Raw genomic sequence first — 113679 nt, forward strand, 5'->3', positions numbered from 1 at the left:
TCCGTATAGCCCAGGGGTGGGCAACTACTCCACAAAGGGCTGCAGTGGGTGCGGGTTTTTGTTCATACCCATCATGAGGACAGCCTTTCACCAATCTGGTTTCTTCCAAGTGCAATCAGTTGATTGCAGTCAGGTGCTTCTTGTTTCCACTGAAACCTCATTGGTTAAACTGTCTGTGTTGAATCAGCTGGAACAAAGACCCACTGCGGCCCTCAAGGACCAGTTTGCTTACCCCTTTGAGCACAGAAAAAAGTACAAATATGTCAATTTTGCAGATATTTGTACTTTATGCATTTATTTTTCTGACTACACTCCCTAAATTTGATTTGACAGATTTTGACAATCCTGTTTGTGTGTTGTTCTAGCAAGGTGAATTGTACTTCGTCTGCTGATGGTTGGAATTGTTTTGAAAATAAAACCTGAAGAGGTCTAGCATTCCAGAATGAAAGCTGTTTAGAATCCATCATCCTACAAAAGGTTAAGGTACGAAAACGTACAAATACACAACTCAGTCGTTGAGTCGATTGAGTTTTAGAGCACACGTGCAGCCTGAGTTGAAGCTCATGGAATTGAAAAGTGAGCTTAGTAGAGTAATACTACAAAGTGCTGAGTGCCAGACACACAACTCAACAGTTTAATTAAAAGCCAAAAATACCTCTGAGTACAGGACGTTCTTTTAAATCTGCTTCTCTATCTGAGCCCTACACCTGTGTCCTCGTCCTCCTTCAGAAAGCTACTGCAGAGAATCAACTTCAAAGTGTTAACAGTTTTTGTCACCCTCGTAAATAAACAGGAGCTGGCTCCGAGTGCCCATTTTATGTGCATTTTATAGCTTCAGTTTCACCTTGGCGGCTTGACGTATAAATGCCCAAAGACAAACTAGTGGTGACTTTCAGGGACACTGAGGCCTTCTCTCCTTGCATAAACCCAATCAGAAGCACTGACATACTGTACGTACTGTCATTTTCTGCCCTTCAGGGTAATAGGCGTCCAATCAATTTTGACTGGAATGTCTGTCAATGATAATTTAGCTCTGAATTTGAATGTACTGCCACTAATAGAGGTCCAATCCATTTGAATTGGAAGACATGGCAGCGAATGAACAGATCAAATGGATTTTGGACATCTATCGTCGTCAATGGCAGGCAATGAGTTAAATGAAATGCATGTTAACCAGTGGTGGAATGTAACAAAGTAAAACTACTTCGTTTTTGTACTTAAGTACATTTTTGTGTATCTGTACTTTACTTGAGTACAAAAATGAAGTGGTACTTTTACTTTTGTAGCAGGTATCCATACTTTTTATTCCACTACTTTTCAAATTGTCGCCTGCGTTACATGTTTCTTTTGTTTGTTTTCTTTTTTTCTCTCATTGCTGATAGTTAATAAATGATAGTTTTCATGCCTTCGGCGCAATCCATAAACCCCATGCAACTATACCGTAACGGAAAACTAGAGGCAGCAACACGAGTGCTAGCAAGATTACAGGCAGAGGCGTCGCATCCTATTAGGCAAACCAGGCAATTGCCTAGGGCCCCCAGCCAGTAGGGGCCCCCAGAGCGCCAACAGATTTAGCACACGCAGCTTTACTGCACTGTCACACTTGTCGCTGCCAGTGAAAGCATTGTGTCTGAGTTCCCTGAAGGGGCCCCTTCACTCGCTCTACACTACCCCCACCCCCTCCCTCACCTGACTCAGAGTGAGAGTGAGCGGCAATTTGGCTTTTTTTTAATTGGCGTATATCCAAAATGAAGAGAAGTTATCCTTCTGGAAGCGACAAAAGAAAAAAAAAAAAAAGAAAAAAAAGAGAAAAGGAAGCAAGATAGTGGTGAGTGTACTATGTTACTGTAGTTTTATGTCCTAATGTAGTAGAAGCCGGGCACTTTGAGTGTCCTAAAACGCGCTCTATGAGACCGAGGCGTTATCATACTTTTATTAAATATGCTATTGCTCCAAGAACAACTGTCCCCCTTACTTGCACACACTCGAAGGGCCCCATGTTGATTGTTGCCTGGGGTCCTCGGGGACCCTTGCTACGCCTCTGATTACAGGTAGTCCCCGGATGGACCCGACTTACGCGATTTCGATTTTACGACGCCTGAATCTCATCATTTTCTTTTTTTTTTTTTTTTTTTTAATGTTGACTTTTGTTTTGTGATGCATGTTTGTTTGTTTGTTTGTTTTTTGGCGCATAGAATAAAGCAAGTTGTACTTCTGCATGCGAGAGCATTTACACACCCACCCACCTCACACACGGCAGTGACGGCACAAGCAAACATGAGGAAGCAGCCGAGGGAAAAGGTGGCAGCCTGTGCGCACATTTGTTGCTTGTGAAGCATCCAAAGGCAACAGCTGTATATAACCCCTTTTGTACTGTTTATTGTGCGTTTAAATTGTGGTCAAATACTTGGGGCGAGTTTATGTGATTCTTTTTGATGATGTGCAGATGCTAATTGATACATGCTAATCGTTGGTTATTGCTCTATCAGCAGCTACTTGTAAACACAAATTTGAATAGCGTACCGCACGAATGCTATTTTTAGACCGTGACCTCGCCATCGTAACGTGGAAGTGGGACATTTTCGACACACCCTCGCATACAAACCATGTTATTTCTGCTTATTTTCTCCGGTAATCTCCTCCAAAAAAAGAACATGCCAAACAAACCCTGCTGCTATGGAACTTGTAGAAACGACTCTAGACATTACGACATATGACGGATGTTACCTTCATACGTTTCCCGAAACCAAAAACTCAGCGAAAAAAATGTGAAGAATAGATCACCTTGCGCGGACGTCCAAAAGACCAGTTTAACGCCAGCAAGATGAAGCCATTCACATTTCATATGCAGTAAAACATTTTCTTGGGGGCCATGGTCCTTCAGGAGACTAAGAGGTAAGCCGTTTTGAGATTTTTACTTATGTTTTAGCGTGGTGTTTTGCTGTGCTGCTTCTGTCCGACAATCAATGACCTGAAAAAAAATAAAATGGTATCTGACTGCCACTGTTACCTTTTCTGTTGTAAAAAAAAACAACTTTAGTGAGGGGGAAGTGTGAATAAATGACAGAATTAAGATTTGTTATTAATGAAAAAATTAAAAGTGTTTGTTGGCTGTCACCGAATAGCATTTGCGATCGCTACAAAAAAATAGCAATGTAAATTGCCCCCAAGAACTGTCAGAGACATAAGACAACCATAGGATATCATATATAAGAAAGACAGGGCATATGGTGGTAAAGGATAGATTTTTTAAACAGAATGTCATTGTCAGTTTCGTAAGGCAATGCACACAAGAAAAAGGTGTCGGTAAACAAGCTAACTCTGGATGAGGTCGTCTCGGCTCTTTTTCCCGTCTTTTTCACCCCTCAACACTTAAGCCCTCTCTTTAACTAAGTACTACTCAAATAGTGGGGCGGGCCCCCCAAGAGGGGCACAGAGCGATGCTGGGGGTGGCGCATGTGACCTTGGGGAACATAGTTTTTTGCCGTACTACAATAAAGTGTTATTGCACATCCACTCAGTGGGTGGCAGTGCCGCTATCATTTTCAGCGTGTGCGCAATATTTTTGAACCAAACAAGAGCACACAGACAAGAGCACTGGAGATATTAAAAGCAAAGACAAGGAAATATGACAAAGTGTATGTAGCATTTGGCTTTATGCTTTGACTTTTAGTACAGTGGGAGACGAGGAAAGACTGGTCTATTTACTTTGTCAAAAAATGTTCGCAGTGGACAGCAGGAATTATTTTTTCTCTGCAAAAACGTGCCGAATATTGCCAACAATCCTCCGGCTTTGTCAGTGTTACATCATAAACCAGCGAGCACTGTCATATAATCATATATAAGGTGGCATACCAAGTTGCTCAGTGCAAAATAACTCCACAACATAGGAAAGGAGCTTTTACTGCCAGCAGCAAAAATAAACTGTCCCTCTGTCCAATGGCACTGTCGTTTTTGTTCTGTTAATTTTTGTTTTTTCGGTCTAATTGTTTGGTATATTGTCCTCGTGAGTTAATGTTGCTAATCAATTTGAATTTATTACGGTATTATTTCTTGATTTTATTAAATTGTATTTTTCAGTATCAAACGGTGAAAAAATCTTGAGTGTATTTTTACAGTAGGGTTGAGTTTTTATCTTTTTTTTTTTTTTTTTTAAACTTTATTGTAAGCTGATCTATATTACTTTTTTCTTTAATATTAAAGAGAACACAATGTTATGCAGAGGAGTATTTTATATACAAATAATACTACAGTATATTTACAGTGGCGGCAGAGAGTTGGGGGGTCGCGGAACCTTTATGTCTTCCTGGGAGGGGGGGGGCATAACAGAAAATAATTGAGAAGCACTGCTTTAACTGAACATTTGTATGTTCTTCCACATCTTTACCAGTGAATTTGGCACCAGGGACATCATTTTCGGACAGTATTGGTAGGTTTAGCTCAGTAAACATCTCGTTCGTACACTATTTCCACTCATTTACTATTGGGGACAAATGGAAAGTTGACCCGCCTAGCCACAATTGCTAACGTCATGAATATTAATAAAGATTAATGAGCAAAACTGACGTGTTGCTTGCGGAACGCCATTGATTTTATTGGAAGATGAGACTGATTTGATTTAATTTCATTTTATTTTATTTTCACTCTGCAAGTGTTGATGTCATAAGCAGCTGAAGAAAGTCAGCAAACCACACAGATGTCTGACATCGTCACTTCGGAGCTTAGCTCACTGTCTAGCTGGGACTTAGCTAGCCAGCGTAGGAACGGAACTCGTTCGTAAACCGGATACTACCTGTAGTTAGGTGAATAAGGTATTGACCAATAAAAACCCCTACACTCTTGTACACTAGGTGGCGGTACGCACCTGATAGTTGCTTGCAATCTGCTATTAAGCTAAATTTGGGAGTTTTTGCGCTTGTTAAGCTTTGGTTTACAGTGCAGTCAATTTTATTGCTTGTTTTTTCCATTCTGCAGTGTTTTAAATAAAACTGAGCAGTTAATGATTTTTCTGGTTCTTTCTTTGATTACTGACTCAGATCTCTATATGTATGCATGAATGTCTGTATTTATATTTTTGCATCGGGAAAAAATACTTTTACTTTTTAAAATTTTAAAGCAAATACTTTGGTACTTTTATTTGAGTATTTTTTCCTTAGATACTTGTTTAATTATGTCATTATTATTATTATTATTTTTAACTAAAAAAAAGTGAGTACTTCATCCACCACTGATGTTAAACTTTCCATGTAATTCAACTGTCTACTCCATGACGCCAGTGTTGCTCAAGGGATTGTTGAAGGATACAGTAAGCCTTCCTCCTCCCCTCTCATCCTTTTGCTCCCTCCTTAACCAGACTTTCTAAAAACGAAAGCCCAAATGATTTCTGCTGCTCCACCTTAAAAAAACACGAGCATTATTTGACTAATAAGTCCAACTTTGAAATACAAGGAATACGTCAATCAGGGGTACATTTCTTCAAGTTTAAGACGCACAATCCATGTGTCTGTAACGCACCTTGCTCCTGCTGTCATGTGTGCGCTGCTGCCGGTGTGGACGTGTCTGCTGCTCGGTTTCTTACCCCTGGAGACACAAACCCGGGCAGTGTTGAGTATTCAGAACCTCCAGGGTACCAGACACAGGTAAGACATCTCAGCTCAAATTACCTTTGCTAAACTTAACGGGCATAATTAAACAAGCAGATGCGCAAATGCTTCTTTTTTTGTTTGTTTGTAGGTTTTTTGGTAAATTGTGCACCTGTAAAGTGGCCCAAGAAAATTATGTGGCCTTGATATTTCGAGTAGATGACGTAAACTTTACCTGGAATGTTTACAAATTAAGGCATATCAAGTTAATACACCAAAAATGGGTTCGCCTAATTGTGCATTTTTCAACTGTAAGGTACAATTTATTTTTGTATGTTTTTGTTTCTCGTTGTTCCATGTAGATAAACTAAGACAAGATTGGTATATTACAAAAAATAATTGCCTTAAATCTTATAATAGTACAGTACTTACTTCACTTCAGTTGTACCTACTGCATGTTTTTATATGCGTTTAAAATCAGGCATCCACCTGGAGGCTTGATTCAGAGAAGGTCAACTTTGCACTTTTAAGTTAAACTCAGTTTTTTTGTTTTCTAGCTCTTAATCTTTTGTCTTATTATGTAGATAACTTAAAATCATTGTGTTATGTGAAAGAGGAAATGTTTAAAAATGTAGCTATCATTTACTGAATGATATAATGATATATATATACTGGATGATATACTGAGAATAAAATTTTATAAGATTTATGGTTAAAGGTAATATACTTAAAATTATAATAATAATAATGAACAGCTTAAATCCAGAGAAACGCAGCAGTCTGGCCATTTTTTCCCCAATGAATACTCAATTAAAAAAAGACCAATGTTTTTTTTTTTTCACGAACAAAAAAATATTAAATTACCAAGTAACAAAAAAACAAAACAAAAAAAACTGTTTAAAAACAAACGCAAACAAGACAATGTAAAATAAATAATTTTTGCAAAAAAGTGTACATACTGTCATATCCATGTTGGTGAATTTAGACGGGTATATCTCTTTCAAATTAAAAAAAAATAAAAAACCATGCATGTGGGCTCTGCTTGCCCACATTCTATGACACTACAGTGCTTTCATGGCTTTATGGGAGTCCGTAGTACTGTATAGTATCTGAAATTCAATCATACCTTAAACCAAAGACCAAAAAAAAAAAAAAAAAAAAAAAAAGAAAACCAACGACCAAAATCAGTCACGAGTCAGGGTATTTATCTGTATTTTGCAAATATACCGGTACATTGTTTTAATTTTACCATATACAGTGTTGGCCAAAAGTATTGGCCTTCCTGCATTTCTGTCAGATAATGCTCAATTTCTCCCGGAAAATGATTGCAATTACAAATGCTTCGGTAGTAATATCTTCATATATTTTGCTTGCAATGAAAACACAAAAAAGAGAATGGAAAAAAAAAAAAAAAAATCATTATCATTTTTACACAAAAATCCAAAAATGGGCCAGACAAAAGTATTGGCACTATTCAAAAAACCATGTGATACTTCTCTAATTTGTGTAATTAACAGCACCTGTTACTTGCCTGTGGCACATAACAGTTGGTTGCAATCACTAAATCACACTTGCAGCCAGTTAAAATGGAATAAAGTTGACTCAACCTCTGCCCTGTGTCCTTGTGCATACCACATTGAGCATGGAGAAAAGAAGGAAGACCAAAGAACTGTCTGAGGACTTGAAAAGCAAAATTGTGAGGAAGCATGGGCAATCTCAAGTCCATCTCCAAAAACCTGAATGTTCCTGTGTCTACCATGCGCGGTAACATCAATATGTGTAAAGCCCATGGCACTGAGGCTAACCTCCCTAGATGTGGACTGAAAAGAAAAATTGATGAGAGATTTCAGCAAAAGATTGTGCAGATGGTGGATAAACAACCTCGACTAACATCCAAACAATTTCAAGCTGTGCGTCAGTCCGAGGGTACAACAGTGTCAACCGGTTCTATAAGTCGGCATCTGAATGAAAAAAAAGACTCTATGGTAGGATACCCAGGAAGACCCAACTTCTGACCCAGAGACATAAAAAAGCCAGGCTGGAGTCTGCCCCAAAACCTACCTGAGAGAGCCAAAAACGTTTTGGAAGAATGTTCTCTGGTCAGATAAGACAAAAGTAGAGCTTTTTGGGAAAAGGCATCAACAAAGAGTTTGCAGGGAAAAAAACGAGGCCTTCAAAAATGAAAAGAACACGGTCCCCACAGTCAAACATGGCAGAGGGTCCCTGATGTTTTGGGGTTGCTTTCCTGCCTCTGGCACTGGACTGATTGACCGTGTGCATGGCATTATGAAGTCTGAAGACTACCAACACATTTTGCAGCATAATTTAGGGTCCAGTGTGAGTAAGCTTGGTCTCCCTCAGAGGTCATGGGTCTTCCACCAGGACAATGACCCAAAACACACTTCAAAAGGCACTAGAAAATGGTTTTGGAGAAAGCACTGGAGACTTCTAAAGTGGCCAGCAATGAGTCCAGACCTGAATCCCATAGAACACCTGTGGATCTGAAAATGGCAGTTTGGAGAAGACACCCTTCAAATCTCAGAGACCTGGAGCAGTTGGCCAAAGAAGGAATGGTCTAAAATTCCAGCAGTGCATTGTAAGAAACTCATTGATGGATACGGGAAGCGGTTGTTCAGTTATTTTTTCTAAAGGTTGTGCCACCAAGTATTAGGCTTAGGGTGCCAATACTTTTGTCCAGCCCATTTTTGGAGTTTTGTGAAAATGATAATGATTTAATTTTTTCCCCGTTGTCTTTTGTGTTTTTTCATTGCAAGCAAAATAAATGAAGATACTGCCAAAGAATTTGTAATTGCAATCATTTTCTGGGAGAAATTGAGCATTATCTGACAGAATTGCAGGGGTTCCGATACCTTTGGCCAGCACTAAACACATTTTGGGGGGACAGTCAGTGTCAATAAAGATGACCGCCCGGATCTAATCAACAGGTTTCATGCCAAACAAGGTTCTCAAGCATTGTAGTAGAGCACAACAAAGTCGTGAGATTGAGGAATGAGTTCATTCCTCTCGGCGGCCTAGAGGTGAGATGGAGGTGAGGGTGATTTAGCAGACACATGTGCGTAGCGGGGGGCCGTCTTGTGGTTAAAAGCCCACCCGCCAAGATGAGGTCGACCATGATTTGTTTTTATGTGAATGTCATCAATAAGCAATAATGTAACTTCGTTGAAAAGGAGCATATTTATGCCTGTTAAAAAAATCTGTTTCTAGTTTATTTTTGACAGATGCACAGCGAGATCTTGTTCTTGTACTATTATGTAAGAAGGAAAAAAACGAGCTTCATAAAAGTTTGCACAGCAGGGGGCTGCTGAAAATCAGCGACTGGTGGGAAAGTACAAAATGGAAGAGAGCGTGACGGATTTAACATAATACTGTCACTGGCAACAAGTACCGTTAAAGGCAGAAAAGGAAATCTTAATGTGGACATACCTTTTGTAATTAAGGGCTTTGACGGAGGAAATAAACGGTGCTGTTTCTTGGAAGAGGAGTTACATTTCTGGTGAATGATTGCTGCAAGCACTACCAGTTCAAATAGATTGGACGTCTATCGCCGTCAATTAGTTCATTAATTTTCAGCAGCAATTGATTTGAGTCTCACAGTGTTAATCCCAGTCACCACTCTAAAATCCAGAGAGGGGCCATAAATGGGAAGGAGAAAAAAAACATTTAAAGGGTATTGTTATGGCAAGACAGCAGGGAGGTGAGAAGAAAAGTACTTCGAAGTCCTTCTTCAAAGTGTAAGAGCTGCTGTTAACACTCTACTTACTGTTTTGTTTTTTTCATAAGCCCCTTCTTGCACAAAATTCTAATTCCATTGGCGATAATAGACGTCCAATCATGTGGCTCTTTTCATCCTTATTCTGTGAATTTAGCGTAGGTTTGCATAGGGACAGTAGGGACATAACACTACCAACTATGAGTTCAGTTAAATACATCATTTAGATCAGTGGTCTCAAACCGGTCCTCAAAGGGCCGCAGGGGGTACTGGATTTCATTCCAACCAAACGAGACAAATACCTTTTCACCAATCTGGTTTCTTACAAGTGTAATCAGTTGATTGCAATCAGGTGCTGCTTATGTTAGTAGAAACCTCATTGGTTGAACTGTTTGTGCTGGATCTGTTGGAACAAAAACCAGGACCCACTGCGGCCCTTTGTGGAGTCGGTTTGAGACCGCTGAAATTTTAGATTGTCTTCCCATATACTTGACCCTACCATTATTGGGTGAATTATTTTCATTGTGTTCAGACTTATATTTATCCCCTTTTCACTTGCTGAATGTACCGGTACATTTTTTCCCCCCCTCAAATGCACATTTGATTGGCTGATGACTTGACTCCCCCCCCCCCACACACACACACACACACAGCCCCGACAGAATTATATTTTGATGACATGCCACCTCCTTCGCCCCCTTCGAAGAGGAGGGGTATTAGAAGTTTTTTTTTAAGCCAGCAGCAGCAGCAGCAGCAGCCACTGTAAATAATGTAAAAAGACGTCAATGTTGTGGAGTTGGGGAACACACCTGTTATTTTACTACTGAAAGTCTGACCTGCATCAGAGTGAGCATAACATTAAACTGTGTGAACCTGCATAACTCGAGTAGGAAGCTGCTTACAAGTTTCCTCCTGTGAGTGTTTTCTACTGTTAACGTTAATTAAACCGTGAGAAATGTAGTGAACTCTGCTAGAAACTAGAGAACCAGAAAAACATGAGCAAGCTGCTTAGAGAGTCTTTGTTTCACAGGAAAGTGCTGACAGTCAGAATAACACATCCCGATGCTATTCTTCTTGTAAACGGCGATGTTGTGATTTTACACTTTTGAAACCAGATACCTATTAATGTATTTATTTATTAATTAAAATGGATTTATTTATTTTCTACATTATTTATTTGAAAATATTTCTATTTGCAGCCTATGCATTTTTTTCCAAATAATCTTAATCGAGGTAAAAAATTTAATTAATACCGATTTAGATTTTATCCATAATTGCTCAACCCACTGATGCACTTTAGAGATGAAAAAAAGGGAGAGCAAGATGAAAGCGTTAACTAAAGAAACGTGTTTCTCTTGTGGTGAAGGACAATGTAGGCTAACATGTACAGTTGTGGTCACAAGTTTACATACACTTGTGAAAAACATAATGTCATGGCTCTCTTGAGTTTCCAGTTATTTCTACAACTCTGATTTTTCTCCGATAGAGTGATTGGAACAGATACTTCTTTGTCACAAAAAACATTCATGAAGTTTGGTTCTTTTATGACTTTATTATGGGTTAACAGAAAAAGTGATCAAATCTGCTGGGTCAAAAATATACATACAGCAACACTGTATTGCAATTAGCAATTTCTTGTGAGTGATTATTGACTTGAACAATCATTGACTTGAACAAGTCAGGAAAGTCACTTGGAGCCATTTCAAAGCAGTTGCAGGTCCCAAGAGCAACAGTGCAAACAATTGTTTGTAAGTATAAAGTGCATGGCACTGTTTTGTCATTGCCACGATCAGGAAGAAATCGCAAGCTATCACCTGCTGCTGAGAGAAAATTGGTCAGGAGGGTGAAGATTCAACCGAGAATCACCAAAAAGCAGATCTGCCAAGAATTAGAAGCTGCTGGAACACAGGTGTCAGTGTCCACAGACAAGCGTGTTTTGCATCTCCATGGACTGAGAGGCTGCCGTGCAAGAAGGAAGCCCTTGCTCCAAAAGCAGCACCTTAAGGCTCAACTGAAGTTTGCTGCTGATCACATGGACAAAGATAAGACCTCCTGGAGGAAAGTTCTGTGGTCAGACGAAACAAAAATCGAGCTGTTTGGCCACAATGCCCAGCAATATGTTTGGAGGAGAAAAGGTCAGGCCTTTAACCCCAAGTACACCATGCCTACCGTCAAGCACGGTGGTGGTAGTATTATGCTGTGGGGCTGTTTTGCTGCCAGTGGAACTGGTGCTTTACAGAGAGTAAATGGGATAATGAAGAAGGAGGATTACCTTCAAATTCTTAAGATAACCTAACATCATCAGCCAGAAGATTGGGTCTTGGGCGCAGTTGGGTGTTCCAACAGGACAATGACCCCAAACACACATCAAAAGTGGTAATGGAATGGCTAAATCAGGCTAGAATTAAGGTTTTCGAATGGCCTTCCCAAAGTCCTGACTTAAACCCCAATGAGAACTTGTGGACAATGCTGAAGAAACAAGTCCATGTCAGAAAGCCATCAAATTTAACTGAACTGCACCAATTCTGTCAAGAGGAGTGGTCAAAGATTCAACCAGAAGCTTGCCAGAAGATTGTGGATGGCTACCAAAAGCGCCTAATTGAAGTGAAAATGGCCAAGGGACATGTTACCAAATATTAGCGCTGCTGTGTGTATATTTTTGACCCAGCAGATTTGATCACTTTTTTCTGTTCACCCATAATAAAGTCATAAAAGACCCAAACTTCATGAATGTTTTTTGTGACAAAGAAGTATCTGTTCCAATCACTCTATCAGAGAAAAATCAGAGTTGTAGAAATAACTGGAAACTCAAGAGAGCCATGACATTATGTTCTTCACAAGTGTATGTAAACTTTTGACCACAACTGTAGTTCCATGTACAGGTTAAGTAGTACACCTGCCCGCCCACATTAAAAAAAAAAAAAAAAAAAATCCTTTATATGAAACAAGTGGTAATTCCCCTATTTAAAAAAGTGACGTTCTCTTAAGACAAATGGTTTTTTTTGTGCATTTTTGGATAGTTAAGAGATTATTAACAAGTTTGTATTTATTGTGTATGTTAATACAATTTAAATTTAGCAATAAAATCCAGAGATTTATTCTGGAAGTTTTCAAAATGTTTCTGTAGTAGTTTTTGAAAACAAGTTTAAATCAAACTGTGTATCACCTGAACAATACACATGAGTTAGCAGAAGTTAATACATATTTATTTTGCATTGATCATTTTGTCTCTAAATTAATTATGTTCATTTTCGTGAGAAATAGCCCTGAACCCCGTTCACCCAATCTGTTTGGTCTTATTATTGTCTCGTCCCCAGCAAAAAGTGTACATGCAGGTAATGCTGTTATATCATCCCTACCAATGTTGAGACCAAACCTACACCCTTGGTTAATCCATTTCGCTGCGAGCCCTCCCACTTCAAATGGATTGGACATCTATCACCGTCAATGGCGGTCAATGAGCTAATTATAGTTCCCCCCGCCCCCCCCCCAACTTTCAACATATATATTGGTTGTCGTATTCAGGACCCCTAAAATGTATTCTTGTGTGCCTTCCAGGTTATCCAAACGAATGATGTCTTCCTTCTTTGCAACAGTTACATCCGATTACTCCGTCGCCATCACACTGGCTGAGAGCCGTTTAATCTGGCGGATCATTATGAAGGAAGAGCCCCGACCAAGGTGGTCTGAAATGGAGTGGAAAGCACGGACTGGCAAGCGGGGTCAATCCCGAGGACGTCGCCACACCAACAGACGAAGGGCCAAAGCGCAATTAATGAGGGCAGGCTGTGTTCTGGGCACCTGCCAGGTGCAAAACCTTAGCCATCGCCTCTACCAGCTGATTGGACGCAGCGGCAGGGAAGACTCCTCCCCCGTCAATCCTCGCAGTCCTCACAGTTATGGCTGAGATTTGGAAGTGGCAGTTGAGGATTTTTAGAACTCTACCCCATATTTGACCTTTTCTAACCAAACCTTTGAACATTTTGTTCAAATTTTCAGTATACCTTTTAGGGTCATCTTGAAAATTCAAACACAAAAAGACCTTAACTTCATCTCATCTCATCTCTTATTTATGTATTATTTCTTGTATTAATATAGACAAGTTTTCTTTAAAAAGACTTCATTAAAACATATACCGTATTTTTTGGACTACAAGTCGCACCTGAGTATAAGTCACACCAGCCATAAAATGCCCAATGAAGAGGGAAAAAGAAACATAAGTCGGACCAGAGTATAAGTCTCATTTTCGGGGGAAATTTACTTGATGAAGTCCAACACATAGAATAGATACAGTGTATCACAAAAGTGAGTACACCCCTCGCATTTCTGCAGATACTTAAGTATATCTTTTCATCGGACAACACTGACAAAATGAATCTTTGACACAATGAAAAGTAGTCTGTGTGCAGCTTATTTAATAGAGTTGATTTATTTTCCCTCAAAATAACTCAAAATATAGCTGTTAATATCTAAACCCCTGGCAACAAAAGTGAGTGCACCCCTTAGAAACTATGTACATCCCTAAATGTCCAAATTGAGTACTGCTTGTCATTTTCCCTCCAAAATATCATGACTCGTTACAGGAGTGCTGTCAGCATTGTTGCAGAGATTGAAGAGGTGGTGGGTCAGCCTGTTAGTGCTCAGACCATACGCTGCACTCTACATCAAATTGGTGTGCATGGCTGTCACCCCAGGAGGAAGCCTCTTTTGACGGTAAACAAGTAAGCCCGCAAACAGTTTGCTGAAGACATGTCAACAAACCACATGGATTACTGGAACCATGTCCTATGGTCTGATGAGACGGGCGGGCTTTCTTGTTATATACTTCAATATCTGCAGAAATGCGAGGGGTGTACTCACTTTTGTGATACACTGTATGTCATCTTGAAAGGCAATTTAAAATAAAAATACAATAGAGAACAACATGCTGAATAAGTGTACAGTATGATAATGTTACACGAAGCATGAACAACAAAATGCGAATGTGGCCTGTATGTTACCGTAATATAGCTATTAAGAGTTATTCAGATAACTATAGCATAAAGGACATGCTAACAAGTTTACCAAACCATCAGTGTCACTCCAAAACACCAAAATAACATGTGAAATGATATAATAATGTGTTAATAATTTCACACATAAGTCATTCCTGAGTATAAGTCACACCCCCAGCCAAACTATGAAAAAAAACTGCAACTTATAGTCTGAGAAATACGGTAAATTCTAATTGTTTTTATTTACATTATTAAATACATACTGTCTTGGTCATTTTTTAAATGCAATTTCACAGACATTTAACCTGTTTTATTCTACTTATTCCAGAAAAAAAGAGGGAACTACTATTTATTTTATGTTAATGGTTTTAATTGTAAATAATGAAATAATATATCACGCAATAACATGATATTTTATTAGGTAGACCTACAGTATATCAATGAATACAAGAGTTGTGTTAACATATGCCTTTACAATAAAATAGAAGTGATATTAGCAGAGGACAGTCCTCTGCCTGGGTTACAAACAATCCTGATTAGATCTTGCTGACTCCCCCCCCAAAAAAGTTGCCCGACAGTGGTATTTTAGGTTGCATTAAGGTGCATTTGACCTTGCAAATAAAGAAAAAACTTCTTTGTATGTATGTATTTTGTTCTTCGTATCCAATCTTTCTCTCTGGGTTAATTCTCGACCAATGTGACAACTCAATAAATGGGATCAGAAGTTGTTTTTTTTTTATGCTTTGCTGAGATCAGACATTGTCCTTAGATTTTTCTGATGTACCCAATGTTGTGCCTCAGGACAATTCCAGTGAACTAAAAGCTTTTTGACGAGCTGACCACAAATAAACAGAAACATTAGATAACCAGCCAAAAGATCCACCCACGCAGTTTAAACCAATAAGGGTAGGAGGTTTTAAAAGGATGCTAGAACTCATTAAACCAAGTAATTCAGTCAGGCCGAATTTGACGGAATGAATTTTCATGGCTTGTGTGCCTTTGATCTGTTTGATCCAAGTGTGGAGGACTTTTTGTGTTATTTGAGGTGAACAATTACAACACAGGCACGGAATTGGTCTTCGCCTGGAGCCTAACTGTATTTAATATTGCAAATACAGTATACGTTACTGAAACATCAATTTCATTTCATGAAATGTTAACTCTGAAAATGTTTATTTGTAAGTGCAAACATTGTGTAATAAAACTCCACCCTAACCTGTACCACAGTTTCTACATCTTGTTAGAGATACAATGTTACAAAACAGAGAAAAACTACACAAAGACATGCACAAAATTCACATGTACTTTGCCCATTATACGTACAAGAAACATCCAGTTGAAAACGCACGTTAATAATAGAAATAACCAACCATAAACACATGCATACACATCAATATAGTCACTCACACACTGACCTAACCACACAAACAAAGTCATTCATTGGCCTCCCGTCCTACGAAAATGTGACGACTTCGGCTGAATGTCATCTGTGTCATTGATCTCTGCTCTGAGACAACAAACAAGACCGGGTGAGCGACTGCTGGCAACATGCCTGATCTACATTATACTTTAAATGACCTACTCTATACATGACCACAAGTAAACAGAAGATGTCAAACTCTCTGCCCCTTGATACAGAGGAGCACAAAACGAAAGTCTTTTAAAACAAATAATGAAGTCATTTTCATTAACCCCTTAGCTGCCATTGACAGTGCTAGAAGTCCAATCCATTAAACACGAGCAATATAGCCAGGCATTGCTCGGGTTTGTGTGAATGGCAGATAAAACATACTTTCCTTAGAGATGCAACTGTAATGTAGTAATAGTAAAAGGACACCATAAAGGGGTTAGTGAATAAGCAATTGCATTTCCATGACTGTGTACAGTATTGTGGCGAGCGACGTGAAGAAGAATGAGAGACAGTTTATGTGTTTCACACTTCTGCTGCTCCTGTCCCCCATACACCGCATGACCGCAAGAGACAGCAACTTTACTAAACAGAAAACACCAGAACATAACAACGGCAACCATCACTCCGTGTCATGGTTGCCACAACTACCCATGAAGCATTGCGGGCGTAACACATAATGAATAACAGTTCCTACAGCATGAATATACAGCCGAAATGAATTCCTTAATAATATTCCGGAAAATTGTACATTTATTTGAAATCCAGCATCTTGTTGCAGAGTACTCTCAGCCACAATGTATCGTCGCAGTTGACGGTGCTATCGCCTCCACAATCAGGGATTTTCTATACTAATTTTGGTAGTTTTGAATTAATTTTCCGCACTAAATGGAGGCGCACAGAGATCAAACCCATCTAAGAACACTCCCAGAAACAAAGTACAACTGTCCGCCCAGCCGTTTTGGAGTCCAAAGGTTTTCTGTAACTCTTCACAAGCTTTTCACACACTGTTGCTGGTATTTTGGCCCATTCCTCCATGCAGATCTCTTCTAGAGCAATGATGTTTTGGGGCTGTCGTTGGGCAACATGGACTTTCAACTCCCTCCACAGATATTCTATGGGGTTGAGATCTGGAGACTGGCTAGGCCACTCCAGGGCCTTGAAATGCTTCTTACGAAGCCATTGTCCAGGACCATTGTCATGCTGAAAGACCCAGCCACGTCTCATCTTCATTGCCCTTGCTGATGGAAGGAGATTTTCACTTAAAATCTCTCGATACATGGCCCCAGTCATTCTTTCCTTTACACAGATCAGTCGTCCTGGTCCCTTTGCAGAAAAACAGCCTCAAATCATTATGTTTCCACCTCCATGCTTCACAGTGGGTATGGTGTTCTTCGGATGCAATTCAGTATTCTTTCTCCTCCAAACACAAGAACCTGTGTTTCTACCAAAAAGTTCTATTTTGGTTTCATCTGACCATAACACATTCTCCCAGTCCTCTTCTGGATCATCCAAATGCTCTCTAGCGAACCGCAGACGGGCCTGGACGTGTACTGGCTTCAGCAGCAGGGGGACACGTCTGGCAGTGAAGGATTTGAGTCCCTGGCGGCGCATTGTGTTACTGATAGTAGCCTTGCATGGAGCCCCAGATGGAGGGAGATTATCAATGGTCTTCTATGTCTTCCATTTTCTAATAATTGCTCCCACATTTGATTTCTTTACACCAAGTGTTTTACCTATTGCAGTGTCTTCCCAGCCTGGTGCAGCAATTTTGTCTCTGGTGTCCTTCGACAGCTCTTTGGTCTTGGCCATAGTGGCGTTTGGAGTGTGACTGACTGAGGTTATGGACAGGTGTCTTTTATACCGATAATGAGTTAAAACAGGTGCCATTACCACAGGTAACGAGTGGAGCCTCGTTAGACCTCGTTAGAAGTTAGACCTCTTTGACAGCCAGAAATCTTGCTTGTTTGTAGGTGACCAAATACTTATTTTCCACTCTAATTTGGAAATAAATTCTTTAAAAATCAAACAACGTGATTTTTTATTTTTTTTTCTCCACATTCTGTCTTTCATGGTTGAGATTTACCCATGTTGACAATTACAAGCCTCTCTAATCTTTTCAAGTAGGAGAACTTGCACAATTGGTGGTTGACTAAACACTTATTTGCCCCACTGTATATATATATATTTAAAGCAAAAATAGGTAACTTTTCAGTTTTGGTCGATCTTAGCGACACCGGTGAACAAAACCGGTAGTGTTTTGCTTTAAGAAAGACTCCGTTTCCCATTAGGGCCAGCGCACACCCGCACAGTGTCGTACAATCATTATCTCATGGTCGCCCGCGGATGGATTAAATGTCATTTCTGTTTCCAGCAACTGTGTGAAGGCTGAATAAGTAGTAAGGTAATGAATCAGTTGTGGCTAAACATGACGGTTAGCAACCGTGTGGCTTAGTGTGGCTAACCCAACCATCCCACCCGAACTCGTCAGCGCTGTTTGTCACAGCAGCAAATAAAAGGCGGGCCAATATTTTTTCTTGAGTATCGTTTTATCCCTGGTAGCCTTCCTTTTTTTCCTCCTTGAACAAAACTTATTGTCTCTTTTGTTGCTCGGCCATCTTTGCAGACTTTGCGCGAAAGCATTCGCATCGACTTCGGTCTTTAAAATTTAAGGGGAAGTGACGTATGCTGTAAAGCAGTCAACACATTTGTAGTTCTTTTTGTGTGGCAGGGTTCCTCAAACATAAATTAGTGCCGGTGAAAGTGATACAGACCCCCTCAAGATACAAAAGAGGTGTCATTCAGCTAGTTGTCAGTCCATGTATCATCACAAATATTTATAAATATGAATATTTTATAAAGGTTGAAAAGTTACATTGTGTTGCTTTAAGTATTGTCATGGTATATTTCGAAAACCTTTGATGATGGAGAAGTATTTAACCCTTTCAGGGGTCAAAAGTTGACACTTAAGACCTTTAACCCTTTTTAGAGCATGTGACTTTTTTTAGTCATTTAAAAAAAATATTTAAAATTATTTTCTTAATTATGAATAATTTTATCCAAAATATTGTTTTCAAAACTATACATTTGCAGTTTAATACAATGTTAATAAAAACTAAATTGATGAAATTAAAATCAATAAAAAAAAATACACAATAGTTACGGCCCAAAGTTGCATGCCATTGAAGGTGACAGAAAACCAATTAATTTAAAGCAGAAAGAAACGTCCAATCCATTTTGAATGGGATGGGGCCAATGAACGAATTAGTGCCGTTAATGGTAACCAATGAGATACATGAGTGCAGTGATCCATCTAAGGACTTAAAAAAAAAAAAAAAAACATTTGCTTGTATTGATATTATCAGTACACTTGAACCTTTCAAACACTGTCAGTTTGTCCTGCAAATCATAACCTTTGTCACTTAATGGCAAGACTCCAGTCATATTACGGGGTTGATCTTGGCTGACATGAAGTTTAATAAACTTTTCAGTCAGTACATTTGTCCAAACAAATATTTACAAATGCATCCAAATAATAACTGCTTTTTCCCCGAGTCTGATATTACTGATTTGCAAGTATTGCATATTAAAAAGTGAGGTTTTCATTGACATTAAAACTCACCAACAGATTGGCGACATACAGATTCTTGACAGGCGAAAGAAAGTTGTTGGAAAACATTGGCAGAATTACATAAACACACAGGGGTCAAGGTTGAACACGTTCACCCCGTTAGGTTCGCTGAATTCTGGTTAAAGTGTGACTGGACACAAGCGGACGCTACATATAACAGGTGACAGGACAACAACTTTTCATCTACAAGCATGAGGGTCATCGATTTGGTAAGAGTGGTTCTTCAGTAAAGCATATCAAAAGTCTCTTTTGTAATCGAAACGTCACTGATTTTTTTTTTTTTCCCCCCAACTGCAGGGTCCAGACCCATCTCTGGCTTATCGGCCAAATTTGACATCTGAAACAAAAAAGGAAGAAGACTATAGAAACTTTGAGGTAAGTTAAAGAAACTAGACTATACAGAAGTGTATAAAAAATGACAACAAGCTTTTAGTGTTTTTTATATATGTGTACAAAGCCTTAAAACAGATTTAATTATAGTAAAATGATTTACATAATACTCATTGTCACATGCACCCGTGTCTACATTTAAAGATACCTTTACCAATAGTAGTTTCATGCACGAATATTTTTTTTTCTTAAATGTTTTCATGACATTCATATAGGATAAGAGTCATAAACCTGCGGTGCAGGGAGCAATTGTGGCCCACGGGGCTATATTTTGATATTTTATTTTGTGATGGGTGATGAAAAAAAAAAGAATACATACAATTATTTAATTGAAGGCTCCATTTCAGTAGGAAAAAAAACTAATATTTAATATTAGTAACAAATTAAAAAATAAAATTCAAATCTAAAAAAGCTATGAGCAATAAAGTATATAAATAATCATGAATAAAACTTTGAGAAAATGATTTTTAACAAATTGTAATATATTGGTGTGGGGCTAGTAATATTAATAATAATGGAGGAAAATGCAAATTAAAAAAGCCTGACATTTCTGAATAAAAAAATAAATAAATAAAAAAAACTTATAAAAATAATAAATTGTTGTAAATTGAAAAAAAGAATGAAGACATACATTCAGAAAAGTCTAGCCTGTGTATATTTTGCTCTCTGACCTCACCTATCTTTACCCTTTGGCTGCCATTGAAGTCAATAGACATTTCAACTGGGATCGAGCTTCCAGCCCACTCTCAGTTGAAATTGATTGGATGTCTGTTGCTGTCAATAAGTGTTTTCAATATCAATTTCCCTCTTTTAGTACCTTACGCCATGACAGTCTAACAATCAATCACTGAAAAGAATCAATGGGACATTTATTATTTCAGAAGGGGAGTGTCGCCCAGCATGTGTACAACACATACAAACTGATGCACACCAACCAGAACGTGGACTTTGTCAAGCAAAAGGTAGGGACAAAGCACACACCAACACACACACTGAATCTACATGCCGTTTGTGGAATTTAAGGGACGCTTGGTGGGGGGTGTCTATTGACTGATTATTTTTTGGTTGCCTTATATTTTCAGTAGCATCCACTCGTAGATAGATATATTGACATCAAGAGTTTCACAAGAACACAACAACGCTACTGATACCATTGGGCCTTCGTTGCAGCACTTAGAATGGAGCGGGTGCAACCACGCTGAGATGACCATGATGGACGCCATCATGTCTCTGGACAAGCTGGTGGACGAGTCGGATCCAGATGTGGACTTCCCAAACTCCTTCCACGCCTTCCAGACGGCAGAGGGCATTCGCAAAGAGCACCCAGACAAAGGTACGAAGAGCTTTGGTGTTCTCGTTAATGAAGATTATAATTATATAGAGTATACAAACTAGGGCTGTCAAACGATTAAAATTTTTAATCGAGTTAATTACAGCTTAGAAATTAATTAATCGTAATTAATCACAATTCAAACCATCTATAAAATATGCCATATTTTTCGGTAAATTATTGTTGGAATGGAAAGATAAGACACAAGACTGATATATACATTCAACATACAGTACATAAGTACTGTATTTGTTTATTATAACAATAAATCAACAGTATGGCATTAACATTCTGTTAAAATCCATGAATAGAAAGACTTGCAGTTCTTAAAAGAGAAATATTAGCACAAGTTATAGAAATTTTATATTAAAACCCCTATTAATGTTTTCGTTTGAATAATATTTGTAAAATTTTCAATCAAAAAATAAACTAGTAGCTCGCCATTGTCGATGTCAATAATTACACAATGCTCATGGCGCTAAAACCCATAAAATCAGTCGCACCCAAGCGCCAGCAGAGGGCGACAAATCACCAAAAAACACAAGTAACAAGTGGACATTACACAGTGCTGTCATTTTAATCTGTTTGAGCGGGGCATGTGCGTTAAATACGTCAAACATTTTAACGTGATTAATCAAAAAAATTAATTACCGCCCGTTAACGCGATAATTTTGACAGCCCTAATACAAACTCAATTTTTTTAGGTTAGCACCACTGTGACAATATGTATACACAAACATTAGAATGCATCATGTACCGCCCCTGCCAAGAAATCCTGCATAAAACTCGTTCTGCTGGATTTGTTGTGTTCTGGTACTGGTCTTTCCAGTACCGAAACCAGCATGTGCTAGATTTCTTAGCAGGTCCTGAATGTGTTTTCCCAGACTGGTTCCAGCTAGTGGGTCTCATTCACGATGTTGGGAAGGTCATGGCACTGTGGGGTGAACCTCAGGTAAAACAGAATTAAGCAAATTCCTTTACTTTATGATTGTTCGGGTCCAATTTACAACATCCAACACTACTAAATTTGTAAATTTAACTCATTGGCTGCAACTGATGGCGACTGATGTCAAATCATTTGAACTGGGAGGGTCGGCAGCGAATGAGGATGTTTACTGGTGATAAACATTCATAAATGACAAGAAAATGATGAAAACAGCCATATGACTGGACGTCTATCACCGTCAATGGCAGTGAATAAATTAAATGTAATCAGTGGCGCGGGAAGTGGGGTGCTGCAATTTATTTAGTGTTGTGAAAAGGGGGTGTTAAACCAAGGCATATTGGCACTTTTAGTGTTCACATTTGTTTGTGTATCATTGCGCCGTTTAACTGTGGAGATTTGCATTACAATACACAGGTGCTTTTATTGCCGATACAAAAACTCCAACACACACTGTAGGTGAAATAGTACGCTGACTTTGTAGTAGCCTAGTACTACCTAAACTATCCGACATGCATGTGTACTGCCATTGTGCACGCCTCGTATGGAGAAAAAACACAAGCATGACAAATTTGGACCAAAACGAACAGCTGTTTTTGGATGGGAAAAATTAAAAAAGATCCCCCGCACCCCCTGCTGTGAGTGACTTCCAGCGCCCTTGAATGTAACGAATGTTTAACTTATATAATGTCACATTACAATGTAACACTCTGTATACATACAAGAACATTTGTGTTCACTGAGGATGTTAAATTTCACCTTTGTCAAGTGGGAACTTTGAAGTATACTTGAACTGTTTGCAAATTCCCACAAAATATTCTCTGAAACAAAGAAGGTTAAACTTTTTTCATAATTTGATAGAGACATTTATAGCCCGTGCTTACACGTGCATGGAAAATGAATAAATGCAGTAGGTGAGGGTTAATATGGAATACTCATAATGGTTTTACACATCTGTCTGCAGTGGGCGGTGGTGGGTGACACATTCCCCGTGGGCTGTGCATTTCAAAGCTCCATCGTGTTCCGAGACAGCACCTTCATGGAGAACCCGGATGATACAAATCCCAGCTACAAGTAGCTATAATATACATACATAGAATAGAATACTTTGTCATTATACATAGTACGATGAGATTAAAAGTACCAACTCCCTGATCACAAAAACAAGCATTATACAGGGTGATTCAAACGGAAGGTGCCAAAATCACACACATTTATTCATTTTAAATTCATTTCAATAGACTGAATTAGCAGTCATTTGATACAGGAATTATCCTTGTGTCCTTGGATGTCAATTTCTATTTGTCTTTGTCGGAAAATCACTCGTTTATTTACGCTCAAAATGGCGACTCCTCAGACGAAGGCGTTTTGTGTGCTTTAGTTTGCGTGTATCCTGAAGCATGTTTGGGAGGAATTTTCATATCGGCTTGATGTTGTCCGTGCCACTGGTGGCGGTCAACAATGAGCACTTGTGAAGCATGAAATAAAAACTTGAAGTTATATACAATACTTGTATCCAGCTAGTTATTAATTACATTTTTTTATGTTTTTTTAAATATACCACAATGGTTTTGGCACATTCTTTTTGAATCACCCTGTATTGTTATTGCAGTAATTTGCAGATCTTTACATGAGGCCCTCTAATTTCCTAAAATTGAGTTATGTTGTGATCGTTTTCTTCAGCTGTAAATATGGAATCTACCAAAAAAACTGTGGGCTGGACAACGTCCTGATGTCATGGGGTAATGATGGTGAGTACACAGATTTAAATTTTTATTCATACTTATATCTATATTTATAATCTTAGGCTGTAATTACACAAACTGGGACATTTAGTTCTTAGACCTCATCGAAGTACAGTGCTCCCTCGTGTTTTGTGGTTAATGGGGACCCCCCCCCCCAAAAAAGATTTTTTTGTGTTCAATGTACTTATTCAGATTTAGCATTGGAAAGAGATACATACATATAAGAAATGTTTTTTTTTAAAAACTTTTTTCACCAAAGTATAATTAGAAAAAATACCTTTATGTATATATATATTAATGAATGAATGAATGGATAAATAAGCACTTCACATGTGATAATTATAAATTTCAAACATGTTACTGTCCCACCTAATTATTTTTAAACTAAGTATAAAACTGCTCGTCTATTCTTAAATGCTTCATGGAGCGAGTCCACTCAAATCCGCTCAAGCTGCTCGCTTACACAATGAGTTGCCAGAGCAACTGTTTAACAAGTTAAACGATGATTGACGCATGCAGTGCTTTGAAGCTTCGGGTTCCAGGCATCAGTGGCAAGATGAAAAATTAAATGTCTGTCAATCATCGTTAATTTTAATAAGCAACTCCAGTGCACTCCCTGACCAACAATGAGCAGGAAGAGGGAGGGAGGGAGAGTGAGACTATGTGATTTGCTTTGGGACAGCTAGTCTATATTTTATTTTTTTTTTTTTTATTAATATTAATTGAAAAAAAAAAAAAATCTGTGATGGACAGAAGGAACGAAGTTTGCGCGAAGCATTACTGTACTACCCTCTAATAAGGTCCCCAAATCCTAAAAGTGAATTCAGAATTTTATTCTGTCCAAACACAAAAATGGTCCTCTAATATAAGATGTATGATACATTATTATGACTCATTTAAATACTTGAGTATATATTGCAGTTGTACTCAATGTGTTAGTGTTGTGTCCATTAGAGTACCTTTACCGCGTTCTCCAGTTCAACAAGTGTCCCCTCCCCAAGGAGGTGAGCCATCTTCGCCGTTTTTTCATCTTCCCCTGCACCCTGACTCAATGCCACATTATGTTTGTTCTGTCCTTGTAGGGCCTGAACATGATCCGCTACCATTCCTTCTATCCCTGGCACTCCCAAGGCGACTACATGTACCTGTGTGACGACAATGACCTGCAAATGCTGCCTTGGGTGAAGGCGTTTAAGTGAGTGGCGTACAATCAAAAGAATGTGTATAAGGGGAATATATTTCCATCGAATTGTATACATTTTTAATGGTATCAACGGTTTGTGGGAAAATTTGCGAAATAACATTTTGAAGGGGGATTTGGGGTAGCGTCAGATCCACAAACGCACATTTGTAAAAATTACAGTTCAATACATTGCTTGTTTGCAGTCTCACAAAATAACACAGAACTAATTTTTGATTAGGTAGGTTTTCACAATCTTGCATTTACCATTCCAAATTGAATAAAAAATGGGCACTAAAATATTGCTAAATAATTTACAATACAGCTCTAAATGTTGACCATATTAGGCAGGGTTTTAAGGAAACGTTCAATTGTTTCTATTGAGGCCAATATAGTATATATGTTTTACCTTATTTGTGTGTTTGTGTTCCCTGCAGCAAATTCGATCTCTACACAAAAGTGGAGGAACTGCCTGACGTGGAGAAGCTGCGTGTTTACTACCAGTCGCTGGTTGACAAATACTGTCCAGGAATACTAAAATGGTGAAACAGTAAAGCCAAAATTATTCATTCACCACCAAAAAGAGCATGATTTCCTTAAATCCATGCTAATTTCCAGTATGCATATATTCAATATTCTGTAAATTTTTAGTTGGTTTTTGTTGTTGTTGTTTTTTTTGTTTTTTAAGATATATATGAACATGTTGGACAAAAGTGACTTTCAGAACAATCATTTATTGTTTTTCCAATGTTATTTAAAAATGTTTTGTGGAAAAGGCACATTTGTGTGTGTAATACAAAGTGTTGACAAATTAAATCAAAAATAGAAAAGTAACATATTAAGTTGTCATGCTGAAAATTGAGTGGTTTGCCATGATGATTAAATTATCCAACGTGACATTCATATGAACATGTACAACATGCGAGCCCAAACAGGAAGTACAAATATATACACAGACATACCTCTTTGCTCATTTTGGTAACATTAGTCCTTTCTCACTGTCCTTTTTTTTCGGCACCTTCCGCATCCTCATCTACTACATCATTGGTGACATCCTCCTCATCTTTCTTATCACCCTCCTCCACTTCTCCCTCCTTTACATCTTCTTCACCCTCATGATCCTCATCTTTCTCATGTTTATCAATATCCTCATCATCTGTCCTTTTTGCATCTGGCAGAGCGTCTTTTTGATCAGAAATGTCCATTAAGTGTTTTTGTCTTCTGGGCAATGCCAGCAGCAAGCACAAGGTGGCGCTGCACCCGATCAGGGTCCAGATAAGCACAGGAGCGGGGACGCCCGTGACCTGGGCACGCACCCACCTCACTGCATGGGCCACGGCTGAATTGGGCTGCCGGCGTGGAGCTGACTTGTCCTAGGTAGATGTCAAATGATAATGCTCAATTTGGATTTAAACACAACTTTACCTTGATGTACTGAACTATTTGGCTGTCGTTGGCATCTAGCATCATCAGTGGAACTGTAACTGCATATTCAGCACTGTATTGTACAAAAAAAACACCTTAAGACAATGTAAAATAACAGCTTTTATGAAGTACCTTGAGTCCATGTTGTTCCAGCATACTCTCAAGGAACGGGTGGCCCAGATGAACTAGAGGATAAAATTCTTCATTGTAGACCCTCCTCCACCAGCGTTGTGGATAGGATCTGTACACAGATGCAAGTGTATGATTTATTTCTGTTTTCAAAGACATAAAATATCCTGCTGAACAAAAATATTATTGAAAGTTTATTTTACTCGCTTGTAAACAAATAATTCTTACTCCAGTGAGTACTACTGACCCGTCCTCTTTGGGGTGAGTAAACCAGTATTTGTAGCGGTGGGCTCGCAGGTACGTCGGAGGCTGCTGATGGAATGGGTAACGTGTGATGTCCGTCTGGACCAGCCTGATGACTGTGTGACACATGCAACTTGTCAGCCACAAAAGAAGCCAAATTCCGGCATTTTTTGTAAAATGTATACCTATAAGATATACCCGTTGTGACATTGGTGTGCCATGGTATTTATCTAGCGTGCCTTGGCTTAACAAAGGAGGGGAAAATGCACACTAAAATGACTTTTCCCACTACAATGATATTAATCAGTGGTGTCCAAACTACAAACCGCGGGCGCAATGCGGCCCACTCGCCTGTTTTTATTAGCCCGCAGCAAATTAGGAAAATATTGACTATGGCCCACATTAGAAGCTTGAGTTCATCCTACATTCTTTTTCACTTCTCAGCTTCAACACTAAGTGGAAATAGCCACTTAAACAGTGCCTCTCCATTAGCTTAGAGGTCAAAACCTTGAACTTAACAGACTTGTTTCACAGGTAATGTTAATTTTTTTCCAATAAAACATGATTAGTTGGATTGCTACAGGCGGATGATGTCGTTTATGAAAATATAATTGGCAAAAATTGAGATAGGAGGTCAGGCTTTTCAAAAATCGGTAATAGGATAGAAAATAGTGATCAGTGCACCCCTAGCAAGAGGCTACTAGAGGATGTCACATGCCTAAAGGCTGGACCATACACCTGAGTAGTGATGTTCACTAAGAAAAGGTGACTAGACATGCAGCATGCTTGACATTCTAAGCATAGAGAGAATAAGCAGTTGTTTTCAGAACCAGTCATACCGTCCATCTTGCCCTGTAGCAGTCGGTACATAAGGCTTGTGAACCACGGCGCCTGCGTGTGACTTCCAAGAGCAGCAAACCACATCTGCCAGTCCAAGCGGGGCTGGTGGGGTGTCACCACTGGGGGAGGAGTACTCATGTTGCCAGGTTTGTACATAAAGTCAATTTCCTGCAAGGGAAGAAGACAAGCATGTCACAAAATCATGTGACAGAGGGTTCAAACAATTGGATTGTACACCATACTGGAGGAAGTGGTTCTGGACAGACTTGGTTTTTTCCTCTTACCGTCCAAGTGACGCCATCATTACTCCCCTCTATAACAACTTCAGGACGGCCGCCCACTCCTGTCATCCTTCGGAACAACCCGTATGAGTTAACCAGCTGGTAACGATCCACGAGACTGTACGCTTGACGCACGCCGGGCCAGAGCTTGGCATTGGTGTCATATTCTATGTAGGTAAATGGCACCTGAAAGAAAAAAGAGGAAAAAAAGGCATATGGTATAGGGATTGAAATAAATGGTATTACACTTAGAAGTGTTTATCATATTTCTAAACAGTTCTAAAATATTAAAGGTGAATTTTTTGTAGTTTAAATTGAGTACAACTGATTTGTACTTGATAAATGAACTGTCGTGGATTAACAAAGGTTGTTTGAACATTTAATTCAGCCAATCTGTTCGCATTCCACTAAACTCCAGTACATGGGCTGCCCCTAGTGACTAGAGCAGAGGTTCTTAATCTGGGTTCGATCGAACCCCAGGGTGATTAAGTTTAAGGGGTTCGGCGAAGGGCCCAATTTTCGTACACTGACTAAATCTAGGCAAAGTGGTGTTTTAGAACAGGTTTTGGACTGGTTGCCTTCAATTTACAGGCTGTTTTCTATTTCTTTCAACTGCTAGCCCTCTATCTAATGAGATGAGAAACTGGTTTGATCAGTGGAAGGTTGACTCGCACTGGGTATGACGAAGTACAACAAACCTACGGTCAGCGTGGACTCAAATTTTGATCCTTTGTAAAGCATACTTTCAAAATGTGACAAACTCTGGAGAAGAATTCGCTTAGTTATTAGGTTTCTAGCTTAGATATATCAGGTTTAGATTTTTTATTTTTTATTTGCTTTGTTATCTAATACTGAAGTGTTCGATGAATGTACATGTGAAACTCTTAGGGTTCAGTACCTTTAGCAAGGGTAAGAACCACTGGACTAGAAGGAGCCAGTGCACAATTGGTGGTACTCGTATTACTCTCAGAAAATATGCTGTAATACAGTGTTTCCACTGCTCTATCGTGGTTTATCCTTTTTTTGATGAACCCCTCTGTATGTTGTTTTATTTAAATATTTACTTAGTGAATATATATATTATATATATATTTAGCTAAAACGAATCCTCGAGTTTAAAAATTGTTCCGACTAATTCTATTCGCCTCGAGGAATTTTGCCAGCTCTAAGCATCACGTTTTGCCCGGACTACTTGTAATGCGGGATAACACGCAGACATCACGTCTCTAGATGAAGAAGCAATAATACCTGATTCCAGCAGACAGCCACTACAAACTATGCCAACATAGTACACCCGCATGATGCTACAGTTGTAGCAGGTAGCGTCTGATGCATCTCATAGGTATCACATGTATATGGAACTAGATGCGAAATGACAGACTCAGCCGCGTTAGCCCATGTATATAGAACTAGATGCGAAATGACAGACTCGCCACTGTTAGTAAACTAGACTTCACAGCGCCAATAAATAAGATTAACGCTACTGTACCTTGCTAACGTAATGTTAGCCCTGCGGCAGGCTAGATTTCTATTAATTATGACTGCAGTCAGTACGTGGCTAACGTGTCTTACATACAGGCTTATTCAATCTGTAAAAACAGCGATGTAAAGTGATAAGGGTGTAAAATAAAAAATATAAATAAACTAACTTTCAATTTTAGCTCAGCAGTCATTGCTGGATAAAACACCAAGTAGCACTGGTGCCTAATGTGCTCCAATACCGCAGGTATGACACATTTATTTTGAACACTGCAAAAACTCAAAATCTTAGCAGGACTTACAATTTAGACCAACTTAAAACTTAGCTAGTACTTGTAATTAGCTTGATACAAATAGAAATTCAAACGAAAGACGTGGGAAAAACACCTAACTTTTAAGTGATGTGTTTAAGCGTAATGACATTTTTAGGTAAGAAATATGATTTTTTTTAAAATTTTATTTTTTAAAAATACGATCTAGAAGTTTTTTTTGGAGTGAAAGCCGTGTATTTGTTGTTGTTTTTTTTTTGTCACATCTCAGATGCAATTGTTGACTGTTTTCAACAATGTAAATTTAAAATAAAGACATTGATTGTCTGAAAATGGTTCACTATTAGGTGAAATGTCTTGTTTTCTCATGTATATTTATAATTGCTCTTTACCTAAAAAAAAAAAAATGTTTTATCCGATTACTCTATAGAATTTTAGTCGAACACTCGATTACTAAAATATTCGATAGCTGCTTCCCTACAGTAAACATACTCCCTATATTATTTCCAAAATTAGCAACTCATTCCAACTTCAACCTCTGAAAATATCACGACCATACTAAAGTATAATTTTAAGAATGCACGTCAGAACGAAAAGCTTGTGGCTATTTCTTCTGTTCTTAACTCACCAGACTGATGGTGAACATGGTGGCTGCAGCAGCAGCAAACACTGTCCACTGAAGCGTGGACCAAAATCTCCTCAGGAAACCAGAGACACATGCACACCTGGGAATACGTTACATATGTAGACAGGCTCAAAGTAAAGAATAACAAAACAAAATGTTATAAACAAATGCAAACAGAGGAGCGTGGTACAGTACCTGTACATGGCTGAAAGCATTTCCCAGGTAAGGGAGAGAACCCCGACCCATACCAATGGGAAAGTGACACCCTTTAGAAACTGGTTGAAATGGTGGTAGGTGAATGCTGAAATAGTCATTTTAAAAAAAAGTTATTTTATAGAGTATGTGACTGTTAAAATACCTTTATCAGCTAGGACCAATGTGCTACTACAGGGAAAAGTCTCAATGTTTAATGTAGTACTAATTAATTAGGCCACAAAGCCACAAAATATCAGAGTGGCTTATTGTTATTAGTACAATCATGACCTATTGCGTTAACACACAAACAAGGCGCAGTTGCCACCTAGTACCGTAACCTCATAACAGAATTTAAAAAATGGATCAGTTTTTATTACGGAAACATGAATTAAAAAATCAGGCCAAGACCGTCGATGCTAATATTCTACGATTGCAGGGGTCTCCAAACCAGTCTTCAAGATCCGCTGCGAGTCCTGGGCTGCATTCTAATCGCAGTTTGAGTTGCCCTCGCTCACTTGCCCTAAGCACTTGCGATGACGGGTGGAGGGTAAGTAGGTGGAGGGGGAGCGAAAGACGTAAATGGAACACACCTGCCCTCGTTCACTCACAGGCAAGAAAATCATGGAACAACCACAAGGTGTTGGAGTAGCGCTATACTGCCTATTTCAAATCAGTGGCGCCTCCAGAAATTCTTCATAGGGGTGGCCAAATGAGGACACTTAAAACCTTGGGGTGGCACACCAAAAAAATAAAAGTTTTTACTATGTTGTAGTATTAAACAGGCCAGTAGAAAATGTCAGAAAGACTTCAAGACACAGCTTCTGATATACTTTTGTTGATGGTGTTATATTGTATACTATTATATTGTGTTTATGTACATAGTCCATAATAGTCCAGTCTAAATTTTGAGTTCCGCAGCTACTACAATCTGACATACTGGCGAGTGGGGTGACCAGTGGGGTGGCCAACAAATTCACTGGGGGGAGCCGTGGCCAGGCCTCGCCACCCCCTGGTGGCACCATTATTCCACATCTCACAAAATATACTGCGACTCATGTCAATAAGCCAGAGAAGTATTATTTGGGCATTTCATTATTTATTTATTTATTTGTCTGTACCTTACAATCCATAAACAGATTTGATGTTCAAATACATTTAACCTATTTGAAGTTTAGTTTCAGTCCCTCCCAACGCCATTTGATTGACAGGCCATTCCTTTCGTTAAAAGCAAAATAGAAAAGGCAAACGAAATAGAAACATCAATGACAAAAATGGTCATTGTTTTTTACTTTTCTTTACTGACAAAAGTGAAAGTCAATAAAACAGTAACTTTACTCTTTATTTATTCATTTATTTCTCTTTATTTTTATTTATTTATTTTGGCACTCCTGTGATTCCATACGTCCTGCCATAACTGCCACATACAGGCTAATTTTTTTATTTTTACATTTTACATTTATTTTAACAACAATGATACATTTTACAATTCCAAAGGCAGTTTGGTATCACATTCAAACACCGTGCTGGCTCCTCCATTCATTTTCTTCTTCTCTGGTGGTAAATAGACAACAGCCAACGGTATTTGAGCTTCATTATCACCACCGCATGGACATATTTTCCGTGTAACGCTGCAATGCATTGTGGGATACAGGGAGCTCCGGAGTGACCATCGTTTTTCACTCGATCACTGAGCCCTCTGAGGGTCCATCTCACTAAGTTCACTTTGCTGTTTTGGGGATTGGAACGGCCCTTAACTCATTTGCTCCCAGAAACGTATAAATACATTCTATTTTTAAATGCTTCATTGTCCCCAAAACGTATTTATACGTCTTTTGCGTTTTTGTTTTTTTTTTAAACATGAAGAATCTATAGCTTGTGATCTATCTGAGAAACAAAAAACAAGGCTCCAAACCCATTTTAAAGCAATAAAACTGGCCACTGGAGAGCAGTAGCGCATTTTGTAAAGACCCGCAACCCGATTCAACAGCAATGAAAGGCCGGGCAGCACGGTCTGAGCAATGGTGGCAGTATGCCAGGCGGCGGATGACCGAACAAAACAACCGAGAGGACGCCTGGAATGCCAGGCGCTGGACGACGGTGCAAAACGACTGAGACCACCATGCAGCGGGCTTGCCAAGCAGACCCCGCAGAGATTCAAAAATAATCCATCTTTGTGAGACAGACAACGATGAGGGAAAAGTTTACACGGCAGACGCGGCGACAACAGCGTCATCTCGGCGACAACAGGCGTCATCTCTCAGTACTCATGTGTAAACAAATTGTTACTTTACCATCAAAAGCTCTATTTGTTTTGTTCATTATGATATTTTGTAAAAGGAAAACATTATTCAGATGTTTGGGATGCAACTAATGTAAAAAAAATAGCTGTGTTAAAGTCAGTTATGCTGGAAATGTATGCGTTTACAAAAAGCTCATTTTCTCGGTTTTTTCATCAGAAATTGGAAAATTGGTCAAACTAAGCTATTTTCTAATGCAGATTTCTAAAGAATGGAAAAAGATATGAACTTACTTTTTTTTCTGCTGAAAGAAGAAAGTCTAACATTTCTTTTGGTGGGTTCCATGTTTATATAGCAATAGAACAGAATTTTCTGTGGGCCTTGCAAAATCAGTCAAAATCCAGAAAAACGGCCGGGAGCGAAGGGCCTTGCTCTGGTGAAAATGGCTGGGAGTGAGTGAGTTAAGATGGCGGCGGTGGCTAGGGCAAGTGAGCAAGGGCTCATTTAAACCGCGATTGAAACGCAGCCATGGTTTTTGTTCCAACCGATACAGCACAGACAGTTGAACCATTGAGCTTTCTTCTAAAACAAGCAGCACCTGACTGCAATCAACTGATTACACATGTAAAACACCAGATTGGGGAAAAGGTGTTGTCTTGTTTGGTTGGAAAGAAATTCTGCACTCACTGCGGTCTTAAGTGGAAAAGTTTGGAGAACCCGTATTCTAGTGTATGTATAATGAAGATTGTGACCAATCCATCCATTACTAAAGAAGAAATACGACTCACAAAATAGCACCTCCAAAATGACTTATTAATTTAGAAAATGGAAATTAATGAAATACAAATTGCAAGCCCCGAGACTTGATACTCTCCTATAGGATATCTGTATTGACTTTCAAGAAGATCTGTTCCGTATCTAATTGTTTTCCATGTTTTAATTAATGACTAATTAATCAAGAGAAAACACCGAAAAATACCTCGAAGATCAACGCTTATACATCCCAAGAATATACCTACAAAATTTCGTTGTGATCGATGCACAAAAAAAGGAGTAATCGATAAAAATGATCGTGTACACACCGCCAACAGCCAGTACAAAAACAACATGAACGACAAATTGACAGTCCTTGAGCCTGTAACTATACGGTCATTTTGAGAATAAGATTTTTTTTCTAGTCTACATAGTAAGTTAGTAACACACCTATCTTGGAAGAAATAGCTCTTGTCGTCGTATCCACGTTCAGGTTGAAACATATGATTGTGCCAAAAATTAGCAGGGACAGGATGACCAGCTCCAATATGTAACACAGCCAGGACCACAGCTTGGACTCTGAATGGTGATAAAAAAAAGATTTACACCAAGACCATGACAGAAAAATGTTAAAATAATAAACATTAGTAGAGACTGGATAAAACCTTTGTGTTCAGTTTGTTCTGCCGAGCGCAGCCAGAAGCGTATGTGTCGGTCGTCCAGCAAAGACAAACAAAGAGCCATGGTCAGCAGGTTAAAGAAGTTATAATTGCCTGACAAAATGATCAACACTTGCAGCAGCACCTGCACAGAAAAGAAGGAAATCATTCAAATGACTTAGAAAAATTACTGCAGGCATCATGTGCACTCAAGACCAGACACGTGGCTTTGCTCACTTGCGAGTAGAAAGCAAAGAGTCGGAGCCTGCGTAGAGGACTGAAGAAAAGCGGTGGCACAGCAATCTCAATAGTGAAGGCGCCCACCACGCTCAGCTTCTGCCACCAAACAGGCGACTGGTGGGTAAACCAGGCCAGAGGGGTTGGGATGCACTGGGTTTCGTAGTGGTATGTCATTGCTGTTCAAAAATGAGGCAAAAGGAGAGTTTAACATGTACAAACATTTTGAGGGAGAAACTGTCAGAAACAGAGTACCATTGTTGTTTTTGTCAATGATGAAGATAACAAAAACCTTTCGTCGACGAACACTACAGTATTTTCGTGACGATGACAAGCTAAAAAATGTTTAACGAGACGAATGCCAGTTTGTCGTCTGATGAGACAATAACGAGACGAAAATGCAATACAGTTTGGGTCGTGTCACTCAGGCTGTGCCACCCCAATACTCACTGGTGTTAGGAGGTGCTTCAATCGAGGCTGCGCTCAATTTTGCTTGTTTTGAATTGAACCAGAGGGTAAGATTTGTTTTCTTATCTGGGCATGCAAGCATCATGTTGCTTTAGCCTTGAAAGGTATTTGCGGAGTGAACATCACTCACCAAATGTAACTCGTTGCGTTAACATAGTATTTGCGTTAGCTTTAGCATTTAGCGTGGCGAGTCTTCAACATACAGATCGTGGCGTCCAGGTGGGTTTAATTAATTGAAAATAATGTATCGTTTCCCTGCTGAGTGTGTATTGTCATCACGAAAATGATGTTGTCCTTGCAGAGTGCAGACACTATAATATGTGCTCCCCTTCCATGTTCATTATTAATATTTATATTATATTATAATAATATGTTCTTTAATATATTTTTGGACAAAAATGTTTCAGCTGAAAGTTTTAGTTTTCCTCTGCAAAATTAAAACTAGACAAAATTTGGATGAGATTCCATCGACTGAAACTAGACTAATACCCCTTGCCCACTGGCCAAAAAACCCATGTCAACCCACTAACAATCGGCTTTTGGTGGCAGTGGGAAAGGTGCAGCGACCCGCCTCGACCCGTGTCAATCAACCCGCCAAGCGACCCGCGTTAAAATCACCTCGGCTCTGATCGTCAGCAGTGTGAAAGCAAAACCCCGGGTCAACAGTCAACACCCTAATCTACGTGGTGACGTAGGCTCTTACGTGATGCGTCATAACTCCTTTCAATTTCAAACCAAAATTCACGTCGCCTACGTTGCCTCAGCACAAGCAGAGTGTTGATCCTTTGCTGCATTTCGACCATTTTGAGGGCAGTAAAAAGCATGAAAACAGAGAACACAAACAGAAAGGAGGCTTCCATGTTGCTCTGCATTGTTTACTTCCTTGAACTGAATGAATTTGGTCGCACTTGTCGACGCGCATCTTAGCGTGATGACGTCACATAACCTTACGCACGGCGGAGGAGGGGTGGGGGGTTAGACGGGTGAAAAGAAAAAAGACAGCTTTTTTTTTTTGTCAATGAGAAAGGTGCCAAATGCCAATTGCTAGTGGGTTGCATCGGCTTCGAAAAAACGCGCGTTGACCCACTAGTTTCAGTGGGAAAGGGGCATGACGAATGCATGTTAAAATGACTAAAATATGACTAAGACTAATACTCGTATGTATTTTCATCCAAAAAGGGCTGCCAAAGGCAGTCTAGACACACACAAAAAACCCCCACTGAAAACAGACTAAAAAGTCTCTCACATAATTCGCCATTCAACAGCAAAATGACGGTACTATGCGTGTGTTGAAAAGGTGTCATACCAGTTAAGCCCCACCAAGTCGGACAGCGTGAGGTGAGCTTCACAACTCCAGAGGCAAACATGAGGCGGAAGAGCAACCATCGGACAAGCCAAAATGTGATGCGATCGTGTTCGCGGACTCCCCGAGAGCCCCGGATGAGAGTCATTGGAGCCACGAGGATGCAGAGAAAGCCAGTCTCCAGAAGCAGGTTGTCCCTGGCAGAATAAGATTTTAAGTGCTTGTTGTGTGGCAAACAACAGAAATTCCAAACCATTTTGAGAGTGAAGAGCTGCAAGAATTGATTCAACTCCATTTAATTGGTCTGACAATGCACCTTGTTACACTTGTTGTAATGACAATAAAGTGATTCATTCAAAATGATCATGTATCTACTGCCGAGCACTCACCATTGGAAGTAGAGGAACACCTGCCCAACCTGCAACAGAAACAAAGTAAGAAAGACGCCATACACTGCATTTGATCTGCAGCAGTACATTAACATTACCTGGTACATGGACAAGTACATGAACCAGAGACAGAAGAAAACCATGCTATCCCTCAATGCCCCCACTAGCACGGCAGCCAGGCTGAGTGCCGCCCCCAGCAGGCAAAGCAGCTCCATGGCCGTATGCGTGTCCAAGCCCAGGTGGGGGCCCAGCCACAGCAGGGTGGGCGAGGCCAGCAGCTGCTCACCCAAAGGCTTACCGCTGTAGCGCAGCTGCCTACGGGCGGGGAGTAGACCCTCGTTGCCATAGAGACCTACAAATACAATTCCCCAAAATAGTTAATAATAAAACCCATTAAGGGTATTTTGACTTTGTATACAACTCCATCTCCACTTATAGTTACTAAAACCTCATTTTAGGTTTATTGATGACTCTAAATTGCCCATAGATGTGAATATACTAGTCCTTCTAAAAAAAATTAGCATATTGTGATAATGTTCATTATTTTCTGTACTTTACTGATAAACATTAGACTTTCATATATTTTTGATTCATTACACACAACTGAAGTAGTTCAAGATTTTTATTGTTTTAATATTGATGATTTTGGCAAAAAAGTCAAGAAAAACTAAAAATCCCCATCTCAAAATAATTAGCATATTTCATCCGACCAATACAAAAAAGTGTTTTTTAATACAAAAAAGTCAACCTTCAATTAATTATATCAGCTATGCACTCAATACTTGGTCGGGAATCCTTTTGCAGAAATGACTGCTTCAATGCGGCGTGTCATGGAGGCAATCAGCCTGTGTCACTGCTAAGGTGTTATGGAGCCCCGGGATGCTTCGATAGCGGCCTTAAGCTCATCCACAGTGTTGGGTCTGGTGTCTCTCAACTCCCTCTTCACAATATCCCACAGATTCTCTATGGGGTTCAGGTCAGGAGAGTTGGCAGGCCAATTAAGCACAGTAATGCCATGGTCAGTAAACCATTTACCAGTGGTTTTGGCACTGTGAGCAGGTGCCAGGTCGTGCTGAAAAATGAAATCTTCATCTCCATAAAGCTTTTCAGCAGATGGAAGCATGAAGTGCTCCAAAAGATAGCTAGCTGCATTGACCTTGCCCTTGATAAAACACAGTAGACCAACACCAGCAGCTGACATGGCACCCCAGACCATCACTGACTGTGGGTACTTGACACTGGACTTTAGGCATTTTAGTATTTCCTTCTCCCCAGTCTTCCTCCAAACTCTGGCATCCTGATTTCCGAATGACATGCAAAATTTGCTTTCATCTGAAAAAAGTACTTTGGACCACTGAGCAACAGTCCAGTGCTGCTTCTCTGTAGCCCAGGTCAGGCAGTTCTGCCACTGTTTCAGGTTCAAAAGTGGCTTGACCTAGGGAATACGGCACCTGTAGCCCATTTCCAGCATACGCCTGTGCACTGTGGCCCTGGATGTTTCTATCCAGACTCAGTCCACTGTTTCTGCAGGTCCCCCAAAGTCTGGAATCGGCCCTTCTCCACAATCTTTCTTAGGGTCCGGTCACCTCTTCTGGTTGTGCAACATTTCCTGCCACACTTTCCTTCCCACTGAGGTGCCTTGAATTACAGCACTGTGGGAACAGCCTATTCGCTCAGAAATTTGTGCCTTAGCCTCTTGCTTGAGGGTGTCAATGATGGCCTTCTAGCCAGCAGTCAGGTCGGCAGTCTTGCGGTTTTGAGTAATGAACCAGGCTAGGAGTTTTTAAAAGCCTCAGGAATCTTTTGCAGGGGTTTTGTGTTAATTCGTTGATTCAGATAACTAGGTTAGTAGCTTCTTTAGAGTACCTTTTCATGATATGTTAATTTTTTGGGATAGGGATTTTTGTTTTTGCTTGACTTTTTTGCCAAAATCATCAATATTAAAACAATAAAAGGCTTGAACTACTTCAGTTGTGGGTTAGGAATCCAAAATCTATGATAGTCTAATGTTTATCAGTACATTACAGAGAATAGTGAACTTTGTCACAATATGCTTTTTTTTTTTTTTTGGAGAAGGACCAGTGTTTGACTGCTGGTTCCAAACCACCACCATACAAGAAAAGGTTGCCTACCTTTCAACTACCAGCTTTGCCATAGGCATTGTGGGTAACGTAGTTCCAATCTGACCTGTATGTTTATATTCATACAAGCTTGTGTGTTGAGATAAATTTTCTCTTTCTCCCAGTTTTAAAGGGAGAAAGAACATTCCAGAACCTCGTACGCCACGTACGCGGCGGTGCAGAGTTCTGTGCTTACATTAGCAAGGTAGTTTTAAAAGCAAACTCCTCCCCAATAAACTAAGTTTGTCTTACCTGGTATTTGCACGTAGAGCGAAACAAATGCATTCAGATAGATGACAGCCATGCACCAGAGGAACATGCGCCGTGGCAAAATGATTTCCCCCATATTTGGGAGTGAACTTGACGCTGGGCGGGACGTTCGAATATCCGAGCTGACAGACTGGATACCCGCCCGGGGAGAATGTGAGACAGCCAGGCAGCATTCAGCGCTGTCTTCCGCTACTTGACCGCCCGGATCCATGTTCTACGTTGCTTGCGTTATGCCGAGTGGCTCGCTAGCGACCTCTAATGCCGTGGAGTATTCATTGGCCAAATTTTAGAGTTTATTCAGTATGGTTGCCATTCTATGGAGGTAGATTTGTCTGTATGATTTAAAAAAAAATGTTGCTTCGATTAAAATATACATTTTCATTAAAAAAAAAAAAAAAGTGCATTCGAGCATATTTGTTTGAAAATGTTTTAATCATATTTAAATAATGAAAATTTGAAAAAATAGATATATCATATTATTGAAATTAATTATTATAGTTTGCTTGAAGCAACTTTTTTGATTGCAGTAATGTTTTCTGTTCAGGTCGTGTTATGGGTAGGACGTTTGTGCCATTTAAAAAAGAAGTTGCTTCAAACAAACAGACAAAAAAAAAAAAAAAAAAAAAAAAAAATTCAAAATAATCACTTCAGACCCTAAAAATATTTTTCAATCAGTTTTTGAAAGCAAAAACTTATTTGACACTCAAAAAATTGCATTAGAACACTTTTTTAAATTTTAAATCAATAATGTTTACTTTTTGGAATGAACATTTTTGTGTACAAATTGACAGAAGTGTGGCTTAAAAAATTTGGAATCCACTTTAAACGGTCCTCATGCGGATCGCAAAAATCAATGGGCTCAATCATTATGTCAATGAACCCAAAAATATTTCACATTTTGTCCTATTAATTTCTATTTGCAATATTTTATGAAATGAGAACAGCCATTAATGGCTCCGTCACCCTTGTAGAATTAAAACTTGGTGAAAAAGATGACTTCTATTTTTTTGTCCAAATCCCAACAACCCAAAGAAACTAAATTGCACTAGAATTCTGACATATAAAGCATTTCCCCTTCCCTATTATCATTATTATAGATGACAGCAAAGACATGTTTAGGTTCTACTAACTTTATTGTGCAAGTTTTAACCAGGCAAGCAAGCAACTTCATGGCGTAAAAATTTGGTCTGCATGCTTCTAGCATATTAAAGTTTTAACACAAACACAGGAAATGGTTTACAACCTGCCTGTGACAAGTTGACAACGAGCTGATTTATAGTACCACCAATTTCAGACAAGCATTTATTGCACTTACAAGAAAAAACGACCAGAAAGCATATTTACAGCCCATAGTAATAATAAAAAAAATAAAAATAAAAAAAAAACAATTATTTCCAGTCTTGAACATCATGAATCAACAACACATAGACCAAAATCAGTAGCAGGATTAGGACTCCAACTAAACACCAAAATGGCGGCGATGCAAAATGAGCAAAGAATTCGACCTTAAAGAAGCCATTGTTACTTTTAATATTTTTCCCCATTTGTGTTGAAACCAAAACTGTGAAACAAATAAAGCACAGCAAATAGGACGGAACGTGGCTATGGCCTGGTTGTTTGACACTCAAGAAATAGTTGGTGATACTTCAAATAATGCTGTGCTATTCCTGCTTTAATGAAGACAATACAAAATGGACTTGGCAAATTTGTTTACGCTGATGACTGTCGCTTTATAATATCCCCTTTGAAATGTCTGCAGTTAACGACACTGAAGGGGAATATTAGACATATTGTAGTCGTTTGGGCCAGTGACTGAAGCACGGTACATGGATGCTAACAGTTGGGTTAGATTTGGTTAAATTTTACCTTTTGTTTTTTTCTTTCACAAAATCAAAGGTCGTAGTACCACCTGTCTCAAAGAACTTTTCCTGAGCGGTTATTCTGTACTGCATATTCTGAGAGTGAAAACACCGAGGAAAACTGACATTTCCTTGTAATGTCTTTCACTTTTTCAAAATCAGGTGTTTAAAGTTGGTGCGAGTGTATCCCGCTTAAGATGAATGGATTAATAAAGTAGTAATAGCTGGTATCAACACATGAATGATGCATGAGTGCAGTAGTTTGACACTTGAGAGGAACAGCAGTTCAAGCAGGTCAACATCAGGCGTTTCTTTGGCTGTTGTTTCAAGCAATCGTCGTGGAAAAACTCACATGATAAAAATTAATATCAGCATTTGTATCTTCCTTTTGTGCGTATGCGTTGCTTATTATGACCTGCTTCTGGACTTTGGGATATTTGACAACGTTAAGGCAGATGTAGTTTGCTCCCATTTGGACGGCTAGACTGTGTTTTCGTGTGAGGGCTGGTGTCATGTAGTGCCTTCTATTCCGCCTGTGCCCGCTTGTATAAGGTTTGCAGCTGAGGACGCAGGCTCCTGATCCGAATCCCTCACACAGATGACAGCATCGCCACTCACATTGATGAGACACTGAGCCTGTGTGACAAATTCAAATGGATTAAATCACTTAAACGGGTCCGTGTACATCAGTACTTTAAGTAAGGACGAGTGCTATCCAATGTTGTTTTCATCAACGATGACGATAAGGTAAATATTTCGTCAACAATTTTTTCTTGACGATGACGTCACAATGATGCGCTAAAAACGTGTCTTGGAGACTAAAACATAACGAGATGGATGCCAGTTGTCGTCTGACAACACGAAAACAACAGGCATGAAAATGGGTCAGGGGTTAAAAAGGTGAGAAAGGTGTGGAGGAAATATGTTCCGGCGTTCTGCCAAAATGTCCGCCGTCGGCAAAACGTCCTACATGTGGAGAATTTGACCATTTTAATTTTTCACATAAGGCTTAATATTCGAGTTAACGGGGGTTTAATTCGTTGAAGGAGTTGATTTCAACCACCATTGACTCGCGCTAGCTTAGCCACTCTGGAGCCCTGAAACTAACAAATAACTGTCAAACTGCACATAATTTGTTCAAATCATTTCCAACGACTAATTAAACCCCGGCTAACTCAAAGATTAGGCCTAATGTAAAAAATTCTGAACTTCCCCTTTAAAATAAAGACCATTGAATATGGCCCTTAAAATGTTGTCTATAAAAGTTTTAGAGCAATAAAACAAACAACACAAATGAATAAAATGAACAGGAATCCTTCAAAGTATTTCATAATGGGTCCAAATTATTTTTCGAACAGATCATGTGACTATAGAACCTTAGAGACAGCCGTTTGCATTGCTTAGCCAAAACTACAGCTGAGGAGGCAAGATGGATATTTAGAATGTCTTTAAACCTAAGCTTTCAAAACCCTCAACAACAACTGAGCTTGAACCGAGGATTGAGCACGAGCAGTATCAAAAAGTCCTGGCTGTCGTGTTACCTGTTGTGCTGTAATTCCAAGTGGTGCTTGAATTGGATGCTTATAGCGGTGGACAGTCTTTTTGAGCCAGCGCAAAGTTTGCAGCGCACGGAGATATTTTTGTTATCTTTACTGGACAAAAATGTGAAGTAATGGCTGTGTTTGCAGTGTGCAAATGCAGCCGTTTGTAGTATATCTCCTGCCTATTTCATTGCATCCTGGCGAGGTAGCAAGGCTATGTTGTTTTGGCCGCAAACTCCCAGCGCTCACGCATCATGGTAATACACGAGACCCTTTTTGTTCCATCCCCGATTAAAAAATGTGACATGTGATGTCACTCCCATGACTACAGTATTCTTCATTCTACACACATTATGGGGCAATAACAAAATAGTAACGCACAGGCATCAAGGAAAGTAATTTTACTCAGATTACTGATTTAGAAAAATGAACGCGTTAGATTGTTCTTTACTGAAAGAAAGTAATCAAATTAGTTACGCATTACGATACCGCGTTATTGACAACACTGCTTTTATATTACCGTTAAATACACAAGCTTGACGCTACCTTAACGGGAGCTATTTTTTCACCGGACGCTCCGGCAGTGTTCAAAGCAAGCTGCAACGAACGGCAGTAACTTTGTCATACCACAAAATATGAAAACGAAAACCATTACTCACTAAATTCAATATGCTGGCAAATGCATTCATCTAAAAACAATTGGGAGTGATACTTTACCTCCTCCAGCGAATGTGAATTTGTGCTTAGTACAAGATCATCTGTCGCAATTAGCGATCTTTGACGCTTTTTTTTTTTTTCCTCCCCGCATACAAACTTGTCTCTCTCAGCGGCTGTGATTAACCTCAATGAAGTTGCTGTCCTAGCTAAGCCTTGCCTATCATTCGTCTTTGTAAGTTTTTAGTAACTTTGTGTATTGAATTTGAAAGGAAAATGTGTGTTTTGTTTTTGACGAACTTTTTCATGAAGCTAAACTGTTGAAGCTACTCACATGTGGAAAAATACGAGTGTACAACGTTTTAAATGTATTCATTTGGTATATTTCAGTTACCACGATTTGAGAGATCAATAAATTGAAGAATTTACGCTTTGCGTTTGGAGTGCTTGTTTTTGGGTTTGCTGGAATAGCGTCACTGACACACGCAGCATCAAACAGGGGAAGGGGTAAGCGCTGCCGCGCCAAGCTAATTCTGGCTGCATTTTCAACACATGAAAAATAACGAATACGTACTACTGTATGACGGAAAATTTTAGTGGTTTTGTAACCGCGACGTTTTCATAGCATGGTAATCCGTGAAGGTAACTGGCACATGCCTACAAACGACCCCCCCCCCCCTTAAAAATTTTTCTCCTCGGATCTACACGATTCACGTAGGTCATCCTTTTTGACTTCAGAACGGCGAATTTCGCCGAAAGGTGAGAGATTTTCATGCCTGAAACAAGGTGAAAATTTGCCATAGTTTCCGTCATAAATTCCCAATGTGTGATATTTTCTTATTGTATATGTAGTTAGAACGCATTTAGCAGTGTTTGGTCGTGTCATTCATGTGACGTGCTGTGTGTCCCCCACCCACCCAACATACAGGCTTAAGCGTGTGCCCATTTTAGGCTCCTTTTGTGAAACGTGTCAGGTGCTGCTTGGTAAGTTTTGTTTTCTTAGCTTGGCTATGCCATGTTGCTTTAGCCTTTGAAGGTCTGTGCTGAGTGATCATCACACACTAAACTAATTTGTAGCGTTAGCATAGCATTTGCGTTAGCATTTAGTGATTTGGTGTCGTCTTAAACTATTGGAAAACATTTTACATACAGTTCGTGGCGTCCAGGTGAGTTTAATTAATCGCAACTAATGTGCTGTTTTCCTGCTGAGTGTGTATTATCATCATGAAAATGGTGATGCCCTTGTAGACTACAGTTATGTTCATTTGAAACTGTTGGAAACCTTTCATTTATTTATTTATTCATTCATTTCATTCATTCATGGACTAAAACTTTTGAAGTTTACAGGCGGAAAACATTTTGAGAAGTGTCGACTAAAACTTGACGAAATTTGTCTTCGTTGACTAAAACACATTTTGAAATGTCTAAAATATGACTCACAAGTATTTGCGTCCAAAAGACTAAGACGAAAATCAAAATGGCTACCAAAAACAACACTGGTGCTAACCGACAATTATTTCAATAATGGCTCAGTCTGTCAAATATTTCACAATTAATAATTAATCCTATAAAGCGCTTTTCAATGATTTTCCCATCTTCCAAAAACATTATCCAAGGACATTATTTTCACATTAATTTATTCTGATTCAGTTTCTGGTTTCATCGAAATATGCCAGAAAACAGGTAAAATTCTTGATCATTGTTTTCCGAAGCAAATGCATTGTTTTGGTTATACACAGAAATGATACAGAAATAAGAGAGTTGACACCAAATTTTCAGTATTTATGAGTGTTCGCATTTTGTATTTGTGTGTTTGACTATTTGTCCTGTTCAATAAACGCGTCCCCTTGCCTACACGTGTGGACACTAAGTCAAGGTCTCTACTGTATTTGTATATAATCAAATTAAAAAGTCAATTTTCCATCATGTCCGTGATTGAGTACCTGGTTCTTATTGGGATTTTCCATTAATACACACTCCTTCATACTGTATGATACCACAGCATTCCCTCCGAGAGCTGCGACGTGGGCACGAACCATGGCAAACACCTCTGCTATGAATGAATGGAGGAAGCCGCTCACGCCACCTTCCTGTATAGGACAAAAAGACACTTTATAAAACAACAGAAAGGCTTTGAGTCATTTAGGCCTTACCTCTCGTAAAGAAGTGGTCTCTCGAATGAAAAACATGTTGATGATGCCCAAATATTTTACCACACGTGTGCCAGGGAGAAAGGAAAGCGGTGTCATCTTCACAACTGTGACTGAGCTTCCTCCGAATGAGCAGCGGTTCGAGCGCAGTGAGCGGAAGCGGCTTTCGGTCAAGGGGCTGGAGCGCTCCAAAGATGAGACTGAAGGTATACACATACAGCTTATTTGGAAAGGGATGTTGCTAGTGGCTATTTTTGCCAAAAGTTGCTGAATTACATTGACGTTGCATCGTAAAAACATTGCACTATTGCGTAGAACATTGCATAGATTAAACAGTGGCGGTAATTATATTGACTGGCAATTACTTGCATCCTAATTACATTCACAGAAAATGTGATGTGACCAAAAAAAAAAAACGTGCTTGTACACGTGGCGATTAAAAGACATGCAGTTATGTGGATGGTGTGGGTGGCCAGACAATCACTTGTCATGCTTGACAGGCGGACAAGACAGTTTAAACAGTGTCTGCAGACAGACACACAGACCTGGGAACAGCTGTGGTGTACGGTAACGTTTATGTGTCGGGGAGACGACAATGTGTCCACCGTTCCGTTACTATTTTAGATCTTGTGTGATGGGAGACTGACAGAGACACCTACAGCATAGACTATGGCTACAGTATGAGCTGAGGCGGGTACAATAATAATGCACAAGTTAGAGTGTGAAAGAGAAAATTTCGCTGCGGTGACTCGTGTCAATCAAGTAAAAACAACTTAAAAGCCCCTGTGGATCACTGCCCATTATACCAAGAGTTATCATTGTTTTAGGCTCACATGCACATTGTTATGTAATCCAATGACTACCATTATTATTGACATTGTTGGAGTTTGCTGGGGTGAAGAATCCAAAAGCATCACATTTTAATAGTAATAGTAATCATTTCTCATTTAATATTTTACATTTACATACATATAAATACATTAACCAATAAAATAGTACTTAAAAACACATTAACCCTTTTATGCTAGGACTATTATATTTTTTTAAACCCTTAGACGGCACTTATTCAACTCATTGGCTGCCAATGACGGCGCTAGACATCCAATCCATTTTGACGGTCATACACCCCTCCCAGTCAAACTGGATTGGTTACCCGGTTTAAATGAAATGGATGTCTGTCGCCGTCAGTGGCATGCAATGTGTTAAATACTACGGAGGGGTAAAAAAAAAAAAATCTACTTTAGAGTGTAACTGTTACGGATGCAACCAGTGCGTATTTTAGTTCTATTTATTTTAATCATATTTCAAAAAGTACATAAAAATACAATACTGATTAATAATAAAACAATAATTGCTAATCATTTTTTTTTAAATGACCAAAAAAAAGTGATTGTCCTCATCTGATTTGATATTAAAAGGTCTTAAGTCCCCTCCCCTCCAAAAATAGTCCTTGCTCTATAAGTGTTAAAGGTCCTAATTGGCAACTTTTGAATTGCTGTCCACGGTAGTGATCGCTGTCCCTGGAAGGGTTAACATGAAAACAAGATTTGTTTCAAAATATGTTGCACATGTTTGAAGATAATTGCTGAAAATGTGCAAAGACTGAAAACTACATAGTACTCAATTGTAGAGCATTTACTGGTACATGCTTTGGACCATTTCAGTTTTCCCAGATTTTTGGGGAAATAGATAAAAAGAAAATAAAAAAAAAATATATATATATATATATATATATATTCTGGCATAAATTGACCTTAACCCACAATATAAGAACTTGAGCAAATCCATTCACATCAGTGGTTAACCAACATAATTGAAATTTACTTATGTTATTGTCATGCCTACCTCCGAAAAAGGCATCTCTGGACATGCTACAATTTACAGAACAGCTCATTCCAGCCCATGTTCTTGATCTCATCCCAGTGTCCAAGTGTACCCACATTGTGGCAAGCATGAGGAACATTAGGGCAAAAATGCTTATGGAGAAATATTGGTTGGTTCATTTGCAATTATCAAAAGGGCAAACTGCTGAGTGGATGAATCCCTCTGAAGGGTGGAGCCTGAAGAACTTTCCCCACTTGCCAACAAAAAGCTGCAATTTGATACCTACTTCTCCGCCCCACAGTGGCATGCATGGCGGATGTATGACGTGCGTGCTTGTGAGTGTTCTGTATCTTTGCACGTGGCCAGCAGAATGTGCTTAAGACTGTGTCTTCCTACTTGTCTTAACTGATCCTCGTCTTATGGTGTGAGCTTTCAGCCTAAGCAGCTCTAGCCAGGTGCTGCATCTGTCTGCAAAGGAACCGTAATCAACGGAGGCAGCTGGAGAGAACACACACACACAAAACCCACGACCATACAAAAGACAACAAGAAAAAAAAAACAGAAACAAACAGAAGAACAGAAAAAGAACAAAAGTGGATGAAGTCTGGAGCGGTGTAGGATATATCTGTCCGAGACATTAGGATAATAAGTCAAAAAGTGGGCTGTGTTGTAGTTTGGGTAGAAGATAGGTCGGGTGGTGACTGGATAAATGTAGAAGTGCATCGAGGGCTTACCTCTGGACGACACAGCGGTACTTGCTGGGACACCTGTGGACAAACACAAATAAAGTCTTCCTTTTCTGTATGATCATTCATAGTCCACGGCTGGATATACACTGCAGGTCAGGGCTCATTTAAGAATTGATACCTATGTATTACATTCCCATGTACGTACACTTCAAGGGACACATCCTCTAATAGCTCGGTTTACACTGATGGAACACATGAAACCACCTCCATTTACCGTAGCCTGAATGACACTGAACCTACACAAATGTCAACTCCGGGCAGTGACAACACAGCAGTAAAAACTCAACATCTTTAACTCATTCACTACCAGTCCACGTACAGTGGGGCAAATAAGTATTTAGTCAAACACCAATTGTGCAAGTTCTCCTACTTGAAAAGATTAGAGAGGCCTGTAATTGTCAACATGGGTAAACCTCAACTATGAGAGACATAATGTGGAAATAAAAAAAACAGAAAATCACATCGTTTGATTTTTAAAGAATTTATTTCCAAATTAGAGTGGAAAAAAACTACTTGGTCACCTACAAACAAGCAAGATTTCTGGCTATCAAATAGGTCTAACTTCTTCTAACCAGGTCTAACGAAGCTCCACTCGTTACCTGTATTAATGGCACCTGTTTTAAGTCATCATTGGTATAAAAGACACCTGTCCACAACCTCAATTAGTCACATTCCAAATTCCACTATGGCCAAGACCAAAGAGCTGTCGAAGGACCCCAGAGACAAAATTGTAGACCTGCACCAGGCTGGGAAGACAGAATCTGCAATAGGTAAAACGCTTGGTGTAAAGAAATCAACTGTGGGAGCAATTATTAGAGAATGGAAGACATACAAGACCACTGATAATCTCCCTCGACCTAGGGCTCCATGCAAGATCTCACCCCGTGGCGTCAAAATGATAACAAGAATGGTGAGCAAAAATCCCAGAACCACATGGGGGGACCTAATGAATGACCTACAGAGAGCTGGGACCATAGAAACAAAGGCTACTATCAGGTACACAATGCGCCGCCAGGGACTCAAATCCTGCACTGCCAGACGTGTCTCCCTGCTGAAGCCAGTACACGTCCAGGCCCGTCGGCGGTTCGCTAGAGAGCATTTGGATGATCCAGAAGAGGACTGGGAGAATGTGTTATGGTCAGATGAAAACAAAATAGAACTTCTTGGTAGAAACACAGGTTCTCATGTTTGGAGGAGAAAGAATATACTCAATTGCACCATACCCAATGTAAAGCATGGGGTTGGAAATATCATGCTCTGGGGCTGTTTTTTCTGCAAAGGGACCAGGACGACTGATCTGTGTAAAGGAAAGAATGAATGGGACCATGTATCGAGAGATTTTGACTGAAAATCTCCTTCCATCAGCAAGGGCATTGAAGATGAGACGTGGCTGGGTCTTTCAACATGACAATTGCCACGTTTACATGGAGCCAAATATTCCAATTACAATCGGAATATTTGTTCAAACCGAATAAATGTGTTCCATATAAACACCTCATTCGGAATGAACAGGCCCAAACCGAATGGAATTTCATTCCGTTTCACAGGGGTGGAATATTCCTTTTCCCAAACCGATTAGAAGTAAAATTATATCACGTAAACAGGGAAGCGGAATGGTGTCTGGTTGCGTTCTTTCTGCACATGCTCCGTACTGACGTGGTGATGTCACTTGGTGACGTAAGTAACGTCACTTGCAATATGGCTTCCAAGCACACGCACAGCGCACCCACACAACTTTTTAAATGAACGGCGTGTCATTCTGAAGTTTTGTTTCCACTCGAAAAGTTAAAACAGCAGCTGATCTGATGATCGATCTCCATGTTTTGCAACGTGACTCTTTGTTTTGATTAATCTGCGCATGTCAGACGGCAGCTGTCAAACGTCCTTTCGGAATAAAGGCAGACACATGTAAACGCTGGATCGGAATAGATGAAGTGACATGTAAACAGCTGATCTGAAATTTCCATTCGGAATTATTTGAATCAGTATGAATAAAAGTCAGCATGTAAACGTGGCTAGTGATCCCAAACACACAGCCAGGGCAACAAAGGAGTGACTTCGTAAGAAGCATTTCAAGGTCCTTGAGTGGCCTAGCCAGTCTCCAGATCTCAACCCCATGGAAAATCTGTGGAGGGAGTTGAAAGTCGGTATTGCCCGACGACAGCCCCCCCCCCCCCCCCCCCCCAAAAAAATCACTGCTCTAGAGGAGATCTGCATGGAGGAATGGGCCAAAATACCACCAACAGTGTGTGAAAAGCTTGTGAAGAGTTATAGAAAATGTTTGGCCTCTGTTATTGCCAACAAAGGGTACTTAAAGTATTTAGATGAACTTTTGGTATTGACCAAATACTTATTTTCCACCATGATTAGCAAATAAATTCTTTAAAAATCAAACAATGTGATTTTCTGTTTTTTTTTTTCCCCACATTCTGTCTCTCATGGTTGAGGTTTACCCATGTTGACAATTTCAGGCCTCTCTAATATTTTCAAGCGGGAGAACTTGCACAATTAGTTGTTCACTAAATACTTATTTGCCCCACTGTATATGTGTATTGTGTAGTATTCACAGAGTATGAGTTGTGGTAGTCAGTAAAATAATAACAAAATTTACAATAAAAGCACCCATTGGCGGGGATAAGTGTCCTATCCATTTTGATTGGGAAGTGCAAGCAGCGAATTATCACTGGTAGCTCTCCTGGTCAAAATTAATTGGACATCTTTTGACATCAATGGCAGCGCGACAGTCAATAATACAGTTAGTTTGAACGGATCCTCCACATTATGCCACTGGCTACCATAGGGTATTATTTTGCCTATTTATTGATTGACATAACTCAACCAGTTTAGAGTAGACCTCATTTAATGTCTATAGAGCTCTCATGTAAAATATTTAGATTACTCATATTGCGCTTCCATAACACATATCTCAAATGTGTCACTTGAAAGGGGGGGGGAAAGCAATTCTTTAACTGCAGTGTAAATCCAGCCGGAATGCTCAACCTAAAACATCTGTGTCAGACAAAGTGGCACTAATATCCGCTAGGTTTGAAACTGACGAAACCATACTCTGCAACTTGACACCACTAAGGATTTACCTTCCGGGTGCACAATAACCAGCTGATTTTGGCAGAGTTTTGCAGCAGGCGTGAGTAATGAGACTGTACCTTAATGGAGGGGATGGGTGACGAAACCTGTTAGTGAAAAAAGGGGCGCGTGGAGGTAATCTTGGGAAGACAGCTTGACGCTACCTGAGGTTTTGGATGGCAGCTGAGCGTTGGTGGATGGGGAGTCAGCACAGAGCTCCAAGGGGAACTGCAGCTGCTCTTCAGTCTCACTGCACCCTAAAACGCACACACAAATGCACAAATACAGTCATATTACACACAAAACGATGGATTTCTACTTCCACTTTACCATTTGAATACTGATGGTGTGTAGGGAATTCTATCTTGAACTTACCTTTGGCAACAGGCTTTTCCACTGGCTTTTCCTGGGCTTGGTCTTTGTCGAAGGTCATTGCAACCGCTGTCACTGCAACCTGTCAAGCGGACAGACGAGTGTAGCGTTATTGCTAAAGGAGGCGTGGTAACAACAGCTCTGCAGGCAGGCATATATGTGTAAGGACTGCTCACCTGTATGAGTTCTTCTTCTGGTACTGCTACGGTGAAGTTGAGATGACAAATACAGCAGGGGATCATCGAGCGCAACTTAAAGTATAAACTCTAAAATAAAACACAAAATTACCATTAAGAAAATAATTTTTAAGTCCAAACTAAGCTCGCAAGGTATTTTTCATTCATACCTTCAGCAGGTTCTCACACATGTCAGTGAAGATCTTATTCAAGCCTTGATTCGTGAGATTGGCATTACTCAACCTTAACACCCTGACTGATGTAAACATCTGGAAAATGGCAAAACAAATGTACTGTTTATTTTGAAGTGTTTCAAATGTACCCAATTTATAAAGAAGGGCAGAGTGGGGTTCTTTATCGGTTGGTCGTCACGTTTGCTAAACTTTGACCACCAGAGGGCAGTGTTGCGCAATAACAGTATTGAAATTATAATTGTGTGCTGAAAAAAAATGAAAAATAAATAAAGACACATTATTTTGCTGTAAAGCTAAACATCACTTTGAGGTAAGAAGCAATTACTTTTTTTAGTGTCAATTTAAAAAAAAAAAAAGGTAATCACTAATCTTTTTATAGGGTTTTAATTTTTACACAATATGCTTATAGTCAGGAGTGCACAAAAGTGGTCCGCATGCGCGCATGCGTACTGGACGTAGACAAACGCGCTGGCCCTCAACGGCTTCCATACGCTTTTGCGTACCGATGGCTGACCACTGTATTTGCGGCGGACACGAGAAAATAACTTCTCAAAATGTCGAAGAGGCAGGCCACACTGAGTAATTATTTCCGTGTTCCCCCACCCCCGTCAAAAGACAGACAGACGACAGAGACGTCACCGGAGCTACCGAAAAAAATGACTTTTGCTGAAAAGTGGCTACAGGAGGTACCATGGCTTGATGGCTAGAAGCAAATGATGCTCGCACGGAAATGCGGTACAAAATGTGCCGTGAGAATCCCAATGTCGCCGATAAGAGCAGCGCATTTTATGTAGGGTCAAAGAATTTCAGCCATCCAAACTTTGAAAAGTACGAAAAAAACAGAGCGCATGTGGCAATTAAGCAAACTATCGATGTCAAACAGGACCCCACTCGCCCTATGGACAAGTGGCGGAATAGGGCGGAATAAAGGTAATGAACAGCGACATGCACTGACAAACGTGTTTTTGCTCGCATATTACAAAGCTAAACATGCACGTTCAATGAGGTCTTATGAGGAGGACATCCCACTTTTAAAAAGGCTTGGATGTGGGAGCCACATAATGCCCTTTATTTTGAATTGGTGCTTCTTATTTCTCTACATTTCACTTCAAAGTAATGGCAATTTTGTTGTGCCAGTTGATGTTAATCAAGCATTAATTGTTAATATAACTAATTACAGTTAATTGGCTCTAAGTAAAGCTTGTCATAAATTTATCGCATCAGGCGGGTCGGCTCTCAAGCTCAATGAGGACCAAGTCACATCTCCAGGTCCTCCTCTGAGAACCTGGGCAAAAAAATTATGTGCACCCCTGCTTATAGTTATTAAAGTGTTACCATTAAAAAATTTGAGGACAGAGCTGAAGTTTGACTCACATTCTCTAGCTAGCGAGTTGAACGCTAGCTGTTCATTTAACAGTACTATTGTAATGCTTGTTAGTGTTCAGTGTTCCTCGTGATAATTAAACCAACCTAAAATTCTTTCAGAAGATAATGAAGTTAATTTAAAAGTGACAACCATGGAGTCAGACTGTCTTTGATAACAAATCACTGATAAAAAAAAAGAAAAAAAAGGATGTCTAATCCAAGCCAATATATTAAGATTTCCAGCAATGAACGAATTATTTTTCAAAGATGTGTTTGATTGGAATATATTAATGAAAGAGTGAAAAATGAAAACGTGACAATCAACTCCACTCTCCCCTACATTAAGTACACATATGTTGTGTATGGTTTACTATGCTGGTGTACACCGCACATGATAAAAGTCAGCAAAATTGTCAACTTTTTCCTATCTTGCGCTGGGTCTTTCGTATTTTGAAAATTGGTTCAGATGTTAAAAATCACTACTTACACTGACAAAGTAATTAATGATCATTAAACTACACATGGTTTAAAGAAAGACCTGTATTCCCGATGTCCAGTTGTAAATCCCAGGCATGATCTCAGTGTTGCAGCTGTGGAACCCTAAAGAAAAAAAATGATGAGGGAAGGGGATCATGGATATGTGCTTTAATGACAATGACATGGTTTACATACCCATTGGAGGTGAGGCATCAGTGAGTAGGGAATGAATATCTTCCACAGCATCGGTGTCATCAATCTAATGCAAGGGTGGGCAAATTTAAGTGATCAACGACTACAATATTTTTTCAAAATATAAAGCTTACGAGTCACATTATTAAGATGTGAGGTTTAAAAAAAAACCTTGATCTACAGCCAAAATGGAAATCCTTAACACCAACCTCTTCACTTCTACAACAACACAAACACACCTCCAGAACAAAAGCATCCTTTTTGCCGTGAGAGAGGTCCAATTCTGATAGCTCATCGGAACTTTCTGAGTGGGACCGGAAAAGCCTGGTTCTTTGTCTGGGCTCTGGGATGGGAGATCCCACTATTTCTTCTGTGAGATCCTAAAAAATTAGCACAGAAAAAGACAAACAGCTGAGATGGTGCGGGTACTTTAACTGGTTGGAAAAGACTGCACGACCAAATCTGTAAAGGGACCCTTAACTCTTTGGATGCTATTGACGGCAATAGATGTCGAATACATTTAAATTGGGAAATGCTAGCAGTGATTGATTGCTGTCAGCACTCCCAGTTCAAATGGATTAGACATCTATCATAATCAACTGCAGCCATATAGTCAATAATACAACACATGCTTGCTTGGATACCACCTTCAGTCACACACAGCATTGCTGGTGTTAATTTGAAAACAGACTTGGGAAAATAGAGTGTCATACACACACATTAATTTGAAAATAGAACTGGGGGAATAGTGTCATACACACATATTCATACACAGGGTGAATGGGCATAGGAGATGGTCATAAGTTTAAAAAATTAATAAATAAAAATACAATGAGGCCCAATGGGTCCCTCCTCCTACCACAAGAGGAAACATGTTAGATTGACCCGCTCCCAAACACCCCTTCCCCAGTTGAAGGGGCTGCCACGCAGAAGTGAGGTGTTGGTAGGGGTTGTGATTAACAAGAGTGAAGCATTTCTCATGCGTTGCTATGTCACACAGCGATCAGTACCATGTTTATGTCGCCGAGCACCTCGGGGTCCAGGGTAAATAATTTCTTAAAAGGTCAGAGAGATAAAAGGGAATAAGATTATCGACAATAGATAACAGAGTTTGGAAGTGGCTGACATCCTGCCCTTCAACAATGTATGTGCCAAAGACAATTGTTACAGTAGTCAATCAAAATCCTAATTGATCAACAAGCTCCAAACTATTTTTTTCAGGCTCTACAAGGCATTTTTTTCCCAGTTGATGTTTGTTTTCCATGTGGTTGTAGCGCTTCTCACCGGTGGGGTAATCTGATATAGCTCTTTGTTCTTGGCGATCGTGTCGTTGATCCTCTTTTGTATGGTCAACATGTGTTGCTCGTTGCTCAGGTCAACCGGAGTCTTCCCTGCGATCTGGATTCCTCCGGGTGCAGGAAGGGCGGTCAGGTATACTCCTGTGGCAGACTGAATAAACACACACATACGCGCGTTTTTAAAATATACTGCAAAAGAGTTTTATACTGTAACAGTAAACTCCATTTTAAAATATATATGGCAGAAAACACTCAGGTGACATGAAATTCCGCTCTGAGAAACACAATTTGGCCAACTTTCAAAATTGTTCGATATGCATGTGTGATACATCATTGAAAAGCTTAAAATCTCAATTTTCTGGGTGAAGAAAACAATTGAACAGGAGGGCATTTAAAAAAAAAAATTAAACAGCAAAACCCCATCTGGAGGTGAGAGCACGCGAGAGCAGAATTACAGACGCCATGACTTTAACGAGATATTATCGCGTACTTGCCTTGTTTCCATCCAAAAACTCCATGTAGCATATATCACTGAGTGTCAAGATACAGCTGTGAATGGCCACAGCTGGATTTTTTGGAGATTTTATGGGTGAAACATGGTAATATAACAAGGGTCGCGATGCAGAAATCACAGACATCAAGGAGTGGTCGAGATGTTCTTTTTCATATATTTACCCTTTCAAACTTTTTTTTGAATTTTTCTTTGTTTGGATCGATTATTTATCATCTAACTTTTCGGAGAAAAAGCGACAGTAACAAAAAAAGTACAATTAAGCGATAGTTATGAGGTAGATACCCGTGACTTTTTTACAGACGCCATTTTTTTCATTGTGACATGATTTGTTTAAAAGTTTGAAATATGTGAGTGAATAACTTTTTTTAAATGAAATATGAGACATCAATTAATGATTCTAAGCTAAAAACGACATTTTGAATAATAAATATAATGAACTACCTTCGTTTTATGGCTGGGTTGAAACAAAAGCGGTTGCGCGACGTCTGTAAACGGGGGTTTTCAGGGCAAAATGGACAAATTAAAAATAGTTTGGGGGCTTAATGCACCATGAATCTGCTGTGGCAGCATATAGACATATTAATCTATCAATCAAACACAACAGTTGTTTTGGCTTAAAATACAGCAGTTTCTTTTAAAGAGGAGTGCAAAAGCAGAAACTGCTTTTTCAGTCTTGTCTGTGTTTTCCGCCATATATATTTCAAGCCAAGAAACTTTTCAATCCAAATTCTTTTGTGCAAGTCATTTTAAAAATTATATAGTCCCACCAGGGATCTGTGGTGAAAAGTGTTCGTTCTGCAAAGAACAATTCTGATTCAATAAATTCTATTAATTAGCTGCCATTGACGGCGATAGACCTCCAGTCCATTTGGACTGGGAGGGGCTGGTGGCGATCAAACGATTGCATTGGACGTCTATCGCCGTCAACGGCTCTGACACCAGCCATCTCAGATGAAATGCATTAGATGTCTGTCACTAAGAATGACAGTGAATGAGTTAAATTAATCAACATTGAGCCATGAAGGATGTTACTTTGATTAAAAAGTGAACCTACAGCCAGACCCAGCAACATGTTCTCGCCAACGCTGATCTGTATGTGAAGCCCAAACAGAGCGTTCATGCTGTGCAGCTTCAGCTTGTTCATCAACTGTGTGTGAAGTTCATATTCCATAAAAGGAAGAAGGTTGGAGATGGCTGTTGCGTTCACCTCCCCTTGGGCTCGCTTCTTCAAACGGCATAGTCTGTTAAGTAAGAAACAAGCGTTAACCTGCACTGATGCAAACAATGACTGTATGCACGTCCATCGCCCTCCCAGGTTGCTTTGAGGTATCATACCTTGCTTGAATGAGACAACCTTTCCCCGTGATGGCTGCTTCTGATGGAAGGTCTATAGTTGTGAATAAAACATCGGGGACCTAGCAAAAATAATCCAAATTAAATCCACGTGCAGCGATGAACAGATTGGAACACACATCTATACAGTGCAAAATAATTGGGATGCAGTTCAGACCTTTTGTCGTCTGCAGATGTAGCAGTAGGTGAGCTGGGCAGGAAAAGGCATGTTGAACTCATCGTATGGTATGTGGCAGAAGCTGCAACCCGAGGGAGATGACTCATCAAACCTGGCAAAAGTGACAGTTTGCTGTCAGACAACATAAGTGAATTTATGTTCAATGGACACCTTACATTAGATATACCTGGACAATTTAACGAGATCCAATGAAGGAGATATTACAAAAATGATGCTTTGCAAAGATAATGCTCACAATTATTATTGTAGCACTGTACTGTTTCAGACCATAAGGTGCCGCTGCACCCACCAAATTTGACAAAAAAAACTGTATTCGTGCATATACTGAATAAATCATGCTGGACATTAAGCCACAGGTGTCCACAATTATGCATTATTTCCATCCAAAAAAGATGCTGCTAATTAGCCTTAAAAACAATACTTGAGGCACACTGGACTGTAAGCCGCCTGGTCCAAAATGAAAGGAAAAAAAATAGCAGCTTATAGTCCAAAAATGACAGTCGATACTACTGATGCACCGATACCAGTATCAGCAGAGGGGGGCCGATCCGGCACGAAATGGTGGTATCGGTATCGGCAAGTACCAACAAACAGGGCACCGATACCATTTACCCATACCTGTCAAGTTGTACGGTTTCATCGTAATTTGTACAAATGAGCACAGATTTTTAAATGTGTACGCCGTACGTTCAGAATCTGTACGTTTTTAGTGCATTACGAGTTTTTTTCTCCGATCGGATTTTGTCACCGTTTCGGCAACGAGACAATGTGCGTTACTATGCGTTACTACTTTGCTTGAATGACGCCATAAAAGTCAGAGAAACTGAGAGGGAAGAGTGGTTGTTGTGACGTTGTAGCAAACGCAATGCTAGGCTAGGTGGCTCCAATATTTCCTGACTGTAGCAGACAGCCTACAATCTACACCTAGTATAATAATAGTACAAATAGTGAATTAAAACATAGCCCTGGCATTAATGTCAAAAAGACATTTTTTTCCCCCAAAAAAACATAATTGGCATTTATCACTTCAAAAGCAACAGGCTATGAGAGGGGTGGAGGGGCCTGCAGGACATCACCAACTTCCGGGGCTTGGACATCACACCAGGACACCTGAGCAAGTCGCTGGCGGGCAAGCTGAACTGCTTCTTCGCCTGGTTTGAACCACCACAGCAACTCACCCACTCCAGCCCCGCCCCCACCCCTCTCAGGACCCAGCCCCCCCCCCCATTCATCATGAAGGAGCCTCATGTGAGGAACCTCTTACAGTCAGTGAACAACAGGTAGGCAGCGGGGCTGGATGAAGTACCAGGGAAAGTAGTCAGAGCATGTGTAGACCAGCTGTCCCACATCTTCTGCAGGAACTTCAACCTCTCCCTGTCCCAAGCAGTTATTCTAACCTGCCTGAAATCCGATACCATCATTCTGGTTCCCAAGAAGACACCAGTATCGTGCCCAAACGACTACCGTCCTGTTGCCCTCACCCCAATAACTATGGAAGACTTCAAGAGGCTTGTTCTCCCCTCCCTGATGGACATGTACTCCTCTCGATGCCTCAGCAGAGCTCTAAACATCCTCAAGGACAGCTCACACCCTGGTTCCCGGCTGTTTGAACTGCTCCCCTCTGGGAGACGCTATAGGTGTATAAAAGCAAGAACAAACAGACTGAGGAACAGTTTCTTTGCTAAAGCCATCTCCACCCTGAACAGCCATATGTAACAAACACCACATCGCCCAATGTCCAATATTCATTTACATGCAACATACTATGTACAATACTTACTAAGTGCAATATTCAATGCCTCACTGTCAACTTCTGCTACTCCTATTCACACATATTCTATGTGCAATACTTATTTACGTGCAATATTAATGTGAAATATTCAATGCCTTTACTGTCAACTGCTGCTACTTCACTGCAATTATTTGCACTGCCTGAACATAGGACTACTTCATACATATTTTATATTTATTTAAATTTTATACTATTATTCTTGCAAGCCAATTTCAAGATTTTTACTTGCGCAATATTCAATGCCTTCACTGTCAACTGCTGCTACTTCACTTCAATTATTTGCACTGCCTTAACATAGGACTACCTCATACATATTTTATAGTTATTTAAATTTTATACTTTTATACTTGCAAGCCACTTTCGAAATTTTTACTTGTCCTGCACTGTAAAGGGAGATGCTCCAAAGTTTAATTGTACAACTGTATAATGACAATAAAGGGCTATTCTATTCTGTCTGTAAATATATATACAGTGGGGAGAACAAGTATTTGATACACTCACAATGGGAAAACCCATTGGCAGTGTATCAAATACTTGTTCTCCCCACTGTATATGTATGTATCAATATTAAAATCCTAGCCTGTGTGTTTATATTTCAGTGGACAGTGTTCCTTTAACACTCTCATATTACTCCTCATTATACTGTGCAGAACAACAAAGGTCAATCTTGACACCATAATCACCTGTGCTCCGCGCTTGAAGCATCTAAACAGCCTTCGCGCATGTAGCGAGGATTTAAGATGGCTGCGGTACCAGATGCTGACAGGATGCACACCTCCTCACTGAGTATGGTGGAGTGAAGGAATTGAGGAAAAGTAAGCAAATTAGAAATGGATGCCAAAAGTATATATTTTATTGGGAAAAATATTGAGTCCATACCAAATACTGGTGCTCTCACTGTATCCCACGACGGCATGGCAACCAAGAGCTTTGGCATGAGACTTTATTTCCTGCCGAATCTCCTCCCACCAGGCATCGCGGGTCTCTGGCTCATCTGAAAAAGCACATGATCTTTCAACCAAAAATGAATAACCACTAATTGGATGAATTGGTCATCAAACAATTGAACTTCATTGTCTATGAGACACACTAAACCTGCCTGTCAAATAGCAAATCATGCCAACATGATATTTGACACACATCTCTCTGGTGTGGTCTCAATTTTTACTTACAGCACCAGAAAATAAACAGGCAACTTGTATTTTCTGGTCATTTGTGGAGTACCACTGTGTTTTCAAAGCAGGACAAAATGAATGTCGATCATTTTGTAAAACAAAGTGACAATGGCAATGATGAAGGCAGGTTAAATGTAAAAGTTAATTATCTAAAATTATCTTTAAATACTTGCACAGTTACAGTTTATGTAGCGGGTCCTCAGTTAATGAAATTTTGAAGTTCCGAATGGGAATACCCTGAATATGTGGTTGGCTGGTACAAGAAGACAGGCTCAAAACATACTTTTTACGTCTACTTTTTTTCTTTTAAATTATGGTCTAGAATTTTAACAAGCATGAGTGTGCCCCAGCACACTACAGGCTGAAGGCAGTGTATGCACGCCCAAAACTGGCTAACTCGCAACCTAGCGGCAGCACAAGCACCAGTAAGTCTGAAATTAATTAATCAGCCCCAGTACAATAAAAATAAAAAATAGACTCTGAGGATTGATAGATACTAGCCCATGTTACATGGCTACCAAGGCAATTGGTTCACGGATGACGAATGACTAGGACTTCAAAGTTAAGTGTCCACAAGAACAAAAACAACCACCTGAGTAGCAACTTGACAAGCCTTCAGCCTATTAAAACAAATAAGTAAATATGACATTTTGAGGATGTTGTGGAAAACTACTTAGCACATCGCCTCACAGTTCTGAGATCAAGGATTCAAACCTGGGCACTGGCCTTCTCTGTGGACTTTGTATGTTTTCTCCATGCCTAAATGGGTTTGGACTGAATACTCTGGTTTCCGCCGACATTCCAAAAACATGCATGGTAGGTTCACTGAACAGTCTAAAATCTCCATTATTGTGAACGTCAATGGTTGTTTTTCCCTTTGTGCCCTGCAACTGGCTGGCAAACAGTTCAGGGTATATACTAGTATAACCTACTCATTGTCAAGGAGCGCAGACTCCAGCACACCAGATTTGTATGCGCTTTCTAAAACACTCTGCGATACCACAAGGTGGCGCCATAGACCTATAAAACAAAAGTAGGATCTTTTTGCCAAAGAAATATATGAATGAACACCTTTGTTAATCAAGGAGGAGCTAAATTTGACCTGGGTTTTTCAGGGCGTTTCGGCAAGTCTATTATATGAGCATGTACATGCAGACTTCTAGTGCATTTTTTTTTTTTTTTTGCCATATCAAATGATCTGCAAACCATTTCTTGTATTTTTTCAGTGTAAATTTCTAAGATGAATATTTTCATCTTAACACTTAACTATTCATATACATTTTGTGGGTTCAGTGCAAAAGAAGTTAAACACTGTTAAAACAGTTCTTTATGTTTATAATTTGATAGTACTATATTAATTGTCCACAAGAGGTTTTTACACAAATACGCACAAGATAGTATACGGGTTTACTATTCAATTAGTGTATTGTAGTGATAGATTACGGCACATACTGACCAATGTTATCTTGCTTTAAAAAAAGTAATTACTTACAGTTACAAATTACTTCTCCCAAAAGGCAACTGAGTTACTAACTCGGTTACCTCATTGTAAGAGTAATTAGCTCCTCAGCAAACTGACATTACTTTTCATGTTCTACACATTATTGCATTATACATTCTACTGTATATCATGTTTCACATCAAAAAATTTTACGTTAACTCATTGAAGAATAAAAACACTATACAGTATTTTAAAACATTTGGTATTTATTTGGGTCAAATATATTAGTCTGTTAAAAAACACAAATGTAAACTGACCATTAACCAGAGCTCATCTCTGAAACTATGTTAGGCCTACTGCAGAATAAACAGAATACTATACTGTACCTAAATATTCCGCCAGGTAACATTATTAAATACTGAAAATAATTCAAGTTTGAAGACGCTACCTTTGAAATTCCCTGACCTATCACCATTATCGCGGTCATGTTGTGTTTGCCAGAGCGTGCAGTAAAGCAGGGCATGATCCTCCCAACTAGCCAATCATCATCGCGATTGCAACGGCGTCACCACCCCCTCCCGCTCTGCTCTCGCTAGGGCAGGCAGGCAAGCCGACGTGTACAAAATCAGACAACTCCTACTTAATTCAACCAAATTGTAGTAATGGCCCCTTCACATCCTCGGTCACGGTACCGGTGTTGCAATGAAGGGAAAAGAAATTAATTAGATTACTCACTACTGAAAAATATAACGCCATTGGAAACACCGTTATTAAAAAACACTGATTCTGACTGATATACAAGTTTGACTTGCATGACTGCTGAAGGAACATGTCTATCGTAAACTGAGGAACCCATGTAGTGTGTGTATAAACTAAAGTGTTGAATATTATGCTTTTTTATTACCTCTTTCCATTTAATCAGTCACTTTGAGAATTAGATTGTATGAACGCTTATTTAAATAATACAACCATGACTACAATTAAGCCTTCATCATGAATGTGTATGTTTCAATGATCTCATGAGGCTTGGTTCAAATGACACGCATTCTTTCGTCATTCCAACAATCTTAACTTGACAATCTTTGAAATAGTTGCAAATCCTGTTTCAATCACAAAAAGGACAGTTACAATAGATTATTGAGTCGCACCATGTGGGTCCACATGCTGGTTGTCATACAATGTGGCAATATTAGAATGAGTCCATGAGAAAGAGCAGGGGGGAAATTAAATATGAAATGAAGGATGTTGACAAAATGTCAGGCATCAAGCCCACGAGCAGCTTCCTGCGTACCAGAAGCAGACTGTCACACAGGCACCAACGTGCACAATCATGACCATGTGCACGCTTATGGGCATAGTAGGGCCATATTCATCCACCAGAGTCAATGGTAATCAGCGTTAACGCCCCAAAAACCACACATCTTTATTTCCATCCCAATCACTCCTTGTTTTTCCAATTTTCCTGAACTGACAGACCTTTCTTCCACCTGCTCCTTCCTCGTCTCCGTATGAATACGGCCCAGTGAGTTAGGAGTGCTCATGCCTGGTCAGTGTTTACTTGTCGAGCTCCTAAACTTCAACAGTGCGAGGGGGCCGGGGGCACAATGCAGCTTGAGGAGGCATTACAACAAAGTCAGGACAACTTTAAGGGAGCGCTGCAGCGGGATGAGCTGGGTCAGAAGTTTGGATGGGGGTGCGGAAGGATTTACCAGGCCAAGCTGGGTGAGGGAGAGAGCACTGCGCATGCTTGACTCAGCTCCACACACACACACACAAACACACACACGCATTCACACAGATTGAGAGAAAATGACAGCTCACTGAGATTTATGTAGGGAAATAACTGAAATGTGTATGACACCAATTAGATTTAAATCGGCAACAAAACCAGCATCCAAATCAATGAGCTGTCAAAACTCTCATGAGTGAGAGCTTTAAAAGGGGGGAAATACCTGCCGTGACACTATTCCAGTCTAGCAGTTTGTATGAGCGCGTGTTACCCAAGGCTGAGCCAGAACACACCATTAGTACAGGAAAGAGAGAAAGAGAGAAACAGAGAAGAGACAGTCCAACAACACAACAGCAGCACTCCATTTACACTAATAGATACGTAAGAAGATAGCGCTACATCACACTCTCTATGCATTCAGTGCAGACAAAACACAAAAGAATGACAAGCCAAAGGGGAAATTAGAGATGTGGGAAAACGATATGTACCCTCCAGGTGCAAAAGGATTACAGTTTCAAAATAACAAGAGCTATAAATTACAATATTCAAAGACTTTCTGTATTATATTCCGCTGAATAAACCAACAATAGGCTCCAACATCCAAAGAGTTAAAAGGACATGAAATGTCTTTCCACATTGCATAACAGGACAGTTTATTTTTCAAATCGAAAAATTGATTTCCTGACAACTAATTGCAAATGCCAATGGAAAATTATCCTTTCTATTTACAACAAATGTTGCATTTGATGGGTTTGGAAACAAGGGAATCTCGCCTAAGTAGTGAGAACTATTTTTTGCCATTCAATCAGCAGCAACTATACCTGTAAAGGTTATTTCACAAGAAACCAGAATACAAATAAAAAAACAAAGACTGTACTAAATATTTGTCCTAATTCAGCCTTTACAACAAAAAAAGCAAAGACTTCAGACAGGTAAACTAGTATTACTTAACCTACCTAACAGTATTGTTGGGCTTGCTGTGCAAATTAAAGAGGAGACTAATTGGAAAGCTTTCAACTTAAGCTTACTAAGGTGTGCTCAAAACACTCTTTGGACATTTTATTAGGTACACCGGCAAAATCAAATCCCATCCAATTCAGTAAATTCAGCCAAAATACATCATTTTAAAACACAAATCTTAAACACTAAAAGGAATCAGCGTGAATGTCTAGTGGGGAACTGTGGCCCAAAGCAGGTTTTGGCCTGTTCAACCTTTGGAGTTCAATTACATTGCTGAAAAGGGAAATGGAGTTCCCACGTACATGCCTTTCTTTTTCATAAAATTTAAAATGGTTTGCACCAAATTTGTATGCAGGACTGAGATTTCACTCATTTCCTTGAATTAAAAAATAAATAACAAGTGTTCAGGGCACTTCTGAAGAACTTTATTATACTGTATCAGAAAAGCTGTGCATAGATTTCCATTCGAGTTCCGCTTATCTTTGTAAAAGATGAAACTGTACTCGCATTGGATCCAATCACATTGTGCAGGTGTACCAGATGAAGTACCAAAGCATGAGGAAGACAATCTGGAAGCTCGCCCAATGCTGGCTGAAGCCAAAAACACTACACAGAAGCAGCAACAGCAGCAGGCAAAACACTGGAGCCATGCACCACTATACATTATAGCGCCTCACCTCCATGGATCATAACACATTTTAAATTACAACAGGCGACAAAACAGGGAGCTATCACATTGCACATAAACGGCCAGCTAAACAGTAAAAAAGGTGACAGTTGCCTTGTCCTTTGAAGCTGTGCAGTGCTAGCGTTTGTTGCCTTTAATGCTGCTAAAAGACGCCCTCTATCTGTGACCAAGAACAACTTTCACCTGTATCCCATTCATTACTATCATCCTGTGACTTTCACATCACAAAGTAGAAAGATACACAGGGGGAAAACTGTTTAACAAAAACAAGACTAGACATTGGACTCAGTGACGGTCTAACTTATGTTTCCTGTCTTTTGACAATCAGAGACTTACCAGGGTTGTGTATGCGATCCAGCAGTTTGACCGAGCGAGCGCTAACGACTCCACCAACGTGAACCAGAAAGGCCGTTGGGAAAGATGTCAATGTGAAGAACGGGAACTCCTAGAAATAACAGAAACACCAGTAGAGTAAACCATAGCTATTATTATATGCATCTAATCGATTTGTGTCTTTAATGAGATAAAATACAACAACTGTATCAAAGTTGCTCATTAGTGTGGTAGTCTGAAATGGAAAAGTCTGATTTGATGCCTTATTCAAATTTTTGGACTGCCTACTCCCATGTAGGTTACGTTCCATGTTCATTTGAATGTTTACATATCTGGAATGACACTGAACAATTGAAACAAATAACTAACACTACAAAATTACTGTTTATGACCAGTGATATTTTTGATACAGCTCTTGTAATAGATATTGGCAGCTAGTCGGGGGTGAATAACCTACAGTTTAGGATGGAAATGTTTCATTTACCATCATAAAGCTACTTCCCTTTCACTGTAACCGATTCTAAATGGGTAAAGTCTGAGAGGGTGGAAACCTAAACCACACTAAATGAGTCAGTTTAGGATAGGAACGTGCCAACATGCAACTAGTTTGCACCCCCCCATGCAAAATTGACACCGCCGCCAAACCACACCGATGTTTCAACTAGATCAGAAAGACTGTACGATTGACAAAGTACACCTAAAATTTTGTATTGTCTAATATCAGACAAACAAAACCGTATGTTTGAAATACCAGAGCAGCCTCATGGTATTCACTCTATGTTGAAATGATAATTACAATTTGTCAGATAGACAAAACAGTAAAGTGCACATGTCATGAGCAAACATTATTAGGAAAACAATATTTTAACATCCTCTAATCCGCCATGGAAAATGGGACACTAAACATGACTCACAGCTCTTCAGTTTCTGAGATATGCAAAAATGAGTTGATGGAAGTGAGCGTGCTCATTCCTTTCAGGAGGGGAAAAGTCCAGAAGACACGGGTAAACTGGACAGTGGGAGGGAAGGGAGTCAAAAACACAGTCTCACACCCTTTCAAACTTTAAGGCCACGCAATTTCCTCTCCCACCTTCCACCCTAATAGCAAAGGAGAGTGAATGGCAGGCTAGGAATATGTGATTTTGGCCATCAGCTAGTCAGGGTGTTACAGGGAAATGTATAGAAAAGAGTGACAAAGATGCGACATACCCTGGCGTTTAAATACAACCCAGAGCAGGACGCTCCCTGAGTAGCACAGGTGGCCGAGAGGACAGAGAAGGAAAAATGGTTTGTTCTTGCAAACAACCACGCCCCGTTTAAAAGAAAAAAAACTTTAAAAGGAAACCAGATCTTGACCTGTGTATTTCTAATGCTATTTTTGCAAGACTGGGTCTTGCCAAATCAAATTCAAGCTTGGCGATATGGCCTTTTATAACCCCAGTGTTTCCCCCAATACTTTATAATCCTTTTAATTGTATTTTTGTTTGTTAACATTTACAACCCCAATTTCAATAAAAGCAAGGACGTTGTGTTAAATATAAATAAAAACAGAATATAATGATTTACACATCATCTTCAACCTATATTTAATTGAATACACAAGACATGATATTCAATGTTCAAACCGATAAACCTGATTGTTTTTAGCAAATAAACATTAACTACAAATTTTATGGCTAAAGCACGTTCCAAAAAAGCTGGGACTCGGCGATTACTATCCACTGTGGTCATTCGAAAAACAATGTTAAAAAAACAATAAAGCTTGTTGTAGTTGTTTGTTAGTTAGATGTAGTCTGAGTTTTTTGTTCACAGCCATGTTTTTACTGTTGGCAGGAATCATAAACTTGAATGAATCGCCTAGCCATAAATCAAACCATCAGTGTCCTCCTGTATTTGTAATAATGACTCATTGCCATACCCTCTGCTCCAGAGCCGTCTGCGTCTGCTGTCTGAGCAGCGTCTTTAGGGGTCCCGCCTCTTTGCCGGCACTGCCCCCGCTGCCCATTCCTGGTCACAGAAGAAAGAGTCTCACATCACTGCAGAACCCATTCCAAGCCATCCGCATTGACAACCCAGTAACATAAATGTTAGGTCAAGACAGGGCAACTATTAAACACACAATTGAGGATACCAGTTCCGTGTCTGACCTCGTGCAAGCTTTTACTACTTAGCTTTGAAGGTGAAGAGTGGGTAGAAAATCATGCCATACTGGGAAACTAGACTTCTTTCAGTAAGCAAGTGAGATGTTAGATCAACATTTTCCCTCCTTAAGTGAGTCAAGGCACACTCACAAAATCACAAAAATACAGGTTATTGTTGTGAATATTGCCATACGGCTCAGAGAACATAAATTTATGCAAAAATTACTGAAATGTTGGAGTTAATCTTTTGCATTCAAAGGTTTAGCGAACATAAAACGAAATTCGCCTGTCAAGGTTATTATGCATTTTAGATTTGTTCTAAAATTTCACCCAAAAACCCAAATATATCTGTGCTGCATTGTGTTTACATTTAAAAATATCACAATGCATTATAAATTTTTATTAAGTTGTCTTAATTTATGCAGAAATTTACATAGTTTGACATTTACTCAGTTATATAAATGGTGATGGTGATGTTAACTTTATCTTCTTCGATCCCAATTATTTTGCACGTCACCATGTTGGTTTTTTGTGTGTGATAAATAGGAATTTTTAAACAAATTAAACAAAATTGGATTTTTTCCTGTGGCACACTAATGTAGGTGCAAATCATCCTGTTAGAAAACACTGGCTAAATTAATGGTGAGTGTACAGTTGGCACTTGCACTGTGGTGTTATCGCAATTCCGTGACAAAAATGACACACAGCAGCCAAGCTGTACCAGAGGCCGCCAGCAGAAAGTCCTCCGTGAAGGACACACTCTTTCTCAGCAAGGCAGAGTCAGAGTGGGTGGACGAGGGAGGGGGCAGGATGGTGTTTCTCGGGGAGGACCCTGAAGCACCCCCGCACGCTGAGCTAGAGAAAGACGTGGAGAGGACAGGGGAGCTGGGGCAGAGGAAAATGCCTGGCCTGAGCCTCATGGGCAGGGGCTCCTCTGACAAGCGGGAAGTCAAGAGCAATGAGAAGGAAAGACATTCAGGAAGTAAGAAGGTGGATATTTTGGGGATAAACAATGTTACTTTTCCACTGACTGCTTAATTTTGTCTTAGCTCTACTTAAATCTTACAACAGTACTCAGTTTAAGACTGAATTGACATAAGGTTTGAAGGGTTTGTGCACCAGCCTAAGAATACAATGGTGCTTACGGAATTTAATTCATTCCAGGACCTGGTTTGTAGGTCGAAATAGTCGTATGTCGAGCGGGATTTTCCCATAAGAATACATTACAATTCTATTAATTCGTTCCACAGCCCAAAAACCTACGCTGAATCCTTCATAATTAGTGCAGTTACAATCACAAATAGCAATTACACATAGCAAAACAAATAGATTATAAATACAAATAAGAATTATAAGAAACATAATTCAACGAGCCGGGTTCTAATGTGGCGGTTGTGTTTTGCATGCTGCTCCTGAACACACCGTGTGCCTGACGAAAGAACGAGGGACGTCCAGGAGAGTTTTTAAGTCTTTCTTTTCATGTTGTTCTTGGCATCAGCTACGGCACACAGTGGCTCTGAAACTAATGATTAAAAACCTGACGAAGCTGACGACTTCCTTGCTGATGTTACAATAATAATAATTGTCACCTTTACTTATAAAGACTGGCGAACAGAGGTCGGAGGAGGACCATCATAGATCGTATACATATTCCAGACGGCCGTATTGTCGAGCCAATTCAATGACTCGCACACAACGTTCATATTTTTCTATCATTTCCATTCATTTCAATGGTAAGCGTCACCTTTTTCCTTTTTTCACCGCCTGCATTAAACTTCTTGGGACCCATATTAATTTCTCTCACTAGAAAATCTGCCATGCGTTCGTCTTGTGTGAAAACAATGAAATTGTGACACTGTCATAAATAATCGTATTTCGAGCATGTCGTCATATGTCGAGACAAATGACGAGTTATATTTAAGTTGGATGTTAAAAAGATTGTATGTCGAGGTACCACTATACGTGATAACGTTGCGCAGCTGAGTAAGCTCAGTTACCACCTTGCTTGCTTATTGTCATTCTTTTATATTTATGGCCTCCAAGTTTTTTACCAAAGAACTCTAACTCTAACTTGTGTTGGGATTCGGGAGACTCTCATTTAATCGGCCAAAACAGTACCACCATTGACGAAATGTCCGCCCCAATGTCTTTGGCCACCTCCTGGAAATACTGGCTGTTTTTTTGCATTTTTTATCCACTATTACACACCAGAAAAGTAAAATGTGTTTTTCAATTTATTAAACAAGATTCTTTTGCTGGGATGCACATGATAAAGGTGTTTCCTTTCCATTTAAGCACAGAGCCTAATACTTTTGCTGTTTTTAGCTACTGAAAAAAAGGGGGAAGAGAGACAGATTGAGTAAGTGCGCAGTGGAAAAGGTAGAACAGCTATCTGGCTGCACTAAACAAAGGACTACCCTTTTGACTAATTCGGTCATATTGTACCGAAGAGACACTGTGCTTCTATGAACTGAACACAACAAACAAACAAAACTAATACAAATACAGGTTGTGTGTCATCACCACAGGGGATGGATCACGTGACAAACTAATGTGCAAAAATGATATAATATGATCATCACATAAAGAAATGATAATAAAAAATAAACTGTAAACATGGGTGGATCCAGAAAAGCACTTCAGTGTTGTGTTTGAGCTGTGTTTGGGGGTGTTTGTGTAGGTGTGTGTGTTTGAGTGAGTGATGGGGCATATGCTTGCTTATGGGAGTGCTGCCTCATGTGCTTACCCGTCTTGGGCGTCAAACTGAGGTCTGTGTCTGATGATGAGGACTGGCGACTGGCTTGGGGAGGACAGAAAGGGGAAGGAGAGAAAGGGGAGGTGGGAAGAGCTCTGAAAGGGGTGGGCGGGCCGGAAGACGAGGGGAGATCCTCACCAAAAACCGGCCTGGCGGGAGAATATGACACACACACTCATCAGTCATAGCCTCACCCGGTTTGTGTGAATGTGAATGAGTGGACAAATATTTTCTATGTGCTGTGTTTGTTTGTGCAAGACGTGCGTTTGAGGTGCTACACATGGCTGAAGAACAAATTAAAAAGAACAAAAGCAAGCGTGAAAAGCAAAATTAAAAACACAAAGACACAGAAACACACAATTAAAAAAAAAAGCAATCAAACACAATAAGACGACTGAAGCACGTGTCCCAGTGGCGTGAAGCACAATGCTTAGCTATAGGATCTATCATATATTTATAATTCATATTGTATCATATTATTATAGTACTCTACAATCCTGCTTCCATTGCTGATTTTGAAAAAATATATAGTGACTTTGTAAAAAAAAAAAAAAAAAAAAAAAAAAAAAAAAAAAAAAAAAAAAAAATACAGGAAACTAATCATTTTGAATTAATATGGGTAAACGAGAAATATCTAGACAGATCCTGAGGATATTGTATTGAAGCACTATTTTTGGACGAATTTTAATGCTTTACAAGTTTGTTTGGCGTAACCATTCTCTTGCCGGACTTCTGTGTCGGCAGCATGGGTTCACGTTCCATTCAATGGATTTGTGAGTGACTGTCTAACTTAATATACTTTAAAAAAAAAAAAAAAAAGATTGACTGGTGACCAGTCAATGGTCTGACTTTCACCTGAAGTCAGCTTAAGATCCAGCTTTCTGTAACCCTGAACAATATAAGCGGCAGTTACACTATAATTATAGATGGTTGTCAAAACCCCAATTCTAACAAAAGCTTTGACTTCATGTAAAATGCAAATAAAAACAGATTCCAAAGATTTTCCTTTGATTTCTCCCCCCAAACTATAGGCTTATTCAATTGAAAAGATTAGAAATATAAGCTATTATATTCTTAAAAGTGATGTTATTGTTTTGTTTTGTTTTGCTGCAAAAATTGGTCCATTTGGATTTTGATGACTGCATTAGAAGACACCCACTCTTTCCCTTCGTCTTGAAATCAAGACAAATCTTGGGGTTTCCCACTGAAAAGCTGTTTTTGAATAATATAAGAAGTTGCACACTTTCAAAACTACTTTTCAACAAAATCATTCTGAGTGTTGCCTAACATTTTTTAACTCCACTGGTCATTACTTAGAATAAACAGTGATTGAAATCTCAATCAATCCATTGCACCACTGAAAACGTTTTGCCATGAGTGCTAACTGTGCTATGAAAATCCAAAACAACCCTCTGTATGTTTCAGTGTAGCACCATAATTAAAGCAAATAAAGCTGATAAATGCATTTGGGGGGTGGCGAGATATGAAGCTGGTACCTGGCCCATAACATAATGCATTCCTTGACCTTTTCATCAAGTAATAAAACTACAGTATATACTAGGGCTGAACGATATTGGAAAAAACTGACAATGCGACTTTTTGAGGGTTTGCGATTTATACTGCGATACTAAAACGAATTTGGATAGATATTACGGTTGACTCACCATGACCACAATGTATTCATATAATACCATTTATTCCAGGGTAAGGGGGTTAATTTGTGGATGATAAAAGATTGCTGTGTATAAAAGGCAGAGGTGGGTAGTAACTACTGGTGCACGATAATTATTGGTCCAATAATAGGAATTATGACGTCATCCCAATAAATCCATTAACATTTATAATACGACCGCTAATATGCACTGTTCTGGCTTTACACTTTACACACTAATATGGGAACTCCGTTGACCATTTGCGGGCCATTGCTCCCACCTGCTGGTCAGAATAATTCACTGCATCTATTTTTTGTTACAGTAGTTTGGTTCAATCACTTACACACTGCGGTGTCTAGCAGTAGCACTGACAGTCGTGAATGCTTTCTGTTACGTTTCCGCCTCGGAAATATATGTAAGTATTTCATGTTTACTATTACATATGGATGTGCAATATATGTTTACTTCTGTGGTGAAGGGTCATATGTACAGAACTTCATAAGTTGTGTTATAGAAGCCAGCCAATGCTTTAGTAGCTCAAGCTAGTGTGCTATGCTATACATATAATAGTTGTGTATTGTGCAGTTTGTTGTATATTGAGTATTGACTATGTGTATTTTTCTGTTGTACTTTCACAATATTAAGACGAGTGTCTTCCCATAAAAGCAAGAAAAGACCAAGCCTTGTGGTTTATGGAAGTGCATTCATTCTTAGCTGGCTGTCGGGCAGTGCAGAAGTGAAACGCACTGTTTTGTTCATGTCATTGTGAAAAATCTGATGAGATCAAAGGCAAATCTATGTTGAATCTGCCACTAGTTTAAAAAAAAATTTTTTTTTGAAACCTCCAGGTGTTCAAAAACTCAGGTTATACATTTAAAAAATTACATATTTATTATCGGTTATCGATATCGGTATCGGCTTTGAGGAGCAGGAAGTTATCGATACCGGTTTCAAAAAATGGATAACGTGCACCCATAGTAGTAACGCGTTACATTTACTTCAGTAACTTTTTGAGAAAAAGGTATTTTTTACTTTTACTGGAGTAGATTTATGAAGAAGAAACACTACTCCTACTCCGCTACTTTAGGCTACACTGGAGTCGTTAGATTTTTCGTCTTTATTCTACATGACGACTTTATTTTTGTCAGAGATGCCAACAGTAGCTCCACCAGTTTCACCAATGAGATGTCGCAACAATAAACACATGACTCCATTATACCAGACTCAAGCTTGCTGTCCTATGATGAAGCAAGCCTGTTCAATCACGTAAGCTGTTACTTACGATGTTACTCGTTACTAGAGTATTCTTTTCACCGAATAGTTTTTTACTTGTACTGGAGTACACTTTTTGGATTATGACTACTTTTACTTGAGTAATATTATTTTGAAGTAACGCTACTCTTACTTGAGTACCATTTGTGGCTTCTTTACCCAGCTCTGAAGAAAGGGATCCAGGAGGCCATGTCTCTGAACATTTGCTGCTTTTATGAAGAAAAAAAAAAACAATTGCACATCCTGCGATACGACTATTGCACATGCGCGCATTGCGATGTTCAAATGATATATTGTGCAGGCCTAACATATACTGTATGCATATGACAAGATCAAATATCCCCTAAACTTAGCGAAATACACACAAACTAAGAATCAGGCCAAATGTGCACATTTTCTTAGAATTGGGATTTATGTCAGCAAAAGCCTGTTAGTGGGGGTTGTCAAAGGTTATTTTGAGCGATTACTGTGGCATTATATGAGTAATTCTTCACTATTTGGAGAACAATGAAGTTTATAAAAGAAAGTGCTAAACGTGATGAAAATACAACGTATATGATGGTAAATCCTTACATGGGTGGTCAATGCATAGTCAGCCTGAGCTGTGATTGTCGCATGAATTAAAACAATAGCCAACTACAAAGCTTATGCTGTAGCTGGGCACAAAATAGGAACAACTGGTTTGTTTTGGGTGTTCTATAACGTGTCGCGTCCCAGAGGTCAATCACCAAAATAAAAAAGAAGAAGAGTTTGCAACCAACCGCAACATATTTAACACTAATAGTTCACATTGTTCCTTTTCTTCTTTTTTGTATTCAATAACAACACAAAAAGGGTAATATTTTCCTCACCATATACTGTATTTTGAAATGGTTAAAATTAGGGCTGTCAAAATTATCGCGTTAACGCGCGGTAATTAATTTTTTAAATTAATCACGTTAAAATATTTGACGCAATTAACGCACATGTCCCGCTCAGAAAGTATTCTGCCTTTTAGTAAGTTTTACAGCAAGGCTTTTTGCGCTGTCATACAGCTAACTCTTGTGGTCGCTTTGCGACATGGTTTATTATTTTCTTCTTTTCTTTCTTCATTACGGCTGCACGATGTCTCGGGCTGATAATGTTGTGCTTATATGATCCTTGGACAAGATTTGTCCGTAAGTATGGTTGTTGTAAAGAATGTACATATTATGTTAGTAAGCGAAATGTTATATTTTTTGTATGAGACGCTTTTTGTTTATGTTTAGTGAACCTGTATAGCGTGCTAAGCTAACGTTGTTGCTAATGCAATGCTTGTGTACTTTTATTTTGTAGTTTTACGACGGTCTAAAGAGGACAATGGTTCGAGGCCATTTTATTAATAAATCAGATGAAAAAGGAAGAAGTCTAATTATTAAGGCGTCGTTCACTAGCTGTCTAGCTTTGGAAAAAGTAGACGCTTTGGAGTGAGGACAGCATAGACAGATTTAAATGACAGTAGAGTGAAATGCCCACTACAGTCCTTATGTACCGTATGTTGAATGTATATATCCATCTTGTGTCTTATCTTTCCATTGCAACAATTTATTTTACAGAATATATATATAATTTACAGAAAAATATGGCATATTTTATAGATGGTTTGAATTGCGATTAATTGCGATTAATTACGATTAATTAATTTTTAAGCTGTAATTAACTCGATTAAAAATTTTAATCGTTTGACAGCCCTAGTTAAAATATTTAATTAAAAAAAACTTGGTATGCATGTACTTCGCTAAACTGACTTCCTTCCTTCCCTGCTTCTGCATACCAGAAAAGATGAGTGTGGGCACAGACACAGAGAAGTTCTGGGACAGTCTCTGCACACTGCACGCTGAATGCACAGGGCTGTTGTGAGTGGAGCGGCATCCGTGGGCTAAGGGAGACCTGGACCGATGTGTACGGACACACAGGGAGAGGAAGAGAGAGAGAGGGAAAGTGGGATGAAGAGAAAAAGGGACAACCAGTCGTGTTGGACACACAGTACAAATTGTGTCAGTCCTCGTGCAGCCAGAGAGGAGGAAGGAAAGAAAGAGGTACAAAACACCCTACAGCACATCGTCACAGAAGACAAGTGAGAGAGAGAGGGTGGAAAAGGACAAGCACGTGTGTTCATACACTCTCTCATAGTACAGTGAGTCACATGCAGACAAGGATGCAAACACTACCTGGCCGTTACCAAAAGTGAGACATTATCTTGCAGTGGTTACAGGGCAACAATCATTTCAGAAAAAAATACCTCAAATTTTCAAATAATTTTGTGCAATAGTGAAATTTAGCAATTGAACACTGGTGCTGCCTTTCACCCCAAGCCACTGTAATGAAATTTGATAGAATTAAACTGATTACAAGAGGCGAAAATACTCAAATGATGCTGTGTTCTTGAATTCCTCATCCCTTTGTATGATTCAGGGGTGTCTCAGTCCCCGACACATGGCTATAAGCACAATATTGTATACTTTCACAGTGCAGCAGCAGACCACAGAGAGCGAATCGAAACACGTGCAATATATACTGTACTTACTAAAAAGTGAGGGGCATTTGGCTTTTGGGGAAAATTCTGGGGAAAATACTGATACACTTTTGCAGGTAAATGTAATTTGACCTTGAGTATATTTTGAAATGCATGTATGAAACTCTTCACTGTTCCAGCACAGGCTTTATAACTGTATTGACGGGACACATCCGTCAGCCACTGCACAACGCCTTCAATTGAGACTGTTTCAAGTCCATATCTATAAAGAATTGAGGGGTTTAAGCATTAATCACAATAATTTTTAACGGAAAAGGCTCTTTGTTTACATATGCCGGCCGCTAATTTCCTTACTGACTAGCCTCATAGTTCGCAATATTTACGTAAAACAAATGCGACCTGCACGTTTTTTTTTGCTTTTAACAAAGAATTGAGACTGTTTTACCTCCATATCTATAAAGAATTCAGGGGTTAAACATTTATTCACAAAAACTTTAAAAGGGAAAAAGCTCTTCGTTTACACGTGGCGGACGGTAATTTCCTAATTGACTAGCCTCATAGTTCGCAATATTTACGTAAAATAAATGCTACCTGCATGGTTTTCTGGTTTCAACCAAGAATCGAGATTGTTTTACGTCCATATCTATAAAGAATTCAGGGATTTAAGCATTTATTCTCAATAATTTTCAACGGAAAAAGCTCTCTGTCTGTGTTTCCACTCGGTCATATTTGATGGAGATAGGCCCCCTATGAATCGGTCCGCGCCCCCTTTCCCATCAATACATTATGAAGTCTATGGTTCCAGTGCTTTTTTAAAAAAATCAATTTTCTGAAAAGGAGATGAATGGCAAAATTCACAATAAGTGGCAGCTATCATTCACTGCCAGCTCTTCCCAGTTCAAAAAATTAAAAAAAAAAAAAAATCACCATTAATGGAACCGATTGAGTTAAGGTAATTTGTAGAGTTTAATGATCATTTCAAATTTACCCTAAATTTTCCCAGGAAAGCCAAACATTCCCAACTTTTAGTAAACAGTATGAGACAAACACATGCAGAGGTGAGAGCAAGCAAGCCATTCGCAAATATATATGGGTGAGAGTGAAATTGTTGGTGTGTATGTCTGTGTTATGTTAGTATACTGTACATGTGTCTTCAAGAGGCTGTGTGCATTTCACAATGCAATACAGGAGAAAAAATACTGGGACAAAAAACCTGCAAGACAGGCTTTTGGTCCACACACACTCCATCCCATGCTCACTATTTCTCCCCCAATTTTAACACACTTGCACGTCATGCTCGGCTGGTACTCACTCCTTTCCGTCCTTAGAAGGGGAATTACAGGCATTGGAGGTGGGAGCTGTGCTTGGGTGCGTGTGTGTGATGGCGGTGGCAGTGGTGGGCGCACCTCCAGCGGAGACTTTTTCCAGAGTGCAAGCGGTACCTATGGCCCGTACCACCAGGCCCGACTCACCCTCCAGGTCAAAACACTGCAAATAGCCCACCACTGCATTCCCGCCCATCTCGAGCACTTTGAGACCTATCTTCCTCTGCAGTTCCCCTATCAAAACATAGAGACACGCTAACAACGGGCTGGAAATAAAGGGTGCCAAGACAGACATAACATTCATTTTCCTACCGGACATGAGTGAAATGAGTCTCTGACGAGCTTCGTTAGACGCTCGAGGTGTTCTAATGCGGTCAATCCACTGATATTCGGGGTCTTCGTTCACCACAAGCTCTTCCACAAAGCCATGGACCATCACTGCCCGGTAATAACGCGGTATAGAGGTGGCTGTCACACACAAGTGATAGGAACACACATTACTTCTCTCCTTTGCCCCCCTTTTTAAACTGTTGATATGTAATTATAAAGGAATGAGAACCAAAATGTGCTGACAATCTGTAACAAAATACAAACATATCACATCTGAATAGATTGAAGTCTATAAAGTAAAGTAAAAGTGTCAAAACACACTGCAGAAGAACTTGACTCCACAGGAGGATTGTCTGAAGCGGTTCAAGTCATTGAAGAGCTCCACTTTGATCAGGACATTAATCTCCCCACGGATACCTGACAACATAAGGCATAGAACAAAGGATATGAGACACAACCATATGGAGTAACACTCAACTGCAACTTGACTACCGTGGATGGTGTCGTAGATAGGAAACCAGCCTGAGATGACAGAAGCGGCCTCACTGCACAGCAGCGGGTCAATGTCAATGTAAACCTTTCCGATGGCGTCGTTTGCACTGTATGTGTCGTGGTCCAACACTGTGATCTGCAGCGGCTCATCCTGCAACTCCGTATCATCAACCTACACACCAAAAGGAACAGTGATGAAGATGTCATAACCATTTAATAAATAAAATTAGTGTGTCAGGAGAGATCAGCAGCAAATTTTATACATTCGATGAATAGATGTCAAAAATCTTATATTAATGGCTCTAACTTTTGGAGTTGAAGGCTGCACTGTTGGTGATGTTCTAAATGTAAAACAATAGACAATAAAGCAGCATATGTTTAAACAAATACCATATTTTTCGGACTATAAGTCACACCTGAGTATAAGTCGCACCAGCCATAAAATGCCCGACGAAGAGGAAAAAAACATTAGTCGCACTGGAGTATAAGTCGCATTTTTGGGGGAAGTTTACTTGATAAAATCCAACACATAGAACAGATATGTCATCCTGAAAGGCAATTTAAATTAAAAATACAATAGAGAACAACATGTTGAGTAAGTGTACAGTATGATAATGTTACATAATGCATGAACAACGAAATGCGAACGTGGCCGGTATGTTGACATAACATAGGTATTAAGAGTTAGCATGTTTTTTATGGTATAGTTATCTGACTAACAAGTTTACCAAACCATCAGTGTCACTCCCAAACGCTATAATAACATGTGAAATGATATAAAAATGTGTTAATAATTTCACACATAAGTCGCTCCAGAGTATAAGTCGCACCCCCAGCCAAACTATGAAAAAAGCTGCGACTTATAGTCCGAAAAATACGGTACTTCATTTAAGGCTTTACCTCAAATTTGAACCATTCCGAGTTCCACTGCGGATTGAGGGATTTGGGGCAGACATCTGTTTTGAATGTTATGTTTCCAAACTTGACCTACACAAAGAGATTAAAATATGCCATTTTTAGTTGGACAAAATACATTTTTCCCCCATTTGTTTTTAATTTATTTGTATAAAGATATGTGGAACATTGTAATCTCCCCATTTCCAAAAATATGTGGGTGAGCAAGTCAATATAAATTTTGATCATGTATAACATCTAGAGGTGCACGATAATTATTGGTCCGATAATAGGAATTATGACGTCATCCCAATAAATCCGAAAACATAATATATTATCGGCCCTATTAATAATATTTTTGGCACGGTGTCGGATTGGGATGTGTGCGTTTGTTTCCGCTCCTGTTTTTCCAGTATGCAAAGCTTTGTTATTGTCTTTGTTTTGTTCATTATAATAATGTTCATGTCATCATGAAAATTCTGGTTCGGTCAAAGGCAAATCTATGCTGAATCAACCACTAGTATTTTTGACCTACAGGTGTTCAAAAACTCAGGTGAATATACATCGAAAAATTATATATATATATATTATCGGTTATCGTATCTGTATCGGCCTTGAGGAGCAGGAATTTATCGATATCGGTTTCAAAAAATGGATATCGTGCACCCCTAATAACATCACAAGCAATGTGTCAACTGCAGCCACCATGAGCAAAAAAAGAAAAGTGCTGCAATGATTAAGTGCTGTCTACACAAATAAAAATAACATCCATTTTGTCTTTGGCAGTCGTTTCTTTTTCTTCTACACACCCTGGGCTGCCATTTCCAAAACTAGTAACCGCTCGCCTGTCTGCTTGGAGTTGACATGGTAACAAAAGCTACAAAGAGGGACCACTCCCTCGAAAGAGGAAGCGTTGAGAAAAGCTAAAAATTACTGTAGACTGTAAATTGTGGAGCTTTGTCATATTTTGACATTCAATAATCGCAAGAAATCTTTCAAATAGTCCGAAAAAAAATCTTAACATGTACTTTAATGTGGAAGAACCTTTGACTTACCTCTACAAAGGCATCCGTAAGCTCACTGGCTCTGTCCATGACAGGCAAGTGGCGGCCAGCCACGATTTTGGCTTTTAGTTTTCCAGGCATGGTTCAAATTTAGGTTGACCTGCAAACAAATGACGTTTGTATGTAACAAAAAAAGGGGATGCTTGGTTTACAACCGTCCAGAGTGTTTAGAAATTAAAAATGGCGCACAGCGCTATTAAATCTAAACACAGTAGACTGTACTGTACTTACTGTTTTTGATTTAATAGTTATGACTAGGGATGGGAATTGATAGAATTTGTACGATTCCGATTCCATTATCGATATTGCTTAACGATTCGATTCTTTATCGATTCTCTTATCGATTCTAATTTGGGGGAAAAGAAGAACAAACGTTTTGATTGGCATCGAGTTTGTTTAATCAGAAGTCACAACCTTACAAACTCGCAACGAGATCAAAAGAGGCCCAAAGCCTCATTGTTAAACTGTGGCAATAAGTGGCAAATACACAAGAATGTGTAACATTTTACTGAAACATTTATCTAATAGAAATAAAAAATATTGGTATATATTGGCAGATAGGTTGTTGTTCTGCCTTTGGCAATATGTGTTAAAGCACATAGGGTCCCCAAACATTTTCCTGTGAGGGCCACATAACTTTTCCCTTCTCTGATGAGGGGCCGGGGTCAGTTTGTAACAGAAAAAGTGTGACGATTGCAGAAGTGCATAAATGTAAAAAAATTTTGTTTTTCAGAAAGCCACAATCAAATAACCCTTTTTGGATTCTTTATAATAATAATAATAATAATAATTAATAATAAAAACACTATTAATTAAATAGATAATAACCAGATGACCCTCTCTGAATTCTTAAAGGAAAAGGCCAGGAAATAAATAACACGCTTAAGAAAAAAAAAATTTCAAAATGGCCGGACCAAATGTGGAGGCGGGCCGTATTTGGGCCGCGGGCCGCAGTTTTGGGGACTCCATGGCTCTTGCCTGTCTTCACTTTTTACTCCGCATCCTGTGAATGTTTGTTATTTTCAACATAGTTATGAAAATATATATAAATGTTTACATTGCATTAGTTTGAACAATCTATAAGACCACATTAGACCAATTTATTATGAGATTCATTATCATAATTTAATTTCATTCACAGCAGCTCATAACGAAGTTTAAATAGGCATTTACACATATTATTGTGAACAGAGATGCTCAAAAGGAGCGGGCAGAAATTGAGGCTTATAGTGGCATGCCCCTTTTCAAAATGGATAGTTATCAAGTAATAACAGTTCTGTTGTTGCAAAGGTCGGTAATACTTAACAAGAGAATTTTCAGGGATGGTTGATACTGTACATTTGGATGCACTTTTCTACCTCATAGATAAATTTCACACACAGGGTGTGTGGGTGTTTGTTTTTAGGTGAATGTAATGTTAAATGGTTAGTCGATTTTATTGGTATAAACGTGGAGTATGTTCTGTGTTGTGTATAACGCGTAGAGCTCTTATGGAGAATGAAATGGGAATGTAAATTGGTTTTAGCAGCTCTTCCAAAACTTGGAGACAACACCTAAATAGGGTAACACCAAAGAGAAATAAATAAATAGTATATAGAATTTTGCAGTTTAAAATATACTGTATATCAGTTTTCTCATACCAGAGAGGGATTTAGCCATCTGTGATCTGGTTTTGGCAATTTGGGAAAGGGTTCTCATCATTTTTCTTCTTACTGTAAATATTGTTATATTTATATGGTAACTGGTCCTTCTCAAAAAAAAAAAAAAGCATATTGTGATAAAGTTCATTATTTTCTGTAATGTACTGATAAACATTAGACTTTCAAATATTTTAGATTCATTACGCATAACTGAAGTAGTTGATGAAGATTTCATTTTTCAGCGCGACCTGGCACCTGCTCACAGTGCCAAAACCACTGGTAAATGTTTACTGACCATGGCATTACTGTGCTCAATTGGCCTGCCAACTCTCCTGACCTGAACCCTATAGAGAATCTGTTGGATATTGTGAAGAGGAAGTTGAGAGACACCACAGCCAACACTGTGGATGAGCTTAAGGCCGCTATCGAAGCATCCTGGGCCTCGATAACACCTCAGCATTGCCAAAGGCTGATTGCCTCCATGGCACGCCGCATTGAAGCAGTTATTTCTGCAAAAGGATTCCCGACCAAGTATTGAGTGCATAGCTGATATAATTCAGTGAAGGTTGACTTTTTTTTGTATTAAATAACACTTTTTTGTATTGGTGGGATGAAATATGCAAATTTTTTGAGACAGGGATTTTTGGGTTTTCCTGACTTTTTTGCCAAAATCATCGATATTAAAACAATAAAAAGCTTGAACTACTTCAGGTGTGTGTAATGAATCTAAAATACATGAAAGTCTAATGTTTATTATCAGTACATTACAGAAAAAAATGAACTTTATCACAATAAGCAATTTTTTTTTAGAATGACCTGTATATTAGGAGTGGGAACCTCTTGGTGCCTCAAGATACGATACGATTTGCGATACAAAGTTCACGATAACGATGATCTGACGATATGGCGATACAACGATTATCAATGTATTGGTATGGAAATCATTTTAGGAAATTTCACAAACAACTAAGTTTCTGTTGTGAAATGGAATGAGTTTATCACTAGTAGACGTCCAATCCAACTGGGAGGGTGGCAGCGAATGAACGAATTCGCTGCCATCCCTCCTACTTCAAACGGATTTAATGTATATGACCGTCAGTGGCAGCCAATGCCAGGCAATATAGTAATTTTGGGCCATTTAAGATCATTTACCTGTTGATTTTCAGTTACTTCCTGTAGATTTTTGGGTATTTTATGGGTCATCTCCAGTTTAATTTGAGTTACAGAACAGGAAATGACCTGGGAATCACCTAAATGAATAGGCAGTGACTCAATCTCAACAGGAAATGACCTGTAAATGCCCTAAAATAAACAGCAAGTGACCTGTAAATGCCCCGAAAATCAGACCGAATGACTATGAATGCTCTGGTTTTGAATGAACGAACGTTCCCAATCTAAATGGATTGGCATCGAGCACCGTCAATGGCAGCTTTAGAGTTAAAGGGGATGTTTCGGCAAAGGGGGTGTGAGACATCAATAGAACCGTTATGCGCCAAGATAACAAATATTGATAAAGTTAACAAAAAAATCAATCACATTAATGAGCAATTATCGAAAATAGATCGAAAATGACGAACACTACCGAAAGTGTTCCGGAAACAGCCGAATGGGGCGGCGACGTCACGACAAGTGATTGAAAGTCGAGGCGGAGCTAGGTGCCATTGTTTTTTAACGACGAGAGAGTAGCGTTGGGGTTTGTTTGACCAAAACATCACAACAATGGTTCAAAACTGCTGTGCTATGTGGTGTACAAATAGTTGTTTATCGGAATATAGTATCCATGAGTTCCTGAACCCGAAAAAAAAAGCTGGACTACACAGAAAATGGGTAAAGTTCGTCCGTGCAAAGAGGGCTAATTTTCTAGACACAGCCTCCGGCACGCTTTTCTGTGGTGCGCATTTTCCAACTGAAAGCTTCTCGAACTATGGACAAGAGAAATCGGGTTTTGCTAAAAGATTGCTGCTCAAAAGGAGATGCGGTGCCGACCATAGATGCACAGCCACCTAAATGTCCCGAGATATCAAGAGAGAGACGATGACTGCTAAAGGAGGCTAAAGCTACGCAAAGAAGGGAGCAGCCAAGCTTGAAATGGCCAGAGTGAGTACTCTTTTATAATTAATAAAAAAAAATGTCACGCCTTTGGATACAGGACTCGACACATGTATAAATGATCGTTCGTAAAATATATAGAACAAATCCTCTGATCCCGTTCATATTTGTGTCTGTTGGCAGAGCGAAAAGCTATGATAGCGCAATAAATTATAATTATTCTATGCATTCCTTTATTTTGCAGTCACGGTGTATCAGCTTCACAAAAAGAAATGCTAAACAAATCATTGGTGTTTCCCACACGATCTGCTGCCGATGTTTCATCAGTGTCATTGCTCCCCTCAATGACCGTTTCATTACGCTGCATTGGCGTTCGTTTGGGCTCAAATTGGTCACCTATAACACCGATTAAAGCTTTGCAACTCTCCTCGTCACCATTAGATGAACATTCGTTACGTCCTTCTACGTCGGATTCGTCGCTGAAACTAGAAACGAAATTGTCTGCCATCATCGCCGCCATTCAGTATTAAAGCACTGAGCCTTTTTCTTGTTGAAGAAACAGCCCTCACTGCCAACTCTGAATTCTCTTTTATTGACAACGAGCGGTGTTTCTTCATGAGGGAACCTGGAATATGTGCAGGACGAACACAATGCATCAGCATAAACAGCTCAAAACACCCCCAATTCTCCCCACACTAGAAGGAATTATATTGATGCAGACAGGCGCTGCCCCCCTAGTGGCCGGTGGCACTCTCTTCACTTGACGTGACGTCACGCACACAATCTGCCAGATCTCGGGCGCCGGTCGTTTTAGCTTGACAATCGAGCCAAATTTCTCTCATTTTCTTGTGTGTAATTACACGAAGTGGCATGATATGAATACAAAAGGCATGCGTTTATGGATAAATGATGGAATATCAAAATTTTCCCAGGGCGCTACATCCCCTTTAACTGAGACACTATTATGGTGGAACATTTCGGTAGCAACTTGTGGGTTCCTTTTTTTTTAAATTTTTTTTTTTATAAACATTGACACCTTTTTAAAACGAGATCTCGATTCTTGGTGGGAGCGTATCGATAACCTTTTGGGATACAAAGTATCACGATATATCACAATTTCGATATTTTGTCACACCCCTACTCTAGATTATAACATAATTTGTTTGCTGGGTTCGCGAAGGGAGCACAAGCTCGCCCATACAGTTATCTATATTTTGACTTAAATTTTATTACTGCAGTAGTGCAGTCTACATCCGACGGACGTAGATGGAATTTCGTCGTAATCAAAAGTAATTACACCTGCAGTGCTGTTCTCCTCCTCGTCTGACATTGGTTTAAACGTCGGCACAATAAAACATTTCCCCCTATTACATCCCGAATGTGAATGCCCCATTCGATTAAAAAAAACGCTCTGGACTTACTTTTAATGTACCTGTTAGCACTAGTTTGCTGAACGAAAGCCCCAGAATGGCCAGCTAGCTAGCTTTGGCCTAGCCACGCTAAGCTATTTAACTCGTCTACCTTAAACGGGCCACGTTTTGGCACAGTGCTACAACCTAACTATATATCCACCAAACATCACCCACGGAAGACATCTCGTGCTTACCCTGGCCTAAGACATCCACAATTAGCTCGTCAGAGAGCCGCTACGGAGGGTTTGTTTCTCCCGGACATTGACGTTGACAGCCCTCCGTGGACGCTCCAGAGCCCCCCGTGTCCGTCTCGCTCCCATAACACGAGGGAGGCGTGTAAATTCCAGGTAGAGCAAGCAGGACAACTTTAAGGTCAAATTGGATGTATGGCGTCCGATGAGGCTATTTTAGTGGCATTGTGGTGTCATTACGTCCCAGATGAACCAATTCAATCACATAGAGGTATCTATCTACTGGGCTGTGAGGGGCTCAGTATGAGTGAGGATTGGACACTGCTCACTTCGTGGTCCCTCGTAAACCTGCACTTTAAAATGCGCATGACATCAAGCGAGCCTGTCCTGTTTAAAAATTGCAGGGAAAAAAGCTTTTCAGCTGTTTGGAAACTCAAGAATAGAGATAAAACACGATTATATGTAGGTCAATAGAATTAAACGATGATAAGCGTAAAATTCAATGAGTTGGAGAGGGTCTTTTTCTGCAAGTTATTGAAAGCAACATCAAACCTGTCAAAAAGTACATTGATCTTTCGTTTTTCGAGGTTAATGGGGACCAGAACACTTCGCGATAAGTGAAAAACCGCGAAGTAGCGCACCCCCTTGACCCTCTCCACCCACAAATTTTTTTGTGTGTGTTCAATGTATTTATTCAGATCTAGCATTGGAAAGAGATACATATAAGACAGGTTTTTTTTCTTCACTTTTTTTCCCCAAAGTATAATTTAAAACTTTTATGTATATTAAATATATATTTTTTAATAAATTGTTTTTAAGCACTTCAAATGTAATAATTATGATAAGTTTTAAACATGTTACTGTCCCACTGAATTATTTTTAAACATGAATAAAGCATTAAAATGCTTCTTTATCGGGTTAGCAAGTTAAACGATGATTGACGCATGCGGCGCTTTGAAGCTTCAGCTTCCAGGCATCTGTGGCAAGATCAAACATTTAACGCCTGTCAATTATCGTTACCTTTAATAAACAACTCCAGTCCACTGCCTGACCAACAAAGAGTGGGGAGAGGGAAGGAGGGAGAGCGAGAGTACGCGATCGGCTCGGGATCGCTCATCTGTATTTATCAGTTTATTTATTGGGGGAAAAATATCTGCGATAGACTGAGGGCGTGAAGTTTGAAGCGTGAAGTAGCGATGGATCACTGCACTGTTGTATTGGACTGTATAGAACTCCTAATTATTCGTAATTGTCAATGATAAATGTCCAATTAATTGATACTAGGAAGACTGGCCATGAATGCTCATGTTTCAGTGACGGCGTCAGACCTCCAATCCACTTTGTGAGCAAATGACCGCTAGCTCCATCAGTGTCAGCCAAAAAATTAATATATTTATCCTCTATGTTGAAATTATTAATAAAACCAATGCTCGTATTCACTAGGAGGTTACTCCAGTTGACTTTGTGCGAGATATTTTGGGGGATTCTAGGGGAAGTCAGAATAATGGGACACTAAACCAATTTAACTGGCACTTCTAGGTGTGCCACTGTCTTGCATCTTTCCAAAATGTGTTTTGATCAAATTATGGTATATACCTGTTGCGGATTGTAGTGTGACACTGAAATCTCATCCTTAAAGTTAACGTAAGCGACATGAAATGAAAGTATTCAACACATTTTTTGGGGTTCAATTTAATTATGAAAAGTCGAGGCAGTGTATAAATAAAAACAGTTCCTGAGGGTATAGACTATCCCCTCATAGAAAATTCAAGAATAGGAATTCCCAGCATTTAGAGCAATGAGGTATGTCTTTTTAAAAGTAATATAAGTTACAAAGAAAATGGAATCCAGCGCCGAATCCTTGTGAGGATCAGAAAATGCTCTGATCGGGTTTTACAATTTACATCAATACGAAAACTGGTCAGTTCCACAACAAAACCCGATTACTGAATTTAATCATATTAGTTAAATAATGAACGTAAGCTTATTTACAGGAATCTTAACAATGGAAAAATGCAAATCCTTTAAAAAAATCTGCTTGCCACATTTCCATTTACAAAGTAAAACTTGTGACTTTTATGCTGATTGTAAAACATAAGTCAAGCACCTAAACATCAAAATAATCTTTGGTGAAAAAGAACCACAAATATGACATTATTATAATGAATAAGGCACATTTAAGACTCATGAGAACATTTCAAAATGACAGGTTGAAACATTAAAAAATGCCACAATAAGTTAAGTTTTCCATAATCTGTAGGATAATATACACTGACAAAAACAGTGAATTTTAGAACTGCAACTAAAACAGTTTTCCAGTTAAGACTAATGTGCAAGACCTAAGCCACTTTTGTGTACACATCCTTGACGTGTCGTATCTGGTGGTGAACATCATGCTGTGTCCGGCAACATACATCCTATCTTCATTTCCACACTTAAATAGGGAGCCAAGTCTGGTTGGCTAGGAACCTCTTTGTAGTCAGCAGTAAATCCAGTGGAAAAAAACTCAGATATTATCAGTACAATCGCCATGGCGATGACCTTGACTGTTCACGCTGTGTCACCCTGTTGTGCTGCTCAGTAGTCGCGACCATTGGAAAGCAGCAGGCGTCAGCTGTAAAGTGCTCCGGGCAGTCCTCTTATGGGTTTTGACCAGGTCAACTTGATGTGGGCGACACACGACGGTTCCACATTCCACGCTTGGAGTGGTAATGGTGAAAGAAGTTACGCAAGTAGATCCGCTCTACCTCCAGTCCAGCTTGAAGGATCCTGCAAAGTGGATCAATTTATTTAAGTACTTTTCACAAAAACTTAAGAATTTTTTGCTAAATGCACGCATGTAGCTTTGTCTCATGTTGTGCTAGTTTCTAGTATAATTCAGCAAACCGGTCAAGGAGTTCCCAGTCTTCTCCTCCCCAGCGATTAGTGAACTCCTTGGTGTTCATTCCTCCCACTGCATCGAGGTCAGATTTGTAGATGCCCAGTAAGCCAAAGCCGTTCACTTCCCAGTAACCTGTAACACAGAAATAGTTCATGTACAGTACAGTGTAATGATTAGTCTGTCTACATTTTGCACCAGATGTTTCCTCTATCTAGTACCTCTGCCTTCCAAGGGTGTGGCCCCACAATCTAGCCTCATGACAATAGGAGCAAAGGCCATAAATCCCTCCACGCAGTGTTTCCGAATGCTATCCATGATGGAAGGAGGGAATTGGATGTGGAGGTCGCAAAGAAACACAATACTGTGGTCATCCTGAGGCAAAGGCAAAATAAAATGAATAATAATACAGAGATGGCTCGCTGATTAAAGAGCTCTAGGACGACCACTAACATTTATTAGGTCGATGCCTGCTTGGAGGCCAGCAGATCGCTCAAAGTTTCCACTCAGCTTCACATACTGGTACCTGAAGAATGTCAGAAACAAAACTGTGATGGATACACTCACCAGATAAGACGTTATTATGTACTGGACACTGGCACGAGCTACAGTAAAAGCAGTAGTTTTCCAACTTTTTACATCATGCAAGAAATTAAAAAATAGTTGGCTCCCTTGTCATCACACACATACACCAGGGTAGCAGTAGTGTCTTCTCTTGTCACAAATGCCATTCTAATAGTGTTCATCACATAATAAGCCGATGTAACGCTTAATAGTGCCCCTGTCAACTCGCAGCAGTGAACTTTAGTTCCCACCCCATATCAAAGAAACTAAATACTTAACATTACACCCCCAGATCACAGAGTCAATTATTTATTTCTTTACTCTGCCATATCTGTGCCGTGTCCAACATTCAAAATATAGGTCAGTGGTTCTTAACTGGGGTTTGATCGAACCTTGGGGTTCAGTAAGTGAGCCTTAGGGGTTCAGAGAAGGTTAAGAAACGCAGAGCCCTATTTTGTATGCTTACTAAATCTAGGCAAAGTGGCGTTTTAGACTAGGTTTTGTACTGGTTTGCCCTAAATTTATAGGCTTGATTCCATTTTTTTCAAATGCTAGCGCTCTATCTAATGGGAGGAGAAATCAGTTTGCTAAGTGGAAGGTCGACTGGCACTTGGTAAGTATAACAGACCTACAGACAGCGTGAACTGCATTTTTTTTTTTTTAAATGCATCATTTTACGCCATGAAATTAGTATGTGATTTAAGGATGCGAAAATAAAATGAGAATGTGGACATGAAAACAAAAAAGGGAACAGTGTGAAATTGAAATGAGTTCAACTTCATTTAACAACGTGAACAATAACAATCAAAAGGCATAATTATTAGTAGTAAATTAGAAATCTGAATGAAATTTGAACAGTAACTGACTTAGATGTTAGCTTGCTAGGTTTTGAATTAATAAAAAAAATTGCTGTATTATGAAATTCCGAGGGTTCGGTGAATGCACCTGTGAAACTCGTGGGGTTCGGTACCTTTAGCAAGGTTAAGAACTACTGATATGGGTATTATTGTGTTGCAGAGGTGGGTAGTAACCAGGGACGTTACCGGGGGGGGGGGCAGTGCCCACCCACGGACACACCCTGCCCACCCAAAGAAAACTGGATGTAGTACTAACGGCAGTCTGGGCACCGCGTATGGTATCCCATTCATATAGTACTGATGTGTTCTAAGTTTTAACCTTTGCGTTTTTACCTTCTCTTTCACCTAAAAAAAAAAAAAAAAGAAATGAAATGTTGGCTTTGTTCCTAGGGGGCGCTACACACATTCATGCATATTTTTAAAAAAAAATATTTTTTTTTTTTACATTTTATCAGGGCTCAAAACGTCGGGGGGAGGGACAAAGAATGACTGCTAGGGGGGGCGCTACATAGTGTATTTGGAAATTGTCTTTACACAGTATCAAAGATTGCACCCGTCTTGACCTGCCTGCCGATTTTGGTGCATTTTGAAGCATTCTAAGGGGGTCAAATTGAGCTCAAAAAGGCTGCGGAACAAGGAATAACTATAATAATAATAAAACTGAGGAACCACAATAGGTTACCTAAAAAAACACTCACCTGCATGTCCATACTGTTCAGTAATGGATGTGTTCTATGTCAAATAAAATCGAATCAACTTTTATTTGTTTAGACCAAATCACAACAACAGTTATCTCAAGGAGAAAACAAAACATGTTTTAAGATGCAGTAGCCCTACGCTGGATTTCGACCTACTTGAGCATTGCAGTTTTTTTTTTGGTTTAGTTTTATTTATTTATTTATTGCCCCCAACCCCCCAGGTAAGACTAATGCCCACCCACACCTGGCATCCTGGTAACACCACTGGTAGTAACGCGTTATATTTACTCCGTTACATTTACTTAAGTAACTTTTTGAGAATAATGTACTTCTTAGAGTAGTTTTACTTGAGTAGAATTGTGAAGAAGAAACAATACTCTTATTCGCTACTTTGGGCTACACTAAAGTCATTACATTTTTCCTCTTTATTCTGCATATTGACTTTATTTTTAACAGAGATACCGACAGTGGCTGTCTGTTTCATCAATGAGACGTTGCAACAATAACCATGACTCCATTACACCATTCATAGGTAACAAATTTTTATCTCCACTAGAGGACACTCACGTTGTTGTGTTCTGGCCTGAAATCGATGATTTTTGTGTCTTTTTGGCACATAACAGTTCATATAGATGAAGTTGTGCTGAATGAAAAAATATATCATTATTTTTTTTAAAAATCAGACATTGTAAGCAGTCACAATGTTACTTGAGCATTCTTTTCAACAAATATTTTTTTTACTTGTACTTGAGTCAATATTTGGATGACTACTTTTACTTTTATTGAGCTATTTAGAAGTAACTCTACTTTTACTTGAGTATTTTTTTTGCTAGTCTACCCACCTCTGTTGTGTTGTAGCAGTAGTTTGAAGTGGCACAAAGATGCACAACATTTTTTTTAGTTATTTCTGGTACTTAGTTATCTTCTCAATACCAGATAGAATTTTGACAGTCTAGACTACTAGTACATTACCTAGGCAAAGAAGACATCTTGAGGGCTGCCCTCACGTCCATGTCAGTGCTGTTGTAGTCTGTGATGATGAGGTTAAAGTTGGTGTCCCCAGTCGCCTTGAACAATCCTGCCATGTCATCAATGAGCTGCTGCACCCACCGGGCCTGGTTTTTCACTGTGAAAGTCATACGAACCTCACTTTAACGCTGGTTTAACACATCAAGCAGGGGTCTCTAACCTGCGGCCCAGGGGCAAACCCAAGGGGAAAGTCTTTCGCAGCCCTTTACTTGCCATCTTCTTTATTGGCCCGAGTATAAGACTGTTTTTTTTGCATTGACATAAGACTGAAAAAGTGGGGGTCGTCTTATATTCGCGGTCTAGACATTATACCCATTCACGACGCTAAATGGCGCCAGACAGACTTCACTTTGATGGTTAATGCAGTTATTGCAATTTTGTTGTTTTATCACAATAGATTGGTTTATTTACATTTCAAAAACCAGAAGCCATTCATTTATGAATGTGATTGCACTTTAGTTTACATATTTAAATGTTCTGATATTAAGATTTGAATGAGGCAAAATAACATGCTTTTTCACTCAAATATATTATTGTAATCATTTGTTTCGGATGTACTGTGATTATTTTCTGTATAAAAAACTAATTTGGTGTTCAAAAAGTCTTTTCAAACTTGAGTCTTGAAAAAGAGGGGGTCGTATTATAATCAGGGCCGTCTTATATTCGGGGCAATAGGGTAATTTACATGTTTATGTGAGAAGACGAATGAATGAATGAATGAATGTGGCTCCAAGCTTAATTTTGTCTAAAATCACTCACATAAAAACCTAGCATAGTTCAGGCTAATGAGTTTTCAGCGATGTTTATTAAAGAAATATTCAAAGTGAGTTAGCAACAGCGACTTGATTGAAATTTTTCAGTGGCATGAGGTGGAAGGAAAATGTATCCTGTCGGCCACTCACTTTTTTCTAAAATATGCAAAAGTCATTTTTTAGTTGAGTACAGTGGCATCCTGACCACGATGTGTATTACTATATTTGTACACACAGAGAAAAAGGAGCAGTACTCAAGAATGGGGAGGAATATGTAAGGGCGTATTCACACACGGAAAGTCCATAGCTTTCTTTGGTCCGTCTGCACCAAAATACATTTGGTCAGGACTTTTTTAATGAGGTTCCTTTTCGCATTGCAATTTGAGCAAGCGACCCAGGATTTAGAAATAAACCTATGCATGTGAAAAATTGTTCATTCTTTCGACAAAACAGTCTAGACAGGGTAACACGGTAAAATGAGGAAGTAAACAATCACAGAGCTCAGGAGGACTGCAAATGTGCTTATAATAATTACCGTATTTTCCGCACTATAAGGCGCACCGGATTATAAGGCGCACCTTCAATGAATGACATATTTTAAAACTTTTTCCATATATAAGATGCACCGCATTATAAGGCCCATAGTTTCAACGCTACAGTAGAGGCTGGGGTTATTTTATGCATCCATTAGACGGTGCTGCGCTAAAGGGAATGTCAACATAACAGCAAGGTAAAACATGTAGTGCAACATTTACATCACATAGTGGAGAGGTACTTTTTTCTTTTCCACAGTCACACTTTTTGTGTTAGATGGGTTATAATTTTCCACTGTTTTGCAATGTATGGCCTCTATTTGACCAGAGCATGTATAAAGGCCAAAAACGCCTATGACTATACCTGCTGCTTATGTTGAATGATCAAATATAAAACTGTTTATCCAAATTTGGGGGGAATTTTTTTGTCTTTTTGGTCCCAAAATTCTGATTTATAATTGGTCAGTGAAGAAGACAAGAGTTTGGACATAAGTTCAAGGTGTCCTGAAAAAAAGGAACCAAACCAGGCCATTGTGAACAATGCTTTCTTTGAAATATAAATGCAAATCAAAGGTGGCTTTGTTATTATAATGGTGCAATTTTGTAAGCCTGTTTTTGTTTGCAAATTTGTATAAATCTGTCACAAAAAATATAAAATGAAAAAATAAAAAAACTGCAGCTTAATATTGATTCATATATAAGGCGCACCGGATTATAAGGCGCACTGTTGGCTTTGAGCAAATTTAAGGCTTTTAGGTGCGCCTAATAGTGCGGAAAATTCGGTAATTTTACCCGATTACAAGCATTTGTGGAAAATTTGGAGCACCAGAGGCCTTTGAAGCCAGTTCATTTTACAAGGGCAGTAGACATTCTGCTCCTCATTGCTCTAGGCTGAACCCCGACTCATATTAGCCGACGTACTGCTAACCACAGACTGTGATTCAAAACAAACAACATTTCCTTGCTACGGAAACCTGTCACATACAAAAAGGTATGGGATTTCAGCTATGGGCCGGACCACGGTGCGATTGCTTTATAGCTAATAGGGGTATGACAAAATATCGAAATGATATATCGTGATACTTTGCATCCCAAAAGCTTATCGATATGCTCATGTCAAGAATTGAGATATCATTTTAAAAAGGTGTCAATGTTTAAATTAAAACAAAGTAACCAACAAGTTGCTACCATAATCTTCCACCATAATAGTGTCTCAGTTAACTCTATGGCTGCCATTGACAGTGCTGGACACCCAATATACGAGGGGCATTCAAAAAGTAATGCACTCAAGTGCATTGCTCGTACAGGATTTCACCAATCTTGTTTATATTTGGCACAAACATGATTGGACACACCTTTTTGCGATGTTTATACGTGTTTTTCTTATTTTCTGATTTTTAAAGCTTAAACTAGCTTCTAAAATGGCTGGCCCTCTTGAAGCTCGTCAGAAACAAAGAGCTGGAATCGAATTCCTTGTTGCAGAGGGAGAAACCCCTCTGAGGATTCACAACCGGCTGGGAAATGTCTACAAGGATGATACCATAGACTATTGTACTGTAAAAAGATGGGTACAGCGATTTAAAAACAGTACTGAGACCATGAAGTTACTTTTTGAATGCCCCTCATATTAAGACCCGGAGGCGGGGCGGATGAACATTCATTCATTGGAAAGCCAGAAAATTCACAGTTACTCTTTCAGATTTTTGGGGCAGTTACAGGTCACTTCTTGTTCATTTTAGGGTTTTTATAGGTCATCTCTTGTCGAGGTACCCATAAAATGCCCCAAAATCAACAGGAAGTGACTGAAAATCAACAGGTACAGACCTGAAATGGCCTTACATTACCTTGTTGCCGGGCATTGGCTGTCACTGATGGCTATATAAGTGGGAGGGGCCCGTTTGAAGTGGGAGGGGTTCATTCAATGTCACCCTTCCAGTTCAAATGGATTTTACGTCTGCTAGTGATAAACTTACAGCAGAAGTATGAAATGAAGAGAGCTTGTTTTTCTGTTTATTATTGTCTTGTAGAATGATTTCCTTATTAATGTAACGATATGGTGTCATCGTTATTGTGAGCTTTGTATCGCAAATTGTATCATGAGGTGCCACGAGGTTCCCTTCTCACCCCCTAATAGCGGACCAAACCACAGTCCACTTGGAAGTGAACAGAGACTACCTCTACGGCGAGGTCTCGGACTGTCTGTTTGGTCCGCACCAGAGTTCGCTGGTTTGTATTCACACCAGCCCAAAAGGTGCGCACCACGAACTTACCGAACAGGGAATGTGTGAATACAACCCTAAATAGCAGAGAAAGGAGAAGGATAGCAGGTCAATAATCTTCATCTTCTTAGAACCGTTCATATTTTCGACTATTTTTCATAAAGATTGAGAAGATTGGCTAAAAAACTTATCATTTTTTCCCACTATTCGAATTTTTTATGTGGAATACTTGATATGCGCCACATTCACCCAGACACTACCTACAGCGGCACAGATTCAATGCACTTAATAGACCAGGTCATTCATAAACAAAGCAACAAAATCAACTCAAGCTAAACGTAACATACCCGGCACTATGAAATGGATCATGACCACAGGGTTCCAGTGGAAGCCGACCGGGTTGCACAACACCAGCTGAGGTTTTTGCTGCCGAAATCCAAAGTCCTCACTGCGCGGGTGACCGTTGCGGCGAATTAGTGCATAGATGTAGTTAGACAGGCGCAGGAGCTGGCCCTTGGCGTCCTTCAGCTCCAGTTCTAGGAGGTAACGGCTGCCTTGAATGCCGTCGACACGCTTCTCCACATTAACCACGCGGACCAGTGTGAAGTAGCTGCACGCACGCAAACAAATAAGACAGGTTAGCACACACTACAATCAAAGGTGCTTTATCCGTTGACAACAGCCTTAAACCTTTGCATTGCACACTTACTCTTGATGCTTCTTGTTGAGTTGGGCCACAAAAGCTTTCGCGATGGAAAGTGCATCACCAGAGTGCAGCAGCAGGTTCCCCGAGATGTTGCAGTGCAGGTCGATCCAATCAGACCTTATGGCCTGCAAGTCTACATGATTGATCTGGAAGGTCTGGCTCCAGTCCACTTCGATGTCAAACGCGGGTTCTGGGTTGAGCTCCTCATCATCTAAATCTCCCTCTGGTTCCCAAAAAGCATCAGGATCGCTCTCTCTGCTATCTCTCCTACTCTCCCCCCTGTTAGGAACTTCTTTATAAGTGTGGTCCATTTTTGACCATTTTTTGACTTGAATGTCTTCTTCTCCATCCTGCAGTAAAGACATTTCCATTGCATTTCCAATGTACTTTTTTCTGGGATCGTCATCTCTCTGCTTGGTAGTTACCACAGGTTTCTTGGCGACTTTTTTGGAAGCGATGTTGGACTCGTCACCGTTTATCAAGTGCAGTTTTGCGACCTGAGTAGGAGCAGGTGTTGGAGCATCAGCGTTGATAGGCTGAAGTGACCCTTTACTCATCCGGGAGTGGGTTTGGTTTAAGTTAATAGCCCTCCATTTGGAGTTGATTTGCTTTGTAACAGGCTTTTTTCTAGTTAGGAGTGGCTGGAGCTGTTTAGTTTTTTCAGCTGATTTAAATGCTGGTCCCTTTGCAGATTTTGGCTTTACGTTTGGTTTTTCATTTGATGCTATTTTAACAGGCACTTCTGGTTTGACTGCTGGTTGCTTCTTCTGCTTGGAGCTTTGCATGGCCGCCAAATTTGAAGTGCCCGCTACTTTCTTCTGTTGAAGTCCAACTTCTCTATTGGTGTTAAGTGACTTCTTCAAGGTTTCATTAAAATCTTTCAAAGCCAAGGAGAAGAGTTTGCGCCGCCGTTTCATGGCGTAATCGTCGTAATCATCTCCGTAATCACTGAAACGATTGTTATTCCTCTGACGGGCAGCTTTTGCCTTCATCTTGCCAGGAAACGCGTCCTTGCCAAACTCGTCATTATCCTCCTCTAGGACAGACTTTCTCCTCTTAAAGCTGTAGTCTGACATCAGGAAAAGATTGAGAGACAAGTATGAAATGGAATTAAAATGAAAAATAGAGAAACCATGAAAAAAATTTAGGGAAAAGGGGGGAGCTAAATCAGTCAAAGAAAAATAAAATACCAAGAGCTGGGTTTTCCTGTTCCAGTTCGTCAGGTCGATCAAGTCTCATGTATTGCGAAAACCCAAACCTGAAAGAAGACTCATATGTACATATGAAATGTTCCAGAATAATCTACATATTCAGTTCCGACTCTCTAGTTAAGCAAGATACGTTTTTATTTTACACAATGCTTTACAGTCCATTTAACAACTGGGTTTGAAATAAAAAAGAAATCCATTATTTTTCATTTTCAGGTATTTATATCATGATCCAATATGAAACAAAGAATATACCAATTTATGTTGTTGAAACAGCTCATTCTTTGAGCAATTAAACATTTGACTAAAATATCCAGTAGGGGTTTCTTATTACATTGAATTCCAAACAAAAAAATAGCACTGAACGTATACACTCAGCTTCCGATTTGGTATTTGAGCATTAAAAACACTACTAGTTTCAGTGTGTACAAAGATTTATAAATGAATGAAAAACAGTAAAATGACTCATTTACTAAGTAGACTTCCCAACTGGTTACCTCTTTCTTCAGACATAAACTCAATGGAGCATGCATTTCACCTGATTAGAAAAGAGACTGGAAAGGCATTGCAACCAACTGTTGACACCAATGGGTCACAGATTAGCTGCAGGTACTGTAACAAAAATCCTATATCTTCACTTTAGGTCACTTTAATCTAATCTTTCCCTCAGTTCCAATTCTTTAGCTGACATTAAAATTTATATCTAAGAACAAGCGGTTAAGATACTGCTATAATCTAGTAAATTAAGTATTTGATCCAGGAGGACATAAATACTAAAATGTCAAATCAAAAGGATTTTAGCAAAAATAAATACATAAATAAACAAGGAAATGGCCTCACTGTTCTTTTTTTAGCACATTGTGGCATGAAGAATATTTACTCACATCTTCATGTAATTGGGGTTCTCTGGATAGAAGCAGCTGTCCTCTTTCTCCATGTGTGTCAGACGTGTATAGTCATTGGGATATATGTAGGACATGTGGACCTGGAAAACCCGTTTGACGCTATTAGAAGACTCACAAGTTACTAAACATATAGTCTTTTAATAAGCAACCCATAAGTAAACATTTACAACAATAACGTTATTAAAATAATAATGTTATTAATAATATTTTTTCCCTCTCCCAGGCCTAATCAAGTACTGTAATAGATACAAAAACCGGTACACACACAGCTTTTTTTCCCCATTTCCCTAATCCTTAAGTTCTTCCCTAAGTTCTTAGTGACAATAAACATGTGCCTATTACCGGTTTCAAGGTATGGTGGCATGGTATGAAAACATCAAGGTTTCAAAACGGCAAAAATTTTCTGTCATACCGTCCCTAAGGTATTAGCTATTTTTTATCTCCCAAAAATGCATGGAGAAATCCCTTGCTTACAGCTGGAAGGCTCAACCCTCCCCCAGCGGTTGTTGCTCAGTTTCAGTGAGTCAGCTGTGCTACACGATGGCTGGAGGAGGGGAAACTCCTGAAATTTTCCCCCCCATCGAAGAAAACGAAATAGCTGGTATGGGAATACTTCGACAATAGAAAAATTATTATTATTATTATTAATTATTAAAAAGATTTTGCATTTATACAAAATTAATGGATAGTAAACACTGTCATGAATGTTTCCCCTTCAGCGTGTTTAATGTGTCTAGCGGTGGTAAAAACGTGGTGTTTTTTTCTCTCTGGCAACTGTCTGTGTTGAGGAAGAGAGTGTGTGTATAATGTAAACATGATACAAGTGATCCACACGTGCTTTTTATGGAAAATAATTCAATTATTTTTGTTCTGATGGTAATAATGTTGAGCTGTGGCCGTGAGTTTAGGCTCACCTAAAGGACTGCATTTATTTTAATTTTATTTAGAATATGTATATATATATATTTTTTTGTTTGTTTGTTTGTTTGTTTTAGCATAACATTATATTTATGTTCCAATTTCCTAATATGTTTTGAAAAATAAAAATCCTGTTCAATGGAAAAGTTTTTTTTAAATTATTTTTAAAACCCAGATATCTCAAAGTAACACATTTTAGAGCTGTAATTGCAAAACCGTGATATATTGGCTTAAGGTTATCATACCGTCAGAATATCATACCGGCACCAGTGTTGTTAATAACAGCGTTAGAATATAACGGCGTTACTAACAGCGTTATTTTCTTCAGTAGTGAGTAATCTAATTAATAACTTTTCTCATCTTGGCAACGCCGTTACCATTACTGAGGCGGGAAAGGCGTGCGTTACTATGTTGGTTGACTGACGCGAGAAAAGTCTGAGAAAGACGGACTCACGGAGACGAGAGAGCAGAGCAGGAGTAGGGAGGAGGCAAGGGAGGGTGACGCCGTTGCAAACGCGATGCTACTATGCTAGGTGGTTCCAATAATACCTGACTGTAGCCGATAGCCTACACACTACGCCCACATGATGCTTCGTTAGATATCACATATATACAGAACTAGATGCATATGACAGCCGCCATCTTAAAGCAGTAGCCTTCTAGGAAGGCTCTGTTGTAGAGAACCTTCCTAGCGAACCTAAGTAACTTTTTATCTAAAATGCTCCTAAATCAGCAAAATCTTGACTTAAATCTATCTTTAAATGATGAAATAGTTTTAAAACTTACACATGTCAAAAGTAGACAGAAGGGAACTAATGCAATAACGGGAGCAATTTTAACAACTTTAACGGTTGATTCACAACATTAAATGACTTAAATGACATAGCAAAGGTTACTATCTAGTTATCGCAATATCCGCAATACCCCTGTGTCTAGTTAAGTTTAGGGTAAAGAATTGGGCCAGGGCCAATTGTCCCAAAAAAACCTTTAAACTTAACATTGTGTGACCCTTTTTTTGGGGGGGGAGAAAAAAAAACCATGAAAATTATCAACAGTTACTTTGCCATGTAACTAATTACTATTAAATTCAGGTAGCTGAGTTACTAATGCAATTACTTTTTGGGAGAAGTAATTTGTAACTGTAATTAATTACTTTTTTTTCAGTAAGACTCACAACACTGACCGGCACATGCGTGACACATCATTTTACACAAATCTCAAGCAACCTTCTTATTGTATTCATCATTATGGATGCATACAGCAATTTCAATCTATTTGATGTGTCGTTAGTATCAATAAAGGAGCAAAACTTACAAACTGGAGACCCTGGTAACGAGTTAGTGGGAAGTCTTTGATGGTGTAGCTTGGCTTGTAAGAGCAGTCGGGCAGAACACCTCGGAGGAAACTGCCGCCTATCAGAGGCACTGGTGACACAGCACACAGATGTGAGGGTGAATGGAAGGGGGGGTGGGGGGGGACTTGTGAAACTGTCTCGCACCTTGGTGCAGAACATCTCGTGGGTCTTCTCTCAGTAAGTCTGGAGCGGTAGCGCCCTGTTTCGGTGGAGTGGGACGTCGGTGGCTTGCGGCCGTCTGCGGTATGTGAGCAACGTCACTCATTAGAAATGCCGATTCATCTGCAGAAAAAAATACCACGGGACGGTAAAATAAGCCATAAGGTTATTCTAAATGTTTTTTAAAAAATGAATCATGTCCTAAAGTCGAATACTGACAGAATGTAGTAATTGAATGTTTTAAATTTTTGAACAATTACTATATTGTTGCCCTGAGTTGTCACACCATAACATGGCTGAAGTCATGTAACTCAACTTTGATTTTGTGTAGCTAAATTCATATTGTTGTTTGCAGCATGTAATATAGGTAAGGCTGAGAGATTAAATGAAATAAAACAACAACAACACAACAAAGTTGGTAGTCTTGCTATCAGCTTGCCTGCGTCACAGTTCTAAGGTTCAGGGCTAAAATACCGTACGAGTTCTTGCAATGTGAGTTTTTTCCTGATACACTGGTTAGGTTACTTGAAGACTAAATGGTTCACGTGTGAATAACTGTTGGTCCAAATGTGACCTACACTTGGCTGCCATCCCAAAATTAACTGATTTGCTCTAGTTGGATAATACTAGATAGACCTGCTGCTGAAAAAACAAACATGATGGTGTAATTTTGCATAACATTGTGTAGTATTACCTCACGATACTTACTAACATAGAGGGAGATGTACTTGGACTCAATGACCATAAACCTAAAGTCCTCATCCAACAGCTTCCACTGTTCCAAAATAAACACAATGAGTTTTTGTTTGTGTGTGCTATATAGTATAATTTGAGGTATTTACAGCCACTTCCACGTGGTCAGTGCCTCGGTCATTCTGCTTGTGGATCAGCTCGAAAAAGTACCTCTTCTGAGCAGAAAGCCTGTCAAGCAGAAGCAGATATAACAATTATAACAATTCTGAAGTGCGATTTAGTATAAACATAAAAGTGCTAATTCTTCAACTCTAGCTTTTGTCCATGCATTTGCAATGCATACCTGATTGAACTTGAAATTAGCGTAACCATATAAGGGGCGGTGGGGATTATGTCAACTGTGGAGGTAGGTGAAACCGAAAGATAGGAATGTAATTATGGTTCTATGAATCCCGTATGACTGCAGAAGGCAGTAAACAGGGATGAATAGAACACTTTTGCCCAAACCTGAAGGATTTTTTTGTAAAATATTATACATTTTTATTGTGTTTAACACATTTTTTAATTATGTTCCATTACCCTAATAATTAAAAAACAACGAAACAAACCGGTTCTTCATTAGAGGTACCACTATTGTATGATATAGCAACAACGGCAAAAGCCAAGTATCCATAATATATTATTTAAACATTATCACAATAGGTAAAGTTGTATAAAGAAGTATCCAAGTGCTTCAAGAGGGAACTTTGGTGTTTTTACACGTTTAAGAGTTGGTGTGTTAAGTGTTGACACTTAGTAACGCGTTACTGTAATCTGATTACGTTCCTCAGTAACGAGTAATCTAACGCGTTCAGTTTTCCAAACCAGTAATCTGATTAATGTTAGTTTCCTGAGTGTCTGTGCGTTAAAATATTGTTATTGCCTCATAATGTACGTAGAATGAAGAATATTGTAGCCATGTACGAAGATCATTTTGAATAGAAACTGTAAACAAGTTTCTCGATACGTGTTCGTTTCCATAGAAACCGCTCGCTCTTCCTGTTTTCCTGATCTCGAGTCACACGCACTAAGTGTTTTGGGAAAGGTGTGAAAATGGCGGGTACACATTCGAGCTGAGTGCAGCCACTTGTTGAGATGTGCGAAGGAATATTGATCTGTGTGTGTCCATGAATGAACGTGAGTATTTTTCCTCCATTCTGGAGGGTTCCAGGTTAGAGCCGGTGTTCTGTCAAAATTTCCGACACCGGCGAAACATCCTAAATGACGCGAATTAGACACACAAAGTACTACCGTGCGCTTTCAACTTGTTTTGTTTGGATGCATACAGGCAGAACGTACTAAAAATGCATTTAAAAAATACTTAAATGTAGTCATATCAAATAAGGAAGGTTTAAAAATACGCTACGTGACTAATGTGGTCAACTGCTTTTACGCTACAACAGGAAAACACATTGGTTAAAAGTATGAGAGGTAAATACATGCAATAGGTATTTTGAGGCAATGAAAATAAGTAGGTAAATAATACTGAGCAATGGACGTCTTGCCGCGTAGCAAGTATTTGCAGACACTGGGTTGTGTCTTCCCCGACCTTTGTGTTTATTACACTGTGCAATTCATTTGTCTGTTGATTATTGTGCAGTCAAGTTGCATTGTTTTATATTGGCACTGACATGCTGTTAAATTCAGAATTTTTTACATTAGGGTTAATCTTTGTGTTAGCGGGGTTTAATTAGTCGGTGGAGTTGATTTCAACAAATTTCACGCAGTTTGTCAGTTATTTGTTCATTTCAGGGCTTTGGAGTGGCTAAGCTAGCGCGAGTAAATGGTAATTCAAATCAACTTCATCGACTAATTAAACCTTCACTAACTCAAAGATCAAGACTTATGTGATAAAATTCTGATCTTCCCCTTTAAATTAAATTATCGGAAAGTCAATGACTGTGTTACCTCTACATATAAAGTTAATTCGTTCCAGGACCTTGTTTGTAAGTCGAAATGGTCGTATGTTGAGCAGGATTTTCCCATAAGAATACATTATAATTCCATTAGTTCGTTCCACAGCCCAAAAACCTACACTAAATCCTTAATAAATACTCCTGTTACTATCGCAAATAGCAATTACAAAAAGCAAAACAAATAAATTATGAATAAAAATCAGAACAATAATAATATAATAATAGTAATAATGATAATAATACCTGTAATATTGTTACGAATCGGGTACTAATGTGGCAGGGCTGACGTGACACTGAGCAAGAGAGCGCGGTTCTATTCTACTTCCTGTTTTGATGCAGGTGTCAGTGTTGCACAACTTGATGGAATAAATGATTATAAACCTGACGAAGCTGGTGATTTATTTGGCGATGTTACCACAATAAGAATTGTCACCTTAACTTATAAAGACTGGCGAACGGAGGAGGACCGCCGGCCGAGATCGACATTCTACAGCCCTATTGTCGACCCTGTTCATGGATGCACACACCATGCTTATATTTTGCGATCATTTACATCTTCATTTCAATGGCAAGCGTCACCTTTTCTTTTTTCTCCACCTGTACTAACCTTTTTGGATCCAGTGTTGATTTCTCTCACAAGAAAATCAGCCTTAAGTCCATCTTCCAGCAAAACAAAGAAACTGCGCCATCGTCAAAAATCGTCGTATTTCGAGCATGTCGTCGGATGTAGAAACAAATGGCGAGTCAAATTTTACGTCGGATGTCGAAAAGATCGTGTGTCGAAGCGATCGGATGTCGAGGTACCACTGTACATGCCATTACTTTTTGTGTTGTCATTCTTATGTTGAGGCGCCAAAGGGAGAACAATTGGTAAAAAGTAACGGATGAATTACTTTTAAAGTAACTTAGTTACTTTGATTATAAAGTAATTAGTCAAGTAACTGGATTACTTTTTACGGCTGTAATCAGTAATTACTTTTTCAAGTAATCTGTGACAACACTGTTACTGGCAATGCCATGCTTTCCCCCTCTTAAAAATGGACTCACTGAGTTGCTGTGGAGATCTGACTGGCATACTTCTCAAACTCTCCGGGGGCTGTCCACTCAGATCCGGTCTGGAAAGAAAGGAAATAGTAAAAACACATGTCCAGAACCACCCCTATTTTTTTGTAATGAAGACAGCAGACGTACCTTTCCAACCCATGCAAGTAACTGCAGATTAGATGGAGAATCGTCCGTGCTGAGCCAGAATTCCGAGTTGTCGTCAGAACTCAAGGCGAACACAAACTCTCCTGATGACGCAAAAGAAATAAAGATTCTGTCACAGTGTGTGATTCATCACGACACGGAGCAAATGTGTTGTACCGTTGGTATACGGATGTAAGTAACCAAAGATCCGGAGCCCATAGTTGGTCCACTGTGGAGAAACAGCCAGCTTCCTTACTGTGGTCCTGGACTGGAAGAAAGCCAGGAGAGGAAAGTCATGGGAAATGAGGATCTAGTATATGGATGTGGAATGCAGCACAACTGCAAGTAACTGTTTGCATGTGTTTGTCAGAAGTTACGCAATGTCAAACAATTAGTGTGTAGTAAAGCACTGATAACGTGCAATGGCTAACACCATAGTTGACACAATTGCTTTTACCGTGGCTAAAATAAGAGCTAATATCTTGAGGAAGACAGTACCTGACATAGAATGGTAGATCTGAATGTTTTTTAACACTGGAACAGGGAAGCATTTTCTGTCATTTGTGCATTTATTTTGGCTTGTTTTAGCTTTATTGTTCTACTAAATCCGAAAAGAAATAATGTAACGCATGCAATCTTGCACTCACATGAGGGTATAGCGGGTAGTGCAAGTTCAGGCGCAACCTGTCCGTGGAGCCGCCACACCAGTCCTCAAACACATGCAAATTGGCATGGCCTTTATACTGAGTAGAGAGAGCGTGACAGTCAATCATGAACTCATGCGTCAAGCAAACAGCTGATATAATTCAGCAAAACAAAAAACATGCTCACGGTTTACCTAAGATATATTTTGCAGACTTCACACCCTCTGTCTGTACTATCAAAGTCCCACACACATTCCATTCTGGTCTATCTGCACAATCTGTGGCATGCTACGGAAACTTTGCGACTATCTTGTCATATCAAACTCTATATTTACAGTAAACTCCATTGTACAAAATGAAAAATAAAAAACAATGGCCATTTTCAGCACAAAAAAGTAACTTTTTTGTCTAATACCTTCACCGTCCTAAAATAAAAGCTTAATGATTTACTCTGTTTGAAAAAAAAAAATCTAAAGTACATATTACATTTCATAGCTAATGTCATCGCTAACCAAAACAAGTGAAGTCTGACATTTGTGATGTAGTCGAGCAACCGGTTTACAGTCACATTATGTCACTACTAATGAGAGTAAGGTGGCTTTTGTGATTATACAGTATCATGATTGTAGTTCTCAGTAACGATTCACTTTTAAAAGTGAGGCTCCTAAAATGCTTCTACATCATGTAAGCTATGAATATTTTATTATGCAAACACTGCCATCTACATTAGTGTATTTGATTGACCAATAAAGTGGTAGTAAAGTTTTTTTTTGGTTTTTGTTTAATTAACGTAATCTTTCATAACTTTGGATGCCATTTTCAAAGGTTTGCACAACAATTGAGTTGAAAATATCCTCTTGGCTTGTGTTTCTGCAAAAGCTGAATTCTCATTAATATGCCACTAATTCAAATATTCACTATTTAAGTTTGAACTCTTTGCTCTCGCTCCCGTCAGTGGAGCAGGTGTGTCAGTGAGAAGCTCATGGGCGTTTTTCGATGCATGTGGTGACTTTGACACATATCATGGAGACGCGGACTACAATCGTTCTTCAATAACGCCAAGTTTTGCCATTCCACAATAATGTAAAAATAAAATATCTACTTTCTTCACATTCCCACATTAGCGGAGTTCCACGCATGCTTACTTGTACAGAGAACAATTTTTTCCGTTGGCGAGCTTTTGCTGGGACTTCCTGTTTCCAAAATACCTAAATATTCTTTATTTTGACTTGAATATAACATTAGCTCACTTGACGATCACACATTCACACGGTGAATGCAGGTATCAAGAGTTAACGCACAGGATATATAAAAAACTTCTTTTTTTTTTTTGTCTATCGAGAAACAGGCGAGGAGGCTGGCAAACAATGGCGCTGGCAGTTGTTCGAGGTTGGTTAAAGACAGGAACTGCTCGTGCATCAAAGTATTGTACAAAACCACAGCAGGCGAGGAGGCTGGCAAACAATGGCGCTGGCAGTTGTTAGAGGTTGGTTAAAGACAGGAACTGCTCGTGCACCAAAGTATTGTACAAAACCACAGCATACAGTATAACTCATTGCCTGCAATTGACAACGATGGACGTCCAATTCATTTAAACTGGGAGAAGAGGCTGGGAATGCTAAACTATAGACTTCATTATGATTGACTGGTCAGAATCAACCTTCACCGCTCAACGCCTTGAAGTCCGCTAAAGTTATTCCCAGTCAGTCACCGAGTAAAAACATGCAGGATTTTAACACACCGGATTTAAAAAGTACGAAAGCTGTACCGCATACAAACAGGAAGAATTGTCTCAGGAGTGATTTGTTCGAGGATTCAAGGTAATTATTATATTTTTCGTACCTTGCATGCATTTTGAAACGTTGTGAAAAAAATCAATGGGAGAATGAGAACCGCTACAGCACTGGCGTCATTCTTTAACATATTTACGTAAAATAGATGCGTAACTGCCCGGTTTTTTGCTCTTTTAACAAAGAATCGAGATTGTTTTACGTTCATATCTAGCAAGAATTCGGTGATTTAAGCATTTATTCACATGAATTGTCAACGGAAAAACCTCTGTTTACAAATGGCGGCCGCCGCATTAACAGACTAGCCTCGTACTTCGACATATTTATGTAAAATAAATGCTAAATACCTGTTTTTTTGCTCTTTTGACAAAGAATCGAGACTATTTTATGTTCATATCTATAAAGAATTTGGTGATTTAAGCATTTATTCACAAGAATTTTCAACGGAAAAAGCTCTTTGCCTGTGATCCCACTCGGTCAGCTTTGACAGCCACTGCAACAATGCAGGCCTCCTATTAATCGGCCTAGTGTCCCGTCAATAGTTATGAAGTCTATGGCTAAAGTTTCAAAGCCATTGACAGTGCTGGATGTCCAATCCATTTCGACCAGGAGGGTTGGCAGTGATCATTCAGCAATCTCAATGGCTTTCTTGCTTATAGCTCCGGGCGGTCAATGGATTCAATGAGTGGCTTCCAAAGGGATAAGTAGGAAAAGTCTGCTTCATTAATAAAATAACAAAAGACAAACAAAACCGGCCATGTTATTTAATATGTGTGTGTGGGGGGGGGCGTGTGTGTGTGTGCGGGTGTAAACAGACTACATAGAGCAAAGCCACAGAAAGGCAGCCTCGTCATTAGCATTACACAAATGTTGGCATAGCTTCAGAGGCACAGCGGATAGTGGACACAAAAGGATTTTAGACAATGCTGCTCAATGGCCATCATTATAGACTGTTAACCTTTAACTAAAGTCATTTCCTTATATTTTTGTTCAAAGGGTTGGAATGCCTGCCACTTCACCTAGGGTAACCAAAGGTGTACTTGCAACAAGATATCCGGGTAAATGTAAATTACAACTGTATATTTGAGAATGCTGGAAGAATGGTCAGTAGTTGAACCTGAAGCAGCTTTAGAGGCGTTTATCAAACTAGTTCACCTTCACATTCATCAGCGAGAAGTAGTTCTTAGTTTCAACATTGTTGGTGACTACAACACAACTCCCCCTCATTTCCAAGTGATACCCAAACATCAAACACATGCACACCTCTGGTATCCAGGCTTGCGGCACAAATCTGTAATTCTCCAGTGGATGGCCTGCGACGACCTGGAAAATACACATCAATAATTTCACTGCTTCTTTAGTTTTCAGTTTTTTGTTTCATTCAGTCTTCCACACACACAAACATGCAGCAAATAGTCATCACATTAAATTACCATTTATTTTTCTGGCCTTACCCTTTTGTTAAACATGTTGCCCCGCCATCTAATGCCATCATCTGGATTGGAACCTGCAGGAACCAGTGTAAACAGTAAGAAATAGAGTCGTAGTAATACTCCAAAATAGACAGATTCTCCTTTCATGGAGCACACATTGAGCTCATTGGCTGTCATTGACAGCACTAGAAATTCAATCAATTCTCCTAATCAAAATGGATTGGCCATCTCGTGCCGTCTATGGCACCTAAAGAATGAAAATAAAAATATACAGTGGTATCGGGGCCCTAACCAGAATGTATTTCTTTTTTAATTTAATTTGATATTGTTATATTAACATTTTATTAAGTTTTAATTGTATTTTATTAATAACGTTCAAAAATAAAATAGAATTATAATTGAGACCCGGCGTCCACATACTGTATGTGGACATTACATTTTGGTCCATGTAGGCTACACTTGCATAGCAAATATTAATATCGTGGCCTACATGATGTCCATATATGCTCATAACTTAAGAATGAGAAAGAGTGGGGAAAAAAACTTATTTTATTATGTTAGATGAGTAATCTTTTTGCAAATTCTGTGTTCATGTAGTTATAGAACACAATACAGTGTATTCTGTAGTAGGGCTGCAGCTATCGAATATTTTAGTAGTCGATTAATCGTTGGACTAGTTAGTTCGAATAATCGAGTAATCGGATAAGGAACATGAAAAATTAAAATATCTGAGCTGAGCCTCAAACGGTATAATTTTTTTTTTTTTAAATGAGGATCTACGTACAACAAAAGAACAATTGACTAACTTCCATAGAAAAAGTCAGCTAGCTTAAATGCTAAAATGTTAAAGTTTTTTTTTTACAATGCTCTTAACAAATAGTTCAGACATATATTCCCACAAAAAACGGCTAAATATACCAATAAACTAAATTATGAATGCATTAAAAACATTAGCTCAAACAAAAACTTAGCTTACGTTGGTCTTAACAGGGAGCATTTGGATTCAGCCATGTGAAAAGAGGCAGACCAGAGGGCAGTGTATCCACCCTAATCAACAAAACTAAATGCAAACACTTTCAAAATAAACCATTACAACACCACTTTAATTAAACGAATACTCGAAGCAACAAAATTTAATTCGAATATTTTTTTTCTAATCGAATACTCCAGTTAATCGATTAATCGTTGCAGCACTATTCTGTATTGCTTGGAAGAAGGGGATGTCTTGTTACAAATGAAAAGGAGTAAACGAGATAACCAATAACCATGTTAAGAAGAATAATGACTTCAACTTTCCTGTCCTTGAATGTAAGATTTAAACTGATTTTGCTGTTCAGGGCTTTGAAGTACAAATACTTTTTTGGTCCACAGTGGATAGTTTGGGAGCGTTCTATAAACATTGAGAGTTGGAAAAACAGCATTTTCCAAACCCCGCAAAGACCAACCCGTATTTCAACAAAACAAGCCTAGTGCAGTGAAAGCAGGTATATGGAAAAACTTTTTTGGCTATACCTACCCCATCTAATTCCAGCATCAAAGATTAGTGCATGAATTGAATTACTGTATTGCATCTCATTAAAGTGACCAGCAACTAGGCCAATAGTGGCACTTCGTCATCTTTCAAATGACACAGTTTTGGTGTTTGTTTTTACGGGCCTGAGATGGAGCAAGGAAATAGGGCTTCCAGGGTTTCGTGGAAAGAAGTCTGTCATTATTGTCTGGGTGGAGACACAGACGCCCACAGGGGTTGGAAAGGCAGCGCCAGCTTTGGTGACGTGTAATTCTAGAATGGATCTTTAAAGTATTTTAATGTTTTTCATCTGGTGCCTTTTTTTTCTTCTTCAACACAATACCCAACACAGCAGAGAATGTATGTTGAAAATTATTTATTATTTGTTGGTAAAAAAAAAATTAGGGCTGTCAAACGATTAAAATTTTTAATCGAGTTAATTACAGCTTACAAATTAATGAATCGTAATTAATCGCAATTAATCGTAATTAATCGCAATTAATCGTAATTAATCGCAATTAATCGCAATTCAAACCATCTATAAAATATGCCATATTTTTCTGTAAATTATTGTTGGAACTGGAAAGATAAGACAAGATGGATATATATATTCAACATGTGTTTATTATAACAATAAATCAACAAGATGGCATTAACATTATTAACATTCTGTTAAAGCGATCCATGGATAGAAAGACTTGAAGTTCTTAAAAGATAAACGTTAGTACAAGTTATAGAAATTTTATATTAAAACCCCTCTTAATGTTTTCGTTTTAATAAAAATTGTAAAATTTTCAATCAAAAAATAAACTAGTAGCCCGCCATTGTTGATGTTAATAATTACGTACACAATGCCATTGGTTCTGAAGCCTATAAAATCAGTCGCACCCAAGCGCCAGCAGAGGGCGGCAAAGCTCCATAAAACACAACAAGTGAGCGTTTCACTGTACTGTCATTTAAATCTGTCTGAGCGGGGCATCTGCGTTAATTGCGTCAAATATTTTAACGTGATTAATTTAAAAAATTAACGCCCGTTAACGCGATAATTTTGACAGCCCTAAAAAAATATATAGCTTTGGGGTTAAAAGAATTCAGGTGACTAAGATGAGGTAATTAAGGATGAAAAGTTTAATGTCCACTTGTTTTGAAATTATTATGACGTTTATTACAGTATTTAGCAGAATAGTTTTTACAACCGCAAAGAAATGGGGAAAAAATATGCAAAAAAGACAAGTGGAGAAGAACAATAAGACAAATGCATCATGTCAAGTTGGCTTTTTTTTTTTAAATTTACAATTAAACTATTTTATATCCTCGTCCCAAATTTGTATTTCATTGTAATTTTCCTTGTTCTAATATCTGTGCAGTAATATGTAGTTGAAAAGTGAACAACATGCAAGGAGGCAGTATTATCCGCAATGGTTTACTTTTTTTTAACCATACGAACTGCGTATCAGGCCCCGGGCTGGTCAAATGGAGAAAAAAAATTAATACCCATGATAAAAGATAAAGAAAATGTGGTAAGCGGCCAGTGTCAGTTTCCTCTCAGTTACCGAGAGGTGATAAAACATGTTCCAGTCTTCAATGCAACATCAGAGGAAACCGCTACAGCGAGTGTTTGCATTGAAGACAGCATGTTGAAAACTGACTCAACCATATTTGTGTTCGCTGCATATATTTCATGCATTGCTCTTCTGCATTTAAGTGTAAGTAGGCTGCTTGCTGATAAAATTTCCCCATCACATTTTTGTATGTTCCTCTAAATCGTGACCCCCATGAGTTTCACCGCCACTCATTTTTAGTGGCGATAGCGTCCTATGTCGAGGTAAGGAATGCATAGTGAGGTGACCCCAGCCTCGGATTACATCTCATCTCGGCGCGTGTTTACATGTCAGGCCTTGCTGAAAGCAGAGTGAGTCATGCGCTGTCGTTTCCACAGTGCTCTCGTCTGCATCCTTGACACTCTGATGTTAAAACCCACACGGTGCAAATGAAGGTAAAGAAGACAGCAGGAAGTGTGGTTAGTCTAACCAGGACGATACTTTCCTCTGATGTGAAGAGAAAAACTGATGTGAACTCCTGACCTGCCCCAGCCCCCCACGTCAGACCCCACACGCCAACTCTCTCACGCGTGCAGTGTCCTTTTCCAAAGGACAAGTTTTCTTGTCTCATCTTTGTTAGCCTGCACTCATTCCGTCATCATCAATTCTTACAACTTCAATGTATAAAAAAAAAGTTCAAACCAGCTGAAAGAGATTGTATGCAGATTTTAGCGATTCAGTTAATATTTAAACACGTTTCTTTGGATTACACACTACAGTGAGCAGATTAATGCCACAGTTAAGTGCGCAGCTAAAATTTTTTGTTCATACTGACCTACATTCTTTTTGCATTTTATTCCAAACAGGGCTAGGCTACAGTAAGTGGTAATAAAAATAAGACACAAAATTTTCTTTACAATAAAATCTTGATTTGTTGATAACAAAAGAAAAAGGCAGTGACAATATTTAAACCCCCCCCCCCCCCACACACACACACACACCTCTGAGATTTAGTTGAAGAAACAGTTATTGTGGTTACCACATCTGCTTCACAGCTCTGAGATTACAGGAACACATTCATTCATCTTCTGAATCACTTATCCTCACAAGGGCCACATGTACACATCCTGCTTGGAATTTAAATGTTCTTTCTGTGCTTCCAGTTCTCTCTAAATGTTAAGGTTCACTAAATATCGAAAAGTGTCATTGTATTCATGCACATTGGCTGGCGCCAAGTCCCTGTGTGCGCTACCTCAGACGCAAAGCACTCCATATGAACTGCAACTAGGGCTGTAATTTACCATTTTTGTAACAGTTGATTAATCTGTCATCTCTTAGTTCGATTTATCAATGAATAGGATAAAAAAAAACACGGTAATTCAACCACTTAATCTTTTGTTAAAAATTATTTAATAAACAGGATGACATTATTTTATTAACAGAAAAAAAAAAAAAAAACACATTGATGACTATTAAATTCTAAGAGCAGACGGATGTTAAGCGTTTCTTCACGTACTGAAATTTTTTAATGAGATGGGAAAAATAAACGCAAACTAAGCTGTCAGCTGCAAGACGGAGAAACCTTTTGCGTATCGTGATCACGGGATTTTATTCATGTTGGCACGTGAAGAAAACAATCAGATCAAGTGGTAACCGCTGAATCGCTGATGACCTGACACTAAATGCGTCCGTGCCTTATATAGAGCTGATAACAGTCATCTTTTTATTCTCAGTTGTTCTTTGTGACATGTTTGTGTTCAGTTGTTCTTTATGACACATTAAGGAGCACTCAGTCTTTGTGACGCTGTCTTTGTGACGCATGGCTGTGATAGAATATGCTGACCATTACAACCCTTAGTAAAAGTGTGGAATCACCAGTCTTGGACGAGCATTCACTCAGAGATTTTATCATGTAGAACAAACTCAGATAAAAAGCTTGAAAAAATTAATGAATTAGTTCAAAAGTCTAACTCTAGCATTCAGAAACACTAAACGAAATGAATAAAAAACATCGTGGTGGTCAGTAAATGTTACTTTTATAGAGTAAGTGCAGGAAAATATATATGGAATCACTCCATTCTGAGGGGGAAAACATGTAATCATGAGAAAGAAAGAAATCAATCAAAACCAATCAAAACACATCTATAGTATTTAGTAGCACCACCTATGGCTTTTATGACAGCTTTCAGTCTCTGAAGCATGGACTCGATGAGTATTCTTCATCAATTTGGTGCCAACTCTCTTCGATTGCAGTTGCCAGATCATCCTTGCAGGTCGTAGCCATTTTTTTCAATTTCCAACACAGGTTTTCAATAGGGTTGAGATCTGGGCTATTTGCAGAGACTAGTGATTCCATACTTTTTGCTAGGGGTTGTAGTAGAGGAGGGCCAGGAACATGACACTAAGCAATGATCAAGAAGAACCGTGAGCATGTTTACTGCACTTAAAAGTATAAACTTTCATGCTGGTCGGCTGTATGTGTGCGTACACGCAGTGGAGTTGATGTTTATAGAGCACTTGAATGCAATGAAACATATTTACTCATAAACATATTGCTTTGGGAGGGTGATGAAAATGTAGATTGAATAGGTCTCCTATGCATGATTTTAGTGAAATATGAAATTTGTATGGAAAACCCGTGCAAACTTTTTTTTTTTAAATTCTTCATATCGACAAGAAAAGTTTTCCAAGTACCAAACTTACCGGTGCCCTCGCTCCAAGCCTTGGCCGCAACCATCTCGTGGTAGACGGCCACCGCTGCGACCAGCAGAATAGCACCGAAAAGGACACATTTGCTTTTCCTCCGCAGTTTTTTCACAGGAAAAAACGTGGTGATCATTTCGGCACTTAGCTGACAGCGACTGCGGGGTTATTCATCAAGTCTTCTGCGGGTAATCCTGGCCAGAGGAAAAGGGGACCGTCCTTTGATCCCAATCCGTCGCCGGTGCTTCAGTCCCCGGCGAGCGCGCGCGCTAACACCGGCCACACGGTTCTCCCCGGTGCGCACATACCTCGGTCGCTTCCATTCCGAAGGGAAGCAGAAACAAGACCGACAGGTTTAGATGTTCGGCAACGAGCACGGTTTAAGGGAGGCTCTTTGATACTAGATAACTAGTTTTACACTCAATAACACTTTCACGCCATCCCCACCTCAACAAACACAAACGGACTACGAGAATCCACACGCGCAGCTTTGCAAGTGGAACGGAAATTGAGTTGCTTTTTTAAAAATTAAAAGCTATATTGATTGATTTTCTTAGAGACGAAAGCTTAACCACACCAAACAGCTATTACAACACATGATCCACTTTTATTTTTTACACCTCTTCTATGTTTCGCTACCATATGTACCTTAGTGGTATTATAAAAGGTAATACATTTTATTGTGAAAAAGCCTCCTCCAAAATGCTGTTGATCAAGACAGTGCCTTGACGATTGACACTGCCCTCAGCAGTAAAATACGCCTGTATTATTTACCTTG

General features: G+C 39.2%; 5 protein-coding genes across 22 annotated transcripts; 2 read left to right on the forward strand and 3 right to left on the reverse strand.

Annotated features, from left to right (window-relative positions):
* The first annotated feature begins 5391 nt into the window (after positions 1-5391).
* Positions 5392-15510, forward strand: adm2b (adrenomedullin 2b). Its single transcript, XM_057837201.1, has 2 exons — positions 5392-5639; positions 12871-15510. Exons 1-2 carry the CDS (start codon positions 5530-5532, stop codon positions 13217-13219), a joined length of 459 nt encoding a protein of 152 aa, XP_057693184.1. The 5' UTR covers positions 5392-5529; the 3' UTR covers positions 13220-15510.
* A 3969-nt stretch (positions 15511-19479) lies between these two features.
* Positions 19480-26626, forward strand: miox (myo-inositol oxygenase). Its single transcript, XM_057837944.1, has 10 exons — positions 19480-19554; positions 19643-19720; positions 20617-20697; positions 20906-21068; positions 21950-22017; positions 22973-23082; positions 23692-23759; positions 24708-24757; positions 24836-24948; positions 25371-26626. Exons 1-10 carry the CDS (start codon positions 19537-19539, stop codon positions 25477-25479), a joined length of 858 nt encoding a protein of 285 aa, XP_057693927.1. The 5' UTR covers positions 19480-19536; the 3' UTR covers positions 25480-26626.
* On the reverse strand, positions 25343-39098 carry lmf2a (lipase maturation factor 2a). Of its 2 annotated transcripts, XM_057837943.1 has the most exons (15): positions 38838-39098; positions 36564-36817; positions 36466-36494; positions 36080-36273; positions 34306-34484; positions 34075-34213; positions 33860-33988; positions 30420-30525; positions 30228-30324; positions 27855-28037; positions 27570-27738; positions 26735-26846; positions 26491-26599; positions 25896-26306; positions 25343-25467 (listed from the first exon to the last, which is right to left on the reverse strand). In XM_057837943.1, exons 1-14 carry the CDS (start codon positions 39064-39066, stop codon positions 25929-25931), a joined length of 2307 nt encoding a protein of 768 aa, XP_057693926.1. In that variant the 5' UTR covers positions 39067-39098; the 3' UTR covers positions 25343-25467; positions 25896-25928. The 2 variants fall into 2 exon arrangements, with proteins under 2 accessions (XP_057693926.1, XP_057693924.1); XM_057837941.1 differs by lacking the exon at positions 25343-25467 and having other exon boundaries at positions 25663-26306.
* Positions 39099-39670: 572 nt separating this feature from the next.
* Positions 39671-84998, reverse strand: c2cd5 (C2 calcium dependent domain containing 5). 17 transcript variants are annotated; one of them, XM_057836549.1, is made up of 32 exons: positions 84668-84998; positions 79364-79472; positions 78315-78401; positions 77415-77586; positions 77244-77339; positions 76905-77060; positions 76580-76826; positions 69841-69998; positions 67816-68028; positions 66872-66960; positions 66163-66198; positions 64957-65065; positions 63196-63249; positions 59507-59621; positions 59311-59409; positions 56815-56926; positions 56640-56719; positions 56359-56545; positions 54777-54941; positions 53732-53872; positions 53496-53559; positions 53362-53423; positions 51435-51533; positions 51265-51354; positions 51092-51170; positions 50881-50973; positions 50728-50796; positions 47618-47650; positions 47280-47351; positions 45063-45259; positions 44853-44999; positions 39671-41350 (listed from the first exon to the last, which is right to left on the reverse strand). In XM_057836549.1, the coding sequence occupies exons 2-32, from the start codon at positions 79451-79453 to the stop codon at positions 41225-41227; spliced, it is 3537 nt and encodes a 1178-aa protein (XP_057692532.1). In that variant the 5' UTR covers positions 79454-79472; positions 84668-84998; the 3' UTR covers positions 39671-41224. The 17 variants fall into 17 exon arrangements, with proteins under 17 accessions (XP_057692532.1, XP_057692531.1, XP_057692533.1 ...); XM_057836548.1 differs by having other exon boundaries at positions 47280-47381; XM_057836550.1 differs by lacking the exon at positions 66163-66198 and having other exon boundaries at positions 39672-41350; positions 47280-47381; positions 84668-84997.
* Positions 84999-86352: 1354 nt separating this feature from the next.
* b4galnt3b (beta-1,4-N-acetyl-galactosaminyl transferase 3b) lies at positions 86353-113397 on the reverse strand. The gene is made up of 20 exons (XM_057837543.1): positions 112902-113397; positions 107169-107221; positions 106978-107037; positions 103928-104023; positions 103458-103548; positions 103284-103384; positions 103140-103207; positions 100287-100365; positions 100153-100219; positions 99430-99567; positions 99246-99355; positions 96993-97093; positions 96091-96158; positions 94904-95969; positions 94542-94804; positions 90634-90787; positions 87996-88068; positions 87764-87917; positions 87551-87677; positions 86353-87433 (listed from the first exon to the last, which is right to left on the reverse strand). Exons 1-20 carry the CDS (start codon positions 113035-113037, stop codon positions 87322-87324), a joined length of 3117 nt encoding a protein of 1038 aa, XP_057693526.1. The 5' UTR covers positions 113038-113397; the 3' UTR covers positions 86353-87321.
* Positions 113398-113679: the final 282 nt, after the last annotated feature.

Source organism: Corythoichthys intestinalis, chromosome 5 (genome assembly GCF_030265065.1).
Source record: "Corythoichthys intestinalis isolate RoL2023-P3 chromosome 5, ASM3026506v1, whole genome shotgun sequence".
NCBI classification, from domain to species: Eukaryota; Metazoa; Chordata; class Actinopteri; order Syngnathiformes; family Syngnathidae; genus Corythoichthys; species Corythoichthys intestinalis.

Excerpts from the sequence above, each read along its gene's own strand:
- adm2b (XM_057837201.1), top strand. The coding sequence starts at position 5,530 with ATGTGTGCGCTGCTGCCGGTGTGGACGTGTCTGCTGCTCGGTTTCTTA. Across the intron at positions 5,640-12,870 it reads CTCCAGGGTACCAGACACAG|GTTATCCAAACGAATGATGT; the intron begins GTAAGACATCTC and ends TGTGCCTTCCAG.
- miox (XM_057837944.1), top strand. Across the intron at positions 19,721-20,616 it reads AAGACTATAGAAACTTTGAG|AAGGGGAGTGTCGCCCAGCA; the intron begins GTAAGTTAAAGA and ends TTATTATTTCAG. Across the intron at positions 24,758-24,835 it reads AGTGTCCCCTCCCCAAGGAG|GGCCTGAACATGATCCGCTA; the intron begins GTGAGCCATCTT and ends CTGTCCTTGTAG.
- lmf2a (XM_057837943.1), bottom strand. The coding sequence starts at position 39,066 with ATGGATCCGGGCGGTCAAGTAGCGGAAGACAGCGCTGAATGCTGCCTG. Across the intron at positions 30,526-33,859 it reads AGCTATTTCTTCCAAGATAG|CATTCACCTACCACCATTTC; the intron begins GTGTGTTACTAA and ends TGACTATTTCAG. Across the intron at positions 28,038-30,227 it reads CCATGTTCACCATCAGTCTG|GTGCCATTTACCTACATAGA; the intron begins GTGAGTTAAGAA and ends TTTTTCTTTCAG.
- c2cd5 (XM_057836548.1), bottom strand. The coding sequence starts at position 79,453 with ATGCCTGGAAAACTAAAAGCCAAAATCGTGGCTGGCCGCCACTTGCCT. Across the intron at positions 76,827-76,904 it reads ACTCATTTCACTCATGTCCG|GGGAACTGCAGAGGAAGATA; the intron begins GTAGGAAAATGA and ends ATGTTTTGATAG. Across the intron at positions 59,622-63,195 it reads CTGGAATAGTGTCACGGCAG|ATGAGCCAGAGACCCGCGAT; the intron begins GTATTTCCCCCC and ends GTGCTTTTTCAG.
- b4galnt3b (XM_057837543.1), bottom strand. The coding sequence starts at position 113,037 with ATGATCACCACGTTTTTTCCTGTGAAAAAACTGCGGAGGAAAAGCAAA. Across the intron at positions 90,788-94,541 it reads GATCCATTTCATAGTGCCGG|TGAAAAACCAGGCCCGGTGG; the intron begins GTATGTTACGTT and ends TGACTTTCACAG. Across the intron at positions 87,434-87,550 it reads GACTGGGAACTCCTTGACCG|GATCCTTCAAGCTGGACTGG; the intron begins GTTTGCTGAATT and ends TCCACTTTGCAG.